This window comes from Pterocles gutturalis, unplaced genomic scaffold (genome assembly GCF_000699245.1).
Source record: "Pterocles gutturalis isolate BGI_N339 unplaced genomic scaffold, ASM69924v1 scaffold15812, whole genome shotgun sequence".
Taxonomy (NCBI): Eukaryota; Metazoa; Chordata; class Aves; order Pterocliformes; family Pteroclidae; genus Pterocles; species Pterocles gutturalis.
The window spans coordinates 89,141-211,918 of record NW_010108229.1 but is presented as its reverse complement, the minus strand read 5'-3'; the positions used below and the strand labels follow the sequence as shown (position 1 = coordinate 211,918).

The 122,778-nt window shown below is 40.6% G+C and overlaps 1 protein-coding gene across 2 annotated transcripts; it reads left to right on the top strand.

Moving 5' to 3' along the window:
• Nucleotides 1-1,329: 1,329 nt before the first annotated feature.
• On the top strand, nt 1,330-104,832 carry RERG (RAS-like, estrogen-regulated, growth inhibitor). 2 transcript variants are annotated; one of them, XM_010072555.1, is made up of 5 exons: nt 1,330-1,504; nt 90,668-90,724; nt 103,404-103,477; nt 104,213-104,644; nt 104,681-104,832. In XM_010072555.1, exons 1-4 carry the CDS (start codon nt 1,444-1,446, stop codon nt 104,618-104,620), a joined length of 600 nt encoding a protein of 199 aa, XP_010070857.1. In that variant the 5' UTR covers nt 1,330-1,443; the 3' UTR covers nt 104,621-104,644; nt 104,681-104,832. The 2 variants fall into 2 exon arrangements, with proteins under 2 accessions (XP_010070857.1, XP_010070858.1); XM_010072556.1 differs by lacking the exons at nt 90,668-90,724; nt 104,681-104,832 and having other exon boundaries at nt 1,444-1,504; nt 104,213-104,620.
• The last annotated feature ends 17,946 nt before the right edge of the window (nt 104,833-122,778 follow it).

Here is a 122,778-nt window from a genome sequence, read left to right as displayed (position 1 = left end):
CCGGGAGGTTTGCTGGGAGGGTAACAGCGGTGTCCGCCTCACGGCCACCCCAGGAGGTGCTGCAGCTGCTGAAACACTTCGCGTTCCTAACAGTTCGTGCAAAGTGAGCGTGGTCTGGTAGTCACTCTTAGGCAAAATTAATCGGTGTGTAAAGTGGAGGGTGTCCCTGCCCATGGCAGGGGGGTTGGAACTCGATGATCTTTAAGGTCCCTTCCAACCCAAACCATTCTATGGTTCTTTGACTTCAAAGATGTGTCAGGACTCTTCTCTATATAAGGTGTCTTTACTCTTTCTGTTGACAAGCTGTTTTTTATAGGCAAAAGCCCCAGGCGTTTATTTCAAGAAACATGTTTGAAATGTGTTTTGCTGTAGAGCAGGTAATATTAACACAGAGCTTCCTACGTCACTGGTAGAATTTGTGGCTAAAGTGGACGCTTTAGGATGACAGCAAACCTTCATATCAGGTTGTGTTCATACATAAAGTTCTACCCCGTTTTAAAGGGAGACTAAATTTTTTGAGGTTTTAGTCAGGGCTGAGGATCATCATCACAGGTGATATTTTTCACCCAAGATCTTAAAGCATTTTACAGTGACAGATACTGTTATGTTTTTTACTGTGTGGGTTAGAGAAATCAAGGAGGTGATTGTGTCAGGTGACGTGCTCAAGGTCATGCAGCAAAGCTGCGAATATAGGTAATTCCCATGTGGCCCGTTAAAAGTGTATTACCAGAAATTCTGGCATCCTTTCTCTAACCCCATGCTTTGCTGAATGTTTATGTATGAACTGAGGCAGCTTAAAAAAGGAGCACTAGAGAACTTCTGGGGAGGGATTTGTTTAGCAGAAGGGACAAGGTACAAGTGCTTAGACATTTTTAAGCAACTGCATCTGAGTAATTGAAGCCTTTCTGGAACTGGAGGGCTTGAGGAAAGATCAGCTATCTGCAGGCACTGTTAGTGAGTGCTCATGGCTTTTAAATGCATTCTGCAAAAAGTAATTAATTGGAGTTGAGGCAAATAACAGTAAATATAAGCAACTGCAGCTGAAAAGAGAAAGAAAGAATAAGGAACCTTATGCAGAGCTGTGGGGCAGGTACTTTGCGTTGTTAAGTACTTTTTGCAATATTACAGTGCCAGTGTGAAACGAACAGCAAGGGCCAGAAAGCTGAAGGCAGGTTTTGCACAAACAGTGCCAGATGTGTCAGTGCTGTTACTGCAATGTTTAAAGCAGGAACATAGCATCAATTATCAGGACTATTTAAAAAAGAAAAAAGGGGGAGGTTGAGGGAGAGCCCGGCTCCTTGCAGCTCCATCCTCGTGTTGTTCTTCCCCAGCCTCTGCACTGACGTCGCGATGACACGGTGAAGCTGAAGACAGGAGGTGGGAACATTTCTTCTGCTTCACTTTTGATAATTGAGCGAATTTGTTGCCTCCGTTCCTTCCAGCATGGCTAAGAGTGCAGAAGTGAAGCTTGCGATCTTTGGTCGAGCCGGCGTGGGCAAGTCAGGTATGTTTGCTGTCCATTTTTTTCTTTTGCTTGTCATCAGGTAACTTTTTGCTCTCTCAGTGCAGACAAACTCTATGTGCAAAAAGACAGCTGTGACCTCATTCTTGTCAGGGAGGTCAGGATCAGGCCAGGAGTTCTCTCTTTCTTGCTTTCCACACTATTTCCTCCAGAATAAAAGTACTTTTATCACTTTAAAAAAAACCACCACCAACAACAAAAAACCAGACTTCCCACTGTGGGAATAAAGATCTGTTGGTTAGTAAAAATGTAAAGTGACCTTCAGGTTAGAGAATGATTGTGGACAAGTGAGGCAGCACTGCAGAAAACCCTACTGCAAGCATGAGAAGTAGCAGGTCCAAAACACCATGTAGTGGAAAACAGACAAAACCTGAAGGTCAGTAGAATGTAAAAAAACCCCTGAGATTATGTAATCCTTGGGAATAAATTGGGAATTTATATACAGGACAGTAGCATTTGCTCCCTCTTCAGCAAATCAGAGTGTGTTTGGTGTGTTTCAGCGCGCCGCGCCGATGCCGACAGGCCGGAGATTGGTATCCCACCCCCACTCAGTCCCACTTCTCGTGGAATGGCAAGATTCCTCTTTCTATTGGAACAGAATTAGTAAAGTTTAATTTGTCTCTTCATAGCTTGTGCTAGATGAAGGTATTTATGGTATGCTCCCTATCCTCTAAAATCAGATCCTCTATTAAATATTGGATGACTGCTGTAATAGCTGTAATTCTGATTGATTTCAGTGGGAAATTTTAGACTTAGCAACTCAAAGAATTTCTATTCTCACTACTCTCTTGGATTTACATATTTACCAGAAAAACCAAGAAAATATGATGTGTAAAGTTTGCATTTGGAGAGATCTTTTGAGAAATAAACATAGTCTGGTGAGTTCATATGGTAGAAACACAAGGGGGAGGCATAAATATTAAAAATCTGTTTCTACAGCCAGCCTTTCCTTTGGTGAGACAAAGAGCGTAATGCGAGAGTTGCAAGCTCTCTCGGGTAGTTTGGTGGTGTTGCATTAACTTGACAGCTCCAGGACCACTCTCACAGGGCCTTGCACCACAGGGATGAGGAAATAAGGAGACTGAGTTTAATCATGCTCCTCTGTGAGTTTGGGAATTGTAAGATCCTGTTTATGTTAGAAAAGTCTGCGCAAGAGAAGCCAGGAGGGAGGATGTACTGGTAAGAGCATAGGCTAGACTCTCAGCTGCTGTCAACCAGCTCCGCTTCCCCAAAGTGACTTTTGTATTAGAAGTGCCAAGGTTCTGGCCCATGAATGTATTATAGTTTCATTAGCTTCAGAATGGGTTGTTTTTCAAAGTGCATATACCCAGAAGGTATTTTACCAGAACACTATCAGTGAAGCAGCTCTGTCAGTCTTCAGGAAAAAAGGCATATGTGAGGCAGAGATTGTTAGAGATTATACTGCTTATACAAAGACAATGCAGATTAAATTCTATCTTTTTGAATAAAATACCTAAGGGAGTGCTGATAACATACTTGGATAAGTTTAAACTGTTCCTTCTCTCCTGCTGTGCTCACCCCACCCCTCTTTTGTATTTGTATGTCACTGTCCTGTCCAAGTTTTGCGAGTAACTTCAGTGGTTCTCCTTTTGGTTTGTCTTGCATTTGATTGATGCTTTCTGTGGTTGTCAAGTCTTTTGGTTGGATTCAAAATAATACAAGAGGATGTTGAAGTATTTGCAGGAAAATTGAAACACTAAAAGACTCCGCTAACCCTGATATTCGTAATCATTTGAGATCTTATTTTAGAAAACACAGAACTACCAGTTAAGTGCTCAGTTAAAATGCTTTACCATCATTGGATCAACAACAGCCAATTTTACCTTTTGTATCCTTTTTGTAGACTTTGCTATACTAGGATCTTATGGTAAAAATGTTTTCTGTAGTCCTAGAACTGGGTGAGATATAATTTTTAATGAAAAGCCACTAAAAACATCCTAGTCCTTCAGAGTCCTCCTCCTCTCTCTCTTTTCTTTTTTTTTTTCCCCCTCTGAGAGGGAAGGAAATATTACATAAAATATGACTAATGTCCCTTCTTTTTGACTGTGACCACACATGTGAATCTGTGTGGAAATGAAGGTGCAAATAAGTGGGCAGCACAACAAGATGAATTTAAGGGGGTGGAGAGACTACAGAGTGCTGTCAGCCACCTCAACAGAGTAGCAACTCTGCCTCCCAGGATCTCCAGCTTCCTTATGAAAACCCCTCTTGCTTATGAACTCCCATAAAAGGACCCTGTTTCAGCAGCTTGGCCAACGCCAGAGAAATAAGTGGTGGTGGGGTGATGTGGTGTGTGTCCGAAAATATGTATTTGCCTGTAGCCAACAGGGGAGCTGTGGTTGTGCTGTTAAACCTTTGCTAAAACCAGAGCTGGACACAAAGTTGTCTCCAGATAGCTGCGTTTGGCAGGTAAGTACCCTGCTAGATTAGTGTTGATAGTTGTGTCTTTTTTTAGTGTGGCCCTGTAATTCCCTATCCCTGTGACCAGTTTGTAATATGTTGTTGAGACAGGATCCTGTGGCCATAGGTTACTGGAGTAGGCTTGGCCAGACAACCGAAAGATAAGCCAGACTCTAGAAGCAAGAATGCAAGGCAGAATGCTGGAGCACGCTAGATACGTGTGATGAAAAGGAGACGTTAGGTGATAAATAAGGCCACTGTAAATGCCAGCAAGTCATGCCAAAGTATGGTCACTGGCTCGCTTTCCTGGCTCATCTTCATTTGCTGAGGAAGAGCCAGGCATTAGGTTCTTAATCTGTAAGTGGCTTCACCACCTGACAGCATCTCTGAATTTACAGACACATATTGTAATAAACTGGAGAGGCTCCTCTTCCAGTTCCTGACCGGGACTTTGGATCAGAGAGTCAAAGCAGCTATGAAGAAAGAAGTGTTGTGCTTTGGGACATGTGGAGAATTAAAGCTGTCCCTCACACACCATGGAAGTCAATAGAACTGTTGCCATTACTGAGAGCTGAGGAACATTAATGCTAGACACCTGTTTAATGGTGCAAGATTCATCGTTCTATTAAGTAGTCCAACTTAACTTCCAACTAATCCAAGACTCTCCCAAACACGAGGTTGGAAACCGGAACACTGTTCACAAGTCAGAAAAGTGACAGCATCTCAAACAAAGAGTTAAAGCCAGGGAAAACAAAACTTTTCTCCACTTTCTTGCTACTTATCAAGTTTCCACGGTTCAAAGGTTTAAAAAACAGACAAGGGGGAATAGCAAGTCTTGAGTGTCAGCTTTTTACTGTTCTCCTTCCTTGCCTTGTCTCCTCCCATCTACTGGAGAAGGCCAGCAGAATTGCAAACCAACTCACCTGTCCTGTCCTGTTTTGTTTTATTTACTTAATGTAGACCTGAACCTTTCAAATAGAAAAGGAGGAACAAACAAACTCGGAAAGGGGCACATAAGAGTGCTCTATTAAAACAGTTAGTTCAGAATTACATTGAGTAATAAACCACTGATCAGCTCGGCTTTCTCACTCACCAGATACCACCATCCCAACCTGCTCTTATACAGTGGACTGGATGCTCCTCCATTCACCCAGCTCTTATTGTATCACTGTTGAATGAACATTGCTTTAAACTAGCTGAAGAAAACCAGATGAGAAGCCCTGCCTGAGCCAAGGAACACTTTGCTGCTGCTTTGCTTGGGAAGAAGAGGAGACCATCTGTGGGTGGGAAGGGAGATTGTTAAGCCCTGCGATAAATAACAGGTCTGCACCTCCTAATTTGGGCTAGAGTCAAGTGGCACTGAGGGGGAGAGAGTGCTTTTAAAGTCTTTTTTCTTTATGTCCAAGAGGAGCTTGGGAGGGAGCAAAGAATTCAAGTTGAAGTGAATTACTTAAACATTGCTTTAAAAATTGTTCTTCTGCTGAATCCTACAGCTTCATTCCTATGGTAACAAAAGTTAGAATTTCCTAAATAGCTCCTTTTAAAAATACAGTAGTAACAATTAATAAAATATTAAAGGCCTTGTTCTTCCATGTCATCATAAGGTACAGTGTGTGCCCAGAAAGCTGAAGAAGAGTGAAAATGTATGAAGCAGGACAAGAAAAGAAGGGCATGTACCAGATAGCATTTCATGGTTGATGCTTTTCCAACTCATAATTCAGTTGACTATGAATGCTCAAAATACCTCTGCTTAGGAGCCTTTATATTTGGCCAAAAAAGAGAGAATGTCCAGCTGTGGCATGTGCTATCCAACTTGCCTTTTTGCTGCGTGTGTGCCAGGCTGAATATTCCAAGTTTCTTTGTTAGCATGTATGGTGTGCCAGGCCATGGGCAGATGCAGTTCTCATCTGTCTGAAAGGGCTGTTCAGTTGCAGCCGTGGTATGTGACACAAGAGTGTGTAGGGTTTCTACTGGTGCTTAAGCGACAGGGAAGATGCTAAAGCTCCCACAGCCTCCACCCAGTAAACATGGGTCTGCTTCTAGGCAGCTATGCAAATAATTTTCTTATGCAGTCAGGTACATGAGACATGGGGCTGTTGTCACCTTTTGGTACAGCAATAGCTCAGATGCTTGCATTTTGTGAAAAGGGTGATCAATAAAGCGGCATTAGTCAAGACCATCCTGCAAAGAGGCTGTCCCATCTCAGAAATTAAGATCTCGCCAACTTCAGTCATTTTAGTGTCACAGTTGTGAAAGTCCTGAGTAGATATAGATTTGTATCTGTTGGCTTATGCTATTTTCACCCCTCTAACCCAGGATAGGGGAACATACTTGGGAAAAATATATCTGGATTTGAAAGTTCTTACAGAAGAAATTCAAGCAACAGCCAAGCCAGAGAGGCTTATAACAAATGTGTTTTGTTTTCGTTATCTGGGCATATGTCTGAAATATACTACCAGGGATCACTTCCCAATGGCAAGGTCTGGGCATGTGGGGAATATAACTGAATGCAGTGCTGCAGCCCCGCTGCCCTTCAAAGCCCATATGGGTTACCGGGAAGGAAGCCCATGTCAAAGTGATTTTCTGTTTCACAAATCCCTGCTCATATGTTTTCCCCCACTAGTTTAATTTCAAGGACTTTTGGGGAGGGAACATGAGTTATTAAGGAGTGATTAGTCATCAAGCTCACAGCTCTGCTAGTAAGGCAGGGAAAGCTACCACAAAAGCTTCAAAGTCCATGCTATACCAACTGATGTATCTTACTGAAATAAGCTGCCTCTGAAATCCAGAAATGTGGGTGGAAGGACACTATGGATTTTCTGGTGGTGGTTTTTTTTGTTTGGTTGTTTTTTTTACGCAGGTGGAATAGATCAGTTAGGTGTTTTTTCCTCAGTTCTTAAAAATGGCAATGACAATTAGATGCTTAAGCAATTATTCCGTGATAGAATTTAATTTTATTAATTGTCCCCTAATATTTTGCTGGTAACGTACTCATTAAACAGTCCTACTTTTTGCATCCTCTTGTTTTAAACTTTTCAACGTACAGGTTGAAAAGGTTTTACACTTTTCAGGTACAGGTTCACTTAAGGTACTGTTCAGGTATGTGCATATGTACTAGTTGAAATGTCACAGTAATTAGGTCACTCTGGGTGAGGTTTTGTGGTGATTTCTCCCCCAGCAGGAGTGCAAGTATGTCCTTCTGGAGCAGGTAGTACTGCAATCAACCAGTTGCTTTAAGGTGACGTTTCCACACTCCTGACCAGTGGATGATTCTGATGCTTATACAGAGGATGAGCCCTGGGTTCATGGATCAGTGAAATAAGTCTCTGTCACCAGTGAATGTGTGGCCCTGAGAATCCTTGCCATGCCGGCAGGGAGTGGGGCTGCTGTTGTGGCCTCAACACGTGAACTTTTGGGGCCAGGCAGGGTGTACATTAACCAAGCACAGGGACTTACTGGTATCAGCAGTACATGTGGGCACCCCCCAGTGTGCCGCTTAGAAAAGCCCCACAAGCATTACCACACAGATACAAGCTTCTAGTCGGCAGCTGCGTGACAACCAGTCTTTCTTGGACTTTCTCAAAACTGCATTTCCTGATTCTTGTTATGGTACCTGGGCTAGACACAGAAGCATTTTCCGTGAGCAGCAAGATGGTCTACTTGTATCTTGTTACCTCTTTCCTTTCCTCTGCCTATTTGGCTGTCCATAGTTTGCCATAGACTTGCCCTTGGTGTAGATGCTCTGCTCAACGTTTGATCTCCCTTCTGGATAACTGAAATAATAAAATGCAGAATTTCTCTAACCAACGCCAACATTGTTCATTCAAGCATAGCTGCCTTCCCTGTTCCATCTCATTTAACTACATCTGACATCGGCTCTACCTGCATCCCCTCTGAGCAGCTGGTGGCAGCTGTTAGAGCTAAGACTAGTCCTGCTGTTCTTTGTTTCTGTTTAGGTTGGGCTAAATATAGCCTACTGTTTGATTACAGGGGAAGGAGTGCCAGGATTCAAGATTTATGTGTGCAGCGCAGATTTTTCTCTAGGCCTGCGCCCAGCCACCCCCTGCAGAGCTTGCCTTGATAAGATAGCCTTCCTACCCACTTCTGTCTCCTGTAATCATTGTGAAAGACAACCAAAAAGCTTCCTGGTGGAGTCTCAGGAATCCTTCGCCTGCTTCACCATGAAGCCTCGCAGTGTTTCGGTCGGTCTGCAGTTCCCCCCAGGCTCACTGAATGCACTGGTAGATCCCAGGCTGCTGACCCTCATGGTTCCTTTCAGAAATGCTAGGATTTTTATTCTTCCACAAACTGCTTCTTTACCTCCCTGATATCTGGAGACCCTGCCTACCCCTTGCATATACTTTTTTTATTTGTTTCTCCTCAGCTATCACCCTTCCCTCTCCCCTTGCCAGTTCCAGAACATGTTCCCTAAAGTCTGCATATGGTGGAATCACTTCTGCTTTGTACTTTACATGAAAACTTTGTATTCACAGTTTCCTTTTCAGTGTCCTCACTTAGTGCTTCCTCCCATCTCTGTTTCTTATCTCCAGCTCCTCCGTTACTCTTTGCCCACACTATCAGTGCATCATTAAAGGCTCAGTGCATGAGATCCAGGTGAGCCAACCTGGCAGCAATGATGTGATGTGGCAAAGAACAGCCACTCTGCAGTGGTTCCTACTGTCCTGGAAACCATTCCCTGGCTTGGACTTTGAGAATGCTCCAAGCTTTGACTGCTTCAGACAGTCATTGTGTGAAACCAGCTTCATGAAGGTTAAAAAAGGAAGTAATGTATATCTTTACCTAGGTAGCCTCAGTCATAGAAGTGGGTAAATTCAGCTATTTTGACTTTGTAACACAGCAGGAGAACCAAGTTATGTCTGTATTTCCCAAGCAAACTTTTCTTTTCCTGCATTTATCTTTGTGCCACCCTTATGCCTTTTACATTTACAGTACCCAAAAATAAATAAGTATATGAAAAACTAACACCGCCTTAAAGTAGGAGGATGAACAAAATGCTTTAGGCTTCAGCTGAGCTGTGGTTACAGGGCTGTCATTAGCTGCTGTTGACTGAAGGCGTTTGTGCCCTCTCACTGCACGCCTGGCAGGCACTCCCAACACTGCGGTGAGCAGGAGAGTGGAAGAATTGCTGCAAGATCGCAGTGGGCAAGGAAACTACAGCATCCTCATCCATTTGCTGCTTTTATTCAAGTCTGTGTTTGCTCAGCAGTATTGACAGTCTTTTATTATACCCACTGCTGCAGAGGCGGAGTTACAACTTTGGGAGAAGGCATCTCTCAGCTTTGTTTCCCTTTCCGCATGCAGTTTTCAGAGATGCTGCTGTGAGCGGTCCCCCATTGCTGCTCTACTGGTTATGGGACTCCCACCCTATCAGCTGTGAACCTGGGCCACTGTTTGAACTAGCATTTCTTTCATTCACCTCAGATTAAAGCAGCTCCCCTGATTTCATTGACTCCTACCTCTTCCCAGAGTTAGAAAAATAACTGAGAAGGGGACTGCATCTGTTTCTGTTGCCTTTTCATAATTCTGAATGGGAAAAGTACTTTTAATGATTGTTTCCCACCAGGTAGAGCATTTATGCTGCTGGAGTTAGTTTGCATCTGTTACAGTTTCTAATGGATTTGCCATGTAGGTGTTGGGAAATGCCATATGTTATGGTAGTGACGCTGTAGATAACTCATATTCTATGCATACGGTATGAAAAGATGAATGGCAAGAAAAGCATGAAGCCCAGGGGAAGGAAGTAGTAGATATATTAAACATATGTGCAGATTTGAAATGCCATAGAAATTGGCTGGAGTCTCCAGCTGCCTTTTGAGAAATGTTAGACAGTAGTCTGTGCACAGGAAAATGAGAGAGCATGTTGAAAACATCAAGCCTGGTTTTGGAAGCACACGAAGCTCCTGATGTTCACAGGTTGTTTTGCTGCTGCCTCTCAGAGGTCGGCAGAAAGGAAGCTGCAGATGAGCAAGGGCAGCGATGCATTGCTCTGTGGGAACTGTTTAGATAAGTGGCTTGAAAAGTTTTTCAGGCTGGAAGGATGCAACTAGAGAGTGCACAGGATATATTCTCCCAGGGAGGGAACTTCTTTAGCACTTAAACAGCACTCTAGCTTTCCAAAGAGCTGTGGGAACAAGGGCCACCACCATGACCCTCCTGCAAGGCACACCACTATTACTATCCTCAAGTGGCCAATATGGAAACTGAGGCGAAGCAAGGAGGAGCCTGATAGTCTCCAAGTCACAAAGGGAATTGTGACTCAGTCATTGCCAAAGCTTCTTTCCATGATTTCTCCTCTGGGCCAGGGCTGCCAAGATGCAGCCTTCAGATGGCTCCCAGGGAGGCAGTAGTTACCCAACATCTGAGCCCCAACCCCTGTAGGTCCTGTGGGATTCTTATGACCCTTTATGTCTCACCCACTGCCATTAATTATTGACAGCAAGATAAAGCATTGAAAAAACATTTATTTTCGCTAAAAACATATTTGGCAATCATGTCTTTCACTACTTACCCAGAAGGACAATTTCAGTTTGACCCACAGGACCACAAGCATAAAAGGAGCTTGTCTTTACCTTCTTTCTCCCCTTCATGTGGCTGTCCAACTCTGAGTATAACTATAATATAATCTGTTGTAGATTTGCACAACCCAACTGTAGAGGGCTGCTTTTGGCTTATCTCTGTCCTTGCCATGGGAAACAAAAGTGCTACTCTTCACAATGGTGGAAGCCAGTTATACAAAGCTGTTGACCATTATCTTTTCCTGACCCCCTCAGCAATTGACCTGTGCCCTTGAGGAGTTTTACAAGTGAGAACTTCAAGTCTAACATTCAGAGCAGGAAAGTGCAAGAAAGAATGCAGAAGCCAAAAAATCAGTGGGCTATTTATTTCTTCACTGAAATAGGGCTGCAGAATAAATAGAAATATATTGGAGAGTCACCACAGAAGAATGCAGTGTAAGACCCATGGGGAGCAGGAAAAAAACTACAAACAAACAAAAAAAAACCCCTTCCAAAACCCAACGTTCTGCAAAATGGGGGGGCATGTGAGTATGAGTGCCAAAACAAACACCTTGAATTAACCAACCTCAGTGGCAGAATCTGTGACGGCAAGCACTACTGCTTAACCCAACTGGGTGCTTGTGGTTACATATGCCAGAGCTGGTTGTGCTCCAGGCTGAATTCCAACGTGAAATAATTCAATAGTGATCCACAGCAAGTGTTTGTGCCACAAGTCCATGTATGCTAGATCTATTGCCAGGCAAAGTTTCAGGATATTTATCTCCAATTAGCAAAACTTGTCCTTTATCTGTAAGGAGCACGGTAGGTCACAGGAGATTTTCTAAGAGGAGTAGAGAGGAATGTGTGTCCTTATTTATGTGTTTATTTAGAAAGATGTGCTTCAGTGATATATCTGGCAGTGGGTGCTTGCTTACCCCAGCTGAGGGTCTGGCCAAACAATCTTCTTTACAAATCCAGGAGCATGAAGTGAGCTGCCCACCTCCTGCTGCTGTGCTGTGCCCCCACAACCACGTTTCCCCTTGCTGCAAGAGGAAGCTCAGAAATTTGCCTTGTTTCCTGACCACTTGTTTTCCTGACCAACAAATTCGCTAAAACAGGAGGATCGAGAGATCTTGTCATTCATATCCTAGAAAGTGCCACTGCAGATGTGTCCCTCATATCCATTCCTGTTTATTTATCTTTACCTTGCTGATCAAATGACAAGAACAAGGAGCACAGCAGTTTTCCCATAAAGGTGCACGATCCTGAAAGAACACCACCTGCCTGCCTCTGAAAAGCTGCAGGCAGAAAGGTTGAAGGCAACAAGAGACAACTTTATCCAGAACATAGCTTACTGTATTTTAATTGTCAAATATTCATATACTGTGTCCTATTGATGACTTTGTGACTAAAGAAATAGGCTTGGGCATAGGGCTGCGAATAATCCGGCTAGAGGCTCGTGAACACAGGTTAGCCATAAATGGAAAACAATCAGAACTGAACAGAAAGAAACGCGTGCTTTTGAGATTAGATAGGTGAAAAATGTAGATCAAAATTCTCCCCATTAAGTGTCAATGGAGGAAGGATTCATTAATGAGCTGTACTGGTAAGACATGAAAGTAGATGACACAAAAAAACAATTGACTCATTTTTTGCTTGAAAGGAAATGACTGCCCAGACTGGATGATTCAGACCCGTTGAGAGGGAAAGGCAGACCTATCCTGGAAGTACCAGCTGACCACTCTGCTCCTCACATAACTAATACTGCCTCACTGAAATAAAAGCAAACACTGGCTGAGGCAAGAAATCAGGACCTTGCCTTTAATTAATCTTCAGTGCCCCGTGGTAATTTCAAATAAGTACATCTCATGCAAGAATACTCTTCCATTAATGTAATTAAACCAGTCTATTTCTCACCACCCCCACCATGCATCCTCAATATCACCTTGATAATTTCTTGGGGAATTTTGCTTGCAGTTTCTGACCTGGCGTCTGAAAAAAACCAAGCCTCCCTCATGAAAACAAACCACCTCTATTTTAAACATACTCAGTATGACTGTTTCGTTCATTAATTTTCTATTTAGGATCTAGTGTGAAAGGGTACCTGGGCTTTGACTCAGCACCACTGTGATGGAGACAGTAGAAGTTCACATAGTGCTCAGTATATGTTGGGAGGAGTTTGGGAGCCTCTACCTTAAGAAATATTTATATGGTTTGGACAGGTCTTATGTATATATAGCTCTGTAGACTTTTAGGGTTCCAAGGAGGAGATTATTCAGTGTTTCCACTGTTTCCTGCTTGAAAAGGCAGACACATTGGAATCTGAGCTAAGATAGCAGCTTTTCCTGTTTTGATTTCCCAGCTCTGGAGCAGGCTATCTTGGCAGCCCATTGAAGATGAGGCAATAGACAGACCATGGAAAATGCAGAAGAACGTCCCTAGAGGAATTTAAGATTTAGCACCTTATGGGTACGAAATGTATCATAAATTGTGTGCAGAAGGTCCATAGACCCAGCTGAACAAAGCTTCAGTATCATTAGGACTAATTTCATGTGCAGTATTGTACATCTCACCTCATATTAGGTCTGTATCTCAAAGACTTTTTTAATCACCTAGAAGAATTTTGCTTGGCTCATTTTATAGCATTTCTTCAATTGCCGAAGTGTCACTGAGTGATACTTACTAGTAAGCTGTGAAAATTTTAATACCATCAAGTTTGTGAAATTTTGTTGCACATTCTAATGCTGCAGGTATTACTTTTTGTTCCCAGTGCTGCAGCATGGACAGGGACTGGCTGCAAATAGAAGCAAGGGACACAACAGGAGAGTCACCTTCACAGCCAAGTTAAAACAGTGTGTTGCTACCTTAGGTCCTACCTCTAGTTTCTACACAGGAGGTAGCTGACATTAATGTTGTTCAAAAAAGCAGGGAAAATGCAATGACCAACAGCAAGAGTTGGAACAGGGCTTAGGGAACTATGTTCATGATTAAAACACCTTGAAGCTTGATTGTGCACTATCATATTCTGTTCATTCCCATTAGTACCATTGCTCTTGGTCAATGTTAAAATGCTTTTGTGTTTTGTGGCTAGCAGGATACCACAGATGGAAAAAAGTCTTTAGTTTCAAGCGTGGGCAGACTGACATCATCATGCATTAAAAGTACTAAATCATTGTGCAATTCCAGGACTTCTCTGTTCACTTGAATAGGTGACTCTTAAGAAGTTGGGGCTCTACACTCCTGTGACATTCTAAAGGTGTATTTCCTGTGACATTTCAGAACACTTTGAACCTTCTGATTGCAAAAGTGCTCTCAGATCCCAAACTGTTCTGCTCAGAAAAAAAATTTCAAGGGCAGTCATGAACATAGGATGCTCTGTTTGCCTCCCAGAATACTAACCCAGTGAGAGTAGTTTTGCATGAGTCTCTCTTGTAAGGCATAATCCAGTTACACCTCTACAGTTTATGAAGAGTCTTAGGGATGGTCTTAGTGATGTCACTCTTGTACTTGGAGAACAAAATTAACATGGGTTGTTTCGGGTTTTTTTTCAAACTGAATATTGACCCCTAGAAAAACTTACCTGAGTGAAGCTTAGAGCACAGACTGACGTTCTCTAGTTCCCTGTTGGATGCAAGCTTTCTGAGGAGCAAGGCCAGTGTCCCAGTAGAAATGGTGGTACATGACCCAAATTTGATTCTTGTAAGCAAAGTGTCTGGGCTGCTGGCTTTCAGCTGTTCTAAAATAAATCCAAACAAACCAGCCACAAAACCAAACTAAAAACCGAAATCCCACACTCGAAAAGCCCCACAAACAGGCTGGAAGAAAAGTTCATGAATCCATGGAGCTGCTAGGTCACTATGGGAGTGAGGATTGTCTCTTGTATAATAACTACGGACTGTTCTGCCTTCAGTTTATCCCTGTACCTCTCGCATGAGGGATAACCAGTACTGAAAAAGCCTTATGGGTTGGGACATCTTTTAGCACAGGCCAGGCATGTACAGTGAAGACAATGATATCAATGTGCTAACTCCTCATATCACTCAAGGACTCTGGTGAAGTACTGGGACATGATCAAGGAATTTTGTTACCTCAGCACAACATCATAGCTACTACTTCTAAAAAAAAAAAAAAAATCCTATCACCTTAAAGCTTTCTGGTGCACAGATGAAGTAAAACAAGTGTTATTCACTGTGGGAGGACTTAGGCCATCTGTATCTCCAGAAGCCAAGTCAGGGCAGCTCCTTCAACTCATGCATTTGAAAGAGAGCACAGTTGCCTAAATATCATCACACAGGTAGTGCACTTGCTATCATACTTCAATATTAAATGATCCTGGAGAAACTTTGAATGGCAGTAACGTGAAATATATGCACAGACTATCTCTACTCTTAGGGAGTCAGTGCAGGGTTCTCTAGCAGTAGTCTCAGCAGTGCAGAACTTGTCCAATTTTAGGTAACAAATTTAAATAACTTTCTGTTAAATAAAACAAATACATATAACTTTACGGCACTAAGTTGAAAAAATTAGCTGTATCAATGTTTGGATTATGCTAGAGGGGTGTTAATGAGAATTTGAAAATTTTATGCATTTGAGCTTGTTAAAACAAACAGCACAATTTGTGCAGCAGTGGCTTATTTGCAAGAATAGGGATTAACAGGAGCATGTGAAACAGCAGAATACAGATGCAATATCTTCTGTAAATTCACATGAAGATGAGAATGAAAATACAGAGCTTTTGGATGACTCTTGCTAATACGAATATTTGAACCTCTGACCAGGGTGTAAGATTTGAAAGCACACTGGCAAAGAACCTTGCACAGAGGAGATCCTGCACGTATCAGGGGGGAAATCTAGAAGCAAACAGTTTTAGAAAGAAAATCTAAGTTAACACTCTTGGAAGATGAAAAAGCAATGTCATGGAAAGGTGAGCCTTAGTTACAACTCTTCAAAACTAGATAGAAATTCCAGTGGGTTAATTGCAAAGCTGAAGAACATTAATTATGGGAAATTAAAGATTGTTAGTTAAATTAATTCAAGACTCCACAAAATGCTAGACTAAATAATCTTGTACAGAGCCCTGAAAAAATGCTACTCACAGACAGGAGGAGGTTGATATATAAGCAAGATTTGGTTTCAAACAATGTGAATTGCTGCTTGTTGGTGCCACTACTTCTGCTCTGTCTGTTCATCCTTGGAGGTGGTAATCTGCTATGAAGGTCCCAGTTTAAAGGAGGCTCACTGAGGGAAGGGTGAGAAGGTAGGTGTTTGGGGATTTTTTTTTTTTAATCTCTTCAGTTAGAGAAGGTTTACAGTGATACACAGCGAGACCTTTCTTGCCCCCCTCCGTTTTGAGTCTCCTCTGAATTGTCATCTTTACTTAGTTTCCATAACAATATTTTGACAATTAAGGAGTATTGACGGACATCTGGAGAGCAGTCTAAAGTCTGTGGAAATGTATGAAAAAGCTTGTGTTTATTTCAGTGGGCTTTGGAGCAGGTCTGTGGAAAGTAGGGTCAGTTGTTCCATGGACCATGCCCACTCTCCCTCCGTGGCACTTTGCAGGCAGAAAAGCAGGAGTCTGGGGTGTTCCCAAACCCAGTGCTAGCAGACTCTTGCAGAAAGTAGTATTTGAAAGGCAAAATACCATTTAAAAGCAAGCATCTTTAGGGGCAAAACCACAGACCCCAGGAGGAGTGTGATGTGCCATTTCCCCAATCATAGGTGCTGCACTGTTTTGCATTCAGAATTTGGAGTACTTCCTACAAATTCTCTAAAAGCTCATAATCTGGAAAAGTTGTAGTTCAGTCTTCTTTTCCACCCCTGCCTTGTGACAGATTGCAAATAGTGCAGACAGATCCCTGCAGTAGCACATATTTCATGTACTGGGGACAGGCACTGGGCAAAGACATGAAATAACTGACACCACGCCAGTAGCTGTGCCAAGAGTCCAGCCCAGACCTCTCCAGTTCAATCTAGATCCTGACTCCTTGGACCAAGGACTCTCTTCCTGGTGTTTGTATGGTTTAAACTGGCACTATCAGCACACTAGATATTTCAGTCACACAAACACAGACCTACTGCAACCTACTGGCTTCATCTCCTACATAACAAGGATGTGCTTCTTATCACGGGACAAGAAGGACAGGGCCAGTCACAGTGTTCTTCTGTTCAACAGTGATGTGATACTTACACATAAGCCTGGGTCAGACTGCTGATAGAACAGTGAAGAGAAATAGTTTGAGAACTTTCACAATTAAAATAGGAAACAAGCCTAGTTATTAGCATACAAAGAATCAGGCTCAGTTTCAATACATGGAACTATTTAGCTGTGCTGCCTCAAAATGCTGAGTTGTGTAAGTGAAGTCAGAGCAGCTTCTGCATTTCTTTCTCTGACAAGGATGACACTCATCAGTTTTCAGACTGACAGATGGAGCTGGAAGCAACACTATTTAGCGTATCTTTAAATTGTAGTAGGGTGGTACCAGACCCCTCTAAGTTTCTCAGGACATTGCTTAGATTTAGTTATTCAGGCTGGATATTTCCATGCTGGGTGTCTGCTTCAGGCTGCCTTTTTTTTTTTTTTTTTTCTGAAGATGGCTGTAGAAGTAATACGGCCATTTCTAAGAACAAGGTTAGGGAAAAAAAATGGGTTGTGTCTGTGTTAAATAAATATTCTTGCAGGCACTTTACACAGGTATTCTAGCATCATTGGTCCCCTTAGAAGGAACTCAAGATATGACAGAGGTGGGTTAGCATGTTCAACAAAGGCACACTTTTGCTATGCTTGTGAAAGTATATTCCTGTTTGCTAGTCAGACAGTGCCTCTTGAAGTCCTGAGTTGTGTTACATGTGTTGGAGCTAGGATTTTCCATGAGTTTACCCTTATGGAAGACATTCCAGCTCTGGATCCTGAACCGTCTTTCTTTTCAAGGAGCCATGTAAGGAAAAGTGTGGGAACATTGGCATTATGATCTTTTCCTCTTTTCTGGCAAAGAGGCACCGTGAAGTGGTAAAGTGCACAGGAGACAAAGTCCCACGAAATGAAAAGCAAACAGCAATTTAGGATTAAGATTGCCTTTCCATTAGTTTATCTGAAACAGATTTGTCTCAGAAAGCAGTTCTGGAAGCAAAAAATATAGCTTGCATCCTCAGAGATCAGTGGTGAAATTTCAGTCACTTTACCTCATCTGGCATCTAAGTCTCCGCATGTCAGCGCAAGCCTTTGTCTCTCCACGCTTGGGCTTTGGTGGAGTATTTTACACTCTGTATCTTTTTTTACATCCAGTGCAGCTAGAAATAAAGACTGAATCAGTCTCACCCACTTAAAGATGCTTCCTGACTGGCCAGGGTGGCAAGATGTCAGCAAGAGGAGATCTCTCTCCTGCTACTGCCCGCGTGGTAGTCACGCTGTGGATAAGTGGAGGTCTCCTGTCTCACGGGCCATTGGGTCAACCAGCAGCTCTCACCAGTGCAAAAAATAAACCAAAGCACAGGGCTGAGGTTTACCTCACTGGTTCAGGAGAAAACTTTAGTTAAATACAATAAACATAAATACCATAAACATAAATAAACACATAAGGAGATGGAGATACATGCACACACACAAATATGTATCTCTCCAAGTATCTTTTAGTGCCTGGGGTTTGTGGCCTCATACTCACTGCCATTTGAATAGCTCAGGCATAGCCTGCAATCCTGCAAAACAAGTTCCATTTTCAAAAAGTACAAGGGTTGTGTAGGCTGTTTATGATCTAAGAAACTGAAGCACTGCTAAAAGAAAAAAAGTCTACCTTCATAAGGCCTCTTCTCAAATATAGGCCACTAAGGGGATATCAGGGTATCATTCATTTTTCTATTTCGTCCAATGTCCTAGATAGAAGCCATTCCAGAGCAGCTACTTTTCCAACCATTTCAACTGAGAGATTAGTTTCTTGCAGCCTCTGAGTCTTTTTTGGTTTTCAAAATGTTGAAGTGAGGCCAGCGAGCAGCCTGGGAGGCAGTTTAAATACCCTGCCTACATACCATGCGGCAGCAGTCTGACCACTGTCGGTACATGGAATTAATTCTAGGTGTTCATCTTAATTCTAGGTCATCATCTTAACTAGATGCCTGTAAGACTCCAAAAAATGATAGATAATCTAAATGCCTTCCCCAAGATTTATCACTTGTACAGCAGCAAAGAAGCTTTTGTTTACCCTGAGATTCCCATTTCAGCTGCCTCAAGTGATGAGTACAGGGCACTTTGTGCATTGGCATTTACACCAGCTCAGCAACACACTGTTATTCAGCTTTGGTGGAATTTTACAGCCTGCTTTCCTGAGCAGCAATGTGATGAATCGTTTAAATAAATCTTATCTGATGGATTTGCTGGCTCCTTGTTTAGACTAGGGGTGACAAGTGTCCCACCCTCAAAGCACAAGACATTTACCACCAGCATAGGCACCATTTTTGGTCAGTTTTGACTAGGAAATTTATATAAAAAAATTCATGTCCTGGGTGGGGACACATCAACACAACTTAATACTGAAACAAGCTTGTATTCAGTATTAACTGGCTTAAGTCAGAGCCCTACTACAGAACAACTAGAAAGGTTGCCTCTTCTGCTGTGTGTTTTCACCCAAATAGGGTGCTTAGGGACATGGTTTAGTGAGTTAGGTGGTGTGGGTTGATGGTTGAACTTGATGATCCTTGAGGTATTTTCCAACTTTTATGATTCTATGAAATGCAACAAGTGAATGAAGTGAGTGTTCTGGGGTTCAGCTGCAGCTAAAACAAGTTGTGGGGAAAATAATTTAAGGGTAACTTCAATTTCATATTCACTGACATGGTGAGTTTGACCCAATTTCTTTTTAATGCAACTTCCTCTCTGCTTCCCCCAGCTCCCCCCACTCTCAGCTTTGGTGCTGCAATACCAAAGGAAGCTGTTCAAATGGTATTTTTCACCTTGTCTGAAATTGCCATGACAAAACACTGTTGCCCCAGTGAGAATAAGGCCAATTTTGCAGACTCTTGACTCCCTAAACTTCTGGGAGTTTATCCAGAATTGGACTTCTGTTTGTGCATTACTCAGGGAAAACCAGAAAAAAGGCATGGGTTGGTATGTAGCTCTTGATCCCATATGCCATGATATCTTAAATAAACTGTACATTTGTTTGCTTAAGCCTTTCAGTATGTGGAACTGAAAACTTAGCTAAGACCTATTTACAGGGCAGTGTCAGTGGTCCATGCAAGTGTTAAGGTGCCTAGGTGTATGTGTATCTGCTGTGTCTTCTAGGTGAAGCAAAACTCCCCTCCAGCATTTGTCCCTGTATGTAGGGTCTGAAATATCCCATCTCTTGCCTGGGTTTTCTTCACATTGTTGTAAAGAAGGTTTTTGTTGTATTTCCACTGCCTCCCACTTACCACCTCTTTTCTTCCCATTCCCTCCAAGATGTCCCTTGCTGAAGGACAGTGGAAGGGGGTCTTACAGCTCTGCCACCTTTCTTGAGAACATGTCCTTCCACCCTAGGTGCCTTTGTGTCAGCCTTTTCCTGCTCAAAGCTTTGCTTTGCCCAAAGCTTTCTGAAAGATGTATTGATTCAGTGTTCCCACCGTGGCTTGCAGGGGCATGAAACCAGGATTTATACTACCCTGAGCCTTATTAATTTTACATCTATAATGAGTGATAAAAGTCTGATCTTTAGCAAAGATACAGGAGCTGTCTGCAAATCCAGAATGTCACGTTATTTTGTGTATTTGGACGATCAGTTGCACAGGCCCAGCAACTAAGCACATGAATCCTGAATTGTCAGGATTATATCCTTCACTGATAGTCAGGATGCCTTCATATTTGGATGAGAATTTCCAAATCCTGGGCTTTTAAAACATTTTGTGATATACCATTACCAAAAAAGTTACAACAATACCTTGAAAAAAAATATTTTTTAATGGAAGTTTTTCCCTCAACATATTTCTGTATTTTTATGTAAGAAAAGATACAGGTGATTTTGAGAAGAGCTTGAACCTTTTTGAGCAGTGGGCTTAAAGTCTATTTAGGAAGGAAAAAAGTTAATTCCTTTACTAGTTTGATATAGAGTACTTAGTGTCCTATGATATAGGAAGAGAGCATCTCCTTGCCTTTTTGCACCTCCCAGAGCATCATAATCTGACTTGCAATTCATTGTCATTCTTGCAAGTTTGCGTGAATGTTCAAGGGTACTCCCAGTGAATTTCAACTGCTAAAAGAGCAGTTTTAATCTGAATACAAGGAGCACATTTATGTGCACATAGCAAATGAATGACAGTTCTAAAGTCCAAGTGTGTCTACTACTTTAATTAGCAGCCAGAAGAAATACATACATTTAAATATTTAACCTTGAAGTCAGGTTGATGTAAAGCTCTGAAGTAATGTCGTGTTAAGATGTTATCCAGAAGTTCTGTCTTGAAATGAACCAAAGTGAGCTGTGGTTTACAGCAAGAGACTTTGGTCCTAGTTTTCTAGCATCTGTTCTTAATTCTGCTACTTTTTATTGTATAACCTCGAGAAAGCTTCCATCATTCTGGGGTTCCTTGCTCACCATCCTATGCTGAGATAGAAGGAGAAGGCTTTATTAATCTCAGGAAAATGGTTAAAGTCCTTGAATAGAAGAAGCTATACAAGTGCGAAGTAGGGATGATAAAGAGAAAATTCTCTGGGGAGAGAGTAAGAGAAGGGGCAGGTGGAGGGGAGTTCCTGCACTCCTGCAATGCATAGTTCTGCAATTGCTTCTGCAGGATAGGTAGTTCTCGGAAGTCTGGCTAGAGTCAGAGATGCTCATTTGTGACCAAATTTGCTTTGCCGCTTTGCAGTCAAGGTGGTTAAGAGAGAATGAGAAATTAAGGGGATGTAACAGCGGCTTTACAATGAGGCACTGTAAAAACTGGAACTCCCTGATTAGAAAGAAAAAGGTAGAGAGAAGATATGATCAAGGTTTACACATCATTAAAATGGTGGGCAAAATGAACAGAGAGTTCATTGAATACTACAGCATGAGGCCACTTGATGAAACTAGTGTTAAGACTAGCTTAAAACAGATACAAAGAAGTATTTCTTTATAGAATGGGTATTGAAATCCTGAAACCAGCTGCTAGAGTTTTAGAATACAGGCAGCATCAGTGAGTTCAAAAAGGTTTTATGCAAGTTCATGGATAGCAGATGAACAAATGGATTTTGAAAGTAGAGGGCACGGATGTACTCTGTACCATCCTTAATAAAACAAATTTCAAGGAGGAGAGTGGACCACAGAAAGGAGCCGGGCTTGCATGCTCTCCTTAAACAGTAGCTTCTCTTGCCACTGTCAGAGACTAAGCACTTGGCTGGTCTGACTCAGGGGGGCTTTTTGGTATGCTCCTGTGCTACAGGGAGCAAATCACACAGACAGTGCAGTAATTTTACATGCTGATGTCTTTCCTGTAAAACCCTCTTTCCTTATTATCTCCAGCCTTCCACATATCATCAGATCAGAACTAACCACTGACCTGAACATATGCTGCTACTGCCCACACCCCGCCCCAAAGGCGGTTTCATTTTTTAAAAATTTACAGTTGCAATTAGCTGCTATTAAGATTCTTTTTATTTGCTGGTGTGAGGTTTCAGAACACACCTGCTTAACATTTTCAAACTCTTCTGCATAATCAGGGTGGCTAAACACACGTTTTCATGGGCTTTCCAACAAAGCTGATATTCTCAGAGTGTCTGCTGCCATCAGTCAGGGCTGCAGTAAAGGTAGAAATGTAAAAAAAAAAAAAATCTGGTAAAGGCATGAGAAATAGCAATACTTCTGTGACTAAACAAGACTGCATCTGGCCATTAGTAATCTAGATGATTGATTTTATTGATTCAGCTTCCACAAATCCAAAAGACTTCTGAAATTAATCTATTTCAAAGGTCTGCACCAAAGAAAAACAACCATTACAAGTGGCACTTGAAGTCCCAGCACAGGTATTAGAAAAATGAATAATGGCACTAAAAGTCCGTTTTCCTGGCAGAGGACCCTTTTCACCACAGTCACGGCAGTATGGGGTGTTTTTTCTTGAGGCTGAACAGATTGTGTCTTAAAGTGTATAATCTAGAAACTGCTGCAACAGGGGTTGACCACACAAACTGATGTCAGTGAACCAGAGAGCAAAATCTGGCCAGTTGCATTTCAGTTTAGTGTGATTCTTATGTTGTTGGCTTATGTTTTATTCTGCTTCTGCCTGGCTCCTTTCTTTTGCAAGAGCACTTTATCTGGAAAGCACAGTTCTGTGCTTGCTGGGCCATATAATAGGTAGCCATCCTTAGGGCATCCTTTTCATTTGGCAGCCTTTGAAGCAGAGATGGACAGCCCTCAATAAGAGATGTGATAACAGACACACACATGCTTATTCAGAAGTCTTAACAAAATTTCAAGGTAGAGCTATTCAAAGTGTTGGGGTTTTTTTGTGGGCTTTTTTTTTTTTTAAACAGTCACCAAGACTCCTAGGAGTAATTTCTAAAGCATAAAAAAAACGTAATCTGACTGTAGCCAAGCAGAGGAAAAGTTAGACCTATCTCACTATAAACAAATACTTTAGCTATATCACTACACTTTAAAACATCCTTATCAAAACCCCTGTAGGACCAGAGTGTTCTTCAGAAGAGCTCTACAAACCTGAACATGCAGCCTTAATATTGTAAGAGGGCTACACGTTAAGTCACTAAAGCAAGGAGGTGTGCAGCCTACTTGTGCCCAAGCACAGGGTGGCTGATTTTGATGAGCTGAGCTGTAAGATAGGTTCTTCGCCTGTGTCCCTAGGTACCTTAAGGAGCAGAGGTAGCCAGGAGATTATTTGGACATCCAGTGGGTACCCTGATGCAGTTTCCAAGTTTTGTGGTGCTTTATGTAAAGCAATCCTAGTTTTAATGCAAGAAGCCCCATATCTACTAATGAGAGCTACCGAGTAGGAAATAGGAGCCTGAGGGCTATTGATAATAGTTCACTCCTTGTGTGGTCTTGGCAAATCACTTAATTGTTTGCTACCTCAACTTCTCCCAGCCCCTGAAGAATACAGTACCTTTTTATTTCCCGCTGCCTCTTTCATCATGGTAAGAAACAGCAGAGATTAGAGGGGTCTCTATACTGTTTGCTATAAGGCAAACAAAAAAGATGTGCAAAAATCAGCTGATGTTTATATACTGACGAGTGCCTTGTTTGCAGTGCACCATATGGATGCAAAGTTTTCGTCTGGCATATTCCTACAAGCAGATGCCTGAAGGAGCAACTGCTCATCTGAAGTTTTTACTAGAGGAACCTCCCGTTTCATTTTTGCCACAACCTCCTCCTTTTTCTCCTCCTTCTCTAACATATGGAAATTAAATGTAGTTATGACTCAGGGGAATGTTTGTCCTTAAAATTAAAGAGCTTTCCCTGAATGCACTTTCTGTGAGGAGTTTTCTTTGTTGCCTTTCTTACAATCCGTTTGTATAGTTTGTGTGCTTCTATAGATTATATTTTATGTCAGCAGAAAGCCATTTGCTTGTAGTAATTTTATGGGTCACTGATTTTCGAGACAGGTTTGCCATCTCAGTTAGCTTCAAGACCTCATGAAGACTTAGATAGCAGCCCAACTGAATGGGTTGATTCTCCCACTTCGTATCTGCAAGCAACTTTGCTTTTGCAAATGCAACACAATGCACAGTGAGGGTTACTTGAATAACTAATTGTGGGGCAGGCATTAATTTCACTTCATAGTGTATTAGCTGCTGTGTAGCAACAGCCATGTGTTTGCATGTTCTTACTCCATGGAAGATGCAAGGTAGCAATGGGAGGTGAACTTCCTTCTTTATTTGGGAAAGACTATGCACACAGCAGCTAGTGTGAGGAAAATAGGATGATGTAGTACCTATCCAAATTTGCCTGTCCCTAATTTGTTTGGCTTCCCTATGTCTTATGATGTAGTTTTCATTAAGGAATAGATGTCTTATTCTGAAAGCTAGTGACTTGAATTCAAGTTTCCCATCTGTCACAGATTTCTTGTACAACCTTAGGTCAGCCACTTCACCTCTAACATGATTATTAGAACCTTTTTATTTCAACAAACCCTGGAGAGGATAAATGCTTTCAGACCTTTAAATAGTTGAATATCACAGCAGTGGGAGGCTCCATATATGAGCATGTCAGCTTGGGTTATAATTGTGTAAAAATGGTTTGGAGGAGATAAAACGTACATCAGCATATACCATATAGAACAGAGTGTATTTAGGGTTTCTGAGGAGATTAATTTACTGTGAGAAAAATTAGATGAGATTTCTTTTACTGCTATCTACCTCCCTGGCCTCCAGATTAGTTTTTCCTCAATATATTTTAATGTCAAAATACTGTTCTTGTATTTTAAAAAAAGAATATTTCTGCAGTGCTCCCCAAAGAGTTAGGTTTAGCTTTAAATGCTTCCCCCGACTACCCTCCTTCTATTTGCCATGCACACAGGGCACCTTTGTTTTCACGTTGATTTTTTTTCCTCTCCATTTTTTTTGCCAGTTGTTTTGTTGATCACTTCCAGATATCACATAAACCACCAGCAATTCAGAAACCGCAGGCTGAGAAACGTTCTGAAGACTACTGTAATATCAGAGAAGCATTTGGAGAGGAGAATTTGGAAAAAGCTTGTGTTTCCCAGGGGAGAAAAAGCCAACAATCAGAATATTTTCAGCTAAGGAGTTTGTTTCTTCACCTGTACCTTCACCATCTTGCCCAAACATCTCTGGCAGTATCCTCAAATTTGAGTTTCCTGTCCACTCACTGGGCACCCAACAGAGCATGTTCTCCATGATGAATCTTAAAGACACTAGGATTCAAGGAGCCTTCAACTCTGGATGCTCCTGCTTGGGGCAGTCAGATTCCTCTGTTCAGATGCCTTCACTGTGTCCTCCAAAACATACGTTGGTATTCCTGCATTTCCTCTCACCTCACTGTTGAGGCATTTCCTCCCACCCCCCCAATCCTCACTAGGCACACAAGCTCATTGATGGCTAGGACATGCTGGCCTGAAGTCCCTTCACTGCAGCACGTTCAAAGAACCACCTGGTAAAACACCAGAAGCACAACCAGAAAAAGTTACTGGGATTTATGCTGCTAGGAAGTCTGCGCAGTTCAGAGGATGGGAACTTGGTGCTTTCAAAGATGACTGTTTCTGGAAGAGAAAGTGCTGTCACTGGGGCCCTGGATGAATAATTCCCACACAGAGTATTTCTGTAGCCTCAGCTGGATATGGCATATGTGTTCCCAATTTAAGCTTGTTTGTGTTAAAGAGCAGATCAGCATCCATGGATCCCTGTGCAGTCTGGATACTATACAGCCTGCTATAGTACAGATTTTTGTCACTGCTAAATCAGTCATTTACATGGGGGTTTAGCAAGACAAAATAGCAGTAATGGCAGTAACACTAATTGGTACTCCCTTGGAGCAGAGGGTTGACATGTTTGGTACCCAAACCAGGAATACGCCAGGACCTTTCTAAAAAGTGCGAAGCATGTTGTCTTCTGATAGAACAACATTCTGCTCTTTATGTGGCAAGGGGCAGGCTCACAAGCTTGCTTTAAAAATACTGGAGGTTAGAAAATGTTTCATAATGGAATGCAGGAGACTCAGCAAGTTGGCTTAAAGAAAATGTTTTTCCCTCTCAGTCCATTTTAAACTCTCTCCCTATGTTTTTCCCATTGGCACTGAAGCACTCATCTGAAATAGCTCTCCCATGTAGCAACTTCTGTCCCAGATGGTGTGGTTCAGAGAACATCTTCATGCAATATCCCAGTGGTACTTACTAGCCTTTAGATGTATACCTGATGCCCTTTTCCTACAGCAACAAAATGGGTTGAGAGATTAATCCTACCTGTAAGCATCAGAGTGCACTGAGAGTTAAGAATGCCTCCTTTCATGATCCAAGGTTATAGACAGAAAACTAGTCAGAAGTCTCTACAAAGCAAGGAAAGGAGTTAGGCAAAGAGCATCCCTACTTTTACTCTAAGTGTGAAGATTTACTAGTAACAAACATTATATACACACCCTGCTCCACATAGATATTTAGTCAGGACAGCTTAAGCCAGATGTGTGGCTTAAGCTGTGCAGGCCAAATGACTTTCCCCCCAGTATTACTGCCTGCATACGGAGTGGCTTTGCAGCTATAGGTACATCATGGAAGATGTGCAGAATTTGTTCACCTAATGGACAAAGGTGAGCAAGCACAACCTCAGAAGTACATTAAGCCTAAATCATCTCTAGCACATTGCTATGACAGCCAGATCTAAGATGAACACGTCCTGCAAAGAACTGTGTTGGCATTCCCAGAAAACAAGGAAATTACTCTGGAATAGAAAGGGAGAATAGGTAGAATTGAACCTGTGTACAGTGTACCAAGTGTCTTACTGAGACAGGCTTTGTGTCTTTAGAGAATTCATGTGCTGCTAAACTCCAAAGGTTGTGTATATTTTCTAGACAGGACGTGGTGTTTACATGAATGGGGTTTTGGTGGCTACTCCATCAAAATATAGCAACTAACAGCTAGTTACTAGATCCCATAGTAGAATACACTGGCATACAAGGGCAGTAGAATTATCAGATCCTGAAAAAAACTTTCTGGTTTGTTGTGTATCCCATAGAAACTGCATAACATTTTTCTTGGAGAAGGGCCACTCACAAATAAGTCAAGCCAAAAGTCTAGAAAAACAACAAAAACCCCACTAACTAGTTCAGGTCCAAATACTAAACCTTTAGTACAGAACATTTTCTACCTAGGGAGGTTTGTCAGTGTTTTCCATTGACTGTAGCCAGGCATCACCTGTTTTCATGGCATCAAATCATTCACATACCTTTAAAATCAGTTTTTCCTAGGATCTGCACATTGCTTGGGTCAGACAAACAAAAAAGGCCAGTCTGTGGTAAGAAAGGGCTGTGTCTCTTCATGTGGGAGTCCCCTTGCATACTTTCCTTCGCTCTCATTGCTGTCCTCAGCCTCATCTTCAGCTCCTATCTTCAGTCCTTTACCCAGCTCCCCTATTACTGGAGTTACCACTGACACTAAGGAAAGTTATGTCAAACTGGACACAAGCAATGCAAAGACAGGTAGGACACGACAGTTCACTCACTCTTGCATATTTCACTTTCTGCGCCATTATTTTCTGGTCTCCCTTTTCTTTGCCCTGGTTGGAAACCCCTGTTCTCCCACCCTCACCTCTCACTTCCTAAGTCTGCATTGCTCTGCTTGCCACTTCCCTGGACTGTGTTTAGCAGACACAGGAAGAGATGGCCCAGTCTGGTTAGCCCCAGAGAGGGGGACAGAAAAGCATTGCCTTGGTAAGTTAGCAGTGTGTCTCCAATGCTTGGTGAAGTGTAGGACTATTTCCCATCAGCTGGACCAAACTAAGTAGAAAAAAACAAAAATCAAGGCACTGTAAAAAAGATGAGCTGCTGAGGGTATAAGTGCTCATAAACATATACCACAATGAATTAAGATCATGTAGAAAAATCTCCTAGATCATCTCAAGGATTATTTGACTACAGTGTACAGAGATCATCTCTTATTTGCCTTAACATAAGTTGGATGTCTGGAGCTGAATATAACTCATAAGTTAGAGCACATCAGAGTTTTTCCACTAAGTGCTGAGGGTGCACCTTGACGTATATTGGATTCTCAGTTTGTGCTCCAAAGCATCTAGGAAGGGCATTGGGAAACAACTGATAAAGGAGGATATTTGGAGCCTCGGGTATGGATAAAATAAGTAGCAAAGCCAGATATATAAAATAAAGTGTCTGGCTTTCATGGTGGGAGGGGCCTTTGAAGTGGGATTGCAAAAGATCTCTAAAGGTTTGACCCAATGGTGTTCAAACAGAAGGATGGGAATGAGTGCTTCCCATCAGGGATCAGACATAGAGGGTTTCTGGCTGCTGGGCTCAATACATGTCCCCGCAGGATGCTTGTACCTCTGAGCTGCTCTTCTTCCACCACCAGACAAGAAGCATATGCTGAATCTAACATTTCTGGCCTGAATATAGATATGGTTTGCATATTGGGAAAGCAATACATATATAGTCCTATTAAAAAAATGACAATTTCTGTGTAAAAGAAAATTTTCAAGAGCAGATTTTCATTAAATTGAGTTGAAAGGGATTCCTTTGCTTCAGCTAGAGTAAGTCCGGAAGAAGAAATACTTGTAGCCCAGGAGGTGATCATGAGTGTCTAAATTAACAAAAAGAACTTTATTCTTTAGAAACGTTTCATGTTCACGTGTATTTTGTTCTCAGGGACAAGCAAATCTTAACATTTATCACAAGTTTAATAATCCCTGCAATACCACTAACTCCAGCTCCACACCAAAAAAAACCAACCTCCAAGAAAACAAAACCTTTGTATTAATAAAAGGAAAACCACAGCAGCTAAAGCACCTGAACTTGCTTGGTCATGGTCTTGAGCAGAGACCGCTAATTGAAAAGAAAATTGATGATCTGGTATTTTTATATCCTGTCACATCAGAAGGAGAGATGCATATACAACTCTTCACAGAAATGGGCTGGGAGATTCACTGGCTACAGTTTAGAAGTCACACTTCCATGAGATAAGATGGGGGATGCAAGTAATCCAATATTAGTATTTGAGAGGGATAGGAATGAATTAAAGCTTTAAAACAGATTTTGCATGCATAAAGCATCTTATCCCAGGATTTGTCTATCACAGCTTTATGAAAAGCATTAGCAAGAAACTACAGTTCCAGGCTTAGAAACACACAAGTGATCCAAAGTCCTCTTTTAAACCCATCAATAACAGCACTACGTTGGTTGTTCAAGTGGACCAGTGGGTATCCACAGCCCTGCCCACTCCCATTTCAAGCTCCTGCACCCAGGAAACAACTCCATGGCAGAAACCAACAGCAGCAGGTGTTGGAGCTCCACAAAAGAGCTGGTATTTTCAGCATACCTTGTTTCCAACTCCATGCAATTACAAAAGCTAACCATAAAATGATTTTCTTATTTAAATAAATCATAGTTCATGTTTGCCTCTGTTTAAAATCTTATGCAAGATGAAATATTAAAACTGACAAGCTTGAAGTGAAACATCAGAACATTTCTTGACCTTGTCATCGCCATTCACTTTTTACTTCTTTGTATCATTAAAATATTCTTTTTTTAAATCAGCATATTCCCATGAAACTTGTTGATTTCCATGAATTGGCATTTTCCATCAGAAAAAAAGAAGATAGCTGGAAAATTTTCAAGCAGGTCTCTCCACAAGAAATGCAAAGCACAAAAATTGCCATGGCCAGTCCAGTTTGCAGCCCCCACAGGCTTTGCCTTTGCTCCTTTAGCCAGAAAAGAGAACCTTCTCTGAATTCCATCCTGCAAGATTATATAATGGAAAATAATTCTGACTACTTCTTTGGTTGCTTTACGCTGTCATAACTGTATATATGTATTTCATTAATGGATGTAAATTAGTAGAAGACATGAAAGTATCTATTATATATCCAGGCACAAAACCATTACTTGCTTCAGGAGAGACACTGTAGAATAACTTTTGTTGCGGCAGCAACAGTCACTGCATGTAGCAAAATCATATTGTTTTTTACATGTACACAGATAAATAAATATGAAAAAGTCATACTAACACCTTTAAAAAGGAAATGGCAAATAAATCAGGTGGTTACAGCAAGCACAGTATTTAGGAGTATGATAGATGAATACCCAGACAGCCAGGAGTTTGAGTTCTCACAAAATACTGTTGTGTTTACTAGCCACATCCTTCTAGTGTAAGAACTCAGACTCTTGGATGTGTCATTTTTCACAGCACCACACCCTCAGAAAGTCAACGATTTCTGTGCAGGGGTCTTACCTTTGCAGTGTGACACCTTCCCAGCTTTCTGACCCCGCATCTCCACGGTAGTAACTGTGATGTACATCCATTTCCAGCCAAAGCAGAAATCCATCCTTTTAGCAGTAAATCAGGCTCCAGAAGAGTGCTGCAAGGCAGATCTTCTGTTGCCTTAACAAAGCTCCACAGTCCTTACCATGCTCAGGGACAGGTAGCTGCTTGTGCTTTATGCACACAACCAGACACTTCATTCCTTGTCCTTACAGACCAAAAGTTTTGTACTTTGTTGCAGAAGCGAAGTGGCAATGGTATTTATTTAGCTCTCCCAGGAGAAGCTGGAGAAGTGGTAGTGCCAGACAGGAGCCACAATTTCTCAGCAGCTTTGCAGCACACTAGTTTTTTTCATCATGCTGCCTACTTCATCTCCAGAGACCAAATTACTTGAAGTTTCTTCCTGGGACCTGCTCCATACAAATTTCTGATGGTTTTTTTTTGTTTTGTTTTTTGTTTTGTTTTAACATACCCTCCAAGCTTAGACTGACCTAAGAACCCAGGGCTTGCAATTTAAAGGGAGTGCTGCAATCAGCTGATCTCCATCACCTGGTCCCTTCTTCCCCCTCAGCCACAGACTGCATTTCCCATCAAGGCTTTGTCCTGGGCTGCTCCCACTCATCCCTGGTGAAGAGGGTGATGGAGAAACAGCCGCCCTGGGGCCAGCTAGTGCAAGTGACAGGGCAGATACAGTGACAGAGCTCTCAGCACAGGATCTGCAAGCTCCTTGGCAACTCTCTTTACTTGGCAAGTTACTCTGGGGTGAAGCTGATGGAGAGAGAAGACACCATGCTACAAGCATGCATCACACTTTGTGATCCAAGCCCATTGAAACAGATAGGAAGTAAATACCAGCACATCTGAGTATGGAGCAATTTGGGAGAGACTCTTAGCAGTACAGATACTTTTGACATGTGCAACAGTGGACTGTCCTGTTTCTGCTACTGAAATTGAAGATAAGATACCTGAGTGGTTGCCACAGCCCAGAGTACATTCTCACATCCTCCGAAAAACAGCATGCCAAGTAGTTAGTATGGTGCTGAAATACAGTTTTAAAGCTGGAATTTAATTTTTCACTCTTAATGAGGAAAATTATTTATCTAAACATATATTTGCAAAACTAAAAGTGATGATCTCTGGGTAAAAACTGAATTATGAGTCACAGCTACTTTTGATACTGGCCTTGCTAATGATGTGATGTTTTTGCCTGTGTAATCAATGAGTTATCTAGAAAAACTACAATCTTTCAGGTGCTAATAGCTGAAGGAGAGTTCATCAGGGAGAGTTTATCAAATGGTGCCCTTCAACAGAGTAGGAATCATTTCTGCTTGTGCAGAAACTCTATGGAAGTTATCTCAGGACATGGGCACTATCAGCATATTGCGCAGCATTTCCAATGGGCTGGAGATTTGAGAAGTAGGTTATATATTGAAAACTTGCCAGTATACTTCAGTTTTTCATAGATCTGCATGGTGTCATCTGTCCTATTTTTCATTTTTTAGAGATAGACTCAATTGGCTTGCTGCGGGTAGGTTAGATCCTACTGCAGCATATATGAAAACAGATCTGCTTAAGAGAGTCTGTGCACACATGTCATACACCATATGGGCCATGTTTGTTTTTTTTTTTTTTTTAAAAAAAAAGAAAGAGAAATAGACAGATAAAAAAGAGAAAGAAAACTTAAACTGGTAGAACATTTCCAAGATGGAGGTGAAGTAGTCTTCCCACCACTACTTTGCCTTTGTTTTATTAGATGTGATATTTGGACATACAGCCTTGTACAAAGGGTCCACAAATGGCCTCAGTGATGTTTATATCCTGTATCATTATGCCAGGAATTGTGGTGGACTAAGGCCTTAAAGTGCTCCACTGCATATAAGCAAGTTTCACCTTTTGAAGTGCGTACGAAGGAGGTGGCTTATGAACATCAGAGAGAGACTCTTTCTTTGAAACTAAAGAAATAAAACTGTTTTGTAACTAATCTTATTATGATACTATTCTCTTGTGTAAGAGATTTTGCAGTTAAAACAGTGTTTCAAACTTTCACATAACTTGATCAGAAAGGAACACAAAACATCTATTTCAATTGTATTTATCAAAAGTTTCGGAACATCCAAAAATAGTTTGTAAGTCTTGCAAGAATACACTTTCTCATGAGATTTATGAGGCTCTTTGCTTCTGCTTAAACTGGAGCAGAAAAGGGGAAAAAAAATCACGAAAAAGTTTAAGCAGGGTTTACTGAGCCTGAAGTAGGTTTGGCTTGACATGGGAATATAGTTTTGTTTCATCTGCATCATTGTGTTCATTTACACATTTACACATTTTATGACCAACGTTTGTCCCTGCTGTATCTCCATCGCTCAGGGTACCAGTAAGGTGTATCATGAGTACATTTCCCTGTGTATTTTGTTACTATACTATATTTTATTGGAGGGTATTTTGTAAATGTTAGTACATTTGACATAACTTTACACAATTTCTTTATTGATGAGGAAGAAATAAACAATGTTAAGCAAAGCAGATGATGCAGTCAGGTGTATATCCCTTTAAGAATAAATCATAGTTTACCACAGTACATTTCCTGTTACAGGTATGCAGAAGTGAGCTAGGAAAATAGCCTAGAAACTTGTCATCTTTAACCACTCAGAATAACATAGATAGAGATGTTTTTTACATAAATGTCATATCTTCGTATAAAGAGGTCATTGCTTCTCCATTATCTATTGAATACCTGTTTAAACAAACACTTATCCTTTAAACCTTGTTACAGCAGGGCTGGGGACTGGAACCATCAAGCTAGCCTATAAGTGTAAATCTGATTTAAAACTCCGAAAACGTCAAAGCAAAATATATTGTGTATGAGAAGAGTTCAAATCTCTCTTGCTAATTGTAATCTGAAGTTGGAAAGTAAGTAATGACTGATAACTGGTATAGAAGCTTTGATTCGTAGAAATCACTGAACATACAAACCCCATTTCAGCAGTTCCACACCTGTAGCTGAGTAAAACAAATCCAGCTGAAGCTGCAGGACGAATAGAAAATAAAACTAAATTTGATCAGAACGACATGGCTATTTTATGTGATCTTGTTAAAAGAGCAATCAAGAACTTTCATCATTTCATAGCATTAATAAAATGGGTTTTAGACAGCTGATGTATTTGGCTCAGAAAATGTGTGCTAGACAGATGAGAGGATTCTGGATGTTAAAAATTCTAAGTTTAATAAAGGAATAAAACCTCAGTTATGCACTCAAATTCCTTTACTAGCAGCAGGAGGCTGTGTTGAGGAATGATATTTGGAAGCAACTAGTGAGTCTCAGAGAATCTGTGCATGGAGTTGTCCTGGCCAAAAAGCATATTCCTGTGAGAACAAAGATGCAGTAGAAGTCTCTGATCCCAGCCAACTTACTGCATTTTGTGAGTAGGAAGTGACCAGAGAAATGCATAATTTCAGATCGCGATTTGAATTCCACAGGTTGTTGAATTAATCTTTCCTAAGCAGGGATGCATTCATGCTAGAGATGGTACTATATGACTGGACTTCAGTTGCTTAGAATGATAATTTGTGGATTTATGTGGAATTTGGAATTGCTGGGAAAAAAAGTGAAAGAGGATGGTACACAACTGAAAAATCATAGAACTTACCTAGTAGAATCATAGTGTAGAAGATTTTTTGTGGATGAGCAAGGGCATTGCAGTATAATGATTGTTACTGAGAGACCATCTTAAATGTGCTTTGTGTTTGCTCTTCCAATCTCAGATTAACTTGCTGTAGTCCATTATTTTATGCCTCGTAATTCTATTTCTAAGAATCTGGAAGGTGTGACTTTAGTTGCATAAGAAACACAAGTCTAATTGTTATGGGAAAAACAATAAGGGTAGGTACTTCTGTAAAAGAGTAAAATATCAGAAGATGTGGACTGAGAAAATATCATGTGAATCTAATGTCCCATTTTACTGTTGTTCTTTGTGATCCTGGTTTCCTAAGGAAACCACATATTTTTTTTTCCGTCATGCTGTCTTGTACTATCTCGCCATCTGTCTCTTGTTTTAATTATTTGCTGACCAAAATCCATCCAAATTTGACAAATAGTTATCTGAATCATATTATGTTCCAATAATGCATGTAAAGCCCCAGCTGAAGAAATGGTTGCATTGTAAACTCACCTCTGTAGACATCTGAGCTTAATCTTGGGACCCACATCTGAAAAAAACCCGTGGACTCCCTTAGTGTCCCTCCTTCCAGATCTAGTCGTTTCCATAGTTGTAGCAGTTCAGTTCTCAGCACACCAGACTGGATGGTGTTAGGTGCTGTGGAAACACAGAACAAGAAGAGGACGAGAACAGAGATGGTCATGAGTGGACTCACAAAGCAGAAGAATGCCTAGAAAATAGTTACAGAGTAAAATACATATATCTAGACATACAAACATGCAAAACAAAGCACCAGTCTGGAAAAAGATAGCTCTGACAGCATCCTGGACTGGACAGACACGAACCTCTTGTATTTGTGTCCCATGACACTCATTGGGTCCCTGTGTGGTTAATCTTCTGTTAATCATAGTTGTTTTGTTCTGTCTTCCACACAGGTCAGTCTGTTGACTGTAGGAGAACTAGCACATTGAATATCTTTATCCACGGCCTCATGAACCAGTTCTGTTTCATCCCTGTCAGATCCCCCACTGTTTTGTCACACTCCTTCCTGGCACTCCAGCCTGGCGCTGCTCTCACTCTCCATTTTCATTTGGGGTTCATGATGATCACGTATACTCTAGGGTTTTGATGTCATGTGACTGTGGATTCACGTGCTGTAGCTATTCTACTGGCTTTACACAACATAGCTGCAGATGGACAGGGAGAGGGTTTCATTTTTCCCTAGCATACAACCAAACAGATCAAACCCAGACAGTTTCTCCTTAGCCGTCATGCCATCAGTGGGCATTAAATACCACATCAAAGATAACTAGAAAGCTATAAATGGGAAAGCAGAAGGAAATACTTATAAATAAGATAGTTTCTGAGCTAAACAGATTTATCATCCACAAGAATTATCAGGGCAAGAGAAGGTGTTGCTTGCTGTTCCCACATTGATTGATTTTGGTAATCCAAGAAGAAGTGACAAAGAATTGCACATAGCCCCCTGCCAATAAAGGAGGAGTCTAAATGCAGTTCTTTGCCACTTCTTATACTCCCAAAATGATTCAAAGAGAGAAGACTTCATTTGAAATTATTTTCAAGTGATGAATTCAGCTGCAGCTCAAAAACAAAATTCATGTGCCAAAGCAGATGCCTCTGTTGCAGGTGACTGTAGTTAATTATTTGTAGTCAACAAACTGCAATGAAAACAGACCTGGGGATGCAAAAGTCTTTAACACTTGTAAGTCAAATTCAGCAGCACTGAGTAAGCAGGTGCAGCCTCACTAATTTGAGAGAAAGAAGTTCTGCCAGGCCACCAGCAAAATTAGATAATTGTTCAGCATGCAGATGGCAGGAGGTTTTGGAATAAATGGATGTGGTTGGTTTGCTTTTCATAGCAGTTCTAATGTAGTGTGCAGCTATATGCCATATATTTACTACAACTTTTGTTTTACTATAGCTGTTCTTCTACCTGGAAGTGAATGCTTCCAGGCCATGGTAACAGATGATATAGAGGCAGTGTGTTTCACTGATTCCCAAAACACTATAAATGGTAACAGCCTAAAATGCTGAAGTTCTCTGTACCCTGCAAGATGAATGTCATTGTGCAATATCAAGCTCCTGAGAAAACATTATAGTCCTTTCTTCAAGATAAATGAAATATTAAGTCTCTAAATCCCTGTGGGGCACAGCTGGAGCACAGCAAGGATGTGAAGTTCTGCTCTCAGTGTGGTTCTCCATTTACTCCTGACAGCAGTGCTGCTCACATCCCCAAGGGCCAAACAGCCAGGCAGAAACTACATTTTTGTGGCTCACAAGAGACAGACTAGCTACCATTTTTTAACGTGCCCTGTCCGTTAAGGACATTGAAGCTGGGGCAGAGGGACAGGAGATTGTTTGCTGGCTGTTAGCACATTTAGGGATGTTAGTCTTCTGCCAGGAAAATGTTTCCCTCCTGGCTCATTTGCCACTCAGAGCAAGTTGTTTCGCTTGCTCCTGAAATGCAGCCTTCTTAGGGGAAAAGTACAGATTCTGTTTCATAGCACTAAGTAGTGTTACATGACTTTTCTGGACAGAAAATGAAGGGCTCCTGTAGCCATCCCAGCTTCCAGAGTAGAGGCTGGCAGAATGGAGGTGCTCGAGTCTGCCAGAAATAACACCGCTCCTTCTCTCCTGTGAGGGTGGCCATCTGTCCTGCTCTCCCCACGTTGCCTTGGAACCGCGCTGTGATCTTTGGCAACCTCCTGCTTTCAGACTCTTCATCTGCAAAATGGGGGCTTGTAATGTTTCCTCCACCTCCAAGGCCTGTTATGAAGCTCTAAGATGAAAGATGATAGAGAGGTCTAAAAATACCATGGCTGTTAAAACTTGGAGGGTATTTTGATTGGAAAAGACAGTGAGAAGCATCTGGGATATATCCAAGATCTAACAAAGCACATTCATTTCCAGTTAGACTGTGTCACCTGGGCGGCAATGAGTCAACGAGAGGAGACCTTCTATTTCATATGTACTCTAGAAAGACACGGCATTACCATTTGTAATACAAGTAAGCGTTGGATGACACTCCAAATAGGACTCCTTTGTTATTTTGGTGCCTCTGGCAATGGTGTTAAGTGCATAAATATTGCAGTTCTGCATTGAAGGTGGTTCTGCTTAATAGAGAATGTAGATCATTCGAAAACCAGTATTATTCTGACTAGAGACATATTTTTAAATTCTCTGTAAAAAGAAAAAGCCATGGGACTAGCACTCTGGAGCAGACATCTTGGCTCTCTTCCCCACTGGCAGTGCAATGCCAGGAGTCCTAAGAAACCCAGCCTTTGTGCTGACTGATCCCAAAGCTTCTTGGGTTGTGAAGGAAAACTGTCAAAAGCAAACCATCTCTTCGGAATGTTTCAGTTTTGACAAATAAGCAAATGCTAGTGGGAAAAAGAGAAAAAAAAAAATGCCAGCCCTGCTGGAATTTTTCTCAGCAGTGCTAGTAAACATTAAAGTGCAGTAGCTCCAGCTAAGCAAACAAGAAGGCATACCCAACTGTCTAACTGTGCAATCTGGCAGTGGCAAAATAAAGACTAAAGGTATGTTGGACCACAGCAACCAAGAGAGTTCTGGATTTCTAAATAACATCATGTAATGAAACACAGAAAGATAGTGCCTCTTTATGAACTTAATCCTGTTTTGCCATGCAGGTAGTCAAGGCTGATTTTGTGGTGAAGCTGTCCAGAAGAGCATACTGGAACCTGCTCTTGGCCAAAATAAATAAATAATGACCAGGAAAAATACACATCTGTTCCCTCTGTTTGATTGGCAAAAACATCACTGGTGTTCCAGTGCCTCCCTAATTTACAAAATTAGCCCTTCAGATAATTATAGCTGTCGTCTTTGTAAAGGGCTTTGAGTTTTGTGCAGGTACTGCTCTATACATAAAGTACAAAATAGTATTATTTCAGCACGGTTGCTGGGATACCATTATATAGCGCATTATGGGAGTACTCATGTTAGTGATATTGCTAGGAGAGGGTGTGAGGAAAACCAGAAATATCTTCCTCACCCACCCTTCTTATTCAGTGTGATGGTAATTACTGTTCCCGCTTTCTAAACTTTGTAAACATCCCAGCTGGCTGTGAAGAGGGCAGCTTTCCTGCGGCAGCCGCACACTCTCCCTCCCTGCAGGACTGTGAACATGAGCCGTGGCCCCTCAGCTGCTCTGGAGCCCGTCAGTGCAGCTCCTCACACACTTGGTATTCAGTCCCAAGTCACTTGCTGAATTAGACCCCGTTAATGAAGTTAAGCAATGATTTGTCTATCTCTGTGGCTAACACACCAGTGTGTCGCATCCCATCCCATTCCCTGGGCGTTTTGCAAACAAATCGCTATCTAGGTCCACAGCGAGATTAAAAGCATTGTTTGCTCTGGCCACCTAATCTGTATTTCTCCACTTTCCATTTTTTTCTTTGCTTTGGAATTCATGTTTGAAGAGTCGTGACTCACTCTACTTGGGCTCCTGCTGCCTGAAATTAAAATAAGAAAGCTCTTCCCTCTACCCCCTCACCCTCCATTTCCTCATATGTTGCTTTCTGAAGCCATACAACACCTTATAAATGTTTCACCAGAAGGGAGCTGCCAGAGCATTCCCATCTGTCACATTAACACAGCCAGATTGGAAGTATTTTTAAAAATGTAAGACATCATATGGAGGGAGGGAATGAATAAGGAACTGCATACATGACCGGGAGAAGTAGAGTTAATGGGAGCGGTGAAGTACCAGCACTTTGGGTTTGAGAATCTGGACCCACCTTGAAACATCCTTCACCACCCTTTACACATTACAAGCAACCATCAGTCTCTGCCTGCACTGTTGGTGCTTAGGACAGCTGCTAGTTTGGCCCTTGCCATCGTGCTCTGGTCCCTTATAAACTGAGCTGTCTTTACTAGAAGCAAAAAATACAGTACCTTACAATCACCAGAGCTTAAATAGGAATGCTTGAAAATTATCTCTGCCTGCGTTTTCAAATAGGGGAAGAATTATAAGGTCTCTTGACAATAAGTTTTTTCTCCTATGCCTTACCAAGTATTTGTAACAGCTAAGCAATTGTAGTCTTTCATTTGAGACTAACTCCTGCCCCACCAAAACCGCAGAGTTTTGCCATTGCTTTGGGCATGGTTATGGTGAGATTTCAGCCTTAGCCATGGCTGCTCCACGTGAAACAGTCAGTTCAGCTTTCACCAGGCGAGCACTGAATGTGATCAGTCAGGAAACAGAAGCAAAACAGCCAGCTGGGATGTATGTCTGCTCGGAGTAATTAACCTTGCCAGTTGGCAAGGCTGGTTGTTTTGGGCTCTGTGGCTCTGCCTGTACTGCTACACAAAATAAAGACCGGTTCTTAGCCCTGGGACCTGGTGGCACCAAAGAGCTCAGGGCTCACTCCATTTGAAGCAGATTTGTCTCAGAGGGAGCTAGTTAGTGCAGTCCAAAACAAAGCCAGGCCAGCCTAGTGAGTGATCAGTGAGAATGACCACGAGCTGTTGCCCAAACTTGCTTTCTGCCCCTGTGTCATTCAGCATTATATACTTGTGCTGTGTAGACTTAACAGTTCACTCAGTCCTGTGGGCTGCTTCTGCTCCGAGGCTGTCCTGAGCAGGAGCCTGTGCCAGCCGGCATGCACCTTACTGGCTCCCAGCGCTGCAATGGGTTAATCTACATCACGGTGAATGATATTCAAACTCTGTAGCAGAGTCAGTAAAAGGCTGTATTTAGTGCAGAAAAAAAACCCTCAATTTTTTTGCCTAGGATTGCTTTGATTCTGAGATGCAAGCCCAGCTAGTCAGTACATCTTTGTTTTTCTCAGCTCCTCTGAGTAGGAGGAGGGCAGAAAAAGTGTTATATTGCAGCTTTCCAGGAACTTGCTTAATTCTCTCTCATTCCCTATGTTGTGTACAGCATCTTTGTCATCACACAGGATGCTTTTCAGCTTGCGTTTCAGCCAATGCCCACCTCACACACTGCTGACGTGCCGTTCTCACTGGAGCTGAACACATATGCTGTTGTGAGCCAGCCATACTGCAGGCCAGTTTGCAAGAACATACGTGGACAGAAGTAGATGGTTTGAAAGCCTGAATTCTGAGTTAATTTCCACCTGTTATGCAAATGCTCTGTTACACTGGGGTCTTGCTCTATCTGTCAGTTTGTCTTCTGCAGAGTAGTGATAACCTTACCATAGCAATCCATATTTTTAAAAGAGCTCAGCCTCCCACTCTGACAGCCAGACTTTACAAGGAAATCACCTCCCATTTAGGCACCAAAATGTAATATTCATACGTAGAATCCAGTACAGTGGATCCTCAGTTTCTTATACAATCTGGGCAGCAGGCACTGCTGTGAGGGTTGTTGGAAACTTCGGAAAACTTGCTCCTTATTTAAGAACCTAAATGAGAACCCAGCTTTTCTGAAAATCTGGCTCCAATTTAGGTGTTGAGCACTCAAAAATTTGAGTCTGAGCTCTCTGGAAAATCTGGCATCTAACAAAGGAGTGCTGTGAGGATAAATCAATTAATGTGAGATCCTGGGGTAACAGTGATGACAGTACTGGTAAACTTTGTAAAGAAGTAAGGAATAGCTTCATGTGTTGAAATTTCAGGCAAAATACCTAGTAGGCAAGAAATTATGACCTACTGTGGCTCTGCCACAACACAAGGAGAACCAGAGTAGGTTCTCCCATAGCTGAATTCTGCTGCTGTTAGAATGGCTACTGTTGCCAGTGACAGATGTGATAATATTGGCACAGAAGTTTAGAAGTTTTAAAATATTAAAGTATAGGCTTTTAATGTAGCAGAGAAACACACAGTAAATCTTTAATACTGGCTTCTTAACCAAGAAGCACAAAGAGTTTTTGAAAGCTGGTGCTCCGTTGCTATTAGTTTCACCAGAATATTTGTTGTCAGGTGGACTTAGATGTTCCAGATGATACTGTCAGGAAATGGGAGGGCAATGAAGCAATAGCTTTGAAATTGTTGAGAGACTAGTTTTGTAAAAGAATTATGCAAATATGATAATTGTGTATTTTTCTTTTTAACAGTTACTCTATATAAAGGGAAGAGAAGTACATCTAGGAGATGCCTGTTGCTTATTCTGTGTGTTCACTGATGTAAAGCATGCCTAGTGAAAAGTGCCTGTGACTGTCAAGGGTCTTCACTTATAATTTCGTTTTTGGGGAGGTCTTCTTGATGAGAAATAGGAAGGGTCTTATCTCTAATGTAGTCCTTTCATTTCCTGATAGTTTCTCAAACACAGCTGAAGACTAAGGCTAGACCTGTCACATCCTCGCTGTGTGGTGTCATCACATCTTCAGGAGAAGCTGAAAATGCTGTAGCTGTAGGACGATCCGTGTCTTTGTTTTGTAGTGGCCTAAGCAGCCATGATCTAACAAATACGTAATTCCAATGAGTTCAGCAAAGCTACTCTATTTCATATCAGCAGAGGGAACGGTCAAGTAAATAATCTTTTTGCAGATACACTAGTTATTTGTACACACATATATACATGGACAGCAATGCACTCCAAGGGCAGTGGAAACCAGCTTGGGCATTTTTGCCTTTTCTTATCTGTGTTGCCTCTTTTATCAACATTTCTTTTATAAGCTAAAGCTTTTTCTTTTGTCCTTGTGATACTTAACTCTCATGCCTGCTTCTGCTGATTTGAAAAAAAAAAAAAAAGAGAAAAAAGAAGTATTGGGAAAATTAAATGATTTCTGGAATGTGTCAGCAACAAGTAAAATCTCTTGGGATTGCCTTTGACATACAGGAATAATAAGTTTGAGAGAGGAAATTGGTTTCCCCACGGCTGATGGTTTTTCCTGGATTGGCTTACCCCACTCCCACAGTGTTGAAGCTATTGAACGCTCAATTAGTATTCCCCAAAGTGTCAAAACGAATTGAACCAACTCCAGAAATTCTTCGCTGCAGTTCATGTATCATTTCTCAGGCTCTGAGAAAAGGACCTACTGTTTCACTGTGTGCAGCAAACAAATTCTCCCATTCTCAACTCTGTGCCACTTTGCTTTTTTAACTTGGTTCAAGGGCACCTGCAAAAATAAACAGGAATGGAAAGTTATTACCTCCAAAATGTGTGGAGCACGTCAGCTAACTAGTTTATAAATAGCTAGACAGATGGATATAATGATTATGGTATCTTAAAGTACTTTGGGTTGGTTTTGTTTTCTTTGGGCAGTTGCTATATTACACTGTGTGATTCTGACAACAGGAGTGGATTCCCAAAGTGTAGATGGCAGGCTACATTTTGAGACACAGGCCAAAAATCATGCTGCCAGGCCCAAGGACTCAAAAATCATGACCTAGATTTCACCCAAGTAGTGGGATTTCTTCACAAGCCAGTGGAACTAGGTTTGTAAATTAAAATAAGGGTTGTTTGTATTTCATATTTATATTTTTGAGTATTTTTAATGTGTTTGGCTACATTTTAGCTCATCCTTATAACCAAGAGTCATGAATTTCTTGCTTAGTAATAAAAGCAGAGACCATAGTGTGACTCCAGAAAGCAATGCTCCAAGAAAAATGCTGATTTTTACTAGAAATGACAAAATGGCAGCAGTTGGAAATTAACTTCAGACACAAGTTTCCAAGGACAACCCACTCTGGTTCAACCCAGTGCAAATTCTGAGAAAGTTGCATCTCAGCTCAAATCACTCACTAAGGTACTCAAGTGTAATAGTCTCTCCAAGTCTTATTTGCATTAACTTCATTATATTTGCTTACTATAATCATTCTTGACCCAGTGTTTGTTAGTGGTGATAGCTTCCTTTGTGTTGGCCAGGCGTACGTTTATGGTCAGAAGAAACAGACAGAAATAAAAAAAAGACATAACTAAGCTGAGTGCTGGAGAAGACCGAGTGCATCACTCACCAAAGTGCTCAGAAGAATGGAAAAGCAGAAGTTATTTGAACTTTAAACCTAAAATCACATTTGGTTTTTAATCTGAAGTAGCAAGGAAGTTTCTAACAACTTGATACTTGATTCTGAAACAAGTGAGCTTAATATTTTGGTGCTTTGCAGTGAGATCAAGGATTGTTTTTCCATGATGGAGACACTTAGCCTTGTGTAAGTTCATAAAGAGCAGCCCTTCCTAGTTCAGTCAGAAACTAATTATAAGAAAACTGCATGCATGGGGAAGTCTCAAAGAGAACCTTCCTGGAAACTGATTCAGGGAAAGAACTGAACAGAGAAGAGGGCAGTGACAATGGGTCAATTTGCAATGCTTTCACAGGAGAAGAACATGAAATATAAGCTGGGGTGTATCAAGAATTCATAAAAGTTGCGGTTGTGATAATTTCTATTTACATTTCTTGATCTTTTTCCAGTAAATCATTTGGACAGGTGGGATACATGAGATACAAACAGTCTTTGTTAGCCCCTGACTGCTGACAGGCACACTGCAGTTTGTTAATTTATAATTTTGATGATGGGATGGAGAATATGTTTATGATACCAAGCTGGGATGGTCAACAAATGCGTCAGAGAACAGCATAAGAATTCAAAATGATCCTGGTGAGTTTGAGAACTGGTGTAAGATGACCATTCTTTTAAGAAAAAAGACCACTTCCATTTAGAAAAAGACCATTTCCTTTTAGAAAAAGGTTGTGGCAAAACCTAGAGAAGTGGAAAGTGTGACACAGAGGCTGAAGAAATTAATGACATGAACACAGTCTGGGGGATGTCTGCCTGGGTATCGCTTTGTCACGTAAGGATTTGACGTTTATAATGAATCAGAAGCTTTGACCATGAGTTAATCAGCCTGAGGCAAATAGGAAAAATATTATATCGGTATGTTTAAATCAGAGTATTATCTGTAAGAACGGTGAAATAATCACTCCACTTTACTTAGAGCTGCTTAAGCCCAAGAGAGCAATGAGTAGCACTCTACAATATTTAAAATGTAGTTGTGGGTACAACGAAAGTAATGGCCTTAAATTTGCAGTTAGGAGGGCTCTGTCAGACTTTAAGGACAAACATCTAACAGCAAGGATGACGATCCTCTGGAACAGATTGCTGTGGGAAGGCTGAAGAATCACAGAAGGTTTTTACCCACACGATAAACATCCGTCAAGAATAGACACAGTTGAGCTTTCACAGGGCAGATTTAGTGACCTCAGGGTCCTTATTTTCAATGATTCATTGATAAAGCCTAGATAAAAGAGGAAGAGCTCAATACGATACAGTCACCCTTTCTTTAACACTCTGGGCAGAAATGAGCAACCAGAGGCAGTGCCTCCCTGTTGGTACTTACTGATTCTGATGGTGGTAACAGCAGCCATTCAGTACATAAAGCAGTTTGCAGCAGAAGCAGTACAAGGGCGAGTGGAGAGGCGAGATGAGGCTATTGACCCAGGCTGAACGATGCACTGCAGCTTCAGAGCCACTTGCCATCACAGCATGCTGGGTAAAGAGGTGATGGTACCGTCATTGCCCACCACTCGCTTGCTTCCAGCATAGATGATGGTGCAGCTTTGGCCATATAAGGCTACATAAACAAAATATTTCAGAGATCAACTCCTTTGGGCTTTACATCACACGTGAGGATGTAGCTTTCTGGCCCAGAGAATTTATGAAAGCCCTTTCATGCTTTATCTTCCCTTTTTTCATCCCTGACTGGCATAAAGGGCTGCTACAAGAAAGTACCTTGTCCATGTTTGGGCTTCTAGCAGGATTCTTGTTTGACATGTGTGAGAGAAATCTCATGTCCTACCTGCCTCTCTTCCTCCTGGAGCCTTTTGTAGAAGCTAAAATGGCTGCCTGGAGCTTCAGTCCTTACACACTGCAGACCTTATTCTAACTAGGCTCCTTATACAATGTTATGCATGGAAGAAAATGCTTGAAAAATACACTTGCGCAAGAGAAAGAGATAATGAGAGTCAAAAATAGATCACTTTCAGGCACAGAGGGTGTACAGCTCCTGAAACTCTGTTTTCATTTTAGTTTTCATCTTTCTGTCTAAGAGTGCAAGAAAGTTCTGGGAGAGTGGGAGAGTGAGTGCTTTGACATGCACACAAAGACTTGTTCGCTGGCAGAAAAAATAAGTACTGGGTTTGCTACTATATCAAGAGCTTTACTACATTGACTTCAGCACATACACAGTTTTTCCCAAAGTCATGTCTTTCTTCTGAAATTTCCCCATCTTTTATTTCCATCTTGAAACTATGTAGTCAATAAATAAAACATTAGTTAGGCTGCTAAACAGGAACAGGCATCAAATCAAAGAAGAGGAATGGGTGAAGAAAGTGGTGTCAAATAAGGGAAGATTGAGATTAATAGAAACTTCTTCTATTTGAAATAGTGTTCACAGCATTTTCTCAGCATCAAGCTAAGAAACCAAGGACAGACAGATTGTTTAGTTGCATGTACTGCCTCTTCTGGTTTTATTGCCATCCTATGGGCTTATTTTCCTGAGATAAAATCTGTTTATCCAGCTAGCAGTGACACAGGTCTAGCAAGCAGAAGACGAAAAGAAGCACAAAGTACTTGCAAAGGGCATGGAGGAAGACAGTGTCTCTGTATACCTGTATTTAGGATGCTATTTAGAAGGAGCCCTCAATAGAGCTGTGCCATGGAGAAAGGTTGGTTCTTCCTTGCTAGTCCAGGCCAGGGACAGGTTTCAGTACGTACCCAACTGGGCATGCATGAGCAGTGACTCTGAAGCCACATTAATGTAAGCTGCTTTCTAGAGAGCCAAGGGGCCAGTCTGGGAACAGATGCTCAGAGAAGGGCTGCTCTGTTGGATTGGGAGGTGAAACTCACCTGTGAAGACAGGCCAGGGCCAGTTTTCATCTACCCAAAACTGGTATCAGGGTACCACGACCTGGACTCCCAACCCGCCAGACTGTGGGTGCTCAAGTTTGCAATCATGTACAGTAATCACATTTCCCCCACATATCCCCTCCTTCTCAGCTCCCTGCAGATAGCCTCCATTCAGTTTAGATGAGCAGCTACTCTAGGAAAAAAGGTCATGAAAACCAGAGCATCTGAAATAATTGAGTATGCAACAGATTATTTGTAATCTCACAGAAATGAAATTAAGTTTCCATAAATAAGTCCCTAACAAGCCTGTATTATTTTATTAAGGCATGACAACAATCTAACTAAATATAAATGAAGTGCAAATTTGGGGACTTTAATTGAGGGGAATACTCAAAATATTTAGCTGAATCATCATCAATTACCATCTCTGTTTTCTCCTAACAGCTGCACTATTATCTGTGTAGAGTTTAATGTGCCATTAAGGGTGCTTGAACACATGCTTACCTTCAAATCTCTCAAAGTAGATCCGCCACTTGAACCTCAATGTTGCGTAAGTGCTCAAAGATGTTGCTGATTTGCAGCCATGATCCTCAGTAGGCATCCAACACGTTTAGTTGCCATCAACAGCATGAGCTTTCATGTGTGCATCAGAAGAGAAAACAGTACCAGAGTTTTCTCTCCAAGATGCATTTTGTACTGGTGACAGCTGCTGAGCCTGCGATGTGATACCCAGAGCGTGCACCCAGCGTGAGAGCTTTTGCAGGCAGCTGCCACGTGCAGCCACTGCCAGCACATGTCAATGAAGGGAGGTCCCTCTTCGTGGCTCATCCCCTGTCCTGGAAACCCTGATGTTTCATGCTCACCACAGGCATTTTATCAGGAGTTGCGGTGGAAGAAACGTGCTGGAGAGGCAGCAAGGGTGGCAGGCTGAGTCAGAGCCTCAGGCTACAAGAGATTGCTGTGGAGGACAGCAGCTAAACTCATCTTGAGGGGGAGGGTTAGAGTGGGATTTCAGCTTGTGTGTCAATTGCTATTGGTTTTGTGGCCAGCTTATGCTGGCAAAGCGTGGAAGTTGCCGCAGGTCCCTGTGGGCTGTTTTGGCGGCTGCCAACCCATGGTGCACAGATTTGGGTTGACCACACCCTTTTCCTTCTCCATTGTAGGCCATTTACTGGGGAACTTTCTGGAACTGTTTAGGCTGAACATAGGCCTGAGCAGCCTAGAATATAGCTACCCTAAAAGAGGAAAAAACTTGAAATGCAGCTACCAGGAGATTCCAGTGCTTCTAGTGTCTCCCTGGAACTTGCTCTGCACAAGCCACCAGGAAGCAGCCAGCCAGTGGAGACTCGTGTTTTCCACACACTGTGGAGCTACAGGGATTTAACCTTCTGGTGAAAAGTTTTGTGTCCCAGTGCCTCAGCTTTTGTATGCTGATGACAGAAGAACTACCTGGGGTTGAGGAACTGCATTCCCACACAAAATTTTATACCTGAAATCTTAATTTAATTTTATTTTTCCTTTAGGACTTCTTTATTGTTTCAGGACATTTGGGGTAATTTATGCCCTGTTATTTGACTTTATTACACAAGATGCCAAGATTTATGTTAATAGAGGAAAATGCATTTAAAATGTCTCCTAATATATTTCCCTTGAAATACACGAAGATTACAGCTGCTGCAATAAACTCATAATCTCTGAATGCTAGAATGGAAATGTTTGACATTAACAGGCTGCTTTTAGAAATGAAATATCTGTAGCTAGGACATGGAGAGCTTACAACCGACATCTAATTGTGACTGCATTTGAACTTTGCATGCTATTTGAGATTTGAGGGGGAGGGAAAGTTAACTTTTTACACATACCTCCACACTTTATGTCAACCAGAAACAGAAGCAGCAAAATTCCACAGGAGGGACTGCTCCCTTGGCAATCCGTAGCTGAGAGGAACCAAGGAGCACGTGAAATCTTGTGAGAAAGTCTGATACCTCCTATTTTTCAGCCTCAACAGTCTCCATGGAAATTGAATGCTAGGGAATGCATACAGAGATTTATATCTCACCTGCTGCACAAACTTTGAAAATCTGGAATGGTGTGGGACAACTTTGGGAATACTTGGGTTTGAATTAGCACTGAGTTCCTCACATGCCCTGGTTAAATCTGTGACTGGGAGAACTTGAAAGTGGACAACCATCCTGTATCCCTTCCTGCATATTTCTTTACTTTGAGAGCATGGAGGCAAGCTTTACGTGTTACTGTGACGCAGCAAGTGATGAAGAGATGAAAAGAGGTGGTTTCTGACCAGATTCCCTACTCCACCACAGAAGTTTTATGCTACTAAGATTTTACTGGCTTATCTCACTGTAAATCTGATGTAGTAGAGCAGACATTATGTCTGGGTTTAGAAAAACTGGGCAAGTTTGAAATTAAAGTATTATTAGAGCTGTAGTTCATACTGCTGTTAGCAGTCCTAACTAAGACGAAGACCATTTTTGTGCACGTGAAACCCCCACCAAACTCTGCTGGCATTGAGAGAGTAGTGACTAATTGCTCAAAATAAATTATGTTTGCCTGTTCTGAATTACTTTTTCTAAGAATCTAGATCCGTTTGGTATACATGGGGTTATTTACATCTTCCTTTGAAAAATGGATTTAGGAGTGTGGCTCTAAGTGTGACAAAGACCTTAAACCTGCACTTTTGAGTTGGGGAAGCCTTGTTATAACAGTCATTCATCTCCTGGGAAGGTTTTTGTTTCCATTCTAGGCATTAATTGCGCAATGTATTGCAGAATAAAATGGTACCTATGCCTTGTCCTGGAATACCCCACCAGAAGGAAATCAAGCTCAAAGTGATTATACAACTTGAAGAAGAACAACTGTTTTCCTACTTTTCAAAAGATCACACATAAATACAATGCTGCCTGTGTCATCAGAAACAAACAAAACCAACCCAAAACCTGATCTGCTGTAATAATATGAATAATTTGCTATTTTTTATAAAGGAGTCAGTTTAGTGTTTAGTTTATGAATAAATTCCATTACTGCTACCTGATACCAAAATTGAAAAATGCCACATGCCTTTTTATCTTGTCTTTACTTTTACATGTATTTAGAATACTGACAATAGGCCAGCTTCTGTTTGAGGCACGGTCAAAGTAACTTCAAATAAATTAACAGAATTCATCTGCAGTTATCTATGTAACTGAAAGCAGAATTTGATCCAATAAGTGTTAAATGAGCACTCTTAAAATAGGAAGTAGCAGATTCTAGGCAGATGTATCATCAGTTCAAATTAGATTTTACCTCTTGAAGCATCCCAGCACAATGAAAAAACAGCTAGGGAAAGGAATTGCTCAGTCAGTGAGGAGTACGGTATCTCTTCTACTGTTTATATTGTCTTTCCTATATGTTTTATTTTGTTCACTAGTAATAAAGTTTTTAGGTTTTTAATGCAAATTCCTTTTTCTGTTTGCTTCAGGTATTTTGTGTGCCTTATTCTTGAAATCTAGAATTATTGTTTCTATTAAATCTCACTTTCTAGTCATTATACATTGTTACCATTATTTTGTTTATGTTATAAAAGATTCAGAACTGGTTCTTTGCTGTATAAAAATATGAAAGAAAGGACAGTCCCATCCCTAAAAAACTTACAAGGAAGATACTAGTATATTTGAGTTCATACTATTTCAGGAAACTAAATTTAGCCTTTAATATCTTTTAAAGAGAAATCACAACATTATGGGAAAAATTATTTATTTGAGACAAAAAAAATAATACTCAACAGAATCCTAGTTGGGGGCTTTATCTGACTTGGTAGGACTTCTGAAAATGTAATATTTTTCACTTTGAAGAGATAAACTGAAATATATATTGCTATTCCAGTTATGCTGGGAATTATAATTCTCTGCTCTTGAGCCTAAAAAAACCCACACAGTAAAGCATCTATTAGCACAATTTAGCCAGTACAGCTTGAAAGCACAGATCACAGTGTTAATCAGCACAACAAAGCTGCTACGTTATTAACGGTCACCAAAGGCCTTTGTAATAATAGTAATACTAAACAATGAATATGTGAATAACAGGATATTTGGATGAGTTTTGCAATTATACTCTCTTCTTGGGCACTGTATTTTTTTTTCCTTAAAGGAACATGGGATCTGTATATTGAAGCATTTCATTTGGAAGGTCATTAGATTAAGTGGAATAGAGTCAGAACTGAACAATCATATGTTCATACTCCTTCAGGTCCTAGTCTTGACTGCAGTGGAAGTTGACAGCTAATTTTCTTAGATGAAGCACAGCATCCTGAAAAGCTGAAGCTTAACTATGTAATTTTCTGTCATTATATGAACTTGGTTATGTAGAGGAATATTTCATAAAAATTATGGTTAATCAAAAGTCAATATATAGGTGAAGAATGGCTTTGATGACAAATTCATGACCAGCTCTAGTCCATAATTATAATGAATTCTTAGGTGGGAAGTAAAGACCTTTCTTTTACTAGACATATTCTCTACTATAGCATAAAATGTGTTAAGGCCATTTTGCTCAGGTGGAGTTTTACAGAATCAGATCCAAACCTTATGTGCCCAGTGTCCACTTTTTCCAACCAATGAGGCAGATCTCTAGTATACAGAAACTTCATTCATTATCAAGGCTCTGGCTTCCACCCTCTATCTGGTACATGATGTACCTAAAGGTTGTATAATAGACACAAAGTAAATAAATTAAGATATTGTGAACAACCTGAATGCTAAATACTTCAAGTCTGTTTTTTTATAAATTTAGCAAGAATATTAATAACAAAAAAAAATCAGGTGGCTATGACAGCTAGTATTAAAAAAATGGATGTCCCATTAGTTTTATGCACGTAACTTACTTAAAAATTTAGATTATATTTCATGTAAATAAAACTGCTATATGTAAATAGTGGAGTGGAGATACAGGCACATAGAACTGGAAGAGATCTTGGCTGGTCACTGAGTCTAATCCTTCATGTCATGAGTCGCCTATCTGCTATGCGCTTTCTACATGAATAGTGTTTTTAAAAAGAAATTGCCTCATTCATAAGTTGTTTTCTTTTTTATAGATTAACAAATAAGGATGGTATTTGAAGAAGACATTACACTGTAGAAATCAATAGCAGGTTGCTTTGATAGAGTGATGATAAAAGATGCTAGGAACATGAAAAACATCAGGAAGTACCAAAGATGCTTCTTCAGTTAAAGATTATTCTCTTGTTTAAGTTAAAAAAAAGGAAGAAGATTGCCTCAACTCTTCCCATATGCTTTTCATAGCGCTTTTAGGGTGTAATAGTGTTAATTAAATCAAGCCTAAGGTTTTTTAGGAATATTGTCATACCTTGGATACCTGTGTGTTGTCTGATGAACACTGAATCAAGCTGCCTTTACACAAAAATATTCTCTCTTTGACTCAGTCTTACTGCATACACAGCAATGTGCTTGTGAGGTTTAAGGGGTGCTTTGCTTGAAAAAGAACTGAGGAAACCACGCGAGGATATGGCCATCACGCATATGTCAGATATTCACAAAGTGAAGCTAACATAACACATTTACCTTCACGGATTTGACAAATAGATCATCTAAATGTGCTGTGACATTCATCTGTAGCTGAATAACTAAAATGCCCACTCTAACCTCAGTTTATTCTAATTGATTAGCTCTTCTATCTATAATTCAAGAAAATGTCTCTGCTTTTAGAAATGTCAATAGAAGAACAGGAAAATGACACCCATGTGCCTGATTTTTAGATTGTCTAAGCTGCTCTGCTGATGACCTGTGAGGCAAAGTCATGAACCTGCTATTTCACGGTGGTGCTGGATGATGTGAACTGCAGTTAATGCTGTCAGAGGAAGCAGACAGTTCTGTTCATAAACTGCCACTTAGTCTTGTAGCTTTTGCAGCTGCACAGTAAATAGCTCTAAAGCACGCTTTTAGAGGTTAATTGTCTACCACGATAGTTATTCAGACATCACATTATCTACACAGTCCTTGATGTACCTAAGTATCTGCTTCATGCATATTATCGGCTCTGCACATACATATTTGCACAAGGCACCCACAGCCCAAGTTCAGATAGACCAATTTAGTTATAGCTGAAAAACACTCTCCATCCAAAATGCAGTAGTTTGGGGGGGTTTGCAGTTGCACTCCCCCGCCCCCAATAAAACTGGCATCTCCAACCTTGATATACCAAACATCTAGATGGCAGTTTCCAGTTCACTACGCTGAATTCTAGTAGAGAGCGTAGGTTTAAAAAGGAAATCATATGTGAAAATGAGGTATTGCTGGCAGTTAATGACAAACTGCACTGAACCAAAGTGTTTTTAGGTAATTCGATAACAATGTTCCCAGTCCTTTACCATGTTAATACTACGCAATGGGATGTATCTGTTTCATTTCATGCAGGTAATGATATAAACATACATATGCAGTTCAGTAAGATTATTGTGAAAATGCAGCACTTCACCCCAGTGGTTGCTGCTGTCTGGTGTTTTGTTGCTGTGTACTTTTATTTGTAACATAAGTGGTTCAGGAGATGACCATAGTGCTTTGCAGATCCCTTCAGTTAGGAGTGACAGGAGGGCACACCAATGCGGTGGGAACAGGATGTAGCAAGAAGGAAGTCTGCATGCCTTTAGGGGTTCCAGAGCTCAGACGTGGGTCACAGTACCCTCCTGCCACCAGAAATGGAGGTTGGGTGGCCAAGTTGAGAGAAAGAGCGCAGCTGGGACATTTTGTTGAATTCAAAATGAAACATTGCATTTCTCTTCTTCAGGTTAGTAAAAGCCTTATCTTTACACTTTTTACAGAATGACATCAAATCAGCAATGGAAAAGCTGTTTCCAAAGCAAAATCACTTTAGTTTTTCTGAAACAATTTTCTCCTTTCTTTCGGACCAGACTGCTTGCTGATTTGACAAATGGTTTCGGTCTCCCTAAAGCTGCATTTTCCTTTTATTATTATCCTGTTTACAAACCTCTTTCCCTTGTCCCTGAACTGATACTGTACCATACTGCTTCCATCCCCTCCATCCCCATTCAGCTGTGGGAAGCCCCTGAGCTCCATTTACTCCCCATATTCTGCTGAAAGCAAAAACTAGCAGCATTGTTATCAGGGGTGAGAAGAGGCTTCCTTATCGTTCCCCCTCCAACCTGTACGCATGTAAATCCCAAGTAGAAATATTTATTTTGCCTTTGATTAAGGGAGTTTTTTCCCAATAGCTGCTGGGTTCCCAGGGTGACAAGCAGCCACTGATACAGCCTGTAGTGACGACCCCTCAGCTAGAAGCTCCTTCCCTTCAGCGGAGCTGAAAAAGGCTCAGCACATGACACTCCCAGTACACTGCAAATGCGGCTGGCTTACAGCACCAAAGGCAGCAGCTAACCAGCTTGCCTTCACGTTTGCAGTGGTCTGAAGACACATGCACCTGGCTGACGGGAAAAATACACTAACACAATGGGTTTCAACTGGAGGCCTGCACAGAGCATGAAGATGCATGCTGACTTCTCATGTTCCTCCGAGCCAGGTAGTCGGATGATTTGAGAGGAATGTTAGGGTGGATCTCCAGACACTTCTGGCTGTGCTGAGGGCACATCCATCACAATCTCATCCCTGCGGGGCCTGGCTGCCTACGTATTAGAAAGAGGAGAGGCCAGCAAAGGGAACGATAAAGGCAAACAACGCTGCCGCTAAGGGCAGAAGCCACAAGGGCTGGAGCCACATCCCAGGATGTTCCTCACCCTCTGTAAGGCAAAACACAAGCACCATGAAAGGGTAATAGCAACATATTAAAAAACTAGATTTTCTGAATCTGTAGATTCCTGCTAAACTGATGAAGGAGGAAAAAGAGTGAAACAAAATATTTGCAGCTGTTTGAGTGGGAAATTTCTGTGTCATTCAGATCTCAAAATCAGATTTTGTTCATGTCTCAGCACATGTTGCTGCACTGGTTTTTACAAGACACCAGATGCTGATCTGAATTGCTTCACAGAAGCCATTAGCAATTCAGGAGATTTAGGAGGCTGCTGATAAGAGAAGATAGAGCAGCTCTGTAAATTGTCTCATTACCCATCGAGAAAGGTTGAAGTGGGAGCTTTCATCTACATTTGATCTCTTCCCAAATATGCAGAGTGGTTGAACATGCCCATTTTTCTGAATAATAAAACCATTGCGTTAAACCTTACAGAAATTAGTGGGTTAATACACCATCCTTCACTGAAGAGGCAGTTGTATTTTTTTTTTAACTGCCTTTTTTTTTTTTTTTTAACATCAAAGCTTTGGAGGCTACTGCTGACATTTGCTTGTTGTGGTTTTAAATAGGTATTATTTACAATGCACCTGAAGCTGTTGTCAAAAGGTTTTTTGTGTATGCTATATCAGCAAACCTAAGTCATAATTCCATCAGAAGTTGAGAAGGTATAAATGTTAAAGGTATAAACATGAGTTTAGAGAGTAGGTATAGTTAAGTGTAAATATTTTCCATTTGATTTTTTAATTGCTCCATCCTGTTTAACAGATATTTCTAAGTCAGGCTGGAGCCTCTCTTGGAAAGCAGTCCCTTTGATGGAACCACTCTTGGCTCCCTTTGAATGGAAGCAGCATCATGACAAAATACTTACACATGGGGATCTCTGCATTTATGGTTTCATTGAACCTATCTGAAGCCACATGAAGGCACTCACTTGTGTAAGGAGCAGAGCTGGAGAACATCGCCAGAATCCTCATATACAGTACTACATAGTACATACTACATAGTACAGTTACAACAGGGCTGCATGGAGCAGCTACTGCTGTAGTGCTGTGCCACTCCCAGCTTAGAGCAGCAGCCGGAGGAGAAGAGGGAAAAGAAGGGAAGAAGGAAGCATAGGCAGGGTTCGCCCAGTGCAGTCAGGGTGCCTGCTTCAGGATTCTCACTGTGTTCCCAGGGTTCCTGTTCAGAGTCGAGTCCTAGGCAGCAAGCTTGCCATCCCTTAGTGAGAAGAACAGAATTCAGATCAGAAATATGCTCAAAAGGAAGCTAAAATATTAAAAGTAAGAATAGCCTTTTTCAAGGAAATTACAATTAATGGACTTATATTTCCTGCCCCTATGATCTCAGTTTGTGGTCTGCTAAAGGTTTGGGTTTGGGGGTGGTGGTTTTGTTTGTTTGTTTTTAAATTGTGGTGGGTTTAGATATTTGCCAGCAGGCTTTTCTAAGTAACTTTGTTAGCTTGATGGCAGAGGCTAACATTTGCAGCTTACAACAGCTGAAAAGTTCCAGTATGCTCAAGTGATCTAAGTGTTTCTGCAATTGCTACCCTAATTCATTGAGAGCAAAACTTTAAATGTCACTTATAACAGAAGAAATTACAGCAAATACGCATATGAATAACATCATTTACGGTTAAAGGATAACTAAACACTGCTAGAGATGGATATAAACCAGAACAATTGAATCCAAACATAACCACCCTTTCAGACAGACTGAGATCTGGTTACAGTCTGTGTAGCTGAAGCATCTCCCTAAATATCCCTGAAAGGAATGTATAACAACTTGCACTGTAATAGCTGAGTCACCTTTCAGCCAAGGGGGTAGAGACGGTGAAGGCAGCACTGAAAAAAGATTGAATATTAGGGATGCCTTAGGAGCTGTAAAAATAAATAGTCAATGTTGGGATAAATAAGGGAAAAAGTCAATGAAAAGCTCTCTTAAACTTAATGTGTTTGGTTCTGAAGCTACAAAGCTGTTAAATTGTGCACAAATAAAATGAAGGAAAGTATTTATGTAACATAAATGGAAAAGCAAAGGGAGCTAACCAGATGAGAATACACTGCTCATATTTGTATATCTAAGGTCAGACTCAAGATGCAGAGGAATCTGTTCAGAGTACAGCCATGCTGTCAAGTAAATTTCTGCATGTTTTGCTCCCATATCTGGTCCTTTGGACATCCACATGGGATGGAGTAAACCTGGCTTCCTCTGCTCCCCTCCAAGTGGGATTCTGCGAGTCGTTTGCTCTGAGGGCTGTTCCTATAGCAATAGGGACAAAAAGCAAAGCATCAGTTTCCATCACCTCCCCACCAGCCCTGCACTCTCAAAGACCTCTAAGCACTCTCCTCTTACTCTCCCACGGCATACAATAACCACCCATGCTCTTGGGCTATAGAAACACTACTCTATTAAGCTGTCCTATAGCCTACATGAGATCTCAGGCACCTCTAAGTGAAAAACAGCAAGAAAAAAACCAACTCTCCCTAGAGCCACAGGATCTGTAGGGGATCAGGGGCTAGCACTGGGCAGTGTGAGGGCAACTGGTTGATTCTAAGCGGCGTTAAGCCTGATCAGTGGGAGCAAGACCCACTTAAAAGCACTGGTGTGGGCAGTTCCCTGGGCAGATGCCATTAGCAGGACATATCATACCCTCTCTTTCAGAGACACGCACCCAAACTGGGTTATGTAAAACTACTGTTAAAGATAAGCAACTCTTTATATAGGACTAATTGCTATCATGGACTGAGAAGTCCAGAAAGTATCAGTCTGAGAGTGCTCAAACAAGGAGGTTACAACAGAATTTTATTTAATCAATTATTTCTACTGATAAACTCCAAGAAGTGTGTGGACTTAAGTTTATACACACTAAAAGGCTTGTTGAACAGATGAGGTTACAACAGAATTTTATTTAATCAATTATTTCTACTGATAAACTCCAAGAAGTGTGTGGACTTAGTTTATACACACTAAAATGCTTGCTGAACAGATTGGAAAAAGTTCACGATTACAGATAGCAAAGAAGAGGTGACACACTGGCTTTTGGATGTGGACAGTCAGACCTCTCTAGATTAGAGATTAGATAATTATGTTTAGCTTTTTTAATAAGCCATTTGTCATCATGCATCAATGTATGCTGATCAGTAATTAAAACGGCTGTAGTAGGAATCTCTGCAGTTTTCCTTTAAACAGGCTTAACTATCTTTTGCTGCCCATTCATTTCGGTCTCTTTTCACAACAATCATTGTGTCAAATATAATAAAATGAACCTTTTGGGAGACCAAGTGTGAATATATTCACATCCAATGGTAAACAATTGATTCGGTGGTTACAGCTCACTAGGTGTTATCTCCAAAGCCTTCTGTCTCTGTCACAGACGTTGGAGAGACAAGCTGCACCTTGTGGCTGTGCGTAGAACAAAGACCACACAGGGGTCTCAAAGATAAGACAATTCGTTTGTAATGACAGTGTTTATTAACAACAGTAAAATGTGCAATGATCTCACATCAGGGGAAGACTCTTAACTGCAATTTTATCCTAATTTGGCTGTATTTAAGAGAATAAATCAATGGGATTTTATAACAGGCCGATATGCTTGATGTGAGTGCTAGTATGAAAAGAATTGAGAGCAACATTGCCAAAAGCAGTAGTTTATCCAAGACATCTTAGAGGGTATTATTAACGGAGCGTGTTTTAAGAAAATAATAATTTTGGCTTGGGAGAAGTCTCAGAAAATAACATGACTGTTTGTATTTTTAATTCTTTTGCTGGTTTATTTTATGGCTGTTAGTACTGGAAAATGAAAATATTTTACTTCATAATGGAAAATGAATATGCTCCTATTAGATAAAAGTTTGGACTATTCTGCAAAGTAATTAAAATTGCGAGTGAAAGAAAAATAACTGAAAACCAACAGACCTGCCTTTTTCATCTCTTCTGGTGCAGAAACAAAACAAAAGTGTTCCCTAACATTTTGCAAAAAAAGCAAAACAATTCTGTGTAAAAATAAGTTTTATTTTTAAAAAACCTTTTTTTAAACTGAAAAGTTATTCTAAAGATCGTGCATAGTTGTATGGCATGTCTGATTTATAGTCCATGCAGGACACCGTAAGAAAGCAGGGCCAAATCCAGAGCAAGCATAAATCAGTTGTTAGCTTAAATAGAGCATTGGACTGGCTGAGAAATTCATCCTCATTCTTCTATGTTGGTAGTAAAAGAACCACGTCGTATTTATTTCTGAATTAGCTCTCACTCTTCTAAAGGTTCCACACAACTTCAAAGTCCATTATTATTCTTAGATGAAAAGTTTGTAATAATACATGGCATTAAAAGATAGGGGAGAAACAATTCTGTAGGTCAGAGTCTGTCATTGCTTAAAAAAAGCCCAAAGTCCATCTTCCCTGAATTTGGATTATTTTCCTTAAGAAATGAAGCCAGGAAAGATAGATGAATCACTGGCTGAAAGGAAGAGTTACTGTATGGTAATAAATATTGTAGGAGACAGAGAATCACCTTTTCAGTGAACATTTTTGATGTTTCAAGATGTATCACCCCTGCCATGACATTTAGCTGGGGCAGAAGAGCCTACTCCCACTCAGTTATCTGGGAAACCTCGTTAAGCCAGATTCTGCTCCTTGACACATTTACAGCAGCTGTTTAAAAACCACGTGGAGCCCTGCATGCATCTCAGAAGGCCTGATGTTCTGCAAGTGCTTTACCACTAAGTATTAAAGATCTCGCAACATCTTGCACTTTGCAAATGGGGAAACGGAGACACAGACAGAGGCACTTGCAGTCCCCTCCCATGGTGTGGCAGAGGCCAAGATAAAACATGCCTTAGGTCAGAGGCCACTCTTCCATCTTTAGACTGTGCTACTGCTATTCATAAATGTTTATTCATTTATATTCCAAACATGGGTGATAGTGAAGGCTATCACTACACACTAGTGATGGCAAAACAGGGAAACTAGAGAAGTGCTCTGTCTTCAGTTTGGTGGATGACCTCTCCTATCTGATATGGAGTCCAAGCAAGTTAACAGAAAAATTTGGTCCTACACATACTTTTGCACTGTGGAAGCATCTTCAAGAGTAATGATCACCCTAAAGGAGAAACCATCTAAGACCTGTGTGTCACTGTGAGGACAGAGTATGTTTTAATTTGTAATGCTGTTTGAGTACCCCCTTCTACACTGGGATTAATTCCTCTGTACAGAAAACATTCCTCAGATACAAATTATATCATAATCTGACACAAAATAGAGCTGAAAATGAATTGATTGGGCTGAAATGAATTAAAAATTGTGATGATGTTCACTGAACACTAGTGAACACTGCAGGCCAGATTCTGTCCTCATTCTGTATAATAAATGTTTGGTAATGGAGCAAAATAAAAGTTAAATGTACCTTCTTGCTTGCAGGATTGCAGGTAAGAAGGAGGCCCACTAAAAAAAAAAAAAAAAAAAAAAAAAAAAGAAAAAAGAAGTACTTTAATGGGAAACCAGGATGAGGGAAAACACATTATAAAGTGGGGATAAAATAGGGTAAAATTGGAGGAACCTAATGATAAAAGAGCCTCATGAAATCTGAAAATACAGAAAATATTTTTTCATAGAAATGCATTTCCACTGTATATTTGTTTATGCCCCTGGGAGTTGCTTATGTAGATCATCTGCATAGAACAGAGTGAAATTAATCTTTGGAGTATTTTACTGCTAGCTGGGAAACCAACAAAACATTCATGAAGAGGAGCTACTAAATGCATTTCTGATTCCCAGGAGGGAAATGTTTCTAGCAACAGCAGGCATGACTAGCTCTATTCCCTACCTTGTCAAACTTTCAGCTAAAAGTGAACTAAAAAGTTTGTTCTAGGAGCTAATGACTGGTATGTGGGAAAGCAGCAGCAAGATTATGTTCCTTTCCGTCCTTGGTTGAGATCTGTTCCACATGGCTGTTGGTCAAAAGTCTTTTCCCATCCAAATGCATCTGGAGGTGAGCCAGCATACTGGAAACTCATTACAGCTGGTAGAGATGGGTTGCTGCCTACACCACATCCTAACTTGATCTAACTGGAATGCATGCTGTTGATTTGAGCATAGGGAGTGATGTGTCCTCTCCGGTTTGCTTGATGCAATCAGGACGTTTATAGCAAATACACCTCAAGTGAGAGCAGCCATACAGAGCAACAGGACTGAGGGTGAGACCATGCCCAGTAGAGCTGTCTGCATCCCAGCTCCATCCTTAGGTCCATCATCAGTAGGCTAAAGCTTTAGCCCAGCAGCAAGCCATTTGCTTCCAGCTTGAAGCCTCACTTGAGTTCTTGAAAAGCGTATGTAGGCAGCGATCACCCTGATCGTGCTTAAGCCTGTTGTGAAGATAAGATCATGGTCGTGGCTCTGCAGTATAGCAGCAGCATGCTGCAAGCTGGGTTGCATGTGGCACTGCTGTCCCTGGCACTCCAGGTCTGTGGGAAAACAGAGCTATCAGCGCCTTCAAGCAGGGAAAAGTCTCTTGCTGGTTTGTGAGATTCAGAAGGGGATGCAGCACACAGTGGTTTCTAACTTGTTTGTGCTTACTGTATTGTAACAAACTCTGAGGCAATAATTACTTCCCTGAGGTAATATCAACAGCACTAACAGCATGAGAAATTTGATCTGCCCGTTTCCTGGTTTTGGCCACAGCTTGTGAAATCACAACTATCAAACGCAGAGCCTGGATGAAAGAGCCATTCTTCTCTATCTACACAGCTATTTTTGGTTCTTCATAGCTTGTAAATAAAATAATCTTTGATACTGGAATTGCTGAGGAGGTTTTTTTTCCAACCAAATGGCAAATACCTTTAGAGCTCTTGGGGAGATGGGGGAAGTCAAAAATCATTTTGAGTCACTACTGTGTTTTTTGAAATACTTAAAACTGGAAATTTGTTCCTAAAATACCAGATACACATATACTCTTGAGTTTGATCTTCTCCCCGGAGAAACTTTCATAGCTTCAGTGATTTCCATAGAGTTATGTCAAATTACATAGGCTGGATATTTGCTCCAGGCCATTTTGCAATCACAAAGAGCAGCAATATGATAAAGATCTCAGCATATTTCTGAAAGGAAGGCAAATGTCACTTATAGACTCGTTGCAAAAATGTCATTCATTGATAAAAAGGTCACGAGTGACTGAAAGGGATATAAGTGAAATATTTCACCTGTTTGGAGCTTCGTTTTGCGGCCCCTTTAATTATATTTGTCAACCACATTTTCCTAATCTTTTCAAAGGTCTGTCTTCCTGCAATTTAAGGGCTGCGTTTGGGAACTTCAGGTTAAAAAGAGACCTCCCTTTTAGTCTCTAAGCCTGGGTACACACTGAAAAGGTGAGGACTGCTGTTGCAAGATAAGAGGAAATCCAAGATGTGAAAGATGGCTCAAACCAAAGACGCTGACCCAAACCCTAGGCTATGCAAAATGCAGGTATAAGTGCAGGCAGGGGCACTGGCATTATATGAAGTAGCAAGAACTGGTTCAGTAATTACAGAGAGTGTTTTGAAACTGCACACGCTTACTGTGAGCATGTAGAGACTAAAAGCATGAAGTGTGACCTGATCCAGAATACAGAAGTATCCTTGGAAAGAAACTCCAAAGAAAAATAAGGTAAAAGAGATGTAATCTCATAGCATCAAGCATGAAAAGACTGAATACTTGACTTCCTCAATCACTCCAACCTTAGGCAATGAAAGTAGGCTTACACTCCAGGGTGAGAAGGTAAATTTGTGAGAATTATGGAAATTGATCACAGTGTTATATTTGTCTGTGGTGTGCAGGAATTTCTCAGAATCCAGAATAATCTTTCCCCCACCCCCCTCACCCCCCCAAAGATGAACAAGGAGTATGTACTGAATTAGAGTGCAAACTTTTAAGTCTGGCTTTCCAAGATAAAGAGCTGTAGCATAACCAAGAACACCGTCCTACTTAGGGGTTACAAAAACTGCCTGATCCCCTGATCTGTGCAGCAGTAGAGGTGAAGATCTCAAATTTTCGCACAACACACAATCCAAAATGGAATTCAATTCTAAATCAATTACAGAACACTGAAGCTTTTATACTATGTAGCTTTTTCCCCTCTTCCACCAAACTGGTGTTAGTGAGCAAGTATGAATGGATAGTACTAGAATCAACTAATGGTAAGGACAACCCTAAAGTATTTGTACAGTTGTTCCTGTTCCCTGTCTGACCTGCTCTGCTTTATGTCAGTGTCTACTTTAAGGGGTAGGAATTGTCTTTCTGCACTGTGGTTTATGTAGTGTCATAGACGTTGATATTGATCTCTTGCAGCAAAGGTTTCTGTTTGATCTCACCAGTTTAAGAGCATGTATGTTATTTTCATCAGGACCTTTCCAGTCACATGATTCATTAATTTTGCACAAAGCAGGATTGTAACTGGGCAGTGAGGAGGAAGCTGTATGTGCAGAATAAGATTTAGCAATTCCTATATTTCCTGTAAGACAAAGGCCACTTTGAGGTTGGCTAGTTATGTTTGGTATTCCTTTAGGAAAAAGTATCTCCTCAAAGCAGAAGGCAGTGACATCTAATTTTCCCATCCACTGTTTGTAAAAAGCTTTATTAAATAAACTTTATCTTTTACCTTCTCCCTCTTAACTTCTCCACTAATTCTGTGACGTGGTAACCTTGTTCTGGGTACAAATGTCCTTCCTCTCCCAGGCAGAGATAAACAAATGTCCTTGGCAAAGTAGTACATCTTCATTTTCCACTGGTCGCTTAAAAAGCGAAATTAATGTTTTGTCTGTCAGAACAATTTAAACTGAGGTAAACTGTGGATATTAGTCTCCAAGAGATCATCCCAAGCTGATGTTATAACCTTGTTCAGTTGATACATCTGGTGGTATACGAGCTCTCCCACAGCAGTATCCACAGAAATGGTTTAGTTTTGGATCATGCAGTAGGATTATGAATCTGTAACATGATCACTGTCACAGGTGGGTATTCTAAATGGGCTCTGACTCATTTGTCATTAGCATTTTTATAAGGAGGAAAATCCTTAGAGATGTAAATCAAAGGCATTAGTAGGAAGAAACTCATATTCATCTGTAGGAAGCAGGAAAAAAGTAAAAACCCCAATGGTTTTCATTTCATCATCTCCCTCATGGGATCAATTGAGCATTATTACTGGGCCATAGTTACTCCCAAGCTGTTCGACATCCTGTGGATGTGAGTTTAGGTGTGAAGTCCCATAGAAAGTCTCCTATGGAGGAAATGTTGAGAGAGACAAAAGGGAGGGTTCGATTTCAGAAAATAAAATTCAACATGCCTGCTTGTTCATGCTTACATGGGAACGAAGGGTCTACACCCTTTATGTCCAGCCAGGGCTTTATGAAGTTGCTTAAATACAGTCATCTAGTGCCACCTGAGATGCCCTGACAGAGAGAGCCCCAGGAGGCTGGCTGGTGTGAGACAGGACCTGTCAAAGACCCGTGCTTTTTAAAATGGCAGCCAGAGCCGTGTAACATTCAACCAACTGAATTGAGCCCTGTGTCTACTGCTCCTTATGCAGAGAGCAGAGCAGCAAGCACAGCCCAGAAAGTAAGTGGCACTGACTGCCAAAGAACTGAGCGAACAGCACTGGTTCTCTTAATCAAAAGATTTTCCAAGGCAGAAATTTCTCTGACAGAAATTAACTGCCTCCCTGCAGTTGCCCCAGAGCAGACTGGAAACAGTGCATCCATGCACCCTTCTCTTTTCCAGTATTCCTTTTGGTTCTTCTCTGACACAGACAAGTAACATTTGAAGTTCTGTGTGGCGAGAGTCAGTTCAAGGTCTATATCCTGGGATGTTGAATTGTGGCTACTAGGCAACTTATTTGCCTCTCAATTCCTATCCTTGGTTCTCTTTGCCTTTCTCAGATGTTATTGTAGATATCATCAGAGGCTGTATTTAAGTAGCAAAGATATTTTTGACATTATTCAGGAGGAACAGCATCATTATTCTAGTGCTTTATAGCCCACAAGTGCTTCAGAACCTGCAGGCGCGGTTGTTTGCTGGGCAACAGGTCCCTGGTGTCTAATCTCCCAAGTAAATATGTGACTCATTCATCCTACAACAGTGTGGAACCATAAATATCAGACGTTTAATCACCCGACAGAAGTCCATGTTCATGTGTGGCTGCTGAATGCAAGTCTCTAGATAGTAAACACTCAGGCCCGAAACAACCCAAGCCTGCAACCAAGAGGAAAAAGCTTTGCTGTTTTGTAGAATTCTCTGTTACAAGGTAGACTTTGTAGTCAGTAGATCAAGGGTAATGTGCGCTGAGAATTATGCTAACTTTAATAACAAAAATATATAACAAGTATTAACTCAGTTTTGTTGTTATTCCTTAGTATCCTTTTAAGGCCAAAAAATATTTTCATTCTGTCATGGACTGTTTCCAGTCAAAATATGCTTGACAGATTCTAATTAATACATTCAAAGGGACAGTTTTAGTACAGTTTCCCACAGACACTTCTATAGCAATTGTGTTTCAAGGGGGCAATAAAACCACAGGGAGGTTTTGCACTATAATAACACTTGGCTGTTTATCTGGGCTCAAGGTTACTTGGGTGTTACATGTTCTTTCCTGGCACAGGAGAATAAATTTAAGAAGGAAAATACTGAGCATCTTTCACATAGGGGGCTGTGTCAAGCTAGAGGTTTTTTAGGAAAATAAATATAGTGGTCTTAGCCTAGAAGAGCTAGAAGGAGCTCAAGGACACATACATGGTCCTCTGCATTCAGGTAATTTCCACTTAAACTACTTGTTGCTGTGGTGCAAGTCAAATACAGCGTAGAGCAACCATTACAGAAGTAGCACTAGGGACTCCAGCATTACAGGTACATTGACAACTGCACTTGAAGCAACATTAAAATCCTGCTAATTCACAAATTAGTCATAGCTTTGGAAACCAAATTCTAACACAGTAGATCTTCAGGGGACAGTCTGGAGGAGGAAAAGCATTTTCATTTGGCTTTGACAATCTCACTTGTTTTCTTTGCCCCTTTTTTTGCTAACAGCCACTTAACCTAGCACTCGCAGAGTATGCTCACACTCCAGTACAAGTGTCAGGATATATGGCACATTTCAAACTTTTAATCACAGCCACTTATCATTGTTCTTCATAACCTAATTTAATTCTGCAAACAAGGCAATTGAAATGTCAAGCTTCATCAGTTGCATTGATTTTCCAGATCAGCCTCACACTTGGCTACAACCTTGACTGAGGTGTCTCTCTACAGGCTCTGCTCTTTCCGTGCCCTATTCACATCCCAGAACCAATCTTCAGAAGCAGAAACTCTCAAACTAGAAGACTTTATTAGTTGCATGTGATCCCTGGTGACATCCAGAATGTACAATAGGAATAGAAGTAACTTTCCAGCAAATCCTCAAGCTCTGCTTCTGAAGAGAATATAGTTCTCTACTGTAGGAGCTGCCAGTCCTCCACTCCCACTACCAGCAGCATGGCAGTTCCTCCTTGTAATGAATTTCCTGCAGTGCAACAACTTTTCAAGCTTCAGTTTATAACTAGAGTATATACTTTAATGAGAGCTGAAGCCCATAGCAGGAGAAGCAACAAGCAAGACAGGCAGACAGTTCATCCTTTTCAAACCTCTTCAAACGTTTGAAGAGAAAAAAAAAAAAACACTTTTTCCTTAGTACTTTGGTTCCAGTGTAAATGTTGTTGAATGAGTACATTAGACAGGTCTAGGGTCTAACATAAAAACTGCCATAATAAAATTATACTGCACAGTAACTCATCCTCATCAGCATTCCTAGCTACTGAACTCTAGACTGCTTCAGCTGTACCTTAACCAAAAATTGAGCTTTAAAAAGTTCAGGAGGGCACTACAGAAAATTGGAGTTCACACTGGAATCTACACAGTGTGGGATAAAAATTAAGTACAGATGAGAAGTAAAAGAGAACGCGTAATTATGAAGGGAAAGGTCAAATCTAGTCACTTTTTCCTGTTTCTGTAATGTTACAATGCAAGAACATCATTCTCTGGAAAGATTAATAGCTGGTAGATATAGCTTAGAGCAAAATAAGAGGAAACAATACTCCAAACAGCAGCTGTTTAACCTGTGCATTGCATATCCAGAAAACATCATCGCATCATTTTCATTGTCATAATGTTGAAACAGTTTATGATCTTCAATATATAACTCTAATTATAGGTGATAGGATATTGGAGGGCTTTATGAAAGAGTCGTGATTTAGACCGTTAGAGGAGCACTGTGCCAGGCCTAAGGTCTGTTTTATCGTGCATATAAATGCTGGGCTCACACTACCAGGAATGTCTAATCCATGACTAACCAGAAGGATCTGGGCCCACAGCATAAAAAATAACCTTAAGGTCTATGTTGGTAGATAGTCAGGAATTTTAAGCACTAGAAGGCAGTAATCAAGTGTGCCAGAATGTACAAGATCAAGTAAGATTTACAATATCAAGACAAGATTTGCTCCTAAGCTGGCTCCTAAAAAGATTGGGTAGCATATGCATCCTAATCTGGAAAGGTCTTTGAACATACTTCGTATAGAAATCAAACCGGACACGTGGCAATGCACTTCCATAGAAAAATAACTATCTTTCTCCATGTTGAGATGACAGCCACCTTGAACCTCACCAGTTCTTATACCTCCATCCCTCATTCCCCCCCGACCCCCCCTGAAGTTAAAAAATTAACAGTAGGAGATCTTTTTTTGGCAACACTTTCTTTTTACGTTCAAGTGAAGCCAGTGCTACAGGACCAGATCTTCAGCTGGTGTAAATCAGCATGATTCCATTGGTTTCACTGAACCTCAAATGAAGTTCAAACTTGTCTCTCAGCTTCAATCACACTGTTCGGGTATGCACAGAGGGTTTGCCATACTGCTCATTGTAGTTCATGTAGGTCACAGTTCGCTGACTAGTTTCCCCCGACGTAGAGCCCCTGAGACTGCTGACCTGTACTCCTTAGGGCTTTCACAACCCAGGAGGGAAGCAGCCAGAATGGTCACTCTTCCCTTGTAACCTCTTTGTAGATAACTGGAGTATGGAGCACTGCCCAGAGTGTTCTTGAATTGTGTCTCTGTGCTTCTGGGACTCATAACAGAGAGAGTCTGGAAGAAAACTACTCCAGTTATCACTGAATATCTGGTGTGATTCTACACTGTGAGTTTTTTAGATCGTACACATTATTAAGATGCTCATGAGACTAGGGTTGTTGGCAATGAGGAATGAACCAGAGAACGCAGCTTCTCAATGTGGGAACTTGCCTGAGCTCTTTCAGCTCTGTTGCATAAAGCTCTAGCAAGATCTTCAGCTTTCCCATGTAGTCCAGCCACCTGGACTGCAGTCATATTAAATGGTTATTTTCTCTGGCATCTCAGAGTGGTGTCCTGTGCAACTCACAGCTTAAAGAACCCAGAGTTAGTTTGGGACTTAGTGGCCATTTAATTGCATGTCTGTTCTATGTTACACATATGCACAAATATGAACAGTGTATGTGACTCCAATTTTGACCAAAAAAATATATATAACTAAATTTACATCATAAAGATATGTGTAACTAAATTTTAATGTAAGGGAAAAGTACAGAAAAAGATACCTGCAACTTCTAAATAGATCATTGCAGGTACAGAATTATGAACCTACTATTTTTCCCCCACCTGCCCTCTGCATTTTTGGCATACCCTTGCTGTCATACACCTTGCATTGTTTGTTGTTTTAAGGGAATGTTAATGCTAAAAATAGAGTAATTTGATGGCAAATTGAAGGAACATTTAATCTCATCAATGCTTGCTTTGAACTTCTCCAATGCTACAAAAGCTTTTTGAATTACTGTGTTTACACAGTGTAGCTGCTATTCATGAGCCTGTACATTGTCCCATTATTCAGTGCTGCAAGTAGGTGACAGCAGAGCTTAGGACTGTGGTTGCATGTGCAGAAACATCTTGATGCCTTGTTGCAACCTATTTCTTTTTGCATAAGTAATGTCAGAATCTGAAGAGAACCTTCTGTGAGGAAAGTTCAGTATTTTTCTCCTGGTCTCATTCAAAACCAACAAGAACAGAAGCACAGGACAAAGTAATAGAAAAAGTAAGTTAACTGAACTACTTCAAACTTTGAAAGAAGTGCTGAGCCATTTCACTTTACAGAGAAACTTCAAGTAATAGAAGCAAATAAACAGATTAATTTGGATGAAATCAAGATGGCATTGAAAGTAAACGTGAGTGCTGTTTTTCCTCATAGAATTGCACTTAGTGAATGTAATATACTTTATATTTTATGAAAAAATATATAGGCAATAAAGTCTTAACTTTACAGAAAAATTTCAGCATACACAGGAAAATGTCACATAACAGTGTTACCTGATGGAATCCAGAATTGGAGATTTCTTTCTGTGTCAACAGTGCAGGATGGCTCTCAGCAAGCTATGCCATATCCGTGTACCTTGTGTTTATCATAAAGCAGTAAAATATGTTTTTCTAGTGAAGAAGTCATCTTGCAGAGCTGTGAGTGAAAACTGAATTATGGAAGAGCTAATACAAAATATTTATATTAACTTGCTTATACACCTGAAAACGTCAGATGGATAGAAGCTACAAGCAAGTTGAAGCATTAACTGGAAAACAGGAAACATCAATTGCTTATCAATAATACCTTGGCAGGGCTGGCAAAATATTTTGAGGGCTGTTAGATACATACACAGGATTTAGGAACCTAAAATTTAGCTCACATAAAGTCAAGGTAATAGCTGAAGGAAGGTAATGTAGGCAACTAAGTGAGAAATCCAGAAAAGTGTAACACCAGCAGTGATCTGAAAGCTGCAATGAATTACAAACAAATCGGAAGTTGTAACATTAGGTGATTCTAAAGAACAGCAGCATGTGCTTGGGTTTTGTGTGTGAAAGTTTGTATTGGTGTAGAAAGATAACAAAAATCTTTAAGTAAAAGCTGTTTCAGTATCTGAAACATAAATACATCAATGCTAGGCTTCCTTTTATTAATTTTATGGCATGCTCTAGGCAAAATGGCTATGGTGGAGGAAATGGGAGGATAAACAACAAAAAAAGGACAGGGGCTCAGTGAGTGAATATGTAACAACAAAAAATTAAAGGATATGAATAATCAAGAAGGCAGCAATACTGTGAAAATCTAAAGCTACTCCCCAAGTCTTATTCTTTACAAAATGTATTTTCATAAAGAGGACATGCCAAGATTTTTTTTTTTCCCAGAATATTACAGATTATAGAAAAAACACCCCTATGTTGTTTGTGGAAACCAAGTAAAAGAATGCAAAGCTAATATGCAAGTAAACTAATAACTAGCGTTTATTCAATTACTGTTTTGTACAAACAAGCAGAGTGTTTTAATATCAGTTTGTAAACATCTCCTTACCCAAACTGTATGTTCAGTTGAACATCCTCTACATGCAAGTCAGTTGAAAATAAACACATGCAAAATGAAGACTAAAATTAAAAGGAAAAAGCCCTTAAAAACCCAATAAGGAGTGAAAATGGATGAAGAAAAGCAAGGGAAAAATAATTGTTCAAACTTTTTACATGATAAACAGGGGTAGAAAACTATCAACCACAGAAAGACAAAAAAAATCTACTTATCTTGTATAAACTCAGTTGTGGATTGGCAAATGGAAGATTTAAAAGGAGGCTGGCTGCCAAGAAGAGGGGAAGCAGAAGTCCCAGCTGTAGTTAAATAGATTGATTCCTCTTCCCCTGGAAGCAGCAGAGCAAGAGCTCATCTTTGATGTCTCTCAACGTGTTTCCCCCCTTTCTGTGGCTATTGCAGTGAAGACCACCTGGCTCAAGGCAGACTGAGTTAGGAACAGTTTGGGGACTGGAAATTTTTAGGACTTAGAGCCTTTTCATTCAGGTGTTTACATGAGGAGGAAAAGGATCTGTCTGGGGAAAGGAGGAGTGCCCCAGCCAAGGATCTCCCTTCCTTCCTGCCAGGGGAGCTTCCAGCCTGCCAGGGAGCTCAGGGAGGGGAGAAGGGCAGCAATTGCCCTCAGCTGCCTTTCTTTCTCTGTAAAGAGAGGGGTGCTTTCTGTGCAGGTTGCTGGGCTTTCTCCTGTGAAGGAGGTTAAAACAGGAGAGAATTTGCTTTTCAAGTACAGGGGTTATTAGCTTTGATGAGTAAACCATACAGACTGTAGCTCCTGTATAGGTGTCCTCCTCAGCAGATCCACTCGCCTCCTCACTGGGACAGTTAGATCACGCATGAGACTGAGGACATCCATCCTTTACTGAAACATCTTACTCCTCTCAAGCCAGTTTTCAGGTTTCTAAGTTTTTTTCTACCCCAACTGATATTGCTTGAGCAACCATTCAGCTTTCCTATTAGGATAAGCCAAGGATGCAGAATTTCTAGGAGATTATGCAGTCCCTTATATAAGGGCAAATCAGCTGAGCAGTGACTTGTTTTTACAGCTTCCTTTCAGATGCACTTTTCCTTTACTCTGTCCTCTCTTCTGAAGGGCACACCCCCAGAAGCTAGTGCAACCCTGCACCATGCCAGCTGCTCAAAACCCCAGGGGAAGCTGCCCTTGAAGGTGCCCTGTCTCTCCTGGCTGTGGCCTTGCCAGCTGGGCTGGCCAGCCGGCTGCTTTGCTGGGGGATGCTGCAGGAGTGGTTGGTTTGTCCCAAAGCTCAATAGGCAGCATCTCATGGGAGGAATTGAGGCTTTTCTTTCCGATCTACCTTGTTTTGGAAATCTTCTGAATGTTATTAGATTCTGTAAGACCTGACCTTTAAAAGCCAGAGGTACAATTAACCAATCTGGCCAGCTCCGCATCAGCAGCTCACGCCAGCCTAGGAGAGGCAGGAACCAGACAGTTCACTTCTTACTGATGTTATTACAGAGGAACAGGAGGTGGACCCAGACGCTCTAATTAAACTGCAGCAGGTCTGCTCAGCAGGCTGTTATGATTGAGTGCAAGGCAGAGATACGGTGCAAAGCATGCTAGAATCCCTGTGCTTCATCTAATTTTGTGGCATAGACATTTTTGTGTTGATTTGCTGGCAGTAGCCTGTCATCCAGCTAGCAGAAGAAACAGAAGGTATCAAGAGAAATGGGGATCCTCTGCTGCCAATGCTCTGGACCGGAGGCCTCTATACTAACTCACTTTGTCAAAATTAATGTGTAAAAGCATGACGAGAATAGAAGGAAAGGCAGCATGGCCAGAAGATTGCCTTCATTATCTGTCCGGGTGGCTCTCTGCTCAGCTTTCATTTGTATGTCAAAAACAGCCTGGCATATGAGTGCACCTGAAGATCAGAGGAGTCATATGCTCAAGTCTGACTCAGTGTTTCTTTGTCGTAGGTGAAGACCCAGGCTCTAGAGCCTCTGGACAGTGCTAAGTGGTCACTCCTCTCTCTCCCTGTCCCATCTATTTTAGATAAGGCCTTAAATGGCAAAATAGAAATTCGAGAGAAAGGTGAATCTTGCGGCACTATTGGGCTTTTTTTTTTTTTTGCTTTTTCTGGTATGTCACTTGGCTTGAATTGTGGACTGCATTTGTCTGTGTCAATGTTTGCTGTCTTTTCCACTGGGGATCTACTGATATTTCTTGCTTCTTTCTCTCCCTTCATCATGCTCACAGTGAATTGCCTCTGGTTCCATGCAGCCCTTTTCTGTTAACACACAGAAAACTTAAGATAAACTACATTTTACTTGTATCAAATGAGTCAAGCCTGAATTCAGCTTTTATTTAGGTTGGTAACCTACCCACTTTGCAGTACAAACATAAGTCAAAGCTGGTTGGTTGGTGCCGATTGTTTTGGCTGCTTGTTTCTCTCTCAGAAAAGCAGAGAAGTTTTCTTAATAGTTTACTGTGGAAGAACCACAGGCTCTCCGTTTACTCACAGAGAACCTTGGGCTGTCCCTAAACTTCCTACCATATGCCAAAATAACCCTACATACTCAAGGAACCCAAATAGCCTTAATATTATTGGAAGCTGAGCGTATGTCATGGGAAAAAAACAGGAAGGATGTTCTGAAATGTAGGCATTAGCTCCCTGCAACTCTTTACCAAAGGGACTGAGATGGGCTCCTCCAGATTGTAATCTAATGCAGGAGCCTAATCTATCAGGTAGAAAAAAATCCTGGAGAAATTAGTCTTGTGAGGCTAAAGCCGGTTGTTGCGAATAGGTCTCTAACACATCCTAGGTCTTAGCCTGAGCCTCCAAGTTTTCTTGTATTTAGCTGATTGTACAAGTGAGCATCTATACATTTCATATCTGTTAAGTAAGCTAGATGCAAGATCTTGGGCACTGATTTGTTTAGGCTTAAGAACCTAATCCAAAATCACTTGAAGCTTCCTGATGATTTCTCCACTAAGCCTCTGAATTGCCCCTCTTACTTGTCTTGCTCTGTTTGAGTGCAGCTGGTGGAATTCACAGCTGAAAAATACAGAATCATAGAATCACTGAATAGTTTGTGTTGGAAGGGACCTTTAAAGGTCATCTAGTCCAACCCCCCCTGCAATGAGCAGGGACATCTTCAACTAGATGAGCTTGCTCAGAGCACCATCCAACCTGACCTGGAATGTTTCCAGGGATGGGGCATCTATCACCTCTCTGGGCAACCTGTTCCAGTGTTTCACCACCCTCACTGTAAAACATTTCTTCCTCATATCTAGTCTGAATCTGCCCTCTTTATTTTAAAATCAATACCCCTTGTCCTATTGCAACAGGCATTACTAAAAAGTCTGTCCCCATCTCTCCTCTAGGTCCCCTTTAGGTACAGAAGGCTGCTATAAGGTCTCCCTGGAGCCTTCTCTTCTCCAGGCTGAACAACCCCAACTCTCAGCCTGTCCTCGAATGGGAGGTGTTCCATCCCTCTGATCATTTTTGTGACCCTCATCTGGACTCACTCCAACTGGTCCATGTCTTATTTACATTGGGGGCCCCAGAGCTGGATGCAGTACTCCAGGTGGGATCTCTCAGGAGTGGAGCAGAGGGACAGAATCACATCTCTCGACCTGCTGCTCATGTTTCTTCTGATGCAGCCCAGGTTGGCTTTCTGGGCTGCAAGCGCACATTGCTGGGTTATGTCCAGCTTTTCATCCACCAGTACCCCAAAGTCCTTTTCTGCGCGGCTGCTCTTAATTCCTTCATCCACCAGCCTCTATTGATAGTGGGGGTTGCCTCGACCCAGGTGCAGGACCTTACACTTCTTTGACCTGCAGAAAAACATGGTTTGTTGGCACGATTACCTCTGAGGAAACAAAAAACTCTTAACACCTTTGTACTTGCTCCTGATTTATGTCTGTGGTTTTTCACCTCTACTTTACTGTCCCATATAGCATAGTATTGTTCCCTTGGTTCAATATTAATGCACAAAACTTCTGATTATTTTAAAATAGAAGCTATAGGAATAATTAGATTGCTGATATAACCTATAGCGAAAATCTAAACTGGCATAGGTGCATTAGTACTTGCGAAGCTAGTAGGGGTTGTACCTCTTCTTAGAAATTATACAAATGACAGAAATTGCAAGTTATAAACAGGGACTGAGGGCCAAGATTTTTAAAATAAGTATGTCCCTAGAGCTGCCAATAATTACCAGAAAAGTTTGTGCTTCTGGAAGATCTGATTAGGCCCCTATTTGCATCTTAAGAGCTTAAATATACTTATGTTCATGGTAAATCAGGACTTTCAGCAGAGGCTAATGTTGGATCTGGGCCTTTGAAAAAAAAACTAACCTCACTGAAGGGATCTGGAGATCTTTCAAATGCCTTTTAAAGATTTCCCAATCTTTAAAGTTGTGGTCATCCATAATTTTGACAACCATAGGCCAAATTATTTTATAGGAATTTGCTCAGATTGGACTTTTGGAGGTAAATATACTTTATGATCTCATAGAGCAGTGGAAAAAGCTTTTTGCCAGGACTGTGTTGAAAAGACCCATGGGCCATCAGCTGTGCAGCCATGCATCAAGCTTATGGAGTGACTTGTTACTCATTAACCCCCTTTTTATGATACTTGCTGTTTTCCTGATCAAAGGAGGAAAAAAATGCATCCTTGCTGCAATTCAGGTCCTACTGGAGAGAAGCATAAGAAAATTTATCTACTACATAATCTTTTAAAATGGAAATAAAGTGAATTTAATTTGTCTTAAATCATAGACTTGTCCTCTGTGAGGGTAGATCACAACTTACTTGCTTATGTCTTGCTTACACAGATCCCAAAATCTAAAGACTGATGGGAAATGTGGCTGATGTTATTTGGATGAGTAAGGGGAAAGACCTTAGAACTAGTTCAGAAAATAGTTAGCTGAAAAGTTATCATATTTTTTTCCCTTAAGATCCTTCTAGTGGAAAAAAAAAAATCTTTCCTAAAAGGGCAGGAAAAGAAAGATAGAGTGATTAAACAGATGGATGAGGAAACCTGGCACAAAATTTTACCTAAATTTGAAGTATTTCAGGTTTCCTTTCAGAAAAAGGGAGGTGGGGATTGGAGGGGCAACAGCCTAAAATGGCAGCGTTTTCATCATCCAGTAAAATCATTGCCAACAAGGACAATGTATGATAGTTGTAATGCTACTAATTTTTCTCTACATACTTCCTCTACTTCACTTATATGAATTTAACTACTCTCTTCCCCCCTAAGCCCTGTGATTGTACCTCTTTGGATTCGTCGCCTGTTGTGGTTTACAGTGTGTCCGTTTGCCATTCGTTAGGCACTCCGGTCGCAGCTAGCGGGAAGTAGCTCAAGTCCGGTGGAGCAAGACCGTAATGAAGCAATAGCTGAGCCTAATCCTAGCTAGCAGTTATTGCCCATGTTTCATTAGCTGTGCGTTTATGGATGTTTGTGGGATGTTGTTTTCCTCCTCTGTTAGGCTATGTGCTTTCTTTAGTAATTAGTGTAGCTTGAAGAAAGATCTGCTGGAATAAACAGATGAGGCCTTTGGCTCAGTGAGAATGGCACAAAGAGACAGGTAAGCACTGGGAGTGATGCCTTCAACCAGAATGGGACACTTGTAAAGAGCACTCTTCCAAGGGACTAACCCTGACAACACCTTCCACAGCAAGTGCCTAAACAACCCCCATCCCCGACTACAGTGCTCCCCAGTGGCACCCTCCATATAGTTGTGAAAGCCCCAAGCAAGCAGATGAGCAATTAAAGAATATAGAGAAAAAGTACCCAGCCATTTTTCAACGGGATCCCTACCCAAACAATCAGAATTTGTCCTAACAATCCTTTTTCCCAATTATATTTGACGTTGATTTAGTTGAACGAAGTTTCATTAGAGAAAGACCAGGAGTAAGCCTATCCCCATAAGAGCTATTGAGAAATAGCAGTTGTACTTTAACTTACATGCAAAATCATTTTCTCGGGCAAAGATAGGCTTTTCAGAGTCATGAATAGCAAAGCAAACACTCAGCTCTTAAGATGAGTATTTAGTAAAACATTTGCAAGAACCCTCACACAGCAGAGACTGGAGAGATGAGAAGCACTCTCTTTAGGAGACAGCTCTATGATGCAGGAATTTAGCCTAAGCCTCCTTGTTTCCAGCTGTTGCAGGAACAGGTATTTCAGTCTTCACTTCTTTCTTGTAGGGGTGGGGCTGCTGCTGGTATCAATTTGAGAGCATTACTTATCTCATCGCACCTAAACAACTCCCTGGAGGCATGAGCTTCAATGTACAGAAAGAAAGGCAAAGTTGTTGATGACTTCAGTGGGTTGTGCCCCAGGCTCCATTCAAGGAAGGAAGAATTCCGCACAAAAGTCATCCCAGAAATATATAGCTGTGTTGAGCAATGGCAGGGCACTTCCCAGCTGGTGAACAATTTAACATCCCAATCAAAAATAGCCTCCTGATGCATGTTCCTCTAGGAATAATTTTTTGTGGCATGCAAGTTTTCTGCCCTTTCATTGTTAGCTTTATTTCCAGCAATGTTTTTCTCTTTTCCAGCCAATGCTTTCTGTCACAGTGGCTTATCTGACAACAGATTGCAATGAGCCTGCTGCTTCTCTGCTTTCCCAAACACACAGCCCTGGCCACCTTCTCTCCTCTATCAATGAGTAACATACCTTTAAATGTTGTACTTTATCTAGTTAAAATGAGAGTGTAACATGTGGCCCTTTTCTAACCAGACCATTCTCATTCCTCTAAAGCAGTGAATTAGTCATCTCTTCTTGCCACTTCTTGTGCTTTTTTTGGGCGGCTAAACTCTCTTCAGGGAGGGGAGTGAGTTTAGAGAATGGGGAAGAATAACAAAATTCCTCCTGCAGCTCTGACCTTGATAACAGTGGGGAGAGCAGGAATTGCTACCTTGACTTCTCATCCTCCAGGATAACAGGTAGAGCAGATAGAGTAGCTAAGCAATGCTGCTGGAGGCAGGAGGATCACTGTGACTCTTATTGCCCTTCCCTGGGGCTCCATGTCACTGGGGCTCCAGCACATCTGCCTGTGCTGGATGGGCGGGAGGTGCCATAGCCCTCCCAGGTGCTCTGCTGTCTAAATGGCAAGGCTGTGAAGTAGGACAATACCTGTAAGTGGAGCTTAAAGCCATATCTTTTCTTCTATATGAAAGTGAAACAATAAAGAGGGGATCAAACTGATTTTAAAATAACCCTTGGTCCTGTAAGAAAGGTGAGCAAAGCTCTCAGCTTTGGCTGAGCTCAGATGGAGCTGAAGAGTTCATCCCACCCTGATGCACAGTCATTTGTGAGACTACAAGACATCTTTCTCTCCTGGGGAGGCTATGTCAGGGTGCATCAGGACAGTTAAAAATGCCAGCTAAATTTGCCTCCTTTTTTAAAAGCAGTAAGGAACCAGTGGTTATACAATATTCTTGTTGTCTGTACACAGCTTGTTGACAGTGCAGCTTCTAACAAACAATAAAATAAAATGAATGCTTTCTTTAAAGGTATATCTGTGAAAGCATTGTTTCAGCATCCAAATAAAAAGTACTATTTATTTTTCTGAAACACTTCTGCTTTGTCAGCATCAGCCTATCTGCAGTGAAAATCCATTTATCCTGGCGGCGATACCATTACACCCAGGTTCCAGATGAACCTGAGGAATGTGCAGAGAAACTAAAGACCAAAATTTTCAAAAGCTGCTCGGGATGAAAGAGGAAGATAGGTCACAACATAAATTTCTAGAAATGCTCCAGTCTACATGAAATCGCCAGGTATACGGTACATTTTCTCCAGCACCAAAGGCAATTTAAGCATTCCCCATCTTTCCCACAAGGCCACCTTCTGCTTTCAGTTTGGCCACTTCAGCTGTTGGAGACACTTTGCCTTTCTCAGGATCAGTGGAATGATCAGTGTTAACCAAAAAAAAAAAAAAAAAAAAAACCCATCTTGGGGAAAGGACATCTTTTGAATCAGGATAACTTTATTAATTCCACGTAGAACTCATCCCCACAAACTCATGAATCAACACGACTGGGTGGGTGGACTTGCAGAGCTGCAGACTGAGGAGTGCCAAGAGACTTAGTGGGGAGAGACCGATAGAAGAACACTGGGGAAGGGCATCCTTAGAGACAAACACCATTTAAATGGTATTGAACATCACGCTGACTAACTCTCTGCCCTGCTGGGCATGCCAAATGAAAAGCATGGCAAAGCAAGGAGTGTAAACCACATCTTGGACTGGCTCCCTGGCCACTGTGTCAGCCTTCATTATGAGCAATTGGAGGTTTTCTTCCTTGTCAAATTGTAAATTCCCAGGGCTGTGTTTCCTTACGGCTTATATGATGTCATTGTGAACGGCTAAGCAAACGCAGATTGCTGTAGTCACTATAGGGCACTCTGCAGGGCCATAACAGGAAAAATGAATGTATATTGCTGTATTCAAGTGTTGGCAGAGAAAGTGAGATTGTTTATATTCTGTCTGCTCACTCTAAGAAGATCACAGGGTAAAACTGAGGAAGTGTTCTTAAAAAAAACATTAAAAGAAAAACTCATTAGAGGTTATCACAGTGGCCTGAGAAAATAATGAAAGCTAATATCATCATAATTGCAAACTACCTTAGTCCTGAAGGATCTCAGAGCCCCTGACACTGTTATCCACTGCGGTGGCATGTACCTACTGACCCTCAGGATGGAGAAGAGGATCCTAGCAGGGAAAGATGATGTAATACTCTTGCAAAACTGCCATGGGATCTTTGACGTCCCCCTGGAACAAACAGGAACTTGGTGTTTGCAGCCTCATGTGAAAGGAATGAAGAAAATCCCATCACTAAGGTCACTTTAAACTGGATAAGCCACTGAAGGAGATAATGACTGGAAGAGTCATTATAGAATGTATGGCTTAGTTATCTTTGCTATCTGTGTAATTTCTATGGACAAGAGAATCTCACACACATAGCAGCTCAGATTTTTGGGATATAACTCATTCTCCGTGAATAAATGTAGCAGAGCTTCTTCTTAATGTATCCTTTTAACAAGTATAGCTAATTAACTGGCTGAGACCAGAAGAACACTCCTTGTAGCTACTGCACTCTGGGGAGGCAGGGCCAGCTCTCCTGTTGGCTGTGACGAATATCATAAACTAAGTTATGTTAATCCTCCAAGTTTCAAACTTGAGATAAGTCAGAAGTTTTACAGCATCTATTATCTACTACTGTGTTTTTTGTTTTGTTTGAAGACATATGATGTTTATTAGCTGAATGCCCTTAAGCATTGAAAATGAAAGCAGAAATTTACCATTTAAATTTAGATCATGCTTAGCCCCTGCCACACACACACACATAATTTTAAAGTTTACTCTGAACAGTTCCCAGGATTGTGTGTCCAGATTCCAAGCAGAAGGCTAATAATAACTCCTACATTACAGGCACCAAATGAGTGCTCATAAAACTCAAGTTGCAGCCAGAGATAGGAGTTGATAGTGTTTATAAAAACAATTAATTATTTCAAATTCGTTTAATGTTGTCACTAGTACTGGGAACCAAGCACACCACACTGTAGTATACTGGCTGGACCACTTAGCATTGTTTATCTTTGCCCATTGTAACATGCCATAGCTCTGATACAAAATCATTACTTCCAAGTTGTGGGATGAATTAATCTTCTTTCTGGCAGCTCTTGTATGGGATGAGCGATGAGGTGAGATCAAGCGGAGCACCAGTTAGGCTTCAGATTGAAGTAGGCTTCAGTCACCAACGGTTTATGAAAACTTACTCTCCAACCACACCTGGTCTTGCAGCCTCCTCCACAAACGAAAGATGTGATGTTGTTAGATACCATTAGGTCTCTACCAGTCTCAACTCCCTTAGGGTCATTTTTTTGCCTCTAGAATTGAACATCTCTACAGCATGTTAGAAAACCTTTATTGAGGCCAAGATTTCTTCTTCACCTAATAATTTCTCCACTTTGCAACATGCTTCTTTGTACTGTGAGAAAGAATCATGTGGTCCATAGCATTTAACTTATGTTTTACTTCACTTGTTGATCACAGCCTCTCTATCATTCACTTCTCTTGCTCTTTAGTATATCGCAAACCCTACTGTGGAAATGATACCTTTGTCTCTTAGAGCTTCTCTGCTCCTGCTGCTGTCTCTTAATTCTCCAAAAAATGCTGGTACAAACAAAACTTCAAGATTCCAGGTGGCAAGCTAGTAACAGGAGCAGATGTCTTAACAACACAGAGAAAAGGAGGGAGGGGTAAAAAAAAAAAAAAAAGCATAGATAAAACATGAGAACCGCTGCCAGGACATTTGCCACCTCTTTCCATGAGATGCTAGAGGCAGTTGGAAGATTATATACTATGTTGCTAGTAACTGGTCACACAAGCCCAAAAACCATTGTGGTTTGTGTCACTGTCTGATATATCTGTTCTCACATGCCTTTCACCATTCATTCTTCTGGGAACTTCTCCAGGTATCTGGTTCAGGTACTTGGCAATGAGCCTGTCAGAAAGAAAACAATTCCTTATCTTTTGCCTTTAAAATTCCAAGCATCCAAGGAGCTGCAATGCAAAAATTAACTAATAGCACAGTTTGAAAAGAATGGGTTCCCATAAATATTGTATTGTGCACTGTATTAAAAAGATGTAATATTTATCAATGCTTGGGTCATCAGGCTTATAAAAAAAGAGGATGATGAAGAATCCATGAGTCAGCTTTCAGTGTATTTTGTTGGCCTAATTCTTCATTTCCCTGTGACACAGGCACCTTACAAGCATGCATCTATCGATTGATGAGCCACAAATCAGTCAGTAGGGCTGATACGAACTTCTGGTGTTCACCTAAGCTCCTTTGTCAAAGAAAACTGGAAATTGCACAGGACATATGATCTTTGAATATTTTCCCATATATCCTACTCCAGTGGGATTGTAATTGCAATGCAGAGTTTTTCCACGTTATCTGACATTTCCATGGAGCCAAACCCAGAAAGCCAGTGTGTGTGTGTAAAAGAAATTAAGCATATCACAGAAAAAGCCAGGGAACAGATTTTCATTTGATGAGAGGTGTAGTCTCATTTGATAAAGTACACACAGACTTAAAATAAGAAAGAAAATTATTACAGTAAGGCTGAGAAGAGAGTGATAGATAGCCTGTTCAGACTCTGACCACACTGAAACAGACAATGCTGTCTACCAAAATGAAATAGGGAGCTCTGCATCCCTTTACATCACTGGGTTTCTGAGGCAGATGAGAGATGAAGGCACACTTTATGCCATTTCTAGTTACCATTTGCCTGATATATGCAGACTTAGTAGAACAGTAGTACAGAAAGGCACTTTCACAGCGCTAGTATTTGCCATCATGAAGGTTACAAATGCAGGCAGTGATCCAGCATTAATGCCAGTGGCTTTGCTCACAGCATGCTAACTGCCCTCTTATTCAGGCTAATGCACCAGGGCCTGATAAAACCCTGTTTTTAAGCATTTAAAGTTACACTAAGCCTTCAGCCTAGCAGCAAGAATATGTTGCGTCTTTCCAGAAGGGTTTGTCAGACCGTGATATACCCCAGGAAACAAAATGTCTTCTTCTGGAAAGAACAGCAGTCAGTAGGATGGTGAATCACCAGCCAACCCCAAAACTATGAAGTGCTAACCTGGTTCGCTGAGCTCCTCACCAGCAGCCGCTCCCCTAGGCTGGATGCTCTCACAGAAGAGCTGGGCCTTGTAAACCAGTCCCTACCCTGACCAAGGATTCACACAGAACTGGCTTTTCACTTTGTTGGTGAAATTTCTTCATCTCCTTCGGGCATTAGACTGTGCTCCCTCCCCTACTCCCTATGAAAAAGGTTCATGACTCTCCCAAGACATGCGGACCTTCTCTAATAAGGCAACTTCCCTTCTCTCCCCTTTCTTCCAGTTCCTTCTATTAATCTCTTGCCTTCTGTGCATCGAAAGGTATCAGAGCAGGAGCTGAAGGAGAGCCTTAAAAAAAAAATCAAACCAACAACCAAACCAAAACCATCCCCTGCCCCTGCCCTCCTCCAAAAACAAACAAAAAAAAAAATCCCAACCAACAGAACAGCAAGAAAAAGCCAAAAAGCCCCACTCCTGCACTGGCCACAGCTTCCCCCTGTGCTCATGCGTGTTCCTCCCTTTGCACTGGCAGAGGATGAGGCAGAAGCTCCACACTGTCCTAGGAGCAGCTCCAGGCATCTCCAGAATGGTTGGCCAGCCGTTCTTCTCAGGAGTGCCACTGAAGTAACTCAAGCTGCCTGCACCTCTAGCCAGGCTCAGCACCGGCAAAGCTATATCAACTTTGAACCCTTTCAGTACATACAGATCAGAGGAAACTGAGTAGCTGGTAGATGCTATAGCCAAGAAAGTGCATCTTTGCCATCTCCCTGTAACAGTGACATCTGTTTAAAAAAAAAAAAACACATTTTAGTCCCACACATTTCTCCAGTGCAATACCAGATAACACTGCAGGGAATAAAACAACAAAATGGAGGCTAGTGAGGCCATGTTGGTTTGTTTGTTTGTTTGTTTTAAATCTGCATTTCCTAAATTACAGGTTCTTTGAAAACAAATGGTGAGGTGTTCAGGCATTTCCTATGAAAGAAAAAACTAAAAAGGTAGCTTCCTTCCAAAAAAATGGCCTTTGTATTCATAGTGCATTTTCCAACAAAAAGTCATTGATACAAAAAAATGCTTTGACAGTAACCAGAAGATCATTCTGCCATCTGAACAATTATAGAGTTCCCTCATCTATTTCATTTATTTCTTTTTCCTTTTTAAAGATGACACATTAATTTGACCAAAAGAAGAGAATAGGATGTTTTCTAAAGTCAACACTGGGAGAAACATAAGGAAAAAAAAATTAAAAAGCTACAGTCCCTGAAAATTTTGTCATCTTACCATTGCCTTAATGAAGTACTGGATTTTTAAAGAAAAATCTTTCCACCCCTTCTTTCTTCTGAAAATATTTTATTTCTTTTTTCCAATTCTTTCTCAAATATTTTTTTTTTCGCCTTGAGATGGGGGCATGGGATTTACGTCAAAGTTTTGTGCTGAGAATCCTATTCAGCATTACTTTGCCCAGTGTCTTTCAAAACAGCGTGCCTGTGTCAGTCATCTAGAAAAGCAACAGTTATTTGTGTGATTTCATCCATAAAACTTGCTCTACAGCCCAATCACAAATATACTTCATCTCAGACACACAAACATCTGGAGGTGTTACCATTAGCTATGTTTTGGAAAACCATATGTGTTAGTAATAGCACACCAGAAAGTTTAGTCTTCACAAAGGGACGACATAACAAGTTATACAATGAAGTCAGGAGAGGAGAAATGGTAGAAGTATGATATTACACACTGCATTCCTAAAATGATCAAAACCATTAGACACACCACTCTGCTAATTTATCTTTTATATGAATAGAGACCTGTGAAGTAAACAACTTTATATTAGAACAATATATTATGGAATGGGATAACATAATATAAATTAAACCTCCTGCTTGTATTCCATATACAGCAACTGTTGTAAAAAAATACCTTCAGCACTGATCCTCCTGTTCAGTGGCTATGGGATGAATGACTGCTATACAGTGTGTTTTGTGAAATTCACAGAAGACTATTCCACATGAACGTACGGAGAAGTGCTTTTATTGTGAAATTACCATGCCGTAAGCAAGACAAGAAACACTTCCTGCTATTAACATTAGGATGTGGTTATAATCAAAGATTTTTGACAAATGACTCCTATATTTTCCATATTCAGTACTGAATAAGGAGAGTGGCCTTTGTTCTGCTAACATGCTTGTGCCAAGTTTGCTTTCTCCCCAGTCTCTGAGTAGTGGCAAATTTTGCCTCTAACCTCGGGGCCAGACATCTCAGTGAGGGGAGATACTGACAATTCCCTAACATTGGACTCAATTTATGAGAAAACTGGAAGCCTACAAAAGCAGGACTGGGCATAGCTAGGTGTTGCAGAAGAGCTGGAGCATCCCCCAGACCCCGTGCCGGGGCATATGGAGGCAGGTAGCACCCCCAAGCCTGAGCAGCCCACACATGATCTGGTTGGTAAGAGAGCAGAAACGCACAGGGAGCAGAGCGCTGGGTAAACAGTCACCCTGGAAATAAGTGTGAACGTAGGTAGACCAATTACCCATGTGCAAGTCGGGAAATGGATGGCTTACCTTTCCATTCCATGAGCACCTGCAAGCATTAGTTTAATTGCACTGAAGTAAATTATTTTTATGTTCATTTTCAGTGGCAGAAGTAAACTGATGTGCATGCTCCGATAAAAGCATAAGTTGTTGTTTACTTCATTCCTTGCAATTAAGAAGTGTTTGTAAAATAGTCTGATGTAGTGCTTCCTTTCAGTCTGTTATTAAGACAGTTGAGATTAAATTAGTAAATATGCCATGCTCTGGACTGTCAGAGTTTCAGATGAGCTCCTTGAAAATAGTTACTTTTCTCCAGACACTTTCCACTCAAAAGTTTTCCTAAAATCAGGTACTTTCCACAGCAGCAAAATGAGATACATCTGAGATATACTGAAATTGCTACTAACAAAAGACATTGCCCAAAGCTTTGTAGTAGAAACTGAAAAGTGACAGAGATTTAAAAAATGACACTAATTATGCTGACATTTGTTCAGACCAAAAGGTGAATATCCTGATGAAGACTGCTAAAAGACACAGATGAGTAGGACTTTGGTCTCTGTCTCTTCCACAGTAGCACAGTCCTTCCAAATGACTTGTCAAAAGAAGGTCAGGTATTGACATCTAATCGAACAACATACTGAATTAGCATCTGCTGCAGTCTTTGCAGTCCTGCTACATGCATATTCAGCATGTAAAATATTATTTAAATATTATTTACCATAAAGATAAAACCAATACACAGTGCTTAATTTTTTACATTTGAAAGTACATTACTGTTTGCGAGCTACTTGAACATGCGGTGTTGGTTTAGTCCATGATCCTGCTGTGGGTATTAAGATGGAGATTTGAGACAGGTATTCCAGTCCCTTTATACTCCATCAAAACAAAAAGGCATTTAAACAATTTTTGTTGTTGAGATTTGTGTCCACAGAACTGAAGCCCACATCAGTACCACTGAAGAATAAAGGCTTACATTACACTAAGCAACATAACCTCCTGCAAGGCAAGAGCAACATATTTCATCACATGGCACTTCAATCCTGGCCTGTATTTGCTATTACACAGTATGATTGTATACACTGTTATTTATATACTGTATAGCAGCATATATATGTGTGTTAAAAAGTATATATACTTTTGACATATTTACTTGATATTTTTATATAAAAGTATATGTACTTTATATATTTATATCATCAGTCAGTGGAAGACCTCGCTGTGCTGTTACAGAAAAAAAAAACCATACAAGCATACATAGTAATTTCTCTGAACAGTTCACTGCTTAAGACAGTGATCAAAATATGGATAAAACATACAGAGTTTGAGACAGCAAGGCAGTGTAAACCAGACGATTTTTGTACTTGGTACAATTCTTCCTTTCCTTTCCCCCCGCTGATCTCATTTTACTCCGTTAAATTTACCTTCTAATTTGCTACAAGCACGTTAGGTATCAACATCAGAAGTGATCACAATGAACAAACCAAGAGAGGGAGGCAAGGTAGAGAAATCCTCCTGTTGATGTCTCAGTCACCACTCGTATCCCCACATCACTGAATTGCTGAAGATACTATCAAAACTGAGTCAAACCCAGGCCCACGGATGCAGAGCCAGAAGTAGTGACTGCATGTTTACATCCATGACATACCATGATCAGAAAAGGACTTTGCATTATTATTATTAAAGTTCATACTTTCCCTGAGATACACGGACACCACCAAATGACCTGCACTTTCAGGACTGAATTAAATTCTTATGGTAGTGCCTTTAAAAGAAACCATTAGTTCCCGAAGCTGGACGCAGAGCTGTTTAAGGAGGGAGCACATCACATCCAGAATCCTGTGGCACCACTGTCCTGCAAGCTGGAGCTCACCATGTGCTCGCAGGGGACTGAAGTTCCAATACATGACAGGCCTCCAAGAGAATGAATGGGGGATGAACTCTCTAATGAAAATATGTTTTAAAAAAACGCAGTACTTCATTTGTGGAAGTGCCTTTTGATCACTATAACCTTTGGTTTTAACCGCTCTGGTGTCTCCTGCCAAGTGTGGTTTGCTGATGACACATCATCATGGCACCAGGAATGGACTTGTTGATAAGTTAAATAATGGGACTACTTTCAGACGGGTTTTATAGCTGAAAATTCTCATGGCATAAAAGAGTCATCATACAGTTATTTCACTGCGGAGAACTGTTGTTTTTCTTAGAATAACTTTGAACTCTGTAGCTTTTGGGGAAGGGGGATGTTTTTCAAATAAAACCCTGCTTCCATTCTTTCCCCAAAAGCTCAGCTTGTATTAGCTGGAACAATAACAAATTCATGAAGATATATATTCAGACAGATTGTAAATTTAGGCAGAACATATATATGTTACTAAATCCAAACAAAGTTCTAAAGCAAAATTCAAAACACTGAAAAAAAAAAAAAGTGTTCCAAAAGATATGGACTGGGATTTTTAAAGCTGAGTAAGGGACTCAGCCACACAAGTCCCAAACAAATTGATTAATTATGTGGTTGCTAATCTCAATTTATATGCCAAGTTAATTCCTGATATAACTTCATTGTCTTCAGTGGAGTTATACTGCAAATGTATTTGACAGATAGTCATGTTTCTTCTCCAAGAATAACTTCTGAGGCAGAAGGTTTAAACATGAGTGAATGAAAGTCCTGGGCCAAGTTCTAAACCCTGTACAAAACAGCTGACTTGGAAGTGAGAGTGTAAAGAAAGGCAGAAACAGACATGAGTCTGTTCTTCCTTTGCTGGGACATTACATCAATTCCCTTAGGTAATGGTCATGTCTCCGAAAAACACAGCGGGAATCCAAATCACAGTTTGTTGGAGGATCTTTCCTTCTAAGCCTGCAAGTTCTTTTATTTCATAAGCAGTAAGTGTTCAGCAAAGAGCCTGGACTAGTCTCAATGGAGGACCATGAAATTCACTCCTATTAGTTACTGAATCGATCTGAGTCTTGCCTGCTTCAAAACACATTTCGTCTTCTTTGAGGATAAGCACTGGAAATGGTCATTTTGATATGAACATTGGAATTAGTCGCCTAGTGTAATCAGAAAATAATGCATTTCAGACATTCTCAACCTCAATGTTATTTTGAATCAAACCCCAGCATTTGTATTTTTTTTTTCCAGTGTGTTGGGTTGGTTTTGGCTCATTATTAGTATTGGAGTTAAGCATGTGTGAATAAGGCTGATGGGTCAAATAGGGTGCACACACCTTTGTGAAGATGACAAGGAAGTGACTCCCACCTCAACTCTTTCTGTGCAGCATTACTAAGGACAGTGGTAAGTTTTATTACTTTGCCCGAAGCATCATTTATGCCAGCAGCAGGAATCTGAGTGCTACATCTCTAAGTGTAGTGAATTCGTGATGTCCTCACTTGTGATGCCTCTGCTGGCAGAAGTTATTTTAGTAAAAAAGTGATGTAATCTGGCAGTAAGGGAGCTCAACATAAACAAAATGGCTCCACAGTAAAACTCCTGCTCTAGGGGGATCATTGCTAGGGCAGGCTGTGCGAGCCAGGACTGACAACCCAAGCACTTGGATGCCCTTCCCAACTCTCCTCTCATTGACCATTTTCAGTCAAATCAGCTAGCAAAGTCACATACATTGTTTTAATACTCAGCTGGATGTCGGGGACCTATCTTCTAAGCACCCCTAATGAGGCAAAAGTGAAGACATGTCCCATCTAACAGAGTTTACAACAGTCATAAACAGGACAGACACTGGATCAAGAGCATCTCACACCCCCCATCTGTGAAATACAGCTGCTAATCTTCATCCCTGTAAAAACACGTGGAAGTGAAAATCTCCATAGGATGGGCTGTGACCGTTGCCATGAAGGAGAGCAGGAGGATTTTGAGGGAATCAGCCATGCTAGAAGCAGGGAGGATGAGCAGAGCCAGCCCCACAGGAACAGCAGCTCTCTGCAACCCCAAGTGTGCGTGCCCCAAAACTGGCACAGAGCATGTGGCTCTGAAGCTGATGTTTCCCCACTCACCTGGGGTTGTGCTGAGGTGCTATTTTCTTTGCTTCACCAGGCCCAAGCAAGCTTTATGCAAGTACTTTATCACTGGCAGTGCCGAGTGAGCAGCTCACTGGGCTTGCTGTGCTCGCTGCCGAGACCTGCCAGCAAGGGAGAATAATTGCCATCTGGCCCTATGCTTGGCAGCCACCTCCCACCCTTCCTTTCTTTTCTTCAGCTCCCTCCTGCGTATGTGATTATTTGTTATTTCTGCATACAGGCCTCCTGCTGGAGACAAGTACAACCTACTTTTCCCCTCCTCACCAGAGCTCACATCTGTGATCTCTAATTCTTCACTTCTCTAGCGCTCAGCACCTGTACCATTTCATCCCGTGTACATAGCTGTACCTCTCTTCTCCCAGGTTCATCTCAGCTGCTGTGGTCCAGTTCTACCTTTCCTTATCACATGTCACCTTCTTACCTCCTTCATTTGGGCTACATCCAAAATCAGCTCTTGTCCCTCTTTTCCTTCAGAGCTCTGCTGCTCTCTATCACCTGTCTCAGACATTAGTGCTTGACAGACTTTTTTCCAGTTCCCTTCATCACTTTGACCCTTCCACTCCATCAATTTCCATCTGCAAGTACAAAGTTGTAATTTCTAAGTGGACCATGCTTAAATATGAAAATAGCTGGACAGGTTCCCTCACTCTCTTGTGCCTTTTCTCTCATCGTTAGCTACTCCTTGTCCCAGCACAGGCTCAGCGTAAGGCACTGCAACACAGGTAGCACATCACTGCTTCTCCTTCAGAGTACAGCTATGAAGCAAGAAAACATTTTTATAATCTGTTCTTGAAAAAGAAGATTGTAAGAAATCTTCTGAAGGCATGTCAGGAGAACTTTTAGCCTACATCAATTCCCCAGTCAAAAATGGAAAAAAAAAAAACCCAAACACGCTACGTATTTTGCTAGCAATTAGAGAACCTATTACTAGCAATTAGAGAAGAGTCATAACCAAACTTCTAAAACATGAAGATGTTTAAACAATTCCAGCTGAGGTAAAATGTGGGAAATTTCCTTTGGCTTTATAAATCTTAGAGTATTAGTCTAGATTTGTCACATAAACAAACCATGTAATAGATTTTCTAGAGATAGGTGACACAACACAGAATCATAGAATGGTTTGGGTTAGAAGTGACCATTAAAGGTCATCAAATAATCTCAAACTTAATGACTTGTATCCTAGAAATGTCTTCCACTAACTGTAGAGGGGGACTAGATATTTAGCTAAAACTTCTGCATATGGCTAAAATTAGGTTAAATTAATCCTATTGACTGGAATGAAAATGATAAATTGGAGTATGGAAAGCTGGACATAAGCCAGCAATGTGTGCTTGCAGCCCAGAAAGCCAACCATATCCTGTGCTGTATCAAAAGAAGTATGACCAGTGGGTCAAGGGAGTTGATTCTCCCCCTCTGCTCCACTCTCATGAGACCCCACCTGGCATACTGCATCCAGCTCTGGAGTCCTCTGGACTTTCCACAGGAAAGACATGGACCAGTTGGAGTGAGTCCAGAGGAGGGCCACAGAAATGATGAGAGGGATGGAACACCTCTCCTACAAGGAAAAGCTGAGAGATGGGGTAGTTCAGCCTGGAGAAGGGAAGGCTCCAGGAAGACCTTATTGCAGCCTTTCAATACTTAAAATAGGCTTACAAGAAAGATGGGGAAAGACTTTTTAGTAGAGACTGTTGTGACAGGACAAGGGGTAATGGTTTTAAACTAAAAGAGGATAGATGCAGACTAGATATGAGGAAGACATTTTTTATTATTAAGGTGGTGAAACACAAGAACAGGTTTTTCAGAAAGGTGGAAGATGCCCCATCCCAGGTCAGGCTGGACAGAGCTCTAAGCAACCTCATTGAATTGAAGATGTCCCTGTTCATTGCAGGGGCGTTGGACTAGATAACCTTTAATGGTCTCTTCCAACACAAACTATTCAATGATTCTGTGAAAAAAAGTCCTGTTGCAGACATCATCATGGATGGAAAATGAGCTACACTGAGATTTTTTTGTAGCATAATGACATCCACATTAGGACTATGACTTGAAAAGTTACTTTGGCTAAGAATTGCCACATTCACTCTGAGGGCCAAGGAGAGCATTTCTGCAAAGACTGGGAAAAAAAAAAAAAAAAAGTAGGATTTCCTAAAGAAAATAAAAACTTAACACCAATTTCAAATTGCTTCTTGTACAGTGATCTCACTTCCTTAGGACCAGCTTCTTATTACCCCTCCAAGTGTCAGGCATAGTTAAATCTTCCTGAAAACTAATGTTCTGGTTGTATTTAAAAAAATAGGTTCCAATTAAGCAAAGCTTAATTAATTATATTTATTCTGCAGTGTTGCCTTGTGCTACTCTTGGGCACAGAAATCTGGGGTGTGCGGCATTCTCATGGCTTCAGTTTTGGAAAGGATCAGGACAGGGTTTACTGTCACCTTTTACTGAACAACAGAACAATCCTGTAGGGCTTATGACAAGGAAAGCTTTTTGCTGTTGCTGAAATCATTGCAGTCATAGCTAGTGCAGTGATATCTCTAGCTCCATTTTGTAAATGCAAACAGGTTTTGAATATTTGGCAGTGGTGAATACTCATTTACACCACTAGAAGGTCAAGGCACTGCTTAGGTTTAAACTAGAACATAATCAATATCCTGACAAAGCCTTTACAGGTTGCTTTTAAGGAGTGTGGAGAGATAGAAAAAATTAAATATAAGAACATAAGGAACAAGATCTTAGCCCACAGACTGAAACTGGGAACTAGTTATCCAGTGCTCTGAGATCTGAAGCTTTATTTCTGTTTCTGCAAATTCATTAATAGCATTTGCTTTCCATTGTTTAAAATATTATAGCTGATTTCTTCAAGTGATAAAGAGGCAAAACATGGAAGATAAATTGTTGCAAGGAAGGCACACCAAAATATGAAAGGAAGCTATTTAGTCAATGATACGTTTAACTTCCGCAGTTTAAAATCTGAAGGGAAAGTTTTCAAGAATTAAATTATTTCGAGCACCTCTAGTTTTGAAGCTTCCAAGCATCCTGGTTAAAAAACTGCCAACCCGTCTCCCACTTGTTATGAGAAACCTAAAGCATCCAAAATAGTGGGCTTTTTTTTTCCGAAGATCGTCTGCTCATAGAACTGTAAATGGGGTTGTTTTTGCTTTTTAAATGGTAGAAGCTATCGTGACAAAAAAAAAAAAAAAGTGGGAAAAAAAGAGATTACCACTGAAAATCTCTTGATATTCTTTGTCTTGCATTGTTGCATGGGTAAATTATTAATTCTGTAAAGAGTTTTTGGTTTTGTTTTCATTTTGTTTCCCCCCTCCAGAAATGTAAAGTGGGTCCCAAATAGTGAAAAGGTCTTGACTGCCCCAATAAGAAAAGCTGAATTCTGCTCACAGTTCAGTGGAGCTGCTACATGCCCTTTCACACAGAAAAGTTTGCTGAGAAAGCTTTAAAAACCAGATGAGTTGATGGCTTGTGCTTCTCACCTGGAATATTTTTGTTCCTACAGCTCTCGTTGTACGCTTCCTGACCAAACGGTTTATCTGGGAGTATGATCCAACACTAGGTAGGTTGCATTTTATTCTATACATGTGGTGTGCTGTATATAATAGCACAGCTGAAGTAATGTAAAGTCATAGACTTAAAATTCCAAGCCACATTCAACCTTTAAATTTGCTGTAAAAGGCTTCTCTATGATAATTTGAAGCTAGAACAAATTATTACCTAACATGACAGAATAGATGCACTCAAACGAAAGCAGAATTAATACATGAGGCACATTTCTGCCCACACAGAAGTCACTGGGAATTTTGCCATTGAAAGCAATTGTGTTCGAATTTCACTCTGAAAATTATTTAGAGTGAGATCAGTTTTCTGCTTTTGGATAACCCAAACATCAGCTGCTAGAGAATAAGATGGTTGGGATATAGATCTCAAAAATTCAAGGGGGAAAAAAAGATTGTAGGTACTTACAGTCAGTCTCCTATCCTTAGGTAAGGTTTTTGTCCTCACTTTAAAACGTACATTGTGTCTTTCTTTTTGGGTGACCGGATAGGGACACCAGTCATCAAAAGAACATCCACCGGTCCCCTCCACTGCTACCACTTAACTCTGTTGGGTCTGTCACTTTTGAGAAGTTGGCGCAGATATCTCAAAAAAACGTGTCAAACACGTGCTCTGAATTACAGACCTTGCTTGAAACTTTGGGCCAAGGTCCGATTTCTTAGTATTTCCTAAGTTAGCTTATATTTGAATGCTCTGCGCCAGGGAAAATCCAGGCCAAGAAGTTTGAGACAAGGCATTCACGTCTTAGAAGACACCTTCAATACCTCAAATTTAAGTGATTTGCACATGAACTAAGGGGCTGGGAAACTTCCTTTTCTCCTACAGTCTGTTGCCATCTCCTTCCTAACCTTTTTGCAGAGGCTCAGATATCTATCATGCAGTTAAATGCCTATTTCTTTGTTAGTGTTATTTCCCTAAGATGTCACACTGAAGAAATAGAGAATGCCATAAACTTGCACAGCAGAAACAAAGATGAAAGTATAATACACTTTATTGCAAAATCCAGGCAGCCCTTTCAACAAAGCAAAGTATCTATCCAGTGTCATATTTTAGTCTGGTAAGATGAAGAAATGACAGATAGCAGAAATCTCATCTTGGGAAAATAAGTCTCAGAACAACCTGAACTCAAATGCATTCTTTTATCTGCTAATATCAATATATTCATCACTGAATATGTCACCTGCCTTGTACTGTACAGTAAGATGTTCAATATAATGTTTTATTAGCATTAGTACTTCACATCTCTATCACTAATATATCATTTTAAGAACTTGACACTGGAAGAAGTATATAATGTATTTTGTATCAGTATAGTCCGAGTTCATCAATGTCTTACAGGGACATGGCATGCAAAAGTATCCTTGTTGCCTTGTTTAAGCACACCAACTTATTAGCAAGCTGCAAGATTTTTTTTTTGCCCTATTATGAAGGCCCTATGTCCTTTTTGATGTACAAGACTTGACATTTGTTTCTGTTTTACAAATGAATACAACTGCAAATTAACCATGCCCCTCAGGAATCTAATTGTCTTCTGTTTGCAACATGGAAAGCTTTCATGCAGACAACAGTCCTATTTCAATAAAACAAAAATTTAATCTCCTCTGATTTACTGAGTTCTACATTCTCATTCAGTTTAGAGGATAACAGCTTAAATCATGTATTACAGTTATTGTGAAGCTGAGTGCTTTAAGTTGCTCAGAGGAAAAGGTTTGAGAAATGCAAAAACTAATAAACTATTGTCAAGAAGTTGTTTTGTAATCACAATAATCTCTGGTGGTAGCTGCCCACCAGAGATTGGTTTTTAAAGTACTGTTTTTTCAAACTATGGATCACAACAGGATTCAAAGGAGGTGCTGAAGTGTTAGGAAAAAAAATAATCCTGAAATTCTAACTATTCAGGCCTTCAGAGAGCAATCAGAAAGGCACTGTACCTTCAAAAGCTTTGAGAAATGTTCTTTAAAGAACCCATTTCTGCCTTTACCATAGTCATCCTGCAGTGATTCAGTGGCCTGTAAGATCACTGAGCTGAATTTACTGAGAAGTTTTAGCTGAATAGACTGGCAGTTGGGTGGGAAGAGGGTTATGTATGTATTCCAATATAAAAAGTTTAAGTTGTGTCAGTGAGACCCGTTTGCCTTACGGGGAGAATAAGTAGCTTTGTCAAGTAATTTTGAAAGGGCAGGAGTAAAACAGATGCAAGCTACCTAGCTACTAAGCAACTGGAGGTTTTGCCAAAAATCACTGGGGCTGTGACAAAAATGTCATATTTATAGTTTCTTTTTTATGTCAAGTTTTCAACCAGCCATTAGCCCTCTGATGCATGTAGTCCCCAGATAATTCCTATTTTCAGGAAAGCTTTCACCAAGAGGTACAAGGCCTGATGGAAATTCAACATTATCCTAAACTAAGCATCAGGGTAAAATACCTTGACCTCTTTTAATTCAAGGGTGGCACATTTTAACTGGAAAGGAAAAACCACACCTTATAAATATTCTTTACTACTCCAACCTGCCAGAATAAGAAGAACCACCGTATTTTTAGCAGCATCTGGATATACTGCTGTATGTCCAGGAGCCAAATTACAAACCACAAAATAACATTTTATGGAGGGAGGAGCATCACTGAATCTTGCAAGCTCTGGCACATGAAGCTGCTGCTGAAGTCAGGGCTTTACAGCTCTGCCACTTTTGTGCATGATGTTGGATCAGTGCAAGCACCGGGAGGACAGCTGCATCTTCACAAAAGTACATATCACTGTGCTTTGTATTTTACTATTCTCAGCCAAGCGATAACAACTACAACAAAGATAATTTTCTGTGGAGTGTTAACTGTCAGCCTTGACGTCTCCAGTATTTCTGCTTTACTGAGGAGTCACTGTCACCACCTTGGCATTTGTGTTTGGTTTTGTTTTTTTTTTTGTTTTTTTTTTTTTTTTTTCAAAGCACCTAATCCCTCAGGCTAAGTGGTAACCTTGAATTATCAAGGCAAATAAGTTTCCACTTTCAATCCTTATTTATAATAAGAAGTCACACAACTATCCCACACGTGCAACATAATTAGAAGGTCCAATGAAAGAGCTCTATGTAGAAATAGGCTGGAACTGCATATTTTAAAAAAACACATACAGTTGTTTTCTAAAATATTAAATATTAATTCACCATTAAACTTAGTCTTCTTTAGCTCATTAAATATGTACTGAGAAGGGAGATTGGGTTACCACATGGATTTCACCAAAATTCATTAATGTTTGTATGTTTTTAAATAGAACACAACTCACAAATTAATAAGCAAATTCAGTGTGTGTTGTTAGAAGTCCAAAAAACATTTGGCCTGGTTAGGGCACCACTTAAGCCACAGCCTAAAAGCGCTTTGCAAACATAAGCAACACATTCATGGCGGATTTCATACGGAACTGGAAATTTGTGCTGTATTTCAGCTTGGCCCTTTTAAGAGACTCAAGAAGCATGAAAACAAGCATTCCTCTGTACCATTTCAGCAGTGCTTGCCAGGAGGCAGGTGGCAGCAGGCTGACCATCTGCCTGCCACCGAGATGGCTTGGCTGGCTGAGAGTTTGCAGCCTGCAAGCAGCCACATGGCAGACTGGCCTGTCCACGAAGGCAAAGAGACAGAAAGCATAGGAATCTAATTTGAACAGGACAGAGAAAAGACTTCATTACTTTGAAGAAGCAGAGGTAACTACAAAGAAACATGAGCCTTAAGAAGAATTATAATTTTGCAAGGACTACTAGATTAATAGTGACATTTTTAAAGAGTGTTTCTTCCAACTAGGTCAGAATTTCTTTAAGTCACTCAGGTTTTTGTTCACTCTTTTGCTACTGGGAGGAGAGAAAAAAACCTGAGTTGGCGTTTTCTATAAAGTCCTATCTAATGCAACATACAGACACAATCAAACATGGATAAAATGTGTGGGTATCAGTAAAGCAGCAAAGATAGGAGATAAAGTACTACAAATTGCTGTCCCACTAGCTTGATTATGAAAGGCTCATGATAGCACTGTTCTTATCCAGCACAAAACAACCAAAAGACTGCAGAAAGGTACACTAGGCAAACAAGTGCTTGAGGAAGGGAGACATACCTCTGTTAGTGCCCTGAATTATCTCACAGCAGAGAACTTCGTCTCCTATAGACCAGCTCAAGACTTACAAATTTCACTGCTGTGGCAACAACAACAGAAATCACTTTGCAAAGATACTGTTTACATTGGCAAGAAGGCTTTTCCCATTTGAAAGCTTCTTGCAAGGAAGATTATTTTTACATTAGAAGGGTAGCTTTTGCCTATATAACCACATCTGTAGCTGGGCGTTCTGTTAGAAAACTGTACCATTCAGGGACCACAAGGGAGGTTTGCAGATACCATACATAATGTAATTAACATTACAACACTAGCAGATATTGCTAGCCGGAGTTTCTTTTCTGCACCTGGTAAGTACAGATCTGGACAAACAGCATTAACAGAACAGAGTGGGAATATATCCAAACTAGCTTCCATCAAAATGGTTGATAACCAGAAACAGCTTATCAGCAGGAGCCAGTACCTCACTAGGAACAGTTTACTCTATAAAGAGAGAAGATGCAAGAACTATCTTTCCGGGCTAGTTTTGTGCCAATTCAGCCATAAAAAAGGAGCTCAGGTCCTCAGGTCCAAATACAGTTCTCAAGGACTGTCTTTGCTCTCTGGTTCATTGTCTGGACCACTGCAATACCATCTGAATACAAACTCTTCATCCCCAGGATTGCTTTTCCTGCTGCAGATCACAAGTTGAAGAAACGCGTGTCTTTGTATACTGCAGATTTCTAGTTTTCTTGACTTGTGGCTCACTCAGCAAGTTTGTCTTAACACTTGTGAAAGTTTACTGCCTGCCTCTACCATAAAAATAGTAACTCCCAGCAGCACAGCTGAGAGACAAAGTGCCCAGACAGCAAACAAGAATTAACAGAGGGGCCCACAGTAAAATGTTAATAAATCATTAACTGATGGTCCCTTCAGCCTTAGGGTGTAAAGGTTGACAGACCAGCAGCCCCAGGAGGAAGGCAGACGGAGGAAGCCCACCTTCCCAGCCCTTTCTTCCTCTGGCTGCACAACAGGATACTGCAGTCTACACAGTGCTATAAACCAGATCATCGACACCTTCACAATTAAAACTAACCATTTTCCATAGTGAGCAAGAGGAGAGAGTTTTGCCATCATCTTGAAGAACTTTTCCTTCTGCATATTTCATCTGAACACCCATGCTGACAACTACAGTTTATCCAAGCACAAGCTATAAATAACATATGTGGTCCAGTATGGGCTTTCAGCCAAAGCGAAGTGTAATGGTAACCAAGCATTTGGGACTAGGAGGAATGGCTGCCAACCTCTGTTTCTGGGAGTACCATGACAAATGTGTATATGCTTAATACTTTGCTGGAAAACAGCCTTATTTTCATGCCAGACTCTAGCCATTAGTATCCTCAACTTTTATTAACAAAATTACTCATTCCTTCTGCCTCAGTGCTTAACAGATTCAGTCCTCAGTAGTCCAGATTGTGCCTTACTAGATTTCTTCCTGGGCTCCTATTTTTCCCCACTTTGAAACAGTAGAAACATTACTTAACTTGATATACATTTAATATGTTATATCATTTTTACTATACTCTTCAACAGTAGGAATTTATATGGAATATATTATGGCAATGAGCCGTGAAGGTATTCCTGGTTTCTCTGAGGTATTTGTAAGGAAATGAACTGGTATGGCCTAGAGCACCTTAAACCCCAACACCAGCTTCTAAAATGCTCAAAGACTTGAAATGATGAAATTGTAATTGAGAGCAGTAGAGTAAGATGCTTAAAATGACATAGGAAGCAGTTATTTGAAAATGTGGTTTGTTTCCTTTCATATGAGAATCTCAAGATGAAGATATTCCTGATGCCAGTAGTAAAAATATTGCCTTTTTACAGTAGCTCGACAGACAGCAAAAATAAGCAATGGCAGTGGCTGTTCTTGCTGTAGCTACAGCTGCAAAATATTTTGCCCCTACTTTTCTTACTCATCATATTCTGAAATGTTCTCCAGATGAGCAGAAGCTTCTAATGCTTGCTTTTGCACCTTCAGGAGAGCAGGCTTTTGTTTTGCTTGTTTTAGGTATGAGAAAAGTCTCACTGGTTAGTTTTCATTTATATTGGCAGAATTAAGGTGAAACTCATAGCTTCGCTACCAAAGATTTCTTGCAACAATCAAACAAAAAATTTATCAAAATATGGTTTATTTAGATTTAAACTTGACACAGGCATTATTCTCACCAGGAACTAATGCCTCTGCTTAATGTTGGTGGGAAAATTAAAAAAATTAAAAATAAAAAGAATAGTTAAAGCCTTGAAGCTTACTCCCTACTAGTTAACACTGCTCTGGCTTTGTTGGGGTTTTTTTAGCAGTTGTTTTAGCATGCCTTAACAAATTCAGTTCCCAGGTATCTGTACACATTTTCTCTGCCTATGTCAGTAAATGCTGGATGAGGGCAGAACCTATAGGAAAGGAAACATAGCATCACTCACCTTCTCCTCCAAAAAAAACCCAGTCTTTGCACCCAGGATAAAAATCATGCAGCAGAAGCCAGCAAATAGACATACTTCCTGTTATTTTTAGAGGTGTTTTCAAGAAAACTATTGTAGGATTTCTATTTGGAGGCCAAAATGTTATTTATTTAAAATATCAATGCATCAAGAAAAAATGCTTTTCTCTTGACTAGTTTTATATCTACCACATGTTCTACCTAAAAAGCAAATTTTGGGGATGCAACAGATCCTTTCATACCAAGATGAGAACTTCATAGTCTAGTGGGGTTGTGCATGCACTAGCCCTCTAGTTTCCTTCCCACTTCATTAAAAATAGGAAAACGTGATAAAAACCAAACTGCTCACTAAGCAGCTGACCTAATTAAGCCTCATTTCTTCTGAATTTGTTCTCCATATTTCATACTGCAGTAGCTGTTCCCTTTGCATGTGTCTCTGTTTTCCACATAGCATTCTGTGTCCCCCATGAGTCCCCATAGCACCTGAAGCTTCTTCTGAGGTCACCTACGGACAGTCTTTGCCTGTCTGCATGGACCAGGGACAGCCCCACAGCCTGGCTTGTGCAGAGGCACATACCTGCTGACTGCCCCAAGCACGCCCTGGCTCTTCTGCCCTGTGCCTCCTTAGGGGCATCAATAGGGTCTCTATCTTCCACCCAGCCTGGACTTAGGACAGAAATATCTGAGAGCTTCACCTTGGACTACAAATGGGAATTAAAAACAGCTCAGCAAGCTAAGACACACTCACTACCTGCATTGCCTCTCACATGACTTTTGTTATTCTCAGTTTTAATCTGACTAGTTTGGGAATACCTGCTGTACTGCAGTCTCAATTCTGATTACAGCAAATGCAGCCTTGTAGAAGGCAGCCCAAAGAGACAAAAATTAGGTTTGAAAATAAACTTCTTTGCACATCACCCTGTCGATTCCAAAAGCAGCATTCACAACAGCAGACTGCATGTGAAGCAGGCTAGAATCTCTAGGGTTGAATTAAGTATCACTGCAAACAAATAACCTTCATACATATTTTGGTTTAAATTTGTAGCTTGACATGAATGTTCATGTAGTATGATAGTCATACATATAAAGCACCTCACAGGTACTGTACAACTCCCGGAAGTTTTTCTTCTATATTTCAAGACTCTTGGGGTTACACATGCAGAAACACTTATGACATTGAAAAGTCCGATTATCAGAGGTGTCAGAATCAGAGTTTCCTTTCAGTAGCTTCCTTTTTACTACTTTTTCTTCTTTTACACATGATAATAATGATAGCAATAACAATGCATGGCATATCATTTGATGGTATTCTTGATAATTACCCAATTATGCTTATTTTTGTGTCTGTAATATCAGTTAATAAAGAGATGTGAGGATATACTGCATTAGCATTAGAGATGTGTTGTTAATACACAAAGGCAGTACTGTGGTTACTGCAAAACCACTGATAGTTGTAGAATAAAAACCCTCCTGTAAGGTAATGTATGGAGTAAGTAACAGCCAGGTGCAAAGAAGAAAAATACATTCATCTGAGTTTTGAGAAAGGCTGAGGTGGGGAAAGGAAGAATGCAGGAGACTTTCTGAGTCAGGAAGGTACATTCAAGTCACAAGGGCTTTCTAAAAGGTGATAAGTACCTGAAGCAGCAAGGAAATGCAGAGGGGGACAGATTTCACAAAGGCAGGCTGAAGGAAGGCTCTGGAGGACATATCCAAACAACACCAGGGTTAGTAATGGAGGTAATATTTTTTCCCCCCAATGGGCTGTCAAAGTCACTGTTCCCAAATGTGATAGAGGCAGGTGCCCTCCTGATGGATGTCAAAGAGTGCAGGAGTCTAAATGAGCAGGGAGGTTGTTTTGTTGGGGTTTTTTTTTTGTTGTTGTTGTTGTTGTGGGTTTGGGTTTTTTTAAAGGGGAACTTTTATTATGTAATCAGAAATAATTCTGGGAAATTTCAGTCTTTTAAACATACGTCTGCATTGCTGTCAAACAAGGCTTAAACCATAACTTAGAAGTTCATGTTTCTTAGCTGTAGCTTTTTGGTCTGGAAATTCATTTATAATTATTACACAAAAGCTCTTTCTCTAGGTCTTTTGCAGTTCTCAGATCCAACTGGCTGAAAGCCATAATGAGACCAAAGTTTCTTAAAGCATTTTTATTAACCTTTCCTGACCAAAGTGAACTACAATTCTGAATGGAAACAGATTTTGTGTCCCTCTGTGCTTTAAAAAAAAAAAAAAAAAAACAGAAGAGAACAGGCTGTTGCTTAAATTTAAGTGTAAAATGGTGTATGTCATTGCTCCATTTCAGCTGATTTACCTAGTCCTACTACAAGTGTTTTCCTAAAAGCCATAAACCCTTCCGATACAAATATTTCCTTCCAGGACTATGACATACCCCCCATATATATTACCTGTTCAAAATAAACAAGTACTGAAAACATCTTTTTGCATCACTACAGCTTTTTACATCACTGCAAATATGAAACAAGATCTAGCAATCACTTCTCAGATAATAGTTTTTCTCTAGAAAATATAATCTTCTGGATTCGGATATATTCAATAGATCAAGATAGTCCTGGACAAATAGGTTTGATAAATGACCAGCCAAGCCTTATAGGCCAAAACTCTAATAATGTGTCACAATAAGCATAGCTCAAGTATGTGATGTGGTCGAGCTGTGACTGAATGTCATCATATCCATGGATAGTCTCTGGATCATGGGCTTCAAAGTTTTCTTTATATAAGTTTAGTAGGTTTTTTTTCCTGCATTTTTAAAAATTGTATTGCTCAGAAGAATAGGGAGATTTGTAACACACTTATCAACATAGAGAGCCCCAGGGGATGTTCCCCCCACCCTCAAAAGTCATTATTTATGTAATTATTCGGCAGCTGTGGTAATTTAAAAATTTTATCCACTTACTATTAATTAATTATTGTGGCAATATATTATAGACTTAAACCGACATCTACCACTTTCCAACATGTTTCTCAGGCCTTTTGACAGCTCTAAATGTTTCTGGAATAAACCTAATTTTTTTCAAATGATAGGACTGTGAGAACCAAGAGTGCTTTGCACAGCAAGAGGACTGGAGGATTGCAGCTTTGTAACCAAGTGGGACCCTGAAGTCTGGCATCAGCTTTCAAAGCCACACAGTTAGCAGTACCTTTGATCTTGTTATTGGGAATATGAATAAGAGCATAGCACACTCCCAAACCAACAAGAATGGGCCAGATTTACTTACTTAAATTGAAGCAGAGCACACCACCAAATATGGCTATTTCCACAACACCAGCAGCATCAGGGACACCATGGCTCAGTCAGCAGCAGCTCCCTAACTCTGCTTTGAGGCTAGCAGTTTTGACACTGAGTCTATGAAGAGCAAAACACAGCTCTGAGGTTTCTTTTCTATCTATGAGTTTTTAGCTGTATAGGTATATAGATATGATATATAGGCATCACCTGGTGCAAATAACAAGCTGAAGCTCACTAAATTGCCTATAGCCATCTTGGGAAGCACTGGTGTGGTGTTAAACTTTGCTCTTTCTGCTTGACCGTGACAATGTGAGCATAAGACACTGACAGCCTGGATTCACCTGACCAATTTTAGACTTCTAAGTGCTTTTGAGGTGTGATTTATCCCACGAGAGAGATCAGACAAACTGTATCCTCCACCTATTTTACTTCTTCAACTCTAATAGGAGTCAAGGGTGCTTAGCTGAGACACAGACACCTGCGCTGTCGATAGTTTCAGTTAGGGATCCAGCAGGTATCTCAAGTAAACCAATTTCTCTCTAGCTTCATGTCTCAAAAAAAAAAAACAAACCAAAGTGCCACAGGGAAAATTATATTAATAAATCCCAAAGCCAGTCAATGCATTTGTGAAGTACCATGGGGTCGTTGTGAACAGACTGGAAATCACAACTTCAGGGTTCATAACTTGCAAGACGACCAGATTGTTCAGATGTTTCTGCTTCCTTGAAGAAGAAGCCATGTCTGTGATTACACCAAAAAATATTTTAAGTGTCCAGCTGTTTTACACTCTTCATTAATATTCACCGAACTACCACACATTCCAAAGCACAGGAACAGACACATATTTACTAAGATATATTTACACTAATCTGACCCAAATCAGTGCTGCTTGTTCAGGGTCAAATTCCATCCCAACACAAGCAGCCAAAGTGAGTTAAACTTGCAACATAAAGTGCTGTCAGAGTCATATTTTGAGAACTCAAGTATCATTTAAGAATCACACTGCTTTTCTGCAGCAAGCACAAGTCTAGTCCTTGAGATTTATTCTCCCATTTCACCGGGAAGAGCCGTATGGCCTACCACACTCTGCCTCCTCAGAAGGACCTTTCACAGATGTGCTGCAAACATGGTTGGATGAGCACTTTCTCAAGCTGTGAGGACCAATTTGCAACAGCTACTTGTCAAGCAGGGCCAGATGGTTGAAGGCATTTAAGCATTGCAAGGATTAAACAAGTAAGGAGCCAATATCACATTCCTCAGAGAGCCATCTTCTTCACAACACTCTCCCCCAAAGAAGCAAAGCAAAAGTTCCCAAATGACCTTGGATGTGGAGTGCTACACAGGGAACCCCAACCTAGCACCAGACATTTTAGCTACTGAAATAACTTGTTGGAAGTGTATCACTGCAGCTTCCACACCAAACTAGAGCTCCTACCTTTTCTGTATTCCATGTGGAAATTGCTGCAGCTAGGAGGGCGTACGGAAGGGTGAGGTGAGACATAGAACTGAGAGACTCAGATATATCTTACTCTGCTGTCTAGGTATGGCCTCAGGATCACAAAGGGGGAGCTCCAACTCCTTCAACAGCCTTGCAATACACAGAAGGAGTATTTACAACCTTTAAAAAACCTAGTCTTGATTGCCTGAAACCCTACAGCAAGATTACTTGCCATCTGCCTAATTAAATTGACCATTTGTCCCTGTTAGAGGCAGCTGTGCTATTTCAAAGCAATTAAGGTGGCACAGGAGGGAAGTGACATTGTTGGTTTGGGAAGAGAGTGTTTGCAGCACTGACATCATTGAGACATTCATCTCTATGAAGATGTGATATTTTAAAGCATGTAACAAAAAAGACATTCACCAAATATGAGCCCTTTCAGAAGTTCAAATTCAAAAATGTGTTTCCTTGAAGTTATCCTTTGTTCCTACTGAGATTTGCACCAAATAAAAGAATTGTGTCTCTGACTATGCAAAGCATTCATAGTCACTGGCCACAGTTTCACAGCATATGCATTTGCCTTTTGATATAGGACATCTGTGAGCTAGCAACAGTAATAAATCTGAATGTTAGCACAGATAATTTTCCAAGTTTTAGGTCAAATGCTATCAAATTTAACTTATCATCTCATTAAGATAAAGCAAACCCTTTTGTCATGAGCTTTCTGATTAGTTGCCTGGTTCCAGAACCTGGGACACAGTAATTTTTTTCCTGTAGCATAGTGTGAATGCTTAATGCCCACTGGTTATTATTATAAATCATATACAGGGAAGTCACTGCTTGAGCCCTTGCTAGAAGAGTGGAATGTGATGATTTCAGCATGTTTCAAAGAGACATTCCTAAAACAGCAAACTGTTCTGTAATTTTATCACAGTATAAGGCCTGAGCTTAGTGGTTAGGTTCCCTGATCTGCAGCCATACTAGTTTTGATCTTGTCAGACTTCAAGCTACACAGTGGCAGGCTTTTGAGCTGAAAACTTGGAGAGTGGCAGTATTTGTGTTTCATAGGTGGCAGCCTTCCCTATGAACAAGCATGAAAAATGGACTGCAGCTTTGCAGAGCTCTTTGCCACAGGAAACTGGCCTTTTTTGGGTGCAGAGTGCAACGGCCATGGACACAGCCCTTTGTAGGTATAAGACATGGGAAAGAAAGAGTTGTGCCATATGGGGAGGGGTAAAATAGTTGCCATTGTAGAAGGGAGAACTTGAGTGTGCTACAGAATGGCTGGAAGAGCTCGAACAAATAAAATTTGGTGAAGCTGTATGTCACATCTCAGGTCTTGTGCTGGCGTAGCTGTAAGGAAGATACAAAAAAAATTCCTTCTTTTAGTACATTTAATAAAATATGTTCTTATTTTAGAGTCTACATATCGTCACCAAGCTACCATTGATGATGAAGTGGTTTCCATGGAGATACTAGATACAGCTGGTCAGGTGCGTGGGTACATGTACTATTATCCAATACCTTGGCTCGGATAGACAGCAGGGAAGGGGAGTGCGGTGGTGGCAGGAGTGCGGTGGGTGACAGGTGTGCTCAGCTTCTGGGGACAGAGATTTGCTTCTGAGAAGAACCCCTCCCCCCCCTCCACCACCATCAGCTTGGTGCCAGACCCAGCATGCTGGATCCAGATCCTTCTGCAAAGGGACCCTACTTAGAGTTTTTGAACACTGGAAGGACAAACAAAGTCAGGGTTTACTCTGGGATTAAAATTATTTTGTTCTCATTCCTTGATTCAAGACCAACCCAGCAACACATTACTACTATACACAAAGTCAGTCTATTTCTGCAGTCAACTGATGATGCTCAACAGCCTCAGTCAATGATTACCACCAAAGTGAAGAGGAGTTTTGTCATAGCCAGGTCCCCCTTCCTTTCAAAGCATAGCAGATGCTCACACTGCACAGTCTTATGCAGTTTGTGTGCTGGGTATCGTTCAACAGAGACCCTCTTACAATTGCCTGCTACCAGCCTGTCCACAGGCAGCTCATGGCACCTTGGTAGAGTAGATCTCCTTATGCCACACGATAAAAAAGGTGATGTGCATAAAGTACAAAGTCAAGTAGATGTACATGGCTTTGCAGGCTTTGGAGGACCAACGTCTATCTGAAGGCCTGGTGTCTTTTTCATAAATCAAACTCCTGAGGCTTGTGTCTGTCTTTTCAAAACAGGAGGACGCTATTCAGAAAGAAGGACATGTGCGATGGGGTGAAGGCTTCGTCCTGGTTTATGACATCACGGACAGGGGCAGCTTTGAGGAAGTGCTGCCACTTAAGAACTTGTTGGATGAAGTTAAAAAACCCAAAAATGTCACCCTGATCCTGGTGGGGAACAAAGCAGACTTGGATCACTCCAGGCAGGTCAGCACAGAGGAAGGTGAAAAGCTGGCCACAGAACTAGCATGTGCTTTTTATGAGTGTTCTGCTTGCACAGGAGAGGGCAACATTATGGAGGCCTTCTATGAGCTCTGTCGTGAGGTACGGCGTCGAAAGATGGTCCAGGGCAAGACTCGGAGACGAAGCTCCACCACCCACGTCAAACAGGCAATTAATAAGATGCTTACCAAAATCAGCAGCTAAAAAGAGCTGTGCTAAGCCACAGAAGCATTTTAGAGCATAGTAGCTTGGAGTAGAGACAAGGCAGAAAAAGCACATTTAATTAAAAATGGTCAAAGCTTTGCAATTAAAAAAAAATAAAAAAGACAAACCACACCACTTTTTGAGTAACACGGGGTCAGACTTTTTTCCTGCTTTGAAATGTATTTAGCCACACTGCTTCTGGCAAATGTGGGAAAAAAAAAAAAAAAAAAAAGAAAAAAAGCAAACTCCAAAGGACTAGATGATTGCGGGGATTGGCACTGACAGAGTGTATTCTGCTTCTACAAGGCTGGCTCCAATCCCTTGCAAGTCAATAGTGCCTAAACATCGTTTCCAGCCAGCCAGCTGCTCAGTAGCCATTGGAGAGTATGATTCAACCCTCAGTCCATCAACAACCATCACAATCAGTTTTCTCAAGGACTGTATACACATAGAGGCTGCTGTGTTGTACCAGAAAAAGTTCATCTGACACCTTTCACCAGCTCTAAATTGGTGCATTGTGTGCTTTTACTCCAAACTGTCTTTCCTTGGTGTTATTTTTGTCAAATGTATGAGTGCTGATTTTCTTAGCAAGGTATGCAAAAAAATAGGAAAGGCCTATTTCATGGAGTGTTTAGCCAGCAAGACACACATTTCAACAGAGCTGAAGTTCAGCTGCTTTTCTAGATCCTCTGAAACTGTGGAATTCATCAAGAGATAATCATCTAGTTCAGTGTCATTTCAGCATTTCCCCCTCAAAGTGCAGTACTGTACTTGGGGAAATGAGAGTGTGTGTGTTGGGAAATCAAACTAAAAAAATAACCATATTACTATTGATTTAGTTACGGATAGTTTTTAACTTTTATTTACATTTTTGTTTTGGTCATATTGCAATTCAAGTAGTTCATCTTATTCTATTTTATACAGAAGAAGAACTGAACCCATGGGAAGGCAAGTATTTAAAGTCTAATCCCAAATGTGAATGAGATGTGAGTGGCCTCTGCCATATCAAAAGGCCATAATTTCCAGCTCTTTAAACTTCCAGATGTTGCTTGAAGCACTCTGTGGTTTAAACCAGCACAGATTTTTTGTGACTCTATCTGGCACATTCAATTGAAAGTGCATTACATCAGATTTTGTTGCCTGGGATAAAAGGTGTCCGGTTTTTCTCCTCTCTCTTCTTCCCTCATGCATGTCATTTAAGCCAGCTGTCAAGTTTTGATTGTTACTCGGCTTACTAACTGTATGCTAACAAGATGCAAGAACCAAGACTGAAATACTTTATTTCAAATTGCGCTCATTTCCCACTAGTTGTGTTGCCTCCCTTTAGGCAGCGTGGTGTGCAGTTCAGACTGGCACCACGTAGAACCACAGCCAAAGATTGGGATGACAAATGGGAATATTAGCACTATTCTCCTTTGAGGAACCAGCCCTCTTGTAGCAACAACATACAATTTTATTCTCCACTGCTTTGTACTTCATTTGGTTATTTGCCTCTGTGAGGAAGTAACACCAAAAGGCTATCAAATGCAAATTGCTACAGATGTAAGAGAGTGAGGATATCTGGCTCTTTATAGAGTTATAGGTAGCCATATGAGAGGTGGAACTGGCTGGAGAATCAGGCCTGTATATCTCTCTGGACAGAGAAAAGTCCCAAGTCAGGACTTTTCAAAAGGATTCACTTAAAGATACTTTACCAAAGTAAATATTTTTAAATGTTCTCTCACCCATATCTTTTACCCAACCGGCATCAAAGAACATTACATTCAGGTGTATATTTTATTTGTTCTTTTGTTTACCTTCTCTGTTTCCCCCATTCTAGATAGTGAAAATTCATTCCACTCTTCTAGAATCAATACCTGTATTTTGGTCCTCACATTCAGGTATGTTGCCATACACCAGCTACACACTGCAATGGGAGCTTCACCATGTGCTTCTGGGCAGAGGGTTCTTGCAACAGGTAACATCACTGTTACCATGACACACTTGTGCCCAAACTATTGGTCATATCTCTAACTTTTGTTTAAAAAAAAAAAAAGTTTTGCCATTTGTAGTCCTATTCGTAATGCAGAATCAATACGAGTGTAAAATAAAGAGCTAGTGCCTGTTCACGCACCAGTAGGCATTAGCTGAAGGTCTGAACTTGCAAACGTGTATGTTAAAACATTAGGAGCCAAAGTGAGCATTTCACTAAGTCATTCTTTTATCTTCCAAAACAGTGCGGTTGCACGAATGTTAAGTAAACAAAATTCTTACCTGCAATCCCATGGCAACATAGCTGATGAGGAAAGTCATTACATTGGTATTCTAAGCAATTGATTTATCCCTCTCAAAGGCAACTTCAGTAGTTCTTTTCTCTGAAAACCTTTCTCGGGTTTCAGAGTAAAGCTGCATTTAAAATACAAAAAGGTGATATATGAATTATAAGAGAAAATAAATTAATCATTCATATTGCAAGAGTTGAAAGGAAGGAGAGGCTAAGTTATGGCCCTAATACTTTCCAAAAGAATCCCAGCAAATTATATCTTCTTTTATAATGTCTGTATGGAGAAGTTATAAAATCCTGGTGAAAGAAAATGTTCCACTGTGCGAACATGACTTGTTACGTAAAGAACCTCTAATAAAAATAGTAACATTCCTTTGAAAAGACTGAAGTTGGAAACTACCGAACATGATAAACACTTGGTCAAAAATGAGGCTGATATTTTGTGACTTTTCCTCCCACACAAACACAGATTTCTTTACTTAATTGCTCATTATTTTTTTTTCCTTGATGCAATAGGCTGCTTCTCAAGCCAGTTATAATATAATATATTATAATCTATTGATACACAGTGTTAAATACAATCTGACTTACTGTTGCTCACATTGTTGCAAAATGTTGTTGGCTATTCTATAAGTGTGTCATATTTCTACAGTGTGCAAATTGAGCCAAAAAAGTGCCCAAGCATTGAAAAGGCCAAATGCAACATGAACCCACATTCAGTAGCCTTTCTGCAGCAGACATCAACAGCTTAAATTCTGTTTCTGCTGCTGCTATTTAAATGTATGTATATGACACTAACATTAAATTCCTCTCCTCCACCTGTTACCATTTCTGTGGAGAGAGGATGGGAAGGATGATAAACAAAAAGGGGGAGGAAAGGTGAGATGGATACTTGTTACTTACAAGTTGATTGTCATTTATGAAGTTTTTAAATATTTATCTTCAATTGATGAAGAGTTAGTCATGCCCATGCTGCAAGACCTGGATCAGTAACCAAGACTTCCCTAGAACTTTGAGAATCTTCATATCTGGGGGTTTGGTGCAGCCATGGATGGAGGTGAGGATCAGCCACTGGGTTTGCACCTGGATCCAGACAAGTTGTCCCCAAACCTGGGGATAGTTGCATCTGGCAGTTTGCTACAAGGCTAGTTGATTTTTATATATATAATGATCTGTATGCATTTTTACATTAAAAATATGAAAGCTTGTGCTTGTAGATAATATATAAGAAAAAAATAAAAGTAAAAAATAGTGCGCTCTATACTGAACTCTTACGCATTGATCTTCCATTTGTTGTCTCCGAAGTGTTGTCTTCCAGCTTTTAAGGGGCCAGTTCCAGAAGTCCTGATTCAGTTTTTATTTAATCTTTATCTGAGGAAGACAAACAGTGAATTTTGCCTGAATAAGCACTTCAGCATTTGGAGCAGTTTATTTGAACTTATTTGGCTGCTAGGTGTGTAATCAAGAGGTTGGGCAGCTTCTACAGTAAAGCACAGAGCCAAATGTCCTTGCTAACTCTTTCAAGGCTGATCAAAAAAGGTACAGTGCTGGGGTTAATAAATGAACTCAGTGGAACCCACCACCCAAGCTCTGTCCTGCTGACTAAATAACTTGTATCTTGATCACAAGCATCGGGTAAAATCCTGGGCTAAGCAATCTGGAAGATTTGTGCCAGTGATTTGGACAGAGGTAACTTTTCACCTGCTGCCAGCTATGCCCATTTTCCAGGGATGAAAACAATGTGCTGTTGTTCTGAAGAGATGATACATTATATGTAGCTTATGTAAGGTACATTGTATCAATGGTAAACAATCATACACTATGTGGGTGGTAAGCTGTAGCAGAGGAAGCTTTATTGCAGAAGAGGGGAACCAGCTGTAAACCACTCTCTTGTTTTATTCCAAACCTGGGCCAACCAAGTAACCCAAAGCATGATCATAAACTGCCAAACAGCAGTGGGGTTATAACAATGACACTCTGGCAGAGCACTGCATGAAATCTGTGTGTAGGATCTATGCTGTGAGGTGAAACCTCCCAAAACTAGGCAAGGCATCTTTCCAGTCACTGTCCGCCTCTGTAGCACTGCAAAGCAGCCTTGAGTTGTATCAAGCTGCACAATAACTAGTGCCAGTCAAAATAGTATCTCCTGCAAAATAAGTAGTTGCAGTCATAAAGACTATGTATAAACAGTGTTTGGAGTTCCTGAGTTCCTTTTATCTTTCTCTGTAATGGCTCAATCCATTTGCGTATCTTTAGAAGAAAAGAAAAAAATAGAGGCTTTAATTAAAAAGGCTCCCTGGCATTTTTATGTATCTGCCTTTGTGTTCTTTGAAAAATTAAACATACAATGAAAACAGTGACATCTTAGACATGCTGATGTTATGCACTTTATTGCCATTACAGATGCCAGGTACTAATTACTGCAGGGCTATGAAAACACAGAGCAGGATCTTCTTGTCCTGTGCTTTGCAGGGTTACTAGGAGGCGATAATGATGGCTTGTGTGAGGCCTGTCCATCTAGTTTCTGTAAACACAGTTCCATGTGAGGAAAGATATTACTGCAGCTTGCAGCAGAAAGAGACAGGGTAAGTTCCCGGGGCAGGACTCCACTGACTCCAGCAGGGTTGTGCATGGGACAGGTCAAGGCCCTGGTTCACAGCGTTGGTAGCCAACATGTGGAGAAAACACTCCAATAGCCAGCCTCTCTCATTCACTTGAAGAATCTTTCTTCCATTATTGGTCTGAACTAGACCAGTAGGAAACTGGGAGGTAAGTTTGCACTGCTGACTGTCATCTGTTAAATCAGAGAATATGATGGGAGTTTGATTTTGTGCCTTTTTTGGACTGGTCTCTTTCACCTCCACTAGATTCCCCAAAGCAGCATTTACCTTTTCCCACTGCTATGGTTTTAAAAGAAAGGTTTTTTAAAATGGCAGGTGCCAATGTACTCTCCTATCCAGAGACATGAGCAAAGAGGTTGTATAACTTCTCGGAGGTCCCTGTCACAGGAATGCTGCATTTACAAATGCCTCTGGAAGTAAATTCTTAAATCTGAACATAGCTGCTCTGAAGAGTTGGAAGTCAATTTTTGTTAATAAGGGATTGTCTAATAAAGTGTCGACACCTTCTGTATCACTAGGAGCAGCTACATCCCACCATTAAATATTAACATGCAGAATATTAATTAAAAATGAAAACAATTTTTAGATAGACCTCAAATTATTCTTCACAGACCAAACCTACACATTTTTTTCTTTTTTTAAAATTTTATTTATGTAGTATCAGGAATTTAGAGAACCTCATTTCAAAATCTGGGAAGTTCTAGTTACTAAGAGCAGATCAGTAAAGTAAAAATTAATCGTTTATTATCAAACTGCTTTGTAAATACACATGGTTTAACTCCATCCTGCTTCCTCTAGCCTAGTCAAATTTGTCATTGCTACAGGGCATACCAAGAAGACACAGAAGGAACTTTTGACAGGAAAAAATTCAAAGAAAAGAAACAATAAATAAACCCAAAAGGACATAACCTAAATAAAGATGAAATTCCCACTTTCCTGAAAAGCAATTGCAGGATTTAATACATTAGCATTGGTACACAGGTGATCTAATTAAAATAAGTGATCAGAGAAAGCTGAATATTTTGAGTTTTAGACTTGGGTTTGTCTCTTTTCGCAAATCTAACAGAAAAGAAATAAAATTATTATTGCGCAACAGACATTAGGGCTGGAATTTTGAATTAATGCCAGGTTTCTGATGTAGCTTTTAATAAAGTTTCTGGATTGTTCAGTATTTCAGGGTTAGTTTTTAAATTATGGAAAACAAGCATCTGTAAATAACTTTACTTGGTGTTATCCCAGCTATACTATTAACTAGTAATTTTCAACAGAATTAGCTGCAAATAGAGGAATATGACATTTTCTCAGGAATTCAAAAACATAGTTTTCACTGAAATATTAACAACTGAAACATGAAAAAAGAGTACATCAATTAATGCCAGTGACATATGAGAGCAAAAAGCACATGTGCAAGTCTTCACAGATCGGTGCCACTACCATGTTTCCCCCAAAACTTTCAAGAGACTGTGAGATCTCAGGATTGTCACATCCAAAAGTATGTACTTTAAAACTTGAAATCAACCAAGTAAAGTCTTCTGATGGCAGTAAGAAGTTCATGTCCTGGAGAGGGTTTGTTGCTGTAGGGAGACATGATCTCTCCTGTACACACAGATCTGGCATGCTGTATCAATATTTGCAGGCAGATTTCATTTTGTTCGCTTGGGGTTGAGCTGCTCATAACTTTTGCAAGTGAGAACTGCATAACTTTGAACCAAATCTGAAGTCCAAGAAAATCAGCTGTGCATCTAGAAATCTCTCACAGTAGCCATTCCTCAACTCCAAAGAGCAGCAATAAAGCAATGAGCAAGGTCTCATAACAATGAGAGAAAACATCAAAATCATCTCCCTCAACCTCTTTTTTCTTTTCAACAAAAGGAGGAGACTGGGCATAGAAAAGGTAAATCAGTTGTCTGAAGTCATCACAAGTGCTTGTGAAATGCCAGCAACAGAACACATCCTCTGAGTTGCTGATTTCTGCTTTCAAAAATCCAGAAAAATCATTTGAAGCATTCAGTCCTATTCGGGAAGGGAAGGGGGAAAGGGAAAGGAAGAAGGCGATGGGAAGGGAAGAGAAGAAGAAGGGGATGGGAACGGGCAAGGGCAGAAAAAAGAAAAGAAAAACCTAGTTAAAAAAAATCCAAACAAGTTTCTTTTTGTTCTTAGAGTTTCTCTGTCCAGAGGTTTCTGTAGTTCTGCAGTTTCACACAAAAGCCTTTGCTGTAACACTGAACACTGACATTTGGTGTCCAAAAATCGTATCTGCAATGAACAGATATAATCTCAACCACATTGATGTAAACGTTCAACTCAATTCAATATAAATCTGGGACAGAAGTTTATATCTACTCCAATCCAGATTATTTCACTTTTGCACTCTGAAAGCAGGGCATATTTCCCCTCTTTAGACTAGAATTCAATGTCAAAGCAATGAGTGTTGTTAACAGTATTAAATATATGTAGTTTTATTATGCCAAAATATATTTAACAGAAATCCATAAACAAAAGAATGATATGTCTGCATGAACTGAAAAGAGCAAAAGAATGTTGGATAAGTTCTATAAATATTTCATTTCTTGTAATAGATACATGAGTTGCCTTTTGCTGCTTTTCTCTGTTTTTCAGTATTTGAAACACAATAAATGCAAAAAGCCTGCAACTTCCTTTAGTGACTTTCTCTGAAGGACAATATTTCTCCGATGTGGAGTTAAAACATTCAAAGTTTATAACTCAGTAGTTTTTTGCCCTCAGAAACGACAAAAAGTTATTTTAGAGATGGAGAAAGGTAGGGAAGAGAGACATCTTCAGACTTCCTAGAAAATAAGCTAATTAAAGATCTCCAAAGGACTCTGACATTTATACGTAGTGATGAGCTGTTATCTGAGGTTTAATCTCAGATTCTTTTGAAATAATTCTTACTGTAGGAAGGAAAGGAGAGATGGGTGAGATGGTATGTTTTGGTAGCAGGCCATCAGGTCTTCCCTTCTGGGCTAGGTTTGTCTGAAGCAAAGAGATAGTTACCAGCCTGGTTTCAGATTATTTTCCCAATAGAATCTACTGACACTACAGTTTTCCCAGATGGATATCAGTAATAAAAATAGCTGGAGACTGAAAGATCTCAGTGCTTAATTTATCTTTGTAGCCCTTGAGCATTTATTGGAATTTGTCTGCAGATAGAAATCCAGAAGGTGCTGAATACATCTGTAACATGACAGGCAGGATATTCTGCCATGCTTCGCCCATGTGTAGGCCCAAAGTTTTCACCAACAAATTCTGGACTTTTTTAATGTCTTTGTCCTCTTCAAGGAAAAACCTGAAAATTGTTGATGCAAAAAGTTAGTGATTTGGGGGCGGGTTTGTTTTTGTTTCTAAAAACAAACATTTAGAAAACATTTACAAAAAACAATCCCCACCACACTTTAATTTAGATATTACTGTGATGATCTCAGTGAAAATATCTAGATAGCGGCTTAAGACAGCTGTTTCCAACAAATATATTAAAAAGAAAATACCTCTGGGACAGCCATTCCAACCTTTCTTGTGAGCTCATACACAATTTGGTATATTCTGTAGTTCTCTAGTGTTAACTTCTCCCTCTTTATTGTCAGACATTCTCTTAAACTCCCATAAAGGTTTGTTAAAACAAGATGCTTTGTTAAGACGGGTGCACAAAGCATGTCATGATTTCACAGGTTATGTGAGCAACCTGAGGTTACTAACCTCTGGTCTAGTCAACTTTCCATATTCAAGGATGAGTAAAGGAAACAATAATTATCACATCAAGGAAAAAAAAAAATTTAAAACATTTTAATATTTGTTTTCTGTTTTAAGAGTCTGAGGATTGTTTTCGTTGAGCTTGTTGGGTTTTTTTTTCTTAGTATACTGAAATGACTCCTTTAAGGTAAAGGAGGCTGTGGAGATTTGTTGAATGAGATTCAACTTAACTTGTAGGAAGGCTAAGTGAAATACAGATGTCAAAGCCAACATAATGAACTGACAGCTCATAGTATTCTCTCAGTGACCAGGAGCAAAAAGCAGTGTGTAGTTCAGTACCCACATTCCCAAAGCACTCACTATATTTCAGATGGAAATGTGCCACATGCTTTGGGTTCCATGAGTTATTCCTTCTGCCTATAGAGCCCAGGTCTCAAGTCATAAAATCATGTCTATATTGCCCAGAGCTCACTTACTTCCATTCACACATTTGGATATCTGTTTCCCATTTAGGTGACACAGAGATCCTTAAGACTCTGTCCTGCTCTGTGCTTACTTGGGGATCCAGTGGTGAAAGTTAGTTGCTTGCTCTCCATTACCCTCCTCAGATTACATGATGCTGCCTTGTGTTAACACAGCTGAGGCTCCACATCACTAGTCACTGAGAAAGTTGTGGAACAGCACCCTGGTGCTCCCTGAGCCTCCAGAAAGAGATTTCAGACAGCTACTCATTGTATCTCAGAGAAAAGTCTCTAATGCAAATGCTTTCTGAGAAGCAACACACCACCTCCATAGGGTTTGCAAGCCTCAGCTCCGCATCATCACAGGGCTTTCATGTGGCTTGACAAGACTTGGCCACACCACTCAACGGATCAACAACTCCAGCTACAGATGATGACTCCTAATCTATCAGCTGTGCTTGATTAACAGCCACAGCATGTGTTTCAACTTAGAGGCAGAAAGGCTATGCACTTTTCACACATGGTTCTTCATGGATTTGATCCAGTTGCTTCTGTGACCCAGTCTGAACTTTGAACACAAAAAGCACAAAAAGTGTGGTGCTTTCAACGTGCAATTACTGTGGCTATGAAGTTCCAAGGAGGAGTTAAGATGCTTCTAATTACATGAAGGGAATATGCACCAATTACAGGCTTTGGTAGCAGTCAGGGAAAGTTTCAAACTCCCAAAGACTGGTGAAGGTATCAATAACTGTTGAGTGGCACATTTCTGAATTAATTTTTCTTTTCAAGTACAAAGAAATACAGCAGGACATGACTAGAATACATAGCAATTCACTGCTTAAAGACTTGCACCAAGACTAAGTTTAGTTTTCATACTGCCTCAGGCTTCCCTGTTTTGATCCTGAAAAAGTAATTGACTTGTTTCATAGTTTACTGAAGTTAATAAAAGTAATTCCCGATATGTTTTCAGGAACTTTGGGATCTGAATCTTTACCTTTACACTTCTACTCCCTTGACTGGATGCAAGGGATAACAGTTTACTGACCCCTCATGCCTTTTCATATTTCTATGACATATCATGTTAAATGCGTATACAACTCCTGGCATTCTGGGAGCCCAAACTCCACACCTTGGAGACAGCAGGCAGTAAGATGAAAAACTAATAATGATCATCTCATCCAAAAGCCACAATAAATCCATATCAGACCAGTCATGACCAAGCCTATCTAAGCATCCAACTCTCTTAAAAGAATTACTGACTTTATTATGTTAGTGGGTATGCAGTGAGACAAGCTTCCTATTAGTCCCATGACAGAAGCATTTTCTTGAGGTCTCTTGTTCTGGTTGAAAGAAATACTTAAAGATGAGGCTTTCGTTGTCACAGGTTTTAACTCTTGCGACTGCAGAGAAAGAGAAAAAGATGCCACAACATGCATGAAACTGCACAGTAAAATTGACAAGGTGATTATTGAGACTATCTCAAGACTTTCTTAAAGGTTACGTTAGACTACTGTGTGGATATGGCAATGACTAACATTTACAGGACACTAAAACATGGAGATTCAGTTCAGGAAGAGAACTTGTGTCACATCTTGAAAATAAATCGTGACTTCTGTGTGTCATCACTACACATAAAACAAAGTGATGGTATTGCATAATTTAAACATACAGACACACAAGTACTAGCCAATAAAAGCATTTTTGACTGGTTTCTTCTTTTACATGGATAATGTATTCGTTAAAGAAAGTGTAGCTTGCAGCACAAGAGGAAAAGGAACACTCTTTTCTGGAATATCGTGTTAGTTCGCCCTTCTCTGAGCAGGCAATAGACAACATCCATAGGTCCCTTCCAGCCTAGGTTGTTCTGTAATTCTGTGAGGTATTTAAAATATTACCCTGTATAACCCCTCTCACCCAGAGAACCTGCTGTTAAAAAGAGGGTGGTAACCATCTGAAGACCCTCATGGTGGCCCCTGGGCTTAAAAGAGACAATAAAAATCAAGAAGCAGCTCCTATCAAAAACCTGTGTTCCCTTTCTCTGGCCTAAATAAATTGAAAGAGATGAGGGTACTGTTCCTACCAGAATGATTAACCTAGATCAAGATGCTTATTCAAAAGCAACTACTATTTTTCCTCTAACTGTGTTGATTAAAATATTTTGTGAACATTGACACTACAGTCAGATATTAGGGGGAGCGTTTGACAGGTTTTGGATACATTAAATCCTTAAAAGCTTTTTGTTACAAATCTTCTCCTAGTTGTTCCTCCTTGTTCAAACATCTGAAGAGAGATTCACACGGTAGTCATCTCCATTTTTCACTCTAAACCCTATAGTGGTGTACTCTTTCTGCCTACTTTCATACTGTCATGGTTTAGGCTCAGCCAGCAATAGGCACATTGTGGCGCTCACTCACTCCTCCCCCCTCTCCATGGTATGGGGAGGAGAATCAAAAGAAAAAAGGTAAAACCTCATGGGTTGAGACAAGGACAGGGAGGGATCACTCACCAATTAAGGTAACTGGCAAAACAGACTCAACCTGGGGAAAAAATCAGTTTGATTTGTTACCAATCAAATCAGAGTACGATAAAAAAATCTTAAAAATACCTTCCCTCCACTCCTCCCTTCTTCCTGGGCTCAAAGGCTTTGTTCCTGATTTTTACCTCCTCCTCCACAGTGGTGCAGGGGGCAGGGAATGGGGGTTGCAGTCCGTAAATCACATGTTTCTCTGCTGCTCTTTCCTCCTCATGGGGAGGACTCCTTATAGTCTTCCCCCGCTCCAGTCTGGGGTCCCTCCCGTGGGGGACAGTCCTCCACAAACTTTTCCAATGTGAGTCCTTCCCATGGGCTGCAGTTCTCCACTAACTGTTCCAGCGTGGGTCCCTTCTGCAGAGTCACAGCCTTCTTTGGGCGCAGCCACCTGCTCCAGCATAGGGTCCTCCACAGGCAGCAGTGCAGATCTGCTCTGTCATTAACCTCCATGGGCTGCAGGGGCACAGCTGCCTCACCAGGGTCTGCTCCACGAGCTGCAGGGGAATCTCTGCTCTGCCGCCTGGAGAACCTTCTCCCCCTCCTTTCTTCACTGACCTCAGTGTTTGCATTAGTCATTTCTCTCACATCGCACTCCTCTCTCTGATGCAGTTTCCTAGCAGTTTTTTCCCTCCTTAAACATGTTGTCACAGAGGCAGATCCACTGTTGCTGGGTGGCTCGGCCTTGGCCAGAGGTGGGTCTGACTTGGAGCCAGGGAAGCCTCTAGCAGCTTCTCACAGGAGCGACTCCTGTAGCCCTTCCCATGCCCCACCGCTACAAAAACCCCGTCGCACAAACCCGATACACATACGCAGTAAAGCACTAAAAACTACATGCTCAGCCATTCCTTCAGACTAATCACATCCCTTTTTAAAATTAATTTATAAGTTCCCCAATAGGGATAACAACAAAAGTCACCAGTACTAACTTCAAAGGCTCTGGCAACTCATGCTGAGCTGCTTTTCTGGAACATCTGCTGCCATCTTGGGTCCATTAACCTGTCTTGCACTCTCCTAACTAAACTAATTACACCATTTAAGGCCTGTGTATTTTCTTTTTCTGCCCTTCTGTGTAGGCATCTTCTCACTTCCAGTTCAGTCAAAAAAACCTACCTTCTTGTCAAGTCAACAACCATTCTTTCCAAGACAGTTACCAGAAGAGTTCAAAGTATATTACTTAAATCAAGTTCTTTGGCACTGAGAGATTTACTTTCTCTTCCATATATTCCATCCAGTGCTGAGCAAATAACTAGTATCAGGCAGGATTAGAGCAGTAATACTTGGCATACCCCAAATTTTGGCCTCTGTGCAGAAAAAAAAGTCTAAAATACAATCTCCCTGTTGCTTGTTACTTCCCTTTTCAGATAGAGAATTTTCCTATGATGGCAGCACGCACAAATATACATCATTGCATTAGGGCAAGGAATCTCCTTATTCTCACTCACAATAATGAGAATTTATCTTAGAAAGGGCAACATGAAAGGATAGCCCCATAATTAGCATCTTCTTAGCACTATATGTTGAAAGGAAAAGTATTGACTAGACAAAGAAAGCAAATTATATTCTTACTTCTAATGTCAGCTGTATGTGGTAAATAGGAAAGCCAAAAGCACATAAACCCTGTTGTCTCCAGTCATTAGCTTTGCTGCTTCTCCACTGACAAATGTTCCTTGTCCACTGGAAGTCAGTTAACCATCCTGAAAATACCACCTTGTATAATGCTTAACACAGTTTCATATTAAAACAAAATTATTTCCCATTATGGAAAAAAATACTTAACTGGTGATAGGAGGAGGGCAAGCCAAGTGAATTTTAAAATATAACATATTGAAACTAAGCTTTGTAGCTTTCTCACTGAGATCACAGTTGCTCCAATGTTCTTTTCCTGTCCTTGGTGGATGTTTGCCCTAAGAAAAATCTTTTCCCAGACACAACACTGCACATAGAGAACAGAAAATTCACCGAAGAGCTAGAGCTGCTGTCATCTCTAGAGCTAAAGGTGCTGTCTGTCTCCTAGTTGGCAGTGCTGGAAGTCATATTGAATTGGATCCACAAGTTCATCAGTCTGTGAAATCAAAATAGCAAGATTAGTGGTGGCTTCCTGTCCTTTCTAAGGAATGACTGATATTTCTCTTTTTTCAATTTACATACCTAAAATGATCTAGTACATTAACTACTCCAGTGATGGTTTACAGGGACAGTTTCTCAGAAGAAGGGAATAGATGCCTTTTCAAGTTCTTCTAAACCCACTAAGAAATATTAAGAAATGTATCTAGGAATGGAAAGATCAGGAGTCTGCTTTGGGCTCTGCTACAACATTTCTGCCTACATTGGCATCAGGGTCTGATGGCTCATTTGAAGAGAAAAGACAGTAATGCTTATTGACTCCATCAGGATTACTAAACCTTAATTTACTGGTGGAGTTGACTTTCTTGGTTCAAGAACACCTCAGTCACATCCTCTGACATCTTGTACTATTTATCAGAAATGTGCTGTCTACATTGTGATAAAATCCAGGGAGCTTCACCCTAGAAGGCTGAAACTGCACAGTTATCACACACTGAAAAGAGACTGCTCACACAGATACATATTATCAGGATGAGGAGACCATAATAGGAGACAGTATGGTCTGCTGCTGTGCTTCTCAATCACAGAACTAGGTCACCAGAGGTGAAGGCAAATGGTAAATGTGTCTGTGTTGTAGTTACGCTGGCAGCTCTTTTTGGTACACAAGGCCTTGAAAATTTTACTAGACAATAAAAGAAAGATAAACAGTCCCCTTCTCTTCAAGGTCAACTACTTCTTTCATAACCCACATGAGACTGTATCATAGATGACATTTCCACCATCCACATGTGTTTAATTTGTTATAAATGTGAAGATATAATGAAATGTTTAGACTGCTAATAAAGGGTAACTAACCTTTAGGAAAAAAATAAGACAAAACCCAATACATTGTGGTGTACAGATTCTGGACACTCTCTAGACAGGAGTCCTGGAGTCTTTTTCTGCTGAGTGACTTTAGTAAAATCGCCTCAGCTCTCTGAGTCTGGTTTTTATTTGTAAATGGGGCAAATGGTATATGGCCTTATTTGAGATTCATATGTGAAATATGTTTGATGACAGGTTAGAGGTAGTGAACAGAGCAACTCAGCAAAGATAAAAACAAGGTCAAACATAAATGGTGGATTATAACTGTAAGAGTGATAAATATTTAGAATTTCAAACTTTGCTCTTATCTATGAGAAGTCTTGACAGATATATTCCCAGACAATTTTAATTTTATAATACCATCAGAACAATGAAAAAAATAGAATATTCTGAATCTAAGATACTCACTCAAAAGGACTTTTATGAACTTGGAAGTTTTTTCTCAGAACTTTTCTCATATATCATTTTACTATGGTTGCATCTTTTAAAATAGTAGAATAGCATGGCCAATGCTTTGATGTATGATGAAATAGAATTTACAAGAAATCCTGTCATCTTGAATATTTTCTAAAGAAAAAAGCAGGAAGAATTATGGCTTGAAGAAGATGCTGACATAATCAACTTTCTCTCTTTTCAATTTGAAAACAGCAATGAACAGACTCTCTGGGGCCAGCATTCTCTTCAGTGCAACTCCAGTGAGGCCCAGAGTGCACAACATAGTATTTGTCCAAAAACATGTTATTGGTCAATACATGCTTTGGTGGGTTGATGCAAGTTTCAGCTTTCCATCAATGCAAGGATTATGTACCGAGTATGCTCTTGTCTATCTGGTAGCAAGGTGGCTGGTCCAGTCCCTTTGGTGAAATTTTTTTGTTGTCAGACAACTGTTTGAAACTATGGAAAGGAATTGGAATATAAGCAAAGTTTCAAATTACCCAGCTGGAACATGTATCTCCCATGAGCTGATCTGAAACACTAGGTCTGAACATCCCTCAAGTTTGGATCCTTTTCAGATCTAAATTCTGTAGCAAGACCCAGGTTGAGCAATACTGATATCTGGATTCACATGCCAGCAAACATGTAAACCAAGCAGAGTTCAAAGTCCAGGTCAGAAAAATTCCATACTCTTAACTAACCCTTTTCTCCACTAGCTGTTTGAGCAATTCCAAAGATTATTTTGTACTGCTAAAGTAGCACAAAATAGCACAAAGAGATAAAATGATCATGATGGAGTGACTAAGGTCAACAGGTCAGTTCCCAATTTTAAGAGAAAGGCTTTAGAAGGAGAGCAGAGAAGGGAAGCCCTGAAGAAAATAATTGGTCAAGAGGAAGAATTTTTGCTGGATTGTGGGAACAACCTAAAATGTCTTTCCCTTTGAGACTTCAGTTGCGGTGGCCTTGCTGGCTGCCCCAGAGGACTCCCTTACTCTCTGTGGGTCATGGAGCTGCCTTCTGGAAAACAACTGCTGGAAACAGAAGGGAGAATGAACTACAGGGAGGAAGAAGGTGGCTAAACAGTCCACTTGCAACCTTTGCAGAAGACGACTATGCAATGGAGCTCAGAAGACCATATAAATTCAAATCTTGCTACCTTCAGAAAACAAGATATCAGAGTAGGTTAAGAAAACAAGTTTCTCCTTATATATTATTCAAAAAAAGGAGATAATGGAACACTGCATGGGTGGAGTGAATGCAGAAAGAGTGGATAAGGGAAGAGTCAAGTGTTCTTGGCAGTGCCTAGAAAAGGCAAAAGAAAACTGATACTTCTTGATACACAGTCTCAGGCCTGAAGGTGCCTTTGTGGAGTGATCTTTTCCCCCTGCAAGATTAATTATTTAAAAATGCGGAAAAACCCATGCACATTCCCACATGTCCTTTTGCAGACTACTTTCAGAGCTAGTTCTCAGCAAATACATTGGAACACTACCTCTGGTATGCACCCAAAGAAGTCAATAAAGCAACCCAAAAGAAGATAATTTTTCCATTTTATGTAATCTGAAATATGTGTGTGAAATAGCCTATTGGAGAAAATGGAAAGAGAGGAAAGATCATTCTTCACTTTAGATAGTTCATTTAGATTCCCTGAACAAATATTTGAATACTTGCCAATGTAGCTCCTGGATATATTAATAACTTAGAACAAGTCATAAAATAAAATTGAGGGACACAGTAATATTCTGTACAGTTTATTTCTTAAATTATGTTACTTGAGAAAACAAACTTACAGATATAACCTCCTACATTTGACTAGATATACATTTTGAAAATTCAGAATATCACCTCCAAATTTCATAGGGTTTTCCAAATGTAAAGCAAAAAAATATATATACTTCTTTCTGAGGCACAGTGTATTGCTGGTGTATTAAGAAGAGTACACTCAGTTTGAAAAAGGTATAAGACACTAATTTAAAATTCTGGTGACAAGTTTATGGACACACAAGCACACCTCAACACAACAGCAACCTACCACCTTTTGTATTTATCTAGCACAGCTCCCTTTCCATCTATGGCTGCTTGCCCTGTTCTTGACTCTACAATCACACTCATGCTATCAGTGATCAATTTGGTGATCTTCACACTAACTTGCACCACCTTTTCTCTTGTATCTAACATCAGCTTCCCTAGAATCTGTCATTTTATAGCATGGAAAAAAGCAACCAGCAGTGAGGTCCTGGCACAGTGATTTAGAGCACTAGTTACATTCCCCAAACAAGGAGCTTCGTTGCACTTTACCCGCATGCACTTCCCCATCCCTGGAGGTGTTCAAGGCCAGGCTGGATGAGGCTTTGAGCAACCTGGTCTAGTGGAGGGTGTCCCTGCCCATGGCAGGGGGGTTGGAACTCAATGGTCTTTAAGGTCCCTTCCAACCCAAACCATTCTATGATTCTGAACTCCACAAATCAGGTTAAGTAAGGACAGCAGAAAAAACAAGCCAAGACAATTTCAACTGAGCAGTAGGCCGTAACCTAAGATTGTCAAGGCCTCTTGCTATTTAAAAGAAGAATATGCAAGCAGAAGATAAAGCAAATCCAATCAAGGTACAAAATACATCTGAACAACTGAGCTGGTTTAAGTTTGTGCTGAAAGCTGAGCTGGACTTTATGTACCTAGAGGACACCAGAAGAAGAAACGTTTGCTCTGGCCACAAAAGCAGAAACAGAGAAATAAGAAAAGTATCCACATCAGACTTGCTTTGCATCAGACAGACTTTGTGAGAGGAATGGGAAGGATTTAATGGCAACAAAAGGCCACTCTGAGTTGTCATCTCAGCAGTTTCCAAATGGCAACTTAGGTGGTGTCTAGTCAATGTGCGAATAAGAAAAGCCAGTGAAGAAAACGGATGAAACATCTGTCACTGGTGCTCTGCTGCTACAGCCAGCACTCACCTCATTGTGGGGGAACTGTAGAGGCTGTTTCTTGGTCTGATTCCAAAAGCAGAGGGCTAGTAATTGAGATGAGGGGTGTAGATGACTGGTTGAACTACAGCCTGCCTTTTTCTCTTGGCAGCCTCAAAAAGGGTAGCTGCCTTGACAGGCTTTTCCTTTTCACATACACAATTTATGCCGTGCCTCTTCAATCTACTGTATCTTACTCTTTCAACAGGCACATTTTACTCCACTGTTTCTACAGTATGCAGAGCGCAGAAA

Excerpts from the sequence above, each read along its gene's own strand:
- RERG (XM_010072555.1), top strand. The coding sequence starts at position 1,444 with ATGGCTAAGAGTGCAGAAGTGAAGCTTGCGATCTTTGGTCGAGCCGGC. Across the intron at positions 1,505-90,667 it reads AGCCGGCGTGGGCAAGTCAG|CTCTCGTTGTACGCTTCCTG; the intron begins GTATGTTTGCTG and ends TTGTTCCTACAG. Across the intron at positions 90,725-103,403 it reads GGAGTATGATCCAACACTAG|AGTCTACATATCGTCACCAA; the intron begins GTAGGTTGCATT and ends TTCTTATTTTAG.